Source organism: Dipteris shenzhenensis, chromosome 9, assembly GCF_047967505.1.
Source record: "Dipteris shenzhenensis isolate YYH24624 ecotype China chromosome 9, Dip_SZ_1.0, whole genome shotgun sequence".
NCBI classification, from domain to species: domain Eukaryota; kingdom Viridiplantae; phylum Streptophyta; class Polypodiopsida; order Gleicheniales; family Dipteridaceae; genus Dipteris; species Dipteris shenzhenensis.
Genome location: NC_141604.1, coordinates 33,675,195 through 33,819,373, shown reverse-complemented (window position 1 = coordinate 33,819,373; position 144,179 = coordinate 33,675,195). Strand labels below are relative to the sequence as shown.

Below are 144,179 nucleotides of genomic sequence, written 5' to 3'. Positions count from 1 at the left end.
TAGTGGAGTTAGCAGGAAGGGATATAGTTCGATTTTCCATGCGATATCCTCAACTTTGAAAGATCAAAGGATTAAACGAGTTTTACTGCCAAATCCAGCAACCATGTGGAGGATAAGAGGTCATTTGAATGAAAGTATAGATGAATTTATTGGGCAATATATCCATATTGAAGAAATATTTCATGGTGTTAAAGGAACCACTGTGTATGATCCTTGGGACAATATATTTTTAGATTTGCAACAACTTCAAAAAAGAATGGTCGAGTTTTATGGAATAACATTTGAGGAGTGCAAAGGCATTTTGAAATTTGTTATCAAACTGGATGAGTGTGAGGTTGTAAAGGAAAAGAAAATGGAAAGAGTTACTATTACATTGATGAATGGAGCAATTGATACATCATTGACTAAAGCGAGTTCGAAGTATTTTAGTGTGCAGTCAGAGAAACACATATGGTGGTTAGGCTCGTTCCAGGTATGATCATGGGTTGTTTTATACTTGATTTTGGTCATTGTTTTCAAATCTGATATAGTAATACTTTTGTTTTCTATAATCTCGCAGGTGAAGACCGAAGACCATGAAACACTAGATTGGGTGTTTCACCACACGGAAATACCAAGGATAATCAAAAGACAAGTGCAAGGCGAGAATCTCCATGTTGCAGGAAAAGGTGATTTTCAAGTAGAGTGGCACATGGCCGGGGATCTTAAAACACTTAAGCCTGCATGTATAACATTAGTAAAGGAGGCAACTCAAAGTCTCCTTGTCTTTACTGCAAAGAATCAGCTCAAGTTATGGATTCAAAATGGTGGAAGAGAGCACCTAATAGAGATAAAGTTGACCCTGACTTCAAGGCCATTCTGGACATTCCACTATGTAATGTTCACATCTGCACATTGCATGGTCTATGTCGAATTATTGAGAAATTGGTATTTTTATACATTGGATTTGCTTGGAAACTTCGTCCCGAAAAAAATAGAAAGGATGCTCTTCAAGCATTGGAAAAAGTGTTATCCGATATAGGTCTGCATGGAGGAGATGTTCAAATCACAAAGGATTTTAAAAAGTCTACCAATGGCAAGGAGGTACCAATCAAGCCCTCTATTGGTGGTGTTAAGGCAAGAAGATTCTTGTCTCGACCCAAACACAGTAAGCAAGTAAGGCAAGGTAGAGCAGTTTCAAAGATTAATTATGGATTGTGGAAGCAAGTCCATAATGCTGTGAAAGATCATGAGGCAGATGGGGAAGCACGAAATAGGAAGGCAGAGGTGTGGAGGTCTCTTGATCAACTCTTCATGTTCTGTGACAAAGTAACATGGACAAAGAGTGATTACAAGAACTTTGAGGAGGCAATTAAACATTTTGGAAAGTCAATGAAAGACGCGTGGACAGGCTGCAATATAACTCACTACATGGTAAGGTTATGTCTTTTTCTTTTACTTAAATGTGATCCTCTTTTTTTTTATTACTTACTATGCATTCTTATGTCTTACAGCATATCATATACAACCACCTTCCCTATTTTGTCAAAAAGTATGGATGCCCAGCTATTTGGTCTACCCAAGGCATGGAGAAGTCTCACTACATGGCACGTAATGCATTTTTTAGACACACACAACACTATGGAGGGAGTCAGAAGGTGAATAGTCTGAAGGAAGTCTTCCAATGGTTTTACCGAGGCATACTACAGAGGCTGCATGCTAAAAGAAAAGTTGCTAGCTCCAAAATCAAGCTTGCTTTTCTTCTAGCCCAAAAGCAAAGACGAAGACAAGCTCTAGACAATTCAATTGCAGCAGAGAGACATAGAAAAATGAAGGGAATCGAAGATATTTAGAAACCATAAATGGACAAGTAAACATGAATAGGACTCATTTGTAACTTATTGGTGTTATGTCCACATGTTTTCAAACTCATTCAATAGAAATTTTTTTAGTGGAACAAGTGACTCTTGGTGTTATGCATGAAAAGTATTTCAATGTGAAACATATGATCTGAACTTAATACAATTTGTTTACAATTCCAATATATTGTTCATTTAATATTTAACGACACCACTCTATGTAAATGTACAAATCATTTCATCATCAACTTATTAATCATTTATACAAGATCATACCAGATATCGAAGACTTTATACAAATCAGTTAAATTTAATATAATGTTTGTGCTATATTCGATGACTAAATCCTATTTCTCCCAGGGCCTGCCGATCGGAACTCTCTTTTTGATCTTGATTGGAGTCTTTTTTCTTCTTTATTGGCTTGATGTCGACTGTCTCTTTATCCTTTTCTTCAGCTCTCTCCACCTGTTCCTCTTCTTGGACTGTGTGGCCTGATGCAATCATGGGTGGCTCTCGAAACCTTACGAGCTGGTGTTTTCCATAGCCCTCCAGATATTTGGGCTCCTTAACACCACATGCTAATGCATAAGAAGTGTAAGACAAAAAGTAAGCGGCCCTAGAGGCCTGCTTATTCACATAATCTCCAAATATATCTATGGCAGACAACCTCTCTATCAAAATGATCTTTTCCTTTTGCCATGAAAGAGCATGTCCACCTAAAGCCCTGGACAAACATTTTAGGAAGTAAACAATGGCTTCTCCATTGTTGCTCAACTGCCTATGGTAAATCAAGATCTTGGCACTGCCTAGATCATGAATATAATGAGCTAGGCCTGACATTTTGCGAAACCCAACCTGCCTGCTTCCACTTGTTCTTTGGAGGAATGTGTCATCCTCAATTTGTAGCTGCAACATATCAAAGGATTGGAGTGAGACAATACACAACCTACAAAAACAAAGTTAAGCAGAAGTCAAAGTATATGATTTGAAGTACCTTCTCATTTTCATCAGCAACAAGCAGTTCATCTTTCCAAAGATTTATCCCTCTCCCTTCTTGTCCAGCCTTTTCTTTAGGCTTTTCTGTGTATAGTGCTGAGAGATTCATAGCTTCCTGTGTGAGCTGGAAGGCAGCTTCATCTGGCTCTTGGAACTTTTCAGCCTCTTTGAAACAAAATGAAAGGGCCTCTACAAGATCAAACATTGTTTCCAAAGCCAGTAGTGAATGGTCATCCTCTATGCCAACCTCCTTGTCAAGCCTTGAAGCCTGGGCAATAAGGGAAATGGCATAGTCCTCCCTCAAATCAAACATACACTCTATATCATGGAGGAAAACATAATCCTTTCCACCAATCAACACACCTGGAAGCATGGGCACTGCATAGTTGCTGCTCTGAACATCAAAATCTTCAACTGGCTCTGCTCCCCTCAGAGTTTTTGTCCTCAGTTGAACAAGGTCAAGAGCAGCCACTTGCAGCCCCTCATCCTGAAGGTTGATATCTTCTTCTTGCTTTGCCATTTCTGTGACCAAAGAAACATCCTCCTTTTCAAAAGCTTCAGATGTGTCTTCTTCTTCTATTTCTTGCCCTTGTTCATCCAAAGACTCCTGACTGAAGACAATGTACATAAGAAATGCCATGCTCTCCTCCAGCACTCTGCACTTTCTGGTGTGCAAAGTACAGTTGAATTTATAGTGATCAAGCAGGCTGTCAAATCTTCTGTTCACATGGTACCTCAGCCTGTCCTTGGAGACAATATGATTTAGGTGCACAAAAACCTTTTCTCCTCCCACAATTCTTCCTGCCTCTGTCAGTTCTTTGAAGGCATCCCAATAGTCTAAAAGAAAATCTTTGTGCTGCTCCAGTATAGAGCTCATTGTGAACTCCATGTTGAAAATACTGTGGTATATATGGAAGTTACTCTGAGCCTTGCATTTGTGAAGAAACTCAAATAGGAGCAAATCTAGAGAACTGTCCTCTTCTGGTTCCATTTGTTTTTTGATGGAAGAATCAGCACTCTGCTCCAGCCTCTTCTTTTTGCCTGTTCAAAAACTTATATACTATGAATTCTATATGCTGACATATGCAATCAGTGAATGCATTGTATATCACCAGATAATTCCTTCATGACATCTCATGACTCACCTGGTGATTGCTGTGGTCTAATAATAGCAGCAGAAAAGTCCAGCTTCCTCTTGAAAGGTGGGACCTGGGAGCCAGCTGTTCCAAAACAAAAACATTTCTCATCATCAAGGAAGATTTCCACAGGGCTAAAGATAGCAAATTAATGAGGTAGAAGTGAGAAACAAATAATACACAGGAATTTGCAGCAAAGTGCGATATGGGCTATTTAGAGAATTATAAACCACTCTCCTCGCATTTTGTTGCAAATTCTCAAATTCTGTTCATGTGCATGTCAAATCAAGCACTTGGTTCATCTCAGTGATTCCTGGACACTATGATCTCATATGCAAGAGAAATAATGGAATGAGTGAAACTATTCATGAGGAATGTGTCAACAACAGGAATTTGCAGCAAAATGTGATATGGGCTGTTTAGAGAACTATAAACCACTCTCCTCGCATTTTGTTGCAAATTCTCAAGTTCTGTTCATATGCATGTCAAATCAAGCACTTGGTTCATCTCAGTGATTCCTGGACACTATGATCTCATATGCAAGAGAAATAATGGAATGAGTGAAACTTTTCATGAGAAAGGAGTCAACAACAAGAATTTGCAGCAAAATGCGATATGGGCTGTTTAGAGAATTATAAACCACTCTCCTCGCATTTTGTTGCAAATTTCTTGTTTCTATTCATATCAACCTACAATCTTATTTCTGGGTGATTTACCACATTCTTGAACAGTATTAATTGAAAATGTAAGAAGAAGGATGGAGCTGAGTGAAGACATTGGGACATCAAAAATCCAATGGATGGAAGAAATAAATGTTGAAAAACATTGAAACCAAACTAGAATTCTGACCTTTTTTTTCCTTTTCCATGCTGATTGAGTTGCACTGGTAAATCTCCTACTCTTTCTCTAGCTTGAACTTTGCACTCTAGGTAACCTGGAGATCTGGCAGTACTGTCTTCAGGCAGGTTGCAGTCTGGATGGAGTGTGCTGGGTAGGAAAGGATCAGAGAGAAGGAAATGGAAGATGCGAGGGTCGTGGCAGGGATGAAAGATTGGGATCCAGGGGAGGGAAAAGTGGTTGTGGTATTGATGATGAAATCATGAATGACACAAGTTCCAAGGAATAAAGTGTACTTTCACACGTGCCAAATTTCAAACTCCAAGAGATCTGGGTCCCATCCACACGTGTGAAAAACGACTACATTCCACACATGTGGGATTTAGTGATTCTTTAATTCTATTTGCACTTATTTGTGGTATCCTGTTTTAGACCTCTTGCCCTCCAGTCTCTGCTCTCTTGCCTCCCTACCTCCATACTCTGCAGCATCAGCATCTTGTCCAGCAGCACAGGTTCATCCTCAGCGCAGATTACTCCTCAGCAGCACAGCACATCCACAGATAGATTCCAGGTCAGTAACAATGGGTTCTCCCCTTAGTCTCTGCAATCTTCTTGCCTAAAATAGAAAAAATACATCCTGCATGGAAATGCATAGACTCAAACCAAGACAGAGAAATCACTGTAGGAATGCAGAACTTCAAGTGTGATATTTGCATGTGATCTTCTTGCATAACCTCCATTCATACTGTATTTGGTTGGAGAAACATAGAAATCACTGTAGGAGTGCACCAGCATGTCATTTCAAAAATTTGCAGCAAAATGCGATGTGGACCTGTTTGAAATTCCAAACTACTAATATCACATTTTATTGCAAATTTCTCTATTTGGCTTCTTCCACCCCTGTGATTGCCTTTTCTTTGTTAGAACATGTTCTGGTTTTGTGACTTCCATAGCTGTAATATTCTTGCATAAACTCCATTCATACTGTATTTGGTTGGAGAGACAAAGAAATCACTGTAGGAGTGCACCAGCATGTCATTTCAAAAATTTGTAGCAAAATGCGATGTGGACCTGTTTGAAATTCCAAACTGCTCATATCTCATTTTATTGCAAATTTCTCTATTTGGATTCTTCCACCCCTGTGATTGCCTTTTCTTTGTTAGAACATGTTCTGGTTTTGTGACTTCCATAGCTATAATCTTCTTGCATAAACTCCATTCATACTGTATTTGGTTGGAGAAACATAGAAATCACTGTAGGAGTGCACCAGCATGTCATTTCAAAAATTTGCAGCAAAATGCGATGTGGACCTGTTTGAAATTCCAAACTGCTCATATCGCATTTTATTGCAAATTTCTCTATTTGGCTTCTTCCACCCCTGTGATTGCCTTTTCTTTGTTAGAACATGTTCTTCATGTCTGTGATCTCTTTCCAATCCTTTGTATGCAGTTTTTCAAAGTGATGGCAAGAACCAAGTCAACTGCAAGGAAAGTTGGCAAAGGACCAGGTCTTGCAGCAACAGCAGCTGGGGCAGGTACCAAGAAGTTTAGTGTGCCTCCAAAGGGAAGAGCTGCACATGGCAAGAAGGGTAAGCCAATGAGCTTGCTCAAGCAAAAGGCCAAAAGATTGAATAAGGGTGCAGGTGTGCTAAGGGAGATCAGGAGGCAACAGAAAGCTATAGGCTTTGCAATACCCAAAGCACCCTTTCAAAGACTGGTGAGAGAAATTTGTGACAGTTGGAACCTTGGGTTCAGGTGGAATAGAACTGCCATTCTTTCCTTACAGGAAATGGCAGAGGATTACCTGGAGAAATATTTTGAGGATGCAATGCTTGTAGCAGCCCATGCTCACATGGTGACTTTGATGGCCAAAGACTTCAACACTTTGTCCAGAGTGAGATGGAGGTATGACAAGCTGGTTCATCCTGTGGAATGGCAGGACATCAAAATGAGAGATATATTGCTAATTCCACCTACAAGGAAGGTGAAAGGTTGATGAGGTAAAGGTTGTTGAGGTAACACACTCAAAGAACACCAGAGGGAAGGCTGCTTATGAGGACTCACTGAAGCAGCAAATAAAAGAAACAAAATCTGTTATAGATGTGGAGACTGGAAAGAAGGAGCTACACATACATAGAAGGTTGAAGGAGCTGGGCCCTGATGTAGTTGTACATATTGAGGATGAAGTTTCAGTCACAATGATTTTGATTTGACAAAACAATGCTTAGCAGCATTGGCTAACAAGAATGAGTATTGCTCAAATACTATCATTCTTGCAATGCTCTAGTAAGTGTCTATAAATTTTACATTTTTTGCAAATCAATCCTCCTTGTAACTCCTTTATAACCTACCCTAATCATGTTCTGATCCTATGCAGCATGATGAGAAGCTGGCTTCACCCCTCTGTACAGCATACAGTCCATATTGTTGATCCAGCCATTTCTTCTTGATTAAGAGATGCAAAGGAGACTCCCATGAGTATTTCCAGCTGGTTCAAACACTGCAATTTTGAAGTAATTGATATTTTGCTACTTCCATACCATAGCAGGTATGTGGGTGACTACTTCTTTTAAGATTCTTCTTTAATATTGGGAACTCTTGTAGCCTTTCATTTTCTTATGCTTTTTTCCTTATGCAGTGACCACTGGAGTTTTGTGTCTATTGACATCCAGCAGAAGCAGTGCTTTCTATTCAACTCTCTAAAAAACACACACAGAGAGCTGAAATTGTAAGTGCTGTGTGTGCTTTTTGAACTTAAAACTTCATTATTTTGATACCATACTAACTAAATTATACATATTGCAGTTGTATTAGAAGGCTATTAGATGCATTGGATCATTGTCCTCCAAATGTCTCTCTTTTGGATTCAATAGAGCCAATAAGTCTAGAGGTAAAAAGTCTATTAAATGCTATGTCTTTGAACTTATTGAATAATTTTGTTTTGTGCTGATGCTCACAGTTTCTAACATTTTTTTCTAACTGTATAGACACCACAACAAAATGATTCAAGTAGCTGTGGATGGAGGGTGCTGATCAATGCAAAATATATACTTTCAAGCTACTTTGAGAAGGAACAGCTAGATCTGGTAAGGAAAAATACTTTTCATTTAGCTTGAAGATAATTCATAATGATACAAAGTGTTCTAAATTATCCTCTGCCATTGCAGATGAAAGAGGATAGCTTCAGCCCCAACTATGTACATAATTTTAGAGCTCATATAATTTGGAGGTTTTTGAGCTATGCCTCCCCCAAACCTATTGTACCAGCTACTGTGGAGCTGGGTGAAAGCTCTAAAGTACAAGAAGGTGTCATACACCTTGATCCCACAGATGAAGCACCTAATGCTGAGGACCAGAAGCCACAGGAGCAATCACAGAGTGCTGAGGAGGAGCAGACACAGGAGCAAAGACCTGCTGCTGATGTTGAGGAGAAGGTGGAGAAGCAACAAAGAGAGGCTTCTGGGGCAATGGAGGAGACAGGATGGAGCACGGACAGGATGGAGCAGCAGAGAGAAGATCCTCCAGAAAATGTAGAGCAGCCTCTGGATGAAACTGTACATAAATAGAAAATGGATGTTAGAAATATGTTCTACAGATTCAGCTAAACAGTTCTGTACAAAATCTTACTTGATTGAATACAAAACCTTTCTTTATGGAGTCTGTGTTATCTCAATTTTAAAATTTTCTATGTCTTTGCATTTAACTGAGCTCTCTCTTCTTCTGAGTAACTGCAAAAAAGCAATATGAATTAGAGTGGTAAATTAAACTAATAGCAATGCTTAATGAGACTAGGATAAATCAGATGGTGTACCTTTCTGTTGTTGTAGATAAATAAAAAGTCGTTTGAGATAGAACCTTCAGTCTCAAACAGAATGTCACTGCGCAATTGAGCTAGGGAGCAACATTCTCTTAATGAGATATTGGCTACCACATCACCATTCTCAACAACATCAATATCAATAAGTTTATTTTCTGCACCAAAAGACTCTTCATCTTGATCCATTGGGACAAGCTTTGTGCCTAGCATTCGACTGCGCTTGTAATAAAAAGAGAAAATAAAATTTTGTGATGCAACCATGTACTTCAGTTGCATAGAAGGTTGGACCACCTCACAAAACACTGAACTACATGTCTTCTTATCCCAACCTTTATCCAAAAATTGTGGCATGCATGCCAAATTTGTTGCTTTAACTGTGAACATTGTTTTTGAAACCTTTACTGGAAAGGTATTAAACAAGTCTACAAAAATTGTGAGAGGCATGCACAAAGAAATTTTTACTATCCTAGTGGCAATATTGGGCCTCAGAGCTTTCTGTACTTCTATAAAAAGCTTCGCCCTATATGCCTCTGTAACACTAGAATGTGGGTGAGGCCAATCCACCGAATTCCATGCCGGAAGGTCTTGTTTTATTAATACACCATGTGTGTTAGCTTTCTGATAAAAATGATCAGTAAAAAATATACCCGATTGAGCTAGCTCTGTTGCACATCGACCTTGGTATTGTTGTTCTCCTATCGATCCATGCAGAACATCTATAAATCCCAGAATACAATCGATGTTTTGCCATGTCTCATACGATGAAGGATATAAATCTGAAATAAAACAACACAAGAATGTCAATAAGCTAAGAGAGAAAGCTTCATCTTAAAAATCCATACACCTCATGAAGAAAAAAACCACAATAGAAAAATATACAATTAGGCCTGTGTTGCGGAAGATTTTTTGGATAGTCTCGCAAGACAAGTTCTTTATGCATGTACATGTGCTAAATCAAAACTTCTTTCACGGATATCTTCCCTTTGGTGATTTTAAAATCTCGTACTCTTCCCTTCCACGATGCCAAGAAAATGTTTTTTGTCTGGGGTCTTTTTCTTTTGCTAGGTTGCATGAGCACCCATGCTCCTTTCGAAACACTAAACCTTTCCCAAGTTCCTTCCATTTTGACTGTACTTGAATTCTCTACCGACGAAATAGAAGAAGCAGGTCTCATCCATAGAGCGTCTTCCACAAGAACGGCCGTGGTTTTGGTTCACCATGGAGATTTTCTGAATCTGTAACAATAGCAAAGTAATGTAACTAAGATAACAATTTGAAGTTTCAAGAAAGAGAAAGTGGGCAAACAGACAGTTGACGAGAAACATCTTACTCTACGCCAAACAGGATCAAGGGAGCAGTTTTGGAAAAGAAAGGCTGTTGCACAATGAGGCAATGGTGTAGAATGGTAGACCTTTCGCACGAAAGGCGGCACAACATTTGAAAATTCAAAGGAAGGTGGAAGCGGGAAGGATCTTGTCAGATAAAATGTCAGTTTAGATTATATCTTCTTGTCCAAAGATCTTCTAAGAATAAAAAACCAATCTCCTCATTAATGTAGCACGCTTGTACTTACATAAAGTATTGTTTCTTTTTTCTATTTTCTCTTATTTTCGTGAATTTTCAACGTTACGTTGGCCTTCTATTGATTGGTTGAGAGCTTATTTTTCCAAACCATAAAAGGCCCCAAAATGAGCTCCCTTTTTTCCTAATGGTACAAATGTTTTAGTTGAGCATTTGTGACTACAACTCTAATTAACAAGATCACTCACATTCCCTAAGGGTTGTCTATGCAATAAAATTGAATCAAGTTGGCTAAGAATGCCCTTGCAGCATCAGTAGTGATTCCCCTTTCCTTGTATCCAAGAACCATAGCAAAGCATTTTGCCTCACTATCTTTCAATGGCCCCATTTTGGTAATTTTTCCTAGCATGCATTCTTCCTCTTCATTCAATGTAACATGTTGAGCATGCACCATACTTCTTGTAGTAGGACAAGTCCCTCTCACTCTAGTTTTGGTTATAGGTGAAGTAATACCTTTCTCTGTGTCTTTTTTTGAACTACGAGTAGACATATGAGATTCGACATTCATCCTTTCGAGAACTTCTTTGTTTTTTTCTTTGAATTCAAGGATCACTGGTTGAAAATAATAGAACATATCATGCCCTTCGACAATCGGAGCTTGACCAAATCTGTTAGAAGAGATGGCAGTGCGCACATCTACTACATCATCTAGCATCTGTAGGTACGGTAATAACTCATGAAGCAAAATAGAATCACCACAATCTATATCAAATTTTGTAGGGAAAATGCAATTTTCTGCTGGATTAACACAACCCGTGTAAGGCAAAACATCAATGAACACTGTTCTTGCTGGTTTGCATTCCTCTTTAAAACAACACCACACTCTCATTAATGGTTTAAACTCCGCTTCCACATTTATCCTATCTGGTCGAATGATTCTACTCTTTGTATGCTTGTGGCATGCCATCGCACCCCAAACCATGAAGAAATGTAAAAACAACGCTCGAGCAATAACCCTTTCAAATCTATTATCACCGCTAGTCTTATTTTTGTTATCACCTCTTTTGACATTATTTCTGACGGTGACATTATGTCTTCTCCTTTACCTTCTAAGATTTCTTCTTGCACCTTGGCTTCATACAATGACATTGCATCTTCTCCTTTACCTTCTAAGCTTGCATTCACATTTGTCAATGGAACATTAACTGCAGACATTGCATCTTCAACATTTTCAATCAACCATGTTGAGCTTGGAACTTGCATGCTAATGTTCAAATTAGGCACATAATGAATCATTGGATCAGGTGTCACATGTACAGGCAATGCTTCTAGCGATGTGAAATTGAGATGGCCAATATTTTGTTGATAAACAAGGAAATGAAATTCATAAGTAGAAACAAAGTGAATATTGAGATGGAAAACCAAATTGTCAAACTTTAGGTTGTGTGCTCTCAATGCAATTTGTTTGTGTGAAAGCATTCATGTTTTTCTTTTTCAAAACAAAATTGGAATACTAAAAAAAAGAAAGCATTCATGTTCATATGCTTAGTATACCCCCTAAAGTTGTTGAATCTATACCCTTTCAAGTTATTTTAATCCCCAAAACTACATATCCTTACAATGCCAAAAACCTTTGCATAATAGATAGAGTGGAGTCCAACATTATCTAGCATTGCCCGAGTGTTCCCACTAAGAAAAGATTTGGCCAAGCGGCCAAAACATATTTGAGCATTCATATGAAGTGAATAAGGATAGAAACAACAATTTACACTAATTCATTCATCACGATCAAGACTCAACACACTTTTTAACATTTATGAACTCATAAATAAATTTGGATGTGTATCACACTCCAAAGGTATTACAACATGCAAACACATCTTTTCATGAAATATAGAAAATTAAACATATTCAAGAATACATATGAATGTTTGAATTATGGCAATGAGATAGAATGAATTTCCAAGTAATATTAAAAGATCTTTGGAACAAAATTAATACATCATATGGAGAATATAGCAAGATAACATATGGAAAACATGAACACCATATAAAAGGACAATTTCAAGGACCTGTTGCTTCCTCTTCTGTTTCCCAAAACTTTGAAGTGTGTTTTTGTAAATGCTCACGCTGCTCTTCATTGAAGGGTTGAAGCTCTTTTTGTCCTGGTATGGTATCAATTTCTTTATCCCTTCCACCTTCAATTGTATCATCTTCTTTTGATACCCCCTCTATTGCCAATATTAGTTCTTGCAAGCCAGCCCATTGTCGATTGCAGCAAGCCCCTCAGAGAACAAGTCCAATACATACTCATCTTCTCGACAGAAACCCATGATCATGTCTTTCATGATACTTGAACATTTTCTTTTCAAGGATAATTCAATGTCAAATTCATCATCATCCTCCTCGTCATCATCATCCTCATCACCTGATTCTTCTGCACCACTTGATTTTTCATATTTTTCATCTACAACATATATTGATGGCTTACATTGTGCATTGGTATAGTGCTCAATATCGTTGAAATGCTTTTCCTTGCTTATCAGTACACAGGCAATTAAGCCATCCATAGATCCAGTGACAAATATATCTGTAGTTTCAAAATTAAGGCAACCGAAGTGTATTTTATATTGTCCGCATGCCTTATTTAATGCATTCTTCAAACATGATACATGATCCATGGTCAAGAACACCACAAGAAGGAATTGCACTGGGGGAGAAGCGATTGTCATCAAGCTTTTCAACAAACACTCAAAGCGATCCTCATTCCAATTTCTACTTCTGCTTGGTCCATACATTACATCCAAAAAGGCAACCCCTATTGCCATTGGCTCTTGGTACACATTATGTATAAATTCCATTCCCTCCATGTTTGAACCGACTATGTAGAACCTCCAAGGCCGGGTGGAATTCGGTCCATGACTTGCACCTTCACTTTGTCCCATAATCCACCTCAGATACCCCTTTGCAGCATTAGGCAATGGTGGAGTTTCCTTGCCTTGTTGAAGCTTCACTTTTAACCATGAGTCAGAGCAACCACGAATCCGATGATACAATTTTGGAGTAATTTTAAAATGTAATCTGCACTCATCCCAATTTTTTAACATTAAAGAAGGCCGTTCTACTGATATAAACATATAAAGTTCTTCTTGTAGTGCAGCATCTCTCTTGATCTGTATAGCTCGTCCTTCAATATCAAGAATCATGGCATCAGTCTTTGTTTTAGCTATGACTACTCTACCTTCCTTAATGTCATTTTGAATTTGACCAATTTGATCATCACTCAATCCACGCAAGCATCTAAACATTGAGACTGTGGGTTGCCTACGGCATTTTTCATCTTGTGAATATTTGCCTGCAATGTAATCCTCAAGGATGGAGATCCAACCATCATAAATGGCATCGCTTGTGATTATCATATGTACATCCTTCGTGGCAAAGCTATTGCCCAATGTTACCTTGCCAGTGTCAATGAAAGCTTGCAAAATATATGAATCCATTAGAATGCAATAATTAAGAAAACCGACTTGTAAAAAATGATTCATAATTAAAATCTGTACTTACATCCCAATTCTCACGATCTGGATGTCCTTTTGCAAGCCCTTGTTGTGCTTTCTTGGGTCTGTTAAAGAGAATCCATTGTCCCCTCACCTGCTTAAGTATATCAATGTATGGAGATTGTCTCAAGATATTTTGAGACTCCAGGTTTGCCATCTTTGATATCTCCACACAAAAGCGTGCGGGACAATTCACTACAATCCTCGCCTGGCGGGTGTAGTAGTAGTTCTTTCTTTGGGCCGTGCTGTTATCATCATTAGATGTGAATATTTTAGCAGCATATATTGAATGTTGTCCAGATACTATCCAGTAGTGGCACTTGGTTAAATCCTTTTTATCTACCCTTTCTAGAGGCTGCTTTGTTTCAGGATTGAAAGGCATTAAATCCGCTACAGCAACAGGAGGCCTAGAGTTATAACCGAACTCTGTAGCAAGCTTCTCCACATGCTCTTTGTTCAACCCTCTATATACATAGCTTGGAGGAGCTTTTTGACATCTTGCAACTGGAATTGAAAATGTTGCATGCAACCCGAATGGGTAGTATTTTTCATATTCCACCAAGCCTGATGGTTTCTTTTGCCCTTTTTTTCCTATGACCTTTCCACTTGGCTCCAATTCACTACCACTGCTTCTTTCCACAACTGCTAGCATACCCTCTGGAGGTGTTCCTTCTTGTGGTACATCAACTATAGTTAGCTTTCCTTTCTTTGCCCCTTCTCCGCTACCACCTGGTGCTTGAACCATAGTCGATTTACCTTTCTTTGTTCCTTCCCCACTATCTTCCCCACTCTTACGCTTCTTTAATGTTGCTAAAACTTTGCGATATGATTCAATGTTTGTTGTCACTGTGTGAATTTCATTTCCATCAATTGATTCAACACTTATCTAGCCTCTTGAGTGCATGTTGTCATCTACATTAGACTTCATATGAGATGCTTCATAATCACTGGGATCCAAGAGAAACTTCTTATTTTGATTTATAATGATCAACAATCCAATATCTCCCTCTTTTCCAACCACATCTTCAGTGATTTGATGTACCGATCCAACACAAGTGTATGCACTTTTATTAGGTAACAAAACAAATAAGTGAACTCGTGTCAACTGTGCTCCCTCAATACTATATATGTCAAAGTACCAAGGTATGCTTTTTTCTGCAAATCCACTTACAACTTTCTCAACCTTCTTCACATTTGTGTCTTTCCTGTAAAAGACCCAAGCAATATATAAACTATCATCTTTATAATCTTTAATGTTAGACAAAACACATTATCGATAAACATATTTGAAATAGAATCTAGAATTGACACTAGACATAGTAGTAGATTTGAGAAAGTACTAGATTCTAGGGAGATTTGGCCGCACTAGGGAGATTTGGCCGTGCGGCCAAATCTTATGGGCTTCTTTTAAAGCACTGGAAGGGGATGTTTGGATGTGTGGCCAAATCATATGGGCTTCTTTCAAAGCACCAAAGCTTGGGGAGATTTAGCCTTATGGCTAGATCTTGTGGGCTTCTTTCAAAGCACTAGGGTCTGGAGAGATTTGGCTGTGCAACCAAATCTTGCTAGCTTCTTTCAAATCAGTCAAATCTTTCTAGCTTCTTTTAAATCAGTTGGGTTTAGGAAGATTTGGCCGTGCGGCCAAATCTTGCTAACTTCTTTCTAATCACGAGGGTCTATGGAGATTTGGCCGTGCGGCTAAATCTTTTCAAAGCACGAGGGTTTGGGGAGATTTGTGTGCAGTCAAATCTTGGTAGCTTCTTTCTAATCACAAGGGTCTATGGAGATTTGGCCGTGTGGCCAAATCTTTTCAAAGCACTAGGTTTAGGGAGATTTGGCCGTGCGGCCAAATCTTGCTAGCTTCTTTCTAATCACGAGGGTCTATGGAGATTTGGCCATACTGCCAAATCTTTTCAAAGCACTAGGGTTTGGGGAGATTTGTGTGCAGTCAAATCATGCTAGCTTCTTTGTAATCATAAGGGTCTATGGAGATTTGGCCGTGCAGCCAAATCTTTTCAAAGCACTAAGGTTTGGGGAGATTTGGCTACGAGGGTTTAGGGAAATTTGACTGTGCGGCCAAATCTTGCTATCTTCTTTCTAATCACAAGGGTCTAGGGAGATTTGGCCGTGCGGCCAAATCTTTTCAAAGCAATAGGATTTGGGGAGATTTGGTTGTGATGCCAAATCTTTCTAGCTTCTTTTAAATCACCTAGGTCTAAGGAGATTTGGCCATGCGGCCAAATCTTGCTAGCTTCTTCTAATCACGAGGGTCGAGGGAGATTTGGCCATGTGGCCAAATCTTGCTATCTTCTTTCTAATCACGAGTGTGGCCAAATCTTTTCAAAGCAGCAAGGTTTAGGAAGATTTAGTTGTGATGCCAAATGTTTATAGCTTCTTTGAAATCACCAAGATCTAGGGAGATTTGGCTGTACGGCCAAATGTTGTATGTTTTGAAAGAAGCCAGAAGATTTGGTCGCATGGCCAAATCTCCCCATTTAAAATTTAAAATTCAAATCTTAAGATTCAAATTTCAAATCTAAAAATTTCAAAATCTTAGATCCAAAATTCAAAATTTAAAATTCAAAATTCAAAATTCAAAATCTTAGATACAGAATTCAAATTTCAAATTTGAAGATATGAAAGTCAAATCATATACTAAAGGCCCTACTTTCAAATCACACTTCGAGATTCCTACTTTTACAAGACTCTTTCTTTCAAATCGTGGTGTTCCAAAATGGAGAAAATGGAGAACATGCAAGAATTAGGTACACTTTCGATTTCTTTCGTTTTCTTACTTGAATGATTGAGTAGCCATCGTAGGAGCTAAAGAGAGAGTAGCTGTAGCAATTGTAGAAGTTGTCTTTCTTGCTGGCAAACGGAAGAGGAGCCAAAGGGGAGAAGCGCAGAGAGAAGAGGAGGAAGCGGGAGGGAAATAAATCTTCAAGAACTGACAACCAATTTGAGAGGTTTGTCACACGAATCCAATCTCAAGTGGTTGCAGGATGGATAAGGGACTGAGCCTTCTTGAGGGAGTGTCTTGTTGTAGCATTCTCGCTGTTGCTGCTATTGCTGGTACTGTGAATGCCGACCTGCTTGCGGGATATGCCGGGCACTTACCGCGACGAGGGTGACGAGGAGGAAGATGGAGGTGACGAGGAGGAAGAAGGAGAAACGAGGCAGAAGACGGACGGAAGAAAGAAGGCGCAGAGGGCGACGAGGAGGAAGATGGAGGTGACGAGGAAGAAGGAGAAACGAGGCAGAAGAAGCAACCCAAAAAGAAGGCGAAAGAAGGCGGAAGATGGAGGAGGACGAAAGAAGGCGAAAGAAGGTGCAGAGGGCGACGAGGCGGAAGAAGATGCAGAGGGCAACGAGGCAGAAGATGGAGGAGGAGGACGAGGAGGATGAGGAGGAAGAAGCAACCCAAAAAAAGGGGGGAAGAAGCAACCCAAAAAAAGGGGGAAAGAAGCAACCCAAAAAAGCATGCTTTGGGGGGAGGGAGCAATCCCCCCAAAAGCATGAAGAGCACCCAAAAAAAAAAAAAAAAAAAAAAGAACCTCTTTCTAATCCAACTATTGTGTGTGGAATCTATGGAGAGTTGAATTGGTAATGGAATTTTAAAACCTACATAGTTAAGTACACATTGCTAGGACAAAACTGGGATGGGGAGCCTCTCGGGACCTCTTATTTTGACATAGTTTTGAACTTTTTTGCTTGCAATTAGCTAAGCAAGGGTGGAGGAGTGTTTTCCAAGAACTACCCCATCTAAGACGTTGTCCTAAAGCTCTCAAACCACCCTAGGTACACATTGGAGATCTAGGAAGGGAGAGAACAAGGTGAGCCTAGCACTTGATTCCCCATGAAGACGAATTCAATTCCTTCTCATAGGTTTACTTTTTATGCTTGGTTTAAAAGGTTTGTTCAGCTTTGCCTTTTAAAGTTTTGATTTTTTAATAGTTTTAGATTTTCTAGTTTGCTTTTAAAGTAATAGTATGATTTTAAAGTATAATAGCGTGAATCATGAAAAGCATGTACGATTTTTTTGAAAGTACGATCTCTACATTTGAATTTCAAATTTTGAAACTTGAAACTTGAAATTTGATTTTTTTATTTTAAATTTTGAATTTTGAATTTTAAACTTTAAATTTTAAATTTTAAAATCTAGATCTTCAATTTTTAAATTTAACGTTTGAAGATTTATCCATGTGGCCAAATCTTCCTAGTGATTTGAAAGAACATTTGGCCATGTGGCCAAATCTTCCTAGTGATTTGAAAGAAGCTAGCAACATTTGGTAGCACGGCAAAATCTTCCCAAACCCTAATGCTTTGAAAGATTTGGCCACACGGCCAAATCTCCTAGAACCTGGTGATTTGAAAGAAGCATGCAAGAGGAGGTTGCACAGCCAAAACTCTCCATACCCTAGTGCTTTGAAAGAAGCCTACAAGATTTGGCCACACGACCAAATCTCCCCAAGTTTGAAAGAACTCCACAACCAAATCTTCTCAGTGCTTTGAAAGAAGTCACGGAGGTCTCGAAGGATTTGGCCGTGCATCCAAATCTTGCTAGCTTCTTTGAAAGCACCAAGGTTTGAGCAGATTTGGCCATGTGGCCAAATCTTATTGCTTCTTTCAAAGCACTAGTGTCTTAGGAGATTTGGCCATGTGGCCAAATCTTGTTGGCTCCTTTTAAAGCACCAGGGTCTAGGGAGATTTGACCATGTGGCCAAATCTTGTGGGCTTCTTTCAAAGCACCAAGGTCTAAGTAGATTTGGATGTGTGCATAAATCTTTATGGCTTCTTGAAAGCACCAGCATCTCGGGAGATTTGGTTGTGTAGACAAATCTTACTATCTCCCTTTCAAAGCACCATGGTCTGTGAAGATTTGGCCATGTAGCCAAATTTTGCTGTCTAAAATTCAAAGCACCAAGGTTTAGGAAGATTTGGTCTTGCAATGAAATCTTGTAAAGCATTTTCATCCTAAGTCACACCATCAGATATCAATATTGAACTATAACAAATGCTATGTACTATGCAGGTGCCACATTGAAAGTGGGGGTTAAAGTCAACTTGCTTGTCAGTGGAAAGATTGTTGCCATTGGGACAATATTCTCTACATCACATGATGACATGTGCCAAGGTGTGCCCTTGGGAGAAAACAATGTATCGGTGGCGATCGATATTTGTATGGATGAAAGTGCACTTCTTCCATTTCCTACAATGGATGCATTCTTAGTCTATGAGGCTTTGGGTAGTGTTGTTCGTTGGAAAGCACGATCAATGAGTTGTGTGGACAATGTCAATGGAGCTATTATACCAATGAATGATATAACATTAGATACCATTGACGTTGAACCTCTATGTGAATATGATGAGTTTTCCATTCGAGAATCATGGAAGGACAAGAAAGTCTTAATATGGGATGAGCAGAAAACCAAGAGCATTGCAGAGGGTGTTGTTTTGTATGTCTACCCATTTGAACCTATAAATTTTGAGATGCTTGGTGAAGGTAATCTAGGTGTGGGAATTGAAAAGTATCACAGTGATGTATCAGGCATCGATACCATCCACTTAATAAAATGGCCCATTGCACAAATAACCTTTTTAGATGGAACTTCATTAAGAATCGATGACGCCATGATTTCTTCAAGTGGTTCTAGGAAAAAGCACATGGAAGATGAGGACCCAATGGAAAAATCCACAAAAAAGAGGCGTTACTGCATGATAAAGAGAAAAGCTAAAAAACATGGCATGCCATTAGCATCATTTAGACTCACAAGGGATGCAGTCATAAAAGTATCTATGATTGATTGTTGTAAACAAAATTGTTGTCAATTCGCCGATCGTCAAATGATATCCAAATTACCCATAGAGTATTGGGGCCAAAGTTTGGAGGCTGGCACTAATTATGCATATGATACTCTTGGGGTTGCTTGTCGAAAAGATGACAATGGGCAGTTCAAATATGTCTTTTCATTGAATGATATTCAAGTTTATTGTAGAGCATGGTATGAAATGCATGGTATTCCAAAAACAACATTTTATCGATACAGGGAGCAATTTGAAATTGGTATACGAAGGTGCATACATGGTAATAAAGAATCATGCAGAGAGGTTGGGACCACACAGAACTGGGTAGAGCCATAATCCAAGATTTTGTGGATAACAATTCTGAGCGTATGCCACACAAAAGTAGAACACTTCAGGATGGATCAAGGGAAACACAGTTGGTGATACCGGATGTATACAAGCAGGTTGATATTCTCTATGAAGTTAACATGCAATTAAAGCATAGTTTGGGTTGTAAGGAGATGTCAACTTCCACATTCAACCGCATATGGAACTCTGAATTCAAGCATGTAACTTTGTCAAAAACAAGTGAATTCTCTAAGTGTGGTTTATGTAGTGCAATCAAGGCTCAGCATGTAGTGACAAAATGCCAAAATGAACGTAATAAGTTGATGGAAGATAGAAGAAAGCACATGTTACAACAAAAAAGTTGTAGAAATGTGTACTACACTTGGCGCAGATTTTCTGAAATGTATCCTCAGACATACTTGTGCATTATCCATGATAAGATGGACCAAAAGAAGACAGCCATCCCTATATTATGCAATCGTTCAAAGGACACAGACAAATCCTTTCAGCTCCCAGTGGCTTTGACTGGCATGATAACACATGGACATGGTCAAGGACGTTATGGTCACTTTTCTTTATCCTAGTGGCCATCGGATCCTAACTTCACAATTGGTTCATTGGCTTTGTGTTTGAGAAATCTTGAAAGATTTGATAACCATGCACTTGGAGATTTGGTACATGATGAGATGCCAAGGTCTGACAATGCTTTGCTAAATGCACTAACCTCAAGAGAAGCATTGGATTCTCACTATGTTTCTAATGGCAAGCAACAACTTCATCTTGGAGCAGTGGGTGGAACATTCAAAGACCTTGGACTTGGAAGTTCCCATCAAGAAAATCCTTATAAGAAACTACCCGAACACCTATTGTTGCAGTTGGATAATTGTGGTTCTGAAAACAAGAATAGGTACTTGTTTGCATACCTATCATTACTTGTTGCTCGAGGGATTTTCAAGTCAATTCAATTGGGATTCTTGATGGTTGGGCATACACATGAGGATATTGATGCAATGTTTAGCAGGTTTTCAGAGAGGTTAAGAACTAGCCAAACATTGACATTTGCACATCTCATGGATACTTTTAGACAATGTGAGGAGTCTTCTCCAACGCCATTTTTGGTAACGGAAGTCCCTAATTTCAAGAGCTATGTTGATGGATGCCTATGCGATGGGAAAGATTCTTTAGTGGGACACTCAAAGCCTCTCCAATTTCGGTTCTTTATGCGAAATGAAGTTCCTATCATGCAATATAAAGTGCATCCACGATCATTAGATTGGCAACCAAGTGAAGGTGGCATTGAGTTGTGGAAGAGACATCCGGCATCCAATGCTACCAAGTGGAGAGCCACCTTATGTAACCATGTTCAAGTATGTGAAGGATCACTTAGATGTGATAGTTGGTATCAAGGAGTATGTACGCTTTTGGGAAAAATGGGCACACTTGCAAGGTCCAGAAGCATCTTTCACAAAGTTTTACAAGCCATTAGTGAAGTACTGGAAGAGCATGATTGATGAGCTTGATAAACCAAACAATAGTGTAGAGGGCATGTACGAGAGATTTTGGCCAAAGACGCAACATATTGATTGTGTGCAAGTAGTTGATAATGAAAACGATGAGTTTCAAGGAATTGAAGAGTTGAATGATCATTACTGTGGACCTCAAAGGAAAAAGCCTAAACAATCATTTGATCCAATGGTTGATGTACAAAAAGGACACTTTCTTTTGGTCCGACCAGCAGAAAAAATTTACCCAATTTGGCTAGGCATTGCTCAAGCTGATGTACAGAAGGATAATAAATCTAAAAATTTCAAGAAGGTTTTCATACAATATTGGGCACCTATATGCAAAAGACACAATGCACAAATTGAGAAGGTATATGCAAATTGTTGGAACAAGGTTTGGATGTGCAATAAAGGTGATCCTCCACGTTGGAAATCTGTTGATGCTATTGTATGGTCATGGGTTCCAAAATGTAACCTCTCAAAGAAGGTTTCCTCAAAGAGCAGCAACCTCCCCATCAAGGTGAAAATACCAACCATTGCACGCAAGTGAGCTTTATCCAATTTGTCTCATAGAACAGATTCTGACTCTGATGCTGACTCCACAATGGAGTGAAGGTACTTGAAAAGCATGACTTTTTTTTCCTTGCACAACAATAATTTAATTGAATACTGACAAATATTTGGAAGGTATGACATTGATCTTTTTTCTTTATCTTTTTTTTTGCAGACCATTGCTTTGTGGTTGCAAGTTCTGCACACTCGACAAAATATCAAGGACTAGTGTTGCATTCTTACTTTTTCTCCAACTAAACTAAAAATGGTGTTTTTGAATACCACCTTTTTTCGAGAAGAGGCAACAAATGCTTCGTTAAACTCAAACATATGATGTTTTTTTCTCAGCTAATGCAAAACAGGCACACTCCAAATTGTGAGTTTCATATACACGGCAAAATCTAGGGAGAAAGTCAATGGAGTGCAGTCAATGCATTGTAATTGTAACCCCTCAAAAAATACCATGCATTGGTCGAAACCTCAACATTTGACATTTTATTTATGTTGATGCAAACCATGCACATTTGCGAGATTTGGATGGACTGCCAAATCTATGGGAAAAATAAATGAAAAACATTGAATGTTACATAATTACAACCCCTCAAAAGTTCCCAAATTCTCTAATATGGTGTTATCATATCTTTGAATAAATTCAAGGAATTATTAAATAGTACTATAGGATAAGATTTCTAACTTGATGCACAATAGGGCCTACTATTGTAAGCAAAGCAGATGTTTGACACTAGAGATATTATGGCTTGTTTTATGAGCATAGGCAAAACTAGAGGGGTGATTAACCCCTTTTTAGGTAAAGAGAGTTGAGACTAGGATGGAAAGCCCTTAGAAATCTTTAATATTTGGGCCTTTCGACTGTCTTTTCTTGGGTCTAGCCATTTTTTATGACTTTCAAGGCATATTTTGTATATAGGTATCTTGCCTGACCCATAGCATTTCTCAATGGGATTCAATAACCTTTATCTTCAAGTTGTAGTACACATTCCAATCTTGAGCATGAGACCAAAAAAATATGGAATAAAGATTTGGAACGAGACCGTTAACACATTACAAGTGCTATGCTACATGTGAAGCATGTATCCTGAAGAGTATAGGATATGACAATTAATTCAAGAACATCAAAATTTTATTCTGCATATACATGCAGCCAAGAAATCATTCAAAAGTACACTATGTGAGCTTCTCCTCAACCCAAGGACACACATAATTAAGTATCTTAGGTATGGTTCAAGGAGTCTCCAATGTTGTGCTTAAATTTTTCACACCCATTCAAGGGCACGCTCCATAACTTTTGCTTGATTTATTGAAAAGCAAAACAGGTTGAAATTTTGGAATCCAAACTAGTGGAACTAATGCATGGTGGTCTTAAGACATTGATAGTTGGTGATGTTAGTATCTAGATTCACCCTAGAATGGAAGAATTCAAAAATGTGCAATTTGTGAATGTGCAAAGATCTTTTAATAAGTCCAACACTATTTATAATTTTGTAGTGATTCTTTTTTCATGTATGTGCTTGCTATATGGCTCATAAGCATGTCAAAGGTCATTGAATTTCATAATATACAACATTAAACCCAGTAGCATGCCCTCTTGCCTATTTGCATTTTGAAGCAATTTGGGCCACATTGCACTTGCTTTAGGGCAACCGGTATATCCAATTTTCCTTACATGTATATTGCCAGAGGGGAAGAAATCATGACATCTAAAAATCTTGCTATCTCTATGCACATTCAAATTTTTTCATTTCCCACCCTGCAAATCTTTGAACATTAAAGTGCATCCTTCTCCTGTTGCCCTGTAAACTACATTGGGCCTCTTGCCACCCTGCAAGCTACCCTGTGCAAAGTCAGGTTGATGTGACCTCGTTCTTAAGTACATCCTCCTCCTGCTTCCCTGCAAAGTACATTGTCCTCTTGCCGCCCTACAACATACCCCATGCACAGTCAGCTCGACGTGACCTTATTCTTTTAGTTTGGCATTATCTTCCTTACTTAGATAAGTTGTCTTATATTCTTTACTTTCCTCATAAGCTAGCTGGTCTCTCTTCTGGTGCCGGTTCACTCCCGATTCACTGATCGTCTACATCGTGTCAATGGCAAGATATAGCTCGTCATGGCTTGTAAGAGAACTAGACACAGGCTACAAGACATAGGCTTGCAAGAGAACCCTCCTTCAGCCTTCGTCCCACTAAGCCACATCATCATCTTCTTCCGCGATTCTTTCCTTTCTTCCCTCTCTTCCCATGAAGTTTCCTTAAGCCTGTTCTCTCCATCTGCTACACCATTTCCCAAGCCCTCTAAGCCCAAGCTTCCTTTTGATAGGGCAAACTCCTAGCTAGGAGGAATTAGAGAATGATTGTGCCATTTGATCGTGCTAGCAAGATTATTTCTTGATGAACTTTCTACAAATTCTCCAAGGTTCAGCGCATTGAATTTTCTTAATTCACTACTACACATGGATCCTATTGCGATGCTTAAGTATCGATGTTTAGCGTGCGCAGGGCGCTAATCGTCGGTATTGGAAGCGGGGTTCGTTAAGGCTCGCTATATAGCGACTTTACTCAAACGTTGCTATATAGCAACGTTTGCCTAAAGTCACTATATAACGACTTTTATCAAATTGGTAATGGTCGTTATATAGTGACACTAAGATATTTTTCTATAGCGATGTTTTACAGAGAGTTTTTTTCCCATACTGACCTTAAAAGATAGTTTTTCCCAAGGACAAAATTTTTTAAATTTTCATACATGTTTGATCTTTTGAGAGAATAAAAGTATGAGAGCATGTACATCAAGCCTTTGAAGCTCTTATAATCATGTCCAAGTTTGAGATGAAAAAAATCAATGAAGAGCATTTACATCAACGGTTGCATCTTGAGCCAAGTCTAATGTGCCAAACAAGTCTATCTCTAACTCTATACCGAGTTGATCTCCTATATCATCATCGTACTCTAGCATCGTACATTCACCTAAGAGTACTTGATCATCTTCTTCAATAAAGTGTGGTGATTCTTGATGATTGTTGTCTTCTTCCTCAATATCGTGATCTCCATCTTCCTCCCGTATGATGTCATTATGCGCATCTTCCTCTTGGCTCATATTGTGATCATCTTCTTCGCTAGGTTCATCTGGATCAATTGGATCTGGCATTGATAGTGGCATCTTCATATCCACATCTCTATCTTCAAAAATTTGCTTACTTCATGGTGTAACTTGGATCACGTACCACCATCTTGGATCAGAACAATCCAGATGAAAAACCACCTATATTGAAGATGGGTGCCAAATGCCATCAATTATATATATGAATTATGCTTAAGTACATGTATCAATGGATATTTTAAAAACGAAAGCTTTGATTAATTAAATCATTAGTATGCACCTCCTCACAGTGCTTGAGAAGAACAAAAGTATCACTTTCATAAATCTAAAGTTTGGTGGAGTCTATTGCAAAGAAACCGCTACTGTCTTTTCTCACTCTCTCATGGGGACCGTTGTAAATAGTTCTAAACCATTTTATATCAAGAATGAAAATACTAAATGGTGTGAAATCAACTTCATAGATTTTGCATATGGTTTCATAATAATCCAACTATGAGGAGAGAAGATTGGTATCCAAAGCACTTGCTTGGCGATCTTGTGTGAAGTTAGCCATGACTCCACAATCATATGTGACTCTCTTTGAATTGATGCGTTCCACGTGAAAATGTCGTCCATATGACCATAATGCACTGTACTTTTTGTACTGTAAAAGAGCATCATTAAAACAATGAAGATGCATCGATTTTATAGTGTATATTGCCACAAATAATTACTTAATTATGTCAAGAGGTAAGAAACTTACATGCATCATACATCAAGATGATAACTCTCACTCGCACTCGTTTATTGTCTCTCCATCACGTTCAGCTTTACGTAGAGCCAATTGTAGCCAATCAAGTGACATGTGAGTGGGGAGAAGAGCCAGATCCCGTGGATATGGTTGCGATCGCCTGTACATTACTCTGAATCTCATCCTTGCATTTATTCTTTCTGCTTTGGCCGCTTCATATCTCTCAATCCACTTCTGCATCTCCTTGCTATTGAGGATACAAAACTTATTGAATTTCTCCATTTGCTCTTCCCTCATCTTTCTTTCAATCCCTTTTCCTTGGGGAACCTCACTAATGATGCGATTATCATCCTTGTTATGCCAAGCTTGTGGCATATCAGGATCCGTGGATGCAAGAAACTCCGTGATATATACTAATGACTCTTGCACAAGCCATCCCTCTGCCATGCTTGCTCCTTGTCTTGCTATTTGTCTTATAAATCCCTTTAAAGTTTTCATAAACCCCGCTCGAGAAAAAACATCCACCGACTATGAACGGTACCTACAATGGCCACCTCATCAACTATGTGCACAAGCAAGTGCACTTGAGTTGTCATAATGCTCGAGGGAAAGTGCTTCTCAATAAGCATACGGCTTCGATGGATTCCACCCTAGCCTTTTCGATGCTCGATATCGAGATCTCTTTTTGAGATATCCACCTATTTCACATGCCCATGTAAGATATATTCATAATTAGTCTACATATTATTCAGCTTAAATTGAAGAAAATGCAATCAATGCGATTTGATAGTAATCATACCTCACAATACCACTAATCTTGAATATAGCATTTCTAACATCTTCTTGTAAGCACCCTTTTATTGTAATTTAGAGGATGAACTATCAAAGCAACAAAGAAGTCATGTCAACAATATAACATAATCATAATTACACCAATGCATTACGATTATCGGTACACTAATCTTACAGCTTAGAATACATGTAAGACGTTGTGCCAATCATGGGACTTGAGCCCACTAAGCTTATTGTCCTTTGAAAATGCTCCTTTCAAGCAACGCATATACCTTGTGGGTGTTTGAAAAGAGGCAATGTCCACCTTGACCGTTGCCTCCTCTCTCATAGAGAGGATCCATGTTTCTTTCGGGAGGATAACTTTTCCCGAAGCATGCACTTGGGGCCACAAACGAGACATCCTATTCATAGCATGCAAGTCTTCTCACACTCCTCTCGAGTCTTTGGAACCAACCAAGTGTGCCAAAATAGTAGCCCCCACATTCTTGAAGATATGCATGGGATCTAAGAGATGATTGATTTGTAACTGACCCCAATAAGGAAGCTCGTGAAAGATCGATAGCCTGTTCATATCAGGAGGAGGCTCCTCTCCATTCACCCTCCAAGCCTGAATCCAATCACTTGCATTCAAATATGGTGGTGGTGGATCAAGATGACCACCACGCACGAGATGGTCCAGCGGAAGGTATCGAGCATGACCTTCATCAACATTTTTCCTCATATGTTTGGAGTATCATGCAAGCGATTTCAAACCCGGTCTACAAACAGGACAAGCATGGTACCCACTTGTAACAAGTCCTGCACGCGTGCATGAATGTATTAGTATAAGACATGCGTGCGAAAGAGAGTCATAAAAGCAACCATGTACCTGTGCACTCCCCATATCCTGAGTAGTCATGCATGGTCCACATCAAGATACCCCTGACCAAAATATCATTGGTATGTCTAGGAGCTCTGGAAACATCAAAGATCCGCACTCCTCTCCATAAGATCTGTAACTCCTCTAGCAAAGGTGCCATGTACACGTCCATATTTTTGGCCTTCACTTCCCTAGCACAAGTAGTGCAAGCATGAGGTGCCCCTTCTTTATTGTTAGCCATAGTGGGATATTGTAATTCACCAAGACTATGGGCCATGTCGACCAAGATGTCGAGCGTAACCCGAAAGGATTCTTGCCCTCCATGGTGAGCCCAAGATGTAAGTTGTATGGCTCCCTCGCAAAGTCTGGCCACTGATTGTCTATGTACTTCCAAGCTGCACAATCTGTGGGAATCCTCAATGTGTCATCAATGGACCGATGAGATGCATGCCATGTCATCAACTCCGCTATGTATTTGCATTGAAACATGTGTTGTATTCTTGCAATGATGGAAAAGTGTCTCAAGACCTTTATCGGTATTTGCTCACCCTGCAAGTCATCTCTATATCGTTATTCCCCACACTTCGAACAACTAGCCAAATCTCCATACTCACGATGAAAGAGAATACAGTCATTATGGCAAGCATGGATGGTATCATAATCCATACCCACCGTTGTTAGCATCTTCTTCGCTTCATCTCTTGATGCGGGCATGATATTTGGTGCAGGCAACATCTTCTGGAGCAACCTATCACAATTCAAACATACATAGGCTTTGAATAATGATGATGCGATACACTAATCCTACAGCTTAGAATCCCTGTAAGATATTGAGCAAGCTTAGAATCTTACAACCTGATATTGAACAAACATTTACAGACTCCTACATTCGTTGAATTAGAGTGACAAAAGTCTGTATCTATTTGCTCAATAGTAGGCTATTGAAGCTTCATGTGGGAGGAAAGAGAGGAGAAAAGAGAGGAGGAAAGAGAGGAGAAAAATGAGAAAAGAGAGGAGATAAGAGAGAAAAAGAGAGGAGAAAAGAGAGGAGAAAAATGAGAAAAGAGAGGAGATAAGAGAGGAAAAGAGAGGAGATAAGAGAAAAAGTGGGGATAAAACAGAGAAAAAGTGGGGATATAAAGGCTTCAAATAATGATGATTCTCAAATATACATGATGATTCTCAAAACAAACAATATCCAAATAATGAGTCAAATTAATGTAGGAGCTAACCTCATTAAGGCCGAGACACTTGTATCTGACCACCCATACTTTGCTTGCAGATTCAAGATTGAGAGACAAGCCTGTAGTTTAGATATCCTAATATCCTCATACAACTGTGTTGATTACAACTCTCGCATTTTGACCTTAGACTCTAACATCACGTGTACATGTGATGTAGTGCCCCTAAAAATACAATCCATCATGTCCACCATACCCTCGTCATCATCCGGGAGACTATAGTCTTGCTCAAAGTGTGAAGGTATATGCACACCCTCATCACCCTCCTCATCCCGTTTCAAGATTTCGTGTAAATATAAGATCTTGTCTCAAGGTTTCATGTCATAATGGTATCTAATATTAACCACGAACTCAAATAGCATTGACTTACCAATATTCCATCACCACGTACAACACCAACGGTGGGTACTGGTTTGGGCTCCCTCCCATACATCCGCAAGTGGTGCATGATAATATGACGTTGATGTCATACTTCTCGCTTGCAATGAGTGCAATGACAATACAATCTCTCCGTAAGCCACTCTGTGCTCCCAAGCATTAGCGCATCATCTGACGAGCTTCCACTCGTCCCTTCCATTTGCACACTTCTAAAATCACAACATGAGTTGCAAGGAAATCTATTAAGATCCAAAAAATAGCCACCCATGAGCTTCTTTTCTCTTTTCTAACAATAAGTGCCCTAAACCATCACTATATAGAAACGCTTTGCCCTGTTCCATCACTATATAGCGATGCTTTTTGGATATAAGCGTCGCTATATAGTGACTGACTAGCATCGCTATATAGCGATGCTCGGGGCTTAAACCCGAAACTCTGCACGACACTTTCTTTAGCATCTCTATTGTGGGGAAAGAAAAAATCTCTCCTCCCACCTTATATTCGATGACCTCACTTTCTTCCTCTCTATTCTCCACTCCTCACCACTACTCAATCCCTCTCCTAACACTTGTGCTCCCTCTCCACCCTTCTCCCTCTTTGCTTGTGTAAAAAGAAGTTTTTCAAGAAGGTGAGTCTCTTTAAGCAATGTAGGTTCATTTTTTGTGAGATTTCGTTTTGTGAGTGTTGAAGCATGTTTCTCCTTGTATTGCTAAGGCTATGTGCTAGTTTTCATGCTTGATTTTCAAGGGTTAAAGACAAAAAACGAGATTTTGTGAAAAAAAGAAGAGTCACCTCTTTTTGTTATTTCTATTTCTCCTCTTTCTCCTTGTTTGTAGGCTTATGCTTTCTCCTTGTTTGTAGGCTTATGCTTGGTCTCCTCAATCCAATCCCTTTGAGAAGTTGCTTCTCTAAACTCCTCCTTTCTCTAACTAGTTATTTGAAAAATGGTATGTTTCCTCTCTTTTGTAGGGCCAGTCCACAAAACATCGAGCGAGACTATTCCAGGTAAGAAAGTCCTTTCTCTTTTTTCCTTTTGTTATTTTAGTTATTTGCATTGGCTTGCAGCTAGCGCTAGCTGTAGTGATGGGCATAGGAACCCTCTCTTCCCCTATTCCCTCTTCTTTCCCTCTCTTCCTCTCTTCCTTCTCTTCTTTTTCCCTCTTCTTTATTCCCTCTTTCAATCTCTTTTTCCCCTCTTCCTCCTTTCCTTCTCTTCTTTTTTCCCTCTTTCAATCTCTTTTTCCCTCTTGCTACTCTTATGTTTATGATCTTTTTCCCTCCTTTTTTTTCCCTCTTTCATCCCCTCTTTCAATCTCTTTTCCCCTCTTCCTTCTCTTATGTTTATGCTCTTTTTCCCTCTTCTTTTTCTCCTCTTTCAATCTCTTTTCCTCTCTGTTTTTGCTCTCTCAATCTTTTTTCATAAGCATGTGTATTTACCTATGCTTATGCATGAGCATATGCTCATATGCTCATGCATAAGCACAAGCTTATGCTTTCTCTCTTTTTCTTTTATGCTTATATGCTCATGCATAAGCATAAGTATATCCTTTCTTTGCTTCTCTTATGCTTATGCTCTTTTTCCCTCTTCCTTCTCTTATGCTTATGCTTATGCATGAGCATATGTCTCCTTCTCCTTCTCCTTCTCCTCTTTTCCTCTTTTCCTCTCTCTTTCTCCCCCTCTTTCCACTCTTTCGATCTCTTTTCATAAGCATATGTATTTGCCTATGCTTAAGCTTTCTCTCTTTTTCTTTTATGCTCATATGCTCATGCATAAGCATAAGCATATGCTTTCTTTCCGTATCTCTTATGCTTATGCTCTTTTTCCCTCTTCCTTCTCTTATGCTTATGCATATGCATGAGCATATGTCTCCTTCTCCTTCTCCTCTTTTCCTCTTTTCCTCTCTCTTTCTCCCCCTCTTTCCCCTCTTTCGATCTCTTTTCATAAGCATATGTATTTGCCTATGCTTAAGTTTTCTCTCTTTTTCTTTTATGCTCATATGCTCATGCATTTCTAGCATTTCCAGTGCCGTTCTTGGGGTTTTGGGCCATTTCGGACGTGTCTGTGGTGTTAGAATCACCAAATTCTGCACAGAAAAGTGTTGCTCTTATATGAACATTGAATGTAAAGCATGTGAAAGAATATATTTATTCCTTTTCACACTGACATTTCTCATGCAAGTATCCATATTTTCTTGCTTTTGTAGAGAGAGAAAAGAGAAAATGGTGAATTTCTTACAGGGCCCCAAAATGAGCTCCCTTTTTTCCTAATGCTTTCTTTCCATATTTTTTATGCTTATGCTCTTTTTCCCTCTTCCTTCTCTTATGCTTATGCTTATGCATGAGCATATGTCTCCTTCTCCTTCTCCTCTTTTTCTCTTTTTCTCTCTCTTTCTCCCCCTCTTTCCCCTCTTTCGATCTCTTTTCATAAGCATATGTATTTGCCTATGCTTAAGCTTTCTCTCTTTTTCTTTTATGCTTATATGCTCATGCATAAGCATAACCATATGCTTTCTTTCCGTATCTCTTATGCTTATGCTCTTTTCCCCTCTTCCTTCTCTTATGCTTATGCTTATGCATGAGCATATGTCTCCTTCTCCTTCTCCTTCTCCTCTTTTCCTCTTTTCCTCTCTCTTTCTCCCCCTCTTTCCCCTCTTTTGATCTCTTTTCATGAGCATATGTATTTGCCTATGCTTAAGTTTTTTCTCTTTTTCTTTTATGCTCATATGCTCATGCATAAGCATAAGCATATGCTTTCTTTCTGTATCTCTTATGCTTATGCTCCTTTTCCCTCTTCCTTCTCTTATGCTTATGCTTATGTCTCCTTCTCTTATGCCTATGCCTATGCATGTGCATGTCCTTGTCCTTCTCCTTCTCCTTCTCCTTCTCCTTCTCCTTCTCCTTTCTTTCTCTCCTTCTCCTTTCTTTCTCTTCTTTTTTCCTATCTTTTTCTCTTCTTTTCATAAGCATATGCCTATGCATGTCTTTCTCTTTTTCCTTGTCCTTTCTTTCTCTTCTTTTTTCCTCTCTTTTTCTCTTCTTTTCATAAGCATATGCATATGCCTTTGCCTATGCCTATGCCTATGCTTATGCTTATACATGAGCATATGCTTTCTCAATGTATTCTCTTGTTTTTTGTTTTCGTGTTTGTGCCTACATTAGACATGGGATCATGTTGCACGTCCGACGAGTACAGAAACACTCGTAGGAGGAGACATCATGATCTCTATTCTCCATAGGACTTTGATTCTCCTCAGGTGATACCTCAGGGGCCTACCCCTACAACTACCCCTGGCTCAACTCCTCTCGGATGTAGCACTGCGGCTACCCCTCGAGGAACTCCTTTGCTAGTAGCCCATGGCTTTGTCGAGAGTCCCGATGAGTTTGTGGCAAAAATGACTGATGAGGAGGCAGCGAGATTCTTCTTTCTGCTATCCTAGAGGACCTCAGCAATTCCCTCTCCTACACCGACTGCTGGACCTACTGCCCAGCCATTCCCTTGTGCCCCTTCAATTGAGGGGTCATCACCTGGGCATGCCCATCGTAAGGGAAGGAAGAGTAGGAGGGGTCACTTATGTTATGCTGACTCGGGAGATGTAGACGAGTCAGCACACTCACATCCCTACAGGTCTCTACTTGGTCCCGAGACCCAATACCAGTCAGGTCCCTTACCCTCTCCTACTCCCGTTGCTACTCCTCGCTCTGGAAGTGCTCGCACAAACACCACTCGCTCTGACTCTGCCACTACCATGAGTCCTCCTTACCCAGTCGAGGACTTGTCCTATCAAATCACGGCTGCTGGAGAGGTAATAGAAGATAAAAAGGACAAAGTAGTGATGGCCACCATGAGGCGGTTGATGAGCCACCACTTCAAGAGTGGCATTGCTACTGATTGGCGGTATCAAGATGACCAAAAGGAGCAAGCGGTCATCAATGAATTGAAAGCAAAATACCCTAACCTCCCAAATTGGGAGTTCAATGAGAATTACATGCGAGAGCGCATGGGTTTGGTCTTAAAGCATCGTAGATCAACCTTGCATACTTCCATCGCAAAGGGGAGGGCTAAACCCAGTTGGGCAGACAAAGCTGATTGGAAGTTTTTCAAGAAGCAGAACAGGAACCATCCCAAAATGTTTGAGGGTCAGAGGAGGGCTGCGAGGAGACGGCTGAATGCCATAGGTACTTTGCACTTTGGTGCAAGCGGACGGTTGGCGTTCGAGGCAACCATGGTAAGTCTACTTCTTCTCATTTAATGTATTATTCTATTTATTTTACTTACATATTACATGCACTTTATCTAACTCTCGTAAATTGGGTCCACAGCAAGCTGTGATGGGTCGCCTTCCTATAGATGCAAAGACGAGACGTGCATTTTGCGTAGGAACAAAGTCGTGTTATTGAACAAGAGGCAATGGGAGCGACGGGTGATTGGCCTAAGGTGGCTACTCACACGGTATAAGTCTACTCCTACTTGTAATCTCATTTTTTAAATTGTTTTATTCTTTAAGTTCCAATTAATATGGTTTCACTCTTAGAGTCAAAGCTCGAGCATCCCATCATCGGAGGCAAGCGGTGACGAGGGCTAGGGATCAAGCACAACTCACGAGGGTCAAGGATCAGGCACAGCTCACGAGGGCCAAGGATCAAGCCAGCAAGACAAGGACAAGGAGGACAACGACAATTTGAATAAGCAGTAGTAGTAGTAGTTTGCATATACTTCGCCATGTATATCCTTTTGTATATCGGCTCATTTCAGCAATTTTGTATCACCCTTTTCGAAAGGATAATTTTGTAACAAATAATGTTGTATATCTTCGACATGTATATGCTTCTGCCGCTCAATCAGTTCATTTGAGTGATTTTGTATCACCCTTTTTGCAAGGGAAATTTTGTAATAAAAAACTTTTTTCTGTAATTACTAAAAAAAAACATTAGTGGGGCAAAACAGGGCTTGCTGTGGCCCTGTTTAGCCCCACTAATATTTTTTTTAAGTTATGTTAATCATCGCTATATAGCAACATTTACTAGTGTCGCTATATAGCAACGTTTATTAGAGTCGCTATATAGCGACACTTATATAGCGACCGTTCTTTTTCAATGCTAATTACGACATAAATAACGACCTTTGTGCTCGTCAAAAAAAAAATTAGTGTAAAAAATGTTGGTATTTTCGTCGAAAAAGGGCCAATGCCTTGTAGTGATTGCTTGTAGCTAGAGTTAGGTGACCCTATGAGGAGTCTGCTATTGAAGTTTGAGCTCATTTGGTCCAATGGGTAGAGAGAACTGAGTGAAAAACTAGTCTTCTTGAGGAGAAATCAGCGTGACTTGCTAGTGCTACCCTGAGTGATGTGACAACATTTTGCCCAAGCTTCCTATTAGCTCTTCACTGCTAATAGACCTTTCATTCTATTGTGAAATCCCTCTTGGAGCTGATTTGATCAGTTTGTATTTCGCCCTCCACTCTCTGCTTATTGGTGGAATCAATTTTAAGAGTTTTATTTTTGGTCTTCATGTTTGACTAAGTCAACAATGGCATAGGGCTTTTGACTTGACTGGGAATTTTTAGTATTTTGACTGAGATTGAGCATTGGTACACAGTCGTTGAACTCATGAAAAGTGGTTGTTAAAAATGCCTTCTTCTTGTGGTTCTAGCAATAGTCCATGTGTTAGGAAAATAAAGAAGAAGAGAGCTCCAAAATATATCAAATTTAGGAAAGTCATTAGGCTTCAAGAAAAAGGTCAAGTCCCTCACTACTATAATATGCAAAGGACCTTGGTTTTTCAAATTAGGCTTGCTTGCAATATGCATTTATATGGTGATGGTTCTTTCTAAAGAATTGTAAAGGGATTAGACACTGCCATTATTGGTAAGACCTTCCCTATGGCTACCAAAACAAAGATAGACAAGTTTGAGGGAGAGGAATTTCACACATGGCAGACCAAACCCAAGTTTATTCTCATGAAGAAGGGGATTTTGCTAATGGGAAAGAGAAGAAACCTACTATTGGGGAAGGAGAAGAATTATGGTTACCTACGGATGAAAAAGCATTAGCTATAATTGCACTTGGGTTGAGTGATTCATTTATTCATCACATTGATGGTTGTGAAACTTCACATGCTGCATGGAGGCACCTTGAGATTTTCCTTGGAGCATAGGGGAAATGTTCCAAGTATAGTCTGCACATTAAGTTATTTGATGTGAAGTTGGATAAAGGAGAATCATTTCTTCACATTTAAACTCCATGAAAAGTATATTGACTCAGCTAGTAGCTAGCATCAAGTTTGATCTTGATGATGACATTGTGATTGCTATCTTGCTTAAGACTCTACTGAGGAGTATGTTATCATTGTAACTACTCTCACTAGTGCAATTTCTGCAAAAAGCTTGGACACTTTGAAAAGGAGTGCTATGCAAAGAAGAGACTTTCAACAAATCTTGTGGAAGAAGTAGAGAAATAAGAAGAAGAACCAGAGGAGATTAAGGCTCTCATTGCTTTCACCACACCCAAGTCAACCTTGATGAGGGTGAAAACCCATTTATCTTCTAAGTTGTTTTGCGTGTGGTCAACAAGGGTTCTCTGCCCTGGGATGTCCCCCTTAAATGGTTGTTAGTCTTATGTATGAGTTATTTCCTTGTCATACCTATGGGAACTTCCCATGCATAGTCATTGTCCATTCTTCCAGTTGTAAACCAAGAGCCATAGTCATAGGTTGGGGTCATGAGTAGTGTTGTTACTAGGTGTGAACAAGCCAAGAAGCTCCCCACACTACAAGACACATGCCATTTTTTTAGGTTGATACCGATGCTAAATACAAAGGCATTTTTTTAAAAACAAGTGAAAAGTGTCAGAATGTTCATTAGTGTGTATGTCGTAAGAAAGCATCGATGTGAGTGTTGGTATGCACGTTAGTAATTTATACTTGCTAGTGTCAATATAGGTATTGGTATTGATGTCGGTATATACCAACACTGCAATGTCGGTATAGGCATTGGTAAATACCGATGTTTTAATAGAATTTTTAAAAAAATTATAGGGTAGGATGGGGCTTGTTTCAGTCCCATCCTACCCCACAATTTTCTTTTTCATTTAAATCATGATTATATGTTACAAAAGAGGTCTACAAAATCATGTTTTAAAAAAGGTCTACAAAATGGTGCCAAAGTTGAGAATGGCAAATCTACCAAAGTAATGCACTACAAAATGGCAAAAGTGCCAAACTCAAAAATGGAAAAGTTGAAGTAATGCGCTACAAAATGGCAAAAGTGCCGAAATACAAAACGACCAAATGTCCTATCCTACTACTGCTCCTCATCCTCGTCACCCTCCTTGTCCTCGAGCTCTCTACGTAGCTTGATCCCGCGTGCTCCTCTACAAGCCTCTCCACTTATTCTTCAGATCCAATCTCTAAGTATGGATAATCGTATGGATCAAACATGCCTCCCTCAGAACGAAACAAGTTAGGAAAGATAAGAGCGTCGATTGTAAGACAACGGTGATACTCAAATGGCAATGATGTGGATTAAGGTATACTGACATGACACTCCACCACCTTGTGCCAATCGATTCTCTATCCTTTTTCCTCCCTCTCCTTAAACCAAGGGTAGGCTCCAATCTTGAACGCCCTTCTGTACTAATTGTTTGGAGGCCTACCAATCGAAGATTCATGTGGATCCAAATTCAAGGAGGTACATATGAATGACAAAACATTTGAATGATTAAACACATTAGATATTCAATAGAAGATAAACATATATACTTACCACCCATGCCTCGCTGTCTACTCTGCCACAGCTCCCAAGGTGCGAAGGACATACGGTCTCCAAGTGTCTCCTCACAACCCTCCATTGAGTCGTGAACGCATGTGGATTCTCCTTGAACTCCTTTGCTTTCTTCCTAACTTTTGGTTCCCCCCACCCTAGCTTGAGCTTACCTAACCTAACAGCCTTCCTTAAGTCACAAGTCGCCGCATCTACGAGACCTTAGGAGCTCTCCCATGTGTGTAAGCATGGCATTTTGCTCAAAATCATACTCGGGAGGGTTGGGAAATTTCCTCTTTAGGGCATCTATGACTGCATCCTTGGCTCTATTGTCCAGATGATTCCAAGGTTTGAATATAACCTTAAGGAAGTGCGTGCTCATCAACCTCCTCATGTAGCTTATGCTTGCATCCCATCCTTATTCTCTACAACTTCCCCAATGCCATTCATGAGGTAGGAGAGGTCCTCAAGCAAAACAAAGTCCAAAGGATATGCGGTGGATGGAGTAGCGGAGCCAGAGCGTGGAGTGGGAGTAGCGGAGGTAGAGTGAAGGGTGGAGTGAGCGCTTAAGAAGTGAGGAGTGGCGAAGAAAGTGGTGGGGGGTTGCTATAGCCTGTGAGAGGGGAGGGCAAGGGACCAAACTCTCCTCTCTTATTTTTTTTCACTTCTCTCTTTTCCCCTCTTTCTCTCTTTTTTTTCTCTTTTTCTCTCCTCTTCTCTCCTTCCTTTTCTTGCTCTTCCTTTTTCTCTCCTTCCTCTTTCTCCTTCTTCTTTTCTAACTCTTCTCTTCCTCTTTTCTCCTCCTTTCTTCCTTCTTCCTTTTCTTTCTTTCTCCTTTCTTTTTCTACTTATTCCCTTCTTATTCTCTTCTTATTTCTCTCATCTCTTCCTACTCGTATTCTCTCCTCTCTTCCCTTGTCTCTCTTTGTTTCCTCTTCCTCCCTCTCCTCTTTTCCCTTTTTTTCTCTCCTCTTTCTCTCCTCTCTTTCTCTCTTTTTTTCTCTCTTTCTCTCCTCTTTTCTCCTTCCTTTTCTTGCTCTTTCTCTTTCTCTCTTCCCTCTTCTCTTTTCTCTATTTCTTTCCCTCGTCTCTCTTCCCTCTTTTCCCCTCTTCCTCTCCACTCTTTTCCTCTCTTTCTTCTCTCTTTCTCTCCTCTTCTTGTTCCTCTTTTCTCCTTCTTTCTTCCTTCTTTCTTTTCTTTCTTTCTCCTTTCTTCTTCTACTTATTCCCTTCTTATTCTCTTCTTCTTTCTGTCCTTGCTTCCTTTTCTTTCTCTACTCCATCCTCTTCTCTTTTGCTCTCTTTTGCTCCCTCATCACTCCTCTTCTTATTTTGCTCACTTTGCTTCTCTTCGCGTCTCTCCTTACTTTGCTTCTCTTTTCTCCTTCCTTTTTTTGCACTTTGCTCCTCCTTCCTTTTCTTTCTCTTTTTCTCCCTCTTCTCTTTTGCTCTCTTTTCCCTATTTCTTTCCCTCGTTCTCTTTTCCCTCTCTTTCTCTCTTCCTCTCCACTCTTTTCCTCTCTTTCTTCCTCTCTTTCTCTCCTCTTCTTATTCTTCTCTTTCTTTCTTGAACCTTCTTTATCTTCTTTGTTTCTCCTTTCTTATCCATCCTTAGATATTATGGTGGTCTCTTTTCAAAACATAGAAGAGTAAAATGTAAGTATCTATTGTATTTTCTACTTCTTATTTGATTTTGTGTTTGTGTTTGTTTTATTCATTGTGATCGTGTTTATCCAATCCCATTAAATTAGACATGTTGTCACATCGCACGTCTGGAGAGCGGACTCCCTGTGATCATGGGACTCCTCGTAGGAGGAGAGCTCATGGGATCTACTCTCCAGACGACTTTGATTCCATTGAACTGCAAGAGAAAGAGGGAATAAGAGGCAAGAAAGAGAGAAAACAGAAGAGGGAGGAAAAGAGAAAGAAAAGGAAGGAGGAGAGAAAGAAAAGAGAGGAAAAGAGAGGAGAGAATGAGAGACACGAAAGAGAAGAGGAAGGAAAAGAGAGCAAAAGTGAAAGAAAGGTAGGAAAGAGAGAGGAATAAGAGTAGGAAGAGAGGAGAGAAAGAAGAAGAGAAAGAGTGGAGAGTAGGAATAAGAAGAGAATAAGAGTAGGAAGAAGGAGAAAAGATGAAGAGAAGGAAGAAGGAGAAAAGATGAATAAGAGAATAAGAGCAGTAGGAAGAAGGAGAAAAGATGAAGAGAAGAGAATAAGAAGAGGAGAGAAAGGGAGATAATTTTTTTTGATGTATTGTTCAAGCAAACGTTGCAAACATTGGCTTCAGACCGGCGGAAACGTTGCTCAAGCAAAAACGACTACGACGGCCGATACATCCTTGAAGCAACGCCATGACTTCTCTGTCTTGCAATGAACTCCTCTATAAAGTCTACCAATTCCATCATTGTAGAGGTAGCTCTACAGCTTGCATGCAACGTATCTTTTAATGGCCCTTCTCTACAGCCCACAACGCCATTGCCAAAAGCTCCAATAGTCCGTGTGCTCCATATCTTAGAGACTTGGCTCTACAACAGATGGTTGCCAGCACCTACGTTCAGCAGCGCCTACTCACGGCCTACACAACTATGTAGAGACCTCGACACACAGCGTTTTCATGGGCTCCTTCACGAGCGTTGAGCCGCATGCAGCCCAAGCTTCTACTCCAAGCACTTCATCAACGCTCGTCTGCAAAGTCGCTCCTACAACGTGCTTGACAACCTCCAATCTCCAAGCCAAAATTGCAATTGGCCTTCTATGCTCCAACCAGCTAGTGCCTCCAACAAATAGCCTGCATGCCAACCATTGCTCAAGTAGTGACATGTGTCTCGAGCTTTGTGGGTGTTCAAAACACCAAGTTTTGATAGATTGTGTCTCATTATTATGCCAGGAAAAATTTCGACGAAAGTATAAGTCCGACCGGAATTCAAAATACCACCCAACAATGTGTGGCATTGTGGCCCCAAAACTACTCCTAAAATAGTTCCCCAATTGGCTACACCCACTCGTGCATTGACCTCTTGGTAAAATCTGAATATATACATCAAATATTTATATGAACTTGATGTAGGACCAATTGGCAATATGACACAATATTATAAGATATACACCTGCCATTTCTCTCAAAATATGATATTATGACCATTCACATAAAAACTAAGGCCTAAATATATATAAATAGGGATAACGTTTAAATATATGCAACAATAGTCATTGACTAACATGATGCAAGAACAATATGCAATATGATTGACTACGATGATGCAAGTGCAATATGCAATATGATACAAAACTATAAAATATACACCAATGACCCCCCAACCCTAAACCCCTTCCTCTCCCATGCCCCAATCCATATTTCTGCCTTAACTACCATATCCATTAGTAACGTTACTAATTATGGAGTCTTGCTGTCTTTGCTTAGCACCAAATTCCCCCGCCTCTTTCTCCTACATCCATGCCATAGTATAGAAAATTCAAACATGGGAAAAATATAGAACCAAATCAAGAAACAAGATTTATAATGATTATTAATCACATGCAAGGATGTTTTTATGGAAGCTATGATTATATATTAATATAAAATCTTGGCGAAAGTTTTGAAGATCCATTTTTTATTTTCACAAATTTAGTAGAATGTAGAACTTTTTTATATTTTTTCTTTGGAATTTTGAAGGAAAACATGAAAATCTTAGGGAGACTTTAAATTTTTTTGCATAAAAGTTTCAAATCCTGGCGAATGTTTCTAACATTTATTTTTATTAGGCCATACAAACTTTCGCCACCAGTATAAAAGTTTAGCTTCTTAACGAAACTAACTCAAAAAAATCATCCATGATCACATGGAAAAGACTCTTGATCATCTCAATAATCACAATGACCTAGTAAGGAGATCTTAATGACCTACATGATGTTAAATACCTAATCATTATTGAGAGTATGCATTATTTACACCATTGGTATACACTAAGCAACTTGGTCCTGAGTGGGGATTTTATAATTTATCAATTGAATATTTTGCAATCAAATTCTTCCATACAACTATTACCTTCCTCATTTCTATAAAATCTCCCTCAGTTTTGGGCACCCTCCCTCTAGATCCCTAATTTGCAATCTCTTTATCAATGAAAAATATTTCTTTGTTCCTCCTCATATTGGTTGTGGACTTTCCCTTTATTATCTCACCGTCCTTCATCATTAATTTGAGTTTTGTCCCTTTTCATATTCATTCTTTCAAAATTTAACAAATTTTGAGCATTATGTGGCTCGCTTGCTTTTTAAGAGTATCTATATACAATTTTAGAATTTCTTCCCTCGTCTACCTTTCCCTTGATCCAATTCAAAGTGTTTGAGTCATGATTCATAAGCTCTTTGAGGGTATTCCTTGAGTTTTTTGCACAAATAATGTGCCTATAAGGAACACGGATTCAAATTGCCTCTATCTTGAAGGACATAGTTGAACATGATTTATTGAAAAAGGGTGGAAAGTGATTGATCTTGAAGCTCAGTTTTACTAGAGCATGAAAGATCTATCTTGAAGCTCAGATTTACTAGAGCATGAAAATCAATCTTCCATTCATTAATAAGTTTTTTTTAGATTGCCTCTATCTTGGAGGAGATAGTTGACATGATTCGTTGAAAAAGATGGAAAGATGATTGATCTTGACTTAGCTCAGATTTACTAGAGCATGAGAATCTATCTTGAAACTCAGATTTACTAGAGCATGAAAATCTATCTTCCATTCATCAATACTTTGACCTTAATAGATACTTGTATTGCTTCCATGTTCTTGTATTCAATTTGGTCTGAGCATTCATTTTCATTACAGATTTGGATGAATTCTAAGCATACATGTCTCCTTACATTCTGTAATTTTTAATGTGAATTTACTCAAGATACAATTTAAAGTTTTTTGTAGTAGTAAATTGGTTTGTAGACAAGTTTCAAAGAGAAGATTGTTAGAAAGACAAGATTCTCAAACATACTCAAGGTCTACGTTTGCATTTATTTTTTGAACCTCAAAGCATAGTCTCCTCTTGAACTATAACTATGAAAGAAAATGAGAATAAGTACATTTTAAGTTCTTATGCTGCAATGTTTAGTAAAACCTCACTTTTGAAGTCAATTTTGTATAATAATTACAATCTCTTTACATTTCATAGAGCTTTAGGTGCATTTTGAGAATCTTTTGCCTTATTTTCTCTTATTTGCCTATGAGTTTTTTTGCCAAATAGATTTCAAAATGCTTTGTAGCAATACATTTGTTTGTAGGCAAGTTTAAAAGAAAAAAGTAGAGTATATGGAGGTAGACAATATTCTCTATTAAGCATACTCAAGGTCTAGGTATGTATTGATCTTTTGAACCGCAAAGCATAGGCTCCTCTTTTAAACTATAGTGAGAATAAGATTAAATGTTTAGTGAAAAGGTACTTTTGAAGTCACTTCTATACATATATTTTAATCTCTTTGTAGTGTGATAGACTTTGGATGAATTTTCTCTTTTCTGCTATAAAAAATTATCCAAAATAGATTTGAAAATTATATAGCAATACGTTTGGTTTGTAGGCAGTTTCAAGGACAAGAGTGGAGTATAAGGAGAAAGACGAGCTTGTCACATTGCATACCATAGGTCCACCTATGTTTATTTTTTGAAACCCAAATCTTAGGCCCCTCTTATAATGCAACTAGTAAAGTATAGTGAAAAATAATTTTGTGTTTAATTTATGCAATATTCTATTGTTTTAAACAAGGAATTTTAAAGGAATCCATATTACATTAGTTGTGTTTTGTTTATTAATTTCTACTAATTTTGTATTGCATCTAAGTTTCTAGCAACAAGATGTCAGAAGAAACAATATGGATAAATGCATCAACTAGGGAACATAGAAGCAGGCTTAATGAAGGTGCCTAAGCATCCTCACAATAGAAGTTATAGTGACTGGGTGTCCCAAGTAGTTTATCAGATTTGAATTTTTGTGGAGTTGATCTCCAAACTAAGCTCCATTTTATGTCAAATAAATAAATAATTGATGTACAATGCAATGTGCATAACAATAATGATGTGGGGCTCTCATGCACATGAAAGTTAATGTGCTTATAAAGCACAATGATGATGTGCAAGGTGTGTTCATATGCTACAAAGTTTTCCTATAGGGTATTGTGTGCAAAGGGGGTACTACTGCTAATTAGATTCCCTATCACAAGGTATTGGTATGTTTTTTACTCTAATGCCAATGGAAATTACACTTTCTTTTTTGCATATGCAAATCACCAAAAAATGTGGATATATGTGTCGGTAAATGTGTGTCAATGTTAGTGTCGCTATATACCGACATTGCTAAAGCATCGATATATACCAACACTTTACAAAAGCTTTTAAAAAAATTACATGCCAAGAAGCCACCGCTTCCCAATTGATCTCATACCCTTGACGCTATAGCTCCTAGGGGGCAGAGGGGGTTTATAAAAACGGAAATTTTTTTGTGCTAACTAAAAAAACCTTAGGGGGAAGGATTAGTGGAGGAATAATAAAGAATGAAAAGAAAAGGGGGGCGGGGGGGGTGTTAAATTAATAAAGAAGAAAAAGTAGGCAATAAGGAACTTGTGAGGCCATCCAGGCATTGAATGAGGTGACAGTAGCGTAGACAAGGGAAGTCCTTGGAGGAATGAGAACCATCGCACAAGGGTTGGGTCCGAATAGAAGAAGACAGGGGTATGAACTATGGCATGATCTGTGAGGGGAGGTACAAACTATGGAGAGGATCGTGCAGGTATTGTAGAGCGCGGGGGCAACTGGGGAGCGAAAAGTCAATGTCTCACTAATCTGTGCAGATAGTGCAGTACAAGGTATGTCGCCGGCCAAAGATTACAACGAGGTGTAATAAGTGGGTGCGCCAGTCGTCGTTAGAGAAGAATGAAGAGGTAAAAGGCACAAGGGGAGCATAGACACCAAGGCAAGGACTTGGGAGTGAAAGGGAGGAACTTGATAAGAGGAGGAGTCTTTACAAGGCAAGGGAGCCCATAGGTCGGGGAAGGGAGGGGTCGGGGGAAAGGAGAGCTAGGTTTAGGATTGGTTAAAGAGTAGTTAGCGAAGAGTTTCGTAGTAAATAGGTTTAGGAAGTTGCATACATGTACTCTGCGTCTGTAAGAGGACGGCCAATCACAGTTTCCTATGGAGGCAAATTAAGAAAGTTAGATGAAGTGTCATATATGGGTAATTAAACAAATAGAACAATAAATAATAAGAGAAATAGACTTATCACCCATGCCTTGTAGCCTACCCTTTGGCCACTCCTGAGGTGCAATGTACCTCCGATGTCCGGTCATTTCACCGCCGCCCTCCTTTGATTATCCAAATTCTTTGAGGTGTCTCTGAATTCTTTCTTGTTGAAATTCCAATCTTTTTTGTATGCCCATGAAGGCCTACTCTGTCCTAGCTTGAGCCTATCTCTTATCTCTGACCTACGACGTCACCTACGACATCAAAGTATAAAGCTCATGCGATATTTCATGTAATTAGAATTTAACTTGTATCTCGTTGGGTTTGGAAATTTTCTCTTAAGCTCTTGTATCAGAGCATACTTCATTGCATTATTTTGATTGTTCCAGTCTACGAAGATGTTCTTGGGAAAATATAAGGTCATCAAGCACCTCATATGAGCAATGACAAATTTTCCCTTTGTATCCTCATGGGTCTCTCCCAATTGATTGAGAGTGTATGAGAGGTCATCAGGGTTGATATGCTCTAGTATCCATGGAACCTATGAGGTGGGAGTGGTGGTGGATCCTGGGGTGGCAGATCCACCTAGGTGGAGTCAGAAGCGGGGGAGGTAGGGGTGGTGGAGCGAGAAGGAACAGGGCCAGTTCCAAGTTGTGTCTCATCATGGTGAGGGAGGTGGGAATGTGCAGACTCATCTATGTCTTATCTCCCACCACAACAAGATCCCTTCCTAGTCTTGCTAGGGCGAGTAGTGTAGCTAAAGGTGGTGGAGCGAGGGGTAGAGAGAAATCCAGTGGCAAGGTGCATTGTCTCATCCACATCTGTGGTTGTAGCTCCACCCCAATAACTACCCTTCTTAGTCTTCTTAGAGGCAGGAAGTTGGCCCCCAAGTGACGATGCCTGGCTAAATGTGACAGGCGATGCCTATCGGGTAGGGAATGCTGATGGTGCAGCATTAGGGAGACCTGATGGTGCAGTACTAAGTAGATGCGATGCACTAGAAGAGGTGCGAGCTGAGGTCATTCGAGACTGGATGAGATTCTGGTATCTCTCCAGATCAGTTGGAGTCATCTCTGCTACGAAGTCCTCGAGACTCATGAGGCCTTGGCCTTCCCTAGAGCTCTTAGACTGCTCTAAGGTGGAAGATGTGCGCTATGAATCCATGCTAAATAAATAAAACACAAACCCAAACAAAAAAAGAAAGCTGAATAAATGAAATTGTAGAAAGGCGAAAAGGCTAACTAATGCAAAAATAAGAAGAGAGAAACAGAGGAGAAGGGAGAGGAGAAAATAGAAGAGCAAAAGAAAACACAAGAGAGGAGATGAGAAAAGCATAGAAATGTGAGAAAGAGTGCAAAAATGCGGGAAGAATGTGGGAACGCAGAAAAGAATGCAGGGATACGAAAGAGTGTGGAAATACGGGAAAAATGTGAAAATACGAAAAACAATGCAGAAAATAGAAAAAGAATGCAAAAATGCGAAACGAGTGCGAAAATGCAAGAACAAAAATGCGAAAAGAATGCGAAAATATAAAAAACAATATAGAAATGTAAAAAAGAAAGAGTATGGAAATGTGAAAACGAATGCCCAAAGACAAGCTGATTATATCACCAGGGAGCAGATGGAGTACTACGGCCATGGGTTTTGAACATGTCGTCATGCTTACCGAGGTACCTATTGGGCTAGCTAGAGGTCACTTTAGTGGTGAGCTCAATGTTTGAAAGTTCTTTAGGATTGTGGTGAAGAAAGTTTTTCAAGGATGCACATGCTCACTGAGTGGAGTGTGATGTTTGTCAAAGAGCGGGAATATTATTTGCACATCATAGTGTCAAGCTTGCAAGTGATTGACCTAGTAGCTGCTACTTTCTTTTTTTCTCCCAAATCATTATGCTGGATAATTTTCTTTTACATCTTGTTGAATTAGAGAGAGAGAGAGAGAGAGAGAGAGAGAGCTAGAAAAGGTGTGCATTTTTATTAGAGCCAAAAGATTTTCACAATATTACTTCGGTCAAAATCCACCTCTCATGAGGAGTATATGCAAAAATCTGTAAAAAACTCAAAAGTTCACTTTCTATCTATGATGACAGCTACAACTAAAAAAAAGAAAGATCCAAACTTCTAAATCTGAGGTGCAAGCCATCGTTTCCACAATCTTTCAATCTATCATGCAAGGTGCTATCAGGACATTACCTAGCATTGAAATCTATGGAGAACAAGCTTCTAAGTGTGCAGCTTGTATCTAATTCCAGAATACAGTTACCATCGATGCAAAAATGCAAGGTCTCCACAAATCTCACTGATTAGGGTTCAAAGCAATGAAGAGAACATCGTAGAGTCAAAGCAACAGCCCTTGAAAAGGTTATCTCACGATGTGTCAACCCAATTTCAAGATTTTAAATATAATCTTGATTCTATTCACTAAAATTTCCAACTTCCTTTATTGATTACTCAACCCAAGCGGGGAATCACTAACTGAACCGAATCCACAAATAATCTTTTAAACCATTGGATAGCTGACTCCAGAATTGGACAACTATATGTACATGGGGAGGAATGGCAGTGTAATTTCTTGCTGTGGAAGTTGAGTCTCATGCCTTAAAATTACGAGAGATTAGAATAGAGAATTAATGTGGAATCTCAAATGACATCTTGGCTATTTGAAATGAAGCGTCAATTTTTTTATTCAAGTGAAAGAAGTCAAATGGTAAATTATTGTTGAAAATGCATTGTTAAAGGACAAAGTGTCAGCTTTGACCACTCTAGATGATCAAATCACAAATATGACACATGAGGACCTAATAGACATTGCGAGTACTTTTGTTGGCAACAATGAATTGACTGAGATGCAATAACAAATGCTATGGTGAGAGAGCGCGTGAAGATCTAATAACCATGCTGATAATGAATGAGCAACATGGTGTTAAAGCATTTAACTATATCATGCATTTTTTTACAGTTGTCATGGCATAAGATGAAAGCTCATCTTTTACACTTGCAAAGCAAACCTTTTGAGATGTATATCCGAGAGGAAGAAAATTGCAAAATGTTTGAATATAGACATCCAAAATAATAACAATACTGGTTTCACCATCCCAATCTTGAGCATGACTTGTACCAACGATAACTTTGGGCATGAATCATTCTCAAAAAGCTCAAGTTCACATGAAATTGTTTTGACTTCTTGCAATTTCAAAAGGTATCTTGATATCTATACCATGACCAATTGTATTTTACCGAATAAGAAAGCCTTTTGATAAGAAGGCTGAACTCATTGTTGATGCCTTTGTGTTTTTGCTTTGAAAATTTGCACAGATTTATGATCCATTATTGTAGCATGCTAGATCCTTACTTTCAATATCTTTCTGCTACTATCATTGTTACAAAGTTCCTTTTGGCATGCAAAAGACAGACAAGACAGCATTCAGGGTAAATGCAAGATAAGGTGGTACACTTAAGTGACATTTACTACTAAAAAGCACTATTTTAAAGCATCACTTTATACAATCATGAGTGCTTTCTAAATATTCCAAGTTATGAAATGGTATAAACCCACTACTTTTTGGTTTTGATTTATTTAAATGTACGAAAAGCCCTTAGAAAGAGTAAAAAGCGATGATGTCCTGGACATATTTGAGTCCACCTTATCTTGCATCCCAAATCTCTAGGTCTATATTGCAGACCTTTCCACGTGCAAAGAACAGTGCTGTTTGTTTTTTAGGATCCAAGATTGTCCTTCCTGGCTTTCCCTCGACCACAGGGATTCTATGTTAAACTCCATGCATGCGTGTTTTGCATGCGCGTGTGTATGGAGAGAGAGAGAGAGAGAGAGAGAGAGAGAGAGAGAGATTGGGGGGGGGGGGGGGAGGGGGGGATTTGATCTTACAAGTCCTTGTGCATTAGGACCAATTCTCAAAAAAATAGTAATTAAATCACTAAGGATCTCTGGCTGTGCGAAATCGAAGAGGTAGTTCAGCTCATCTCTGACGAACTAATGAAAAGATTTGGGATATTAAACAAAAATGCACTGACTCAACTTCCCATGCTGCAAAATCAATAATCTGTAAGCATCATGCTTATGTTCTGCCGCGCTTCTTTAATAAAATCCTCATCAAGAAGTTCTGTTCCATCACTTTCCCAATCCAATGACTCGTTTATTCTGTCGTCTGACATCATTTCAGTTGCATCATCATCCTCCTCATGTTCATTCACTTCTTTTCCTTCCATAGCAGACTGGAAGTTTGACTTTTCGTCGACTTTTATTTTATTGCACTCCTCCAAATATATCCACTTCAGCCTTTCAGCTTCATGTAGAATGTCCTTATGATTCAACTTTCCCATCCTATCTGCCGTGTCTTCCCTAGCTGCAAGTTCTTGCACTGCCCGTGGAACAAATGCCCAACTCTCCAAAACATTTTTAAAGCTCTGACAACGAAAATTCCAAATGATCAAATATACCAGTCAAAGAGACATATAATGAAAAAATGCTATGCCTAATCTCACACAAGCTCATCTTGACTCGTAACATTTCTAGCTCATCTCATTCATTACACTATTTTGTAGCACTGGGAGTTGAGGTTGGATTGAAATTAGCTGTAGAGGCAGGCTAGGGGAACACTGTATTTCTTGCACAAATAATAAGATCTGATTACAGCGAGGAGCATTTACAGTGACCATATTCTCATTTTCTTATATGCACTGAACATCAAAAAACCAGGGACCATGACAACCGAACGGATTTGTATTGGATGCAGTGTGGATTCACATACCGCCGGTACATGAATAAAGGGCATATTATCTTTTGTGTGCTTTTTATTTGGGTTTTTTTGTTTTCCGAAAAAACAGTGCTGATTATATTACTTCGAAAAAACAAGATACATGGGGTTAGTTTTGCATCTGACGGGGCTGCGTTCACAAATCGGACGCAGCCCAAGGGGAAACAAAAAGCCCTCTCTCACGGAGGGATCAGGCAGGTGTGGATAAACAGCCAAAGAGGCGGTGAGTAGCGCCACTGAAGGCCCTAAGAAGTATGCTCGAAGAAGAGGCCCTGCGTATCCCAATCTCGGAGGAAACGTCTCCGCTTCTCCCGGCCAGCCCGGGAATCCCCCTGGATCTGGTCCCACTGGCCTCTGAGCGTGTGGATAATCTCGCTCCAGATGTCGGCCATGACCTGGGCAGTCGAAAGAGAGGTACCTCCATGGAACTGGCCATGACCTGTGCCATCCGACGATGCTGCTAATGATCTCCCAAACTGGCTGCCTCACCTGAGATCCTGTGTCCGCCTCTGCCAAGTGCTACGGGATGCCCTCAAGCGGCCCCCAAGTCCCCTGTGTGATAAGGAACATAGGGTCCTGCGGGCCTGCCTCGAACAACTGGTGATATCCAGGTGTGGTGCTGCACCAGTAGAACGCGCCCCAGGTGATCAAACCTAACTCCGGTGCTGCGCGAGTAAGGATCCCGAAGGCCCACCTCCACACGTCCTGGGCGCGAGTGCAGCTCCACAGGCAGTGCTTTGGTGACTCCTCGTCCTCAAGACAAATCTGACAGAGTCCATCCTAACCAATCTGCCGCAACCAGCTCCCCACTAGAAGACCCTTGTGGGCGAGTAGCCAGAGGAAGTAGGAAATCTTCCGCGGCCGCCAGCTCTCCCACAAGGCCTTCCAGAAGGCCTGCAAAAATAGCCTGGAAATACCCTGAGAATACCAACTGGGCCGCTGGGTGGGCGGTCTGCTCTGCATCCTCCCGAGAACGCTCCTGCCCAGTTTCGTGCTGTAAGCGAAGAAAGGGGTCGGCCCCTGGTCTGCCACAACCTCTGGCCATCTCCACTCTCCTGGGTCCCAATCAAGCTCTGACAGGGCCCGCCCCTCCCAAAGCCAGAGGCGCCATAACTGCAGCTGATCCTGCTCTATACTAGGATCGATCCGCCAAACCTTCCCCATGAGGCCTATGACACGGACCCTCTGCCACGAAAGAAGGGGGTCGATGAGCGCACCCTCTCTCCTAAGTCGGCCGTCCCCCAAAATGGCGAAGGAGATAGAGGTGTCGTCCAGCCGGCCTGCAACAACCAGTGGGATGCCACGAGGGGTGAACTGTCCAAGCCAACCGGCATCACCAGGCATGAGGATCTGAATCTCGGGTGGAACCAACCAACCGGCAGGAATCGCTCCATCTATCTCTGTGCGCCTCGCCTGAGCTCCACGGATACCTCTGGCTGCGGCTGCTAGAGCAACGGTCTCCAAGTGTCTGTAAGTGTCCCTCCAAACTCGAAGGGACCGGGCAGGCCCCCGCATCCAGCCGTCCCACGAGATATGCGACCTCTCCCCCAGCTGAAGGCCCAAGGCATCTCTGACCAGATCGTTCCAGATGAGCGGCTGGCGGTCGATCTCCTCCTGACTGCTAGGAGGCGACTGCAGGAGACTGAGACGGAGTCGCCTCCAAACCGTGAGCAGGCTACGAATGAGCGGGGAGCGGGGGCGGGTAAGCGGTGTAGAGGTAAAGATCCACCTGAGGGACGGTAGCCACTCTCCTCCTCGGCGCGCGGTACAAGAACTGATCCCCTGCTGAAGTAACATCTTCCACGTTTGCCCCCTCGGGGTCAAACCGCGGATAACTAACTTGCCCAGCAGGGCCTGACTCTGAAGCTCAGGATCAATGACCCCCAAGCCACCCTCAGCCTGTGGAAGAATGACTGTCTGCCAGGCTACCCTGGCTCTGGTACCTCTGAGACCATCCCCCCCAGACCACAGGAAATTCCGGACCATCCTCCTGAGCTGTGCCATGCAGGATCTCGAGAAGCACCAACAAGAGGCCACATATCAGGCTGTGGCCAGGAGAACCTGGTTGACTACAAGAGCACGACCTGCAAGAGAGAGCTTAGCACTGCTCCAAAAAGCCAGCTTCCGTCGTATGGAATCTAGCACCGGGAGAAACTGCTGAGCTGGCGTGATGTCCAGGCCGACCTGAAAGCCGAGATATCTAGTAGTCTGCCCCCGCGGGATCCATCTGAAACCCAAAAATCTCCCCCACTGTGAGCAAGCCCCAGAGTTTGTGAGAAAACCAACTGATTTGTTCCAGTTGATTTTCACACCGGCTGCCGAACAGAAGACCTCTAAGGCCAGCCTCACCCTCTCCAGCATCATCTCATCATCCTGAACATACAGCGCTGTGTCATCTGCATACTCCGAGTCCAGGAGCTCCGTGTCCTCCCTGATGGGAAGGCGAACACCCCGGATCCCTGTCGATCTCGCCCGAAGATAGTATGTCATCGCCTCGGCGAAGAAGAGAAACAGGTAAGGAGCGAGTGGGCAACCCTGACGCACTGATCTCTCCAATCGAAATCGCTCTCCCATCTTGCCGCCGATGATGACCCTGCTGGAAGCTGTCCTGTATAACGCTGAGATACCCTGAATCCATTCCACTAGGAATCCAAGTCTCTCCAAAGTACCCTCCACGAAGGACTAGTCCACTCGATCGTAGGCCTTCTCAAAGTCGAGAAGTAGGATGGCTAAGTGCGACCCACTGTGCTGAGCCCACTCCGTCGCCTCTGAGAAGGTGAAGACATTATCCAGGATACTGCGATCCTAGACAAAGCCTGTCTGAGTGTCATGAATGAGGTCAGGAAGTAGTGGCCCAACTCTGGCGCTGATCATCTTGGCAAGGATTTTATAGACAGTGGTGAGGAGAGTGATCGGGCGCCACTGACGGATCTCCTATCGATCTCCCCCCTTCGGGATGAGGCAGATCAATCCCGAAGATAGGCTCTCTGGCATATGTCCGCTGCTGAAAATCCTCTGGAGGGCTGCTAGGAGGGGCTGATGGATCTGATCCCAGAAAGAGGTGAAGAAAGCTCTAGAAAGCCCATCCTCACCAAGGCATTTCTGCCCATCGATGGCCATCAAGGCCTCCTGCATCTCGACAGTGGTGAACGGTGCCATTAGCGTCGTCTGCATGCTGGGCTGAACAAGGGCCGGGATGTGCCTCCACACCTCCTCGCGGGAACGTCTAGTGCGGGGAGCAAGCTGCTCCTACTTGAAAAGAGTCCTGTAGAAGTTGGTAGCCAACCCCAAGACCTCCTCCTGGTCGGTAATGATGTGACCCTCTGCTGTCCTAAGACTCCGGAGCTGGTCACCTGCTGCCCTCTGGCCATGCGTCCTAAAGAACTCTTTGCTCATCCGGTCGCCCTTCCGAGCCCAGTAAGAGAGGGAGGCGTGATAAGAAAACTCTGAGCGACGCTGGAGAGTCTCCTCAAGAAGGACTCTGGCTCGAAGGGCCTGGATCCGAAGCTCCTCCGACCCGGAGCTGCCTGCTGGTGGAGCCGCTGAATGGAGGCGAGGTCCCTACGAAGAGCTCTCTCTCTGCCCCACCACTCCTGGCGAACCTGAAGGGCTGCGAGCTGGCAAATCTGGCTGGACTCCTGCAGAGCCTACACCACCGACTCTACCAGATCCACGCACTCACCCCAATCTCTGTCCCAAAGGCTACCGATACTACTGCGCACCTCCTCCCTAGAGAAGATGGAATCAGGAATCCTGCACGAACGGGGAGGAAGGGACTGAACTGCCGAGTCTAGTGACAAGAGCACTGGCGCGTGGTCGGAGAGCGTCGTCCCTAGCACTACACCCACCTGACCACCTCTGCTGATGGCCCAATCACTAACATAAAATCTGTCCAATCTCTCCAGGAGTCTGCCCCCTTCCCTGCGGAAACCCCATGAGAAGTCCAAGCTCCGGTGCCATCGGCGGAAGGACGGGTCTCTCCAGCTGTCACTACCTCCTGTCGCGAAGAGAAAGGAGTCCCAAGCGGACTGCTCTGCCTGAGCTATACCTGTAAACTCTGGTCCTTTGCCTTGCTGGTCCTCCAAAGTCTCCAGATTGTTGAAGTCACCTCCAACAATCCACGAATCCATGTCTGGGAGAATCTCTGTGAGTGTCCTCCAGAAGATGGCTCTGCGTCGGAGGTCTGTGGGTGCATAGATGTTGAGGATTCCTATTTTGGAGCCCTCCACAACCCAAAGTGCACGGCCTGGGATCAACGTACCATGGCCAAAAACTCCCTGGGCAATCGACTCACAAACGGAAGTGCAGACACCGCCACTCCTCCCCTGTGCACCGATCGAGAGCTCCCAATAAGTGTGAGAGCGTCCAGGGAGGATCTTCCCACAGCTACGGGTATGAGCCACTGAAAGCTTATGCTCCTGGAGCAGCATATCCAAGCGACCAATCACTGCTGGTTGAACTTCATGTCTCAAGATGAGCAACCTAGGACCACGAGTGCCAGAAGAATGAAGTTCCAGGAGACAAGGTGTAAGCTCATGATGAGGACTGCTAGGCTGCGAACAACTATTTGCTCGCGGCCGAGGTCGATGAAGAGGCTGGTAGTTCGGAATGAAGGCGTTGCCGCTTCTGTGAGGGTTTGGAGGGGGAGGCGGGGTCATCCTGCCCGTTCTTCAAAACTTTTAGCAAAGGCGTGAGGCCTTTGGTGCCATGGACAAACGCTTTCTCGAGCCAACTCAAGATCTCTGAGGTAGTCATCCCGTAGAAGGTGCGAAGTTTCTGTGGTGTCCAGGCTCTGACATCCTGGGGGAGGGGCCACGACAGAGGGGGCCTGAGGATCACAATCAATCTGAAACGCTTGGCGGCGCATCGCCACCGTAGGCGCACGTCACCCTCGGACCACTGGGTCTCGAGAAGCTGTCCACCCGTCGAACCTATCCAGGAGCAAATCTGAGCGTGCGTCTGCTCTCTGAGAGCCTCCCAGACCGAGTCGTCTGTCCAAATCTCGGTACCGTCGCTGAGAAAAGTGAAAGCAAAGCTGGGGCCATCCCTCGGGGCCAAGGCTGCGATCTTCCCATCCGCCCCTTTACAGAGCAAGAAGATACTGATGTCGAGGCAAGCTGGGAAGGTCCCGAGGTCGGCCACATCCAAGTAATCCCAGGGACCGGACCTGAAGAAGTCGCGAGGGAGCTCTCTCTCCTGGAGCTGAGGCCCGCCAGAATCTGCAACTGAGGGAGCCGGACTAGCAGACAAGGAAGGCTGCTCCAGGGGTGGTGCAGTCTCGGGGTGCCCTGCCTAGGGTGAGGAAGGGGAAGGAGGCTGTGGGGTAGGAGAGACAAACTCCACGGAAGCGACTAGCGGGGGGGCCGGAGGTGGGGGAGTGGGGATTGCACGCGGCTCAGAAACCACCAGTGAAGCTGACACTGCGGAAGAGCTGAGAGGGGCGGGGGAGGAGGGATGGGACTGGGGCTGGGACTGGGACTGGGGCTGAAGAGAAAGAGGCGGGGGCTGAAGAGAAAGAGGCAGGGGTTGATGCTGAGGGTCGGAAGAAGGGGACTGCGGCTGGGGTAGGGGCTGGGGCTGGGTGGGGGGGAGCTGGGGATCAGGAGAGAGGGGGACCTGAGGCTACGGAGGGCGGGTTACAGACGAAGAAGAAGCTCTCCCTAGACCCTGGGGCGGCTGCCTGTCAGGTCGCTGAGGCACTGCTGCAGGCTGGGTAACCTCTGCCTCCTTGCCTTTGTCAGAAGTCTTCTTATTCTTTCCTCTTTTCCTTCTGACCTTGGTCCAGCCGCCAGCCACCTCTGGACCGGACTCCGGCTGCCCCTACTCTGATTGACGTGGCTGCCTGGAGGGAGGGGGAGGGGGCTGCCGGGGGGGGCGGGGGGGGCCGAGAGGGGCTAGAGAAGCGCGGACAAGCAACAGCCAGGTGCCCAAAGCCATGACACCTCAGGCACTGGCCTGGCTGTCCTGTGACTACCATGCTCTGAGTAATGCTGCTAGCATCTGTCACAATCTCAATCACTGCAGGGAGGGACACAGGATCTGCCATAACCACACGGACTCTGGGAGCTCCTGCTGCAGCAACCGCGTCGACAAAAGTGTCATGCATCACCCAGCCAAAGTGGAAACCTAGGTCCCTGACTATCGGCCGCAACTCAGCAGCAAGGCCTGGAAATACTAGCGTCACTGGGTGGCGAGGTATGCGGAAACGCGCATCAAAGTTCGCTGCGCTGAATCCTCGGTACCAAGGGACTATCATGATGATCTTTCCATCCACAGATGTGAGGGAACCAGCAATCAAGTTGCTCGCAGCTTTCGCAGTGGAGAGTTTAAGCCAGAAGATGCCCCTTCCCATAAGGGCCACCTCCTCGATGTGGCTATCCTCTAGCATAAGAGTGGATTGAAGCCAATCCCTGATGGCTGGTCTGGAGGGAGAGTGTCCAATGACTCTGCCATAGACTGAAGTGTGGGCAAAGTCATTGGCAACCCGTTGTACCCGGGACGACTGTTGCTCTGTCAAGATCACGTGGTAGGCTTCTGAAGAGGGGGGGTCCGGCTGGGCCTCCGGTTCCGGGCAGGGAGCCGCCATACCGCCAAGACAAACTACGAGACCTCCGATGAGGAAGAGGCTGCCACCAAAAAGGGGGGGGGGGGCTAGACGAGGGATGGAGCCTGGGTGTGGAAGAGGAAACGGCGAAGCGGTGGCGAGGCAGGGCTGCGGGGGGTTGTGGCGAGGCGAGGCGGGGCGGAGGAGGAGGTGAGGCGAGGCGGGCGGGCTGTGGCGAGGCTGTGGCGGGCGAGGTGAGACGGAAGAGGAGAAGGCGGGGCGAGGCGAGGTGAGGCGGAAGAAGAGGCGATGGCGAGGCGAGGCGAGGCGGTGGGTATAGGGCGGAGGCGAAGGCGAGGGCGTGGCGAGGGCGAGGGCGAAGGCGAGGGCGAGGGTGAGGGCGAAGGGCGAAGGCGAGGGCGGAGGCGAGGGCGTGGCGAGGTGAAGGGCGAGGCAACGGCGAGGCTGGGCGGAAGCGAAGGCGGTGGCGAGGTGATGCGAAGGGCGAGGGGCGCGAGGCGAGGCGGAAAGGAAGGTAGGGAGGTAGAGGCTATGGCGAGGGGAGAAGGGCTCGCAGGAGCAGCGTTCCTTACGCTAAGTTTTTTGCTTGCTTTTTATTTGGGTTTGGTCAGTCATGACTGCAATTGTCGTCCTTTTTGAAGTACTACATATCTTTTCCTTTCAATAAATGGAAACGAAATTCTGATTTCATCTAAAACTTGAGAGAGTAAGCAAAAGTGCAGGTGGCCCTGATCTCATTTTTCTAGACATAAATGCTCTCATGTCCCTGGTTGCAAAGGGTTACTGACATATTCTTAGCTAGAATAACCAAGAAAAAGGGACGTTTATTTAGGCTTAAGGTTCTCAAGCATTGATACAACGCTTTGTGGCAAAACAATGGCTCAGTAGAGGACAATGTGCTTTGAATGAATTTGAGACCAAACTATTCTAGCTCTGAGCAACAATATTTAATGCTCACAATGATCAGGTCCTCTAGAGGGAAAGACGGGGGAGAAAAAAAACAGCCCTGATCTAGCTTTGCAGACATAATAAATGTCATGTGCCCCTAATTGCATAAATTGAACACGTAGGCGTTCACAGTCAAGATTACCAAAGAAAAGTTCAGCCTTTATTTCAGTTTAAGGTGATCTCCAAAAGAATCATGCATGTCTAGTTTTAGGATAAAAGAGAAAAGAAAACAATGTCAGACAAAAGAATGCTAGTGGAAAGTTACATCAGCTAAGCATTGTGGCCAAGTCTTTTTTTACCAGAAAAAGAACCATCTATTAGAAGATTTGAGTGGCCAAGTCATGCAAAGGATGGCTAGGGCAAGGCCTTGCCTGTAGATCTGCCTAAAAACAGTTCTACTCATAGGCTAGTCAGCGAGAACCTTTCTTCAAATACCCTCTCTATTCCACAGACACATATTAAAGACTAGAAGCAAAGAGAACAAAGGAAGAGAGAGGGAGAGGCACACACACACACACAGGGGGACTGACTTATTCAAGTTACCTGTTTGCCATGAAGACACTCTATTGCATCATCTAAACAGAGTAGAATGCCTTGGATAGCAATAGTCTTTAGCTCCTTGTCCTCAGGCTACACAATCACCCAGTATTGCTTAGATTCCACAAAACTCAGATAAAACTTCCTAAAATTCAATGTAGTCATAAGTTTGTCGGAATTCGATTAGAAAAAGGTCCATTGCCTGGTTTTCTTGCTGTTGAAGCCATGCAATGCTAGAAGCAACATCTTCGTGGACCCACTGCTGCACTTTTGACAGATTTGCAACTGTCTTTGTGAATTCTGGAGATATACACTGCATTCAAAGTACACAACAAATTCAACCAGAAAAAAAAAAAAGGCCGGACCATCTAGGCAAGATTACATAATAACCTAAACTTCTAAAAGGCATTCTAGTTAAAAAGCATTCATCTGCAGACTAACATGTTTCCGCTCTATTGGGGGCTAAGATCTCTCCCTCAAATCTTGTCACTTCAATTTTTTTCTTTTTAATTCTCATGACCAGAAACCATGCATGGCAGTGGCTTAAAGCTCTCAATCCTTTAAACACAATGCAGCGTAGGCACATGAGCACATGAGCACATAAATCCCTAGGTTCAATAGGATCAATGCAGTCCTTTACTCCTTTTCCACGTCCTCAAAGGACACGCACATCTTCAAATGCATTAAAATGAAAATATCAGGTGATTGCACCTAACAAGGCACTTGACTGCATTTTTGCAGATAGCTTGGATAATCTTGTGCTATCTGCTTTCTGGTTGAGAAAGAAGTTTAATGCATTTCAGAGCAGTTCTTTCTTATTAACAAATAAGTGAAATGTCTTTCTTCTCATGATATAAAATGAAGGGGATGAGGGTGCATCACACTGCTTGTCTCATGACTCAGTTTATACATAGTGCAGAGAGGTCAGAGTTCAGCCCAAGCATGAAAATGAAAGAAATAAGATAAATTACACTCAATGGGAGAACAACTATGGTAGGTCCCAATCCTTGGCAATGTGAAGGAAAAGCAAATGTGGAGAGGCATCACTGCCATTTTAATCCATTTCAAAGCAGTATTTACTTTACTCCTGTACGCTTTGTACATTGTGGGAGAACTAACAATCTGGTCCCAGTCTTCGGCAATGCCAGGGGCAAGCCAATATGGAGGGGAATAATGCCACCTTAATCCATTTCAGAGCAGTATTGACTTTAGCTCCCGTGTGCTTTATGTGGTGGACAACAGAGAGTCGTGATAAGTGTAACAATGACTGTTGTCAGACCAGTCTATCCACGCTATTGAGCAAGTTCACTTTCACATGCATGGCTGGCTTGGGATTATGCCATATTCATATCTGCCAGATCTAGCAGACCGCTTGCCAAACATAGTCATGACAAAAGCGTATCTAGGATTTATGCACCTACGTCACAGCTTGGACGAAACACCCTATTGTTGTGCAAATTGCACTATCATGCAACTGTTCCTACTAGGATGATGGCCACTGCATGATTGTGCTTAAACATTCCTTGAATGTTTTGCCCCCTGAGGAACAAAACGTTACCTCGGAACCCATTTTAGAAACCTTTCTGGTGACTTAGTTACCAAAGTAGAGATTAATGCTGATAACATTGGTACAAAAACCTTAGCCAGATATTTTGAGGGAAACCTTTTACGTTGGTGAGGAGAGTCTTGCCAGATGTCGTAACCAAGTCACCATATCAGGTTAGGGAAACAAGCAAACATTGGAAAGGCTAAATTCTAAAGGTTATAATTGTAACAAAAGGTGAAGAGAATTTTATCTAAAGGTTTGAGGGTACACCAGTTCTGTTAGTGTGTTGCCGGGACCACCACCACCCCCCCCTCCCAACCCCCTCTTTTTCTCTTTCTCTCTATAATGGACAATTAAAAGATTGAGCCCCTCCATAAAGGTGGAAATAGGAATGACTTGGGCAATTATAGAACCATTTGGTAAGGGTCAAGGTTTTTGGGAAAATCCTGGAGGCAAAAATCAGCCTACGGGCACAGCCAGTGTAGGAAGTAGGAGAGGAGTAGCAATCTGCCCCTCTTCACTCCACCCTCACAGGATGGTTCACCCTTCAACTGCAGTTCTACAGACCAGCCGATTGGGATCTAATAAGAAATATACTACAATGGGCGAACCAGTTGTACCCCACAGTTAAACCCTAATTAATCTTCATTATTTAGTTAAAAATTATTCAATTGTTCTGATTTTTGTGCTTTCCAACTGCTTTTTCCTAGTTTAGTTGGTTGGTTCCAAGTTAGAATCTAGCTCCTACCTCCTCCTTGCCCTCTTGAACATTGAACTGCATGCTATCTACACTTCTATAGCCACTGTCCCTCTTGCTAATCTGCGACTTGTTGAGCTGGAGTGTTTCTTACTATGATTTGTACTTGAACATGCTTTCAGCTTGCAAAAAGACTTCAACTGCCGCTTGTTCTTGCACTGGGACACTGCTTCTGCAAACCGACATCCTCCACAGATGTAATTTGCAGATTTGCGCATCTGTAGTGATGATTGGCTAAGGATTTTATTGTTGAGCACATAGAAGTGATTGCCATTTGGATCTGGAGGAGTAATTGGAATCGTGATTCATTAGGAGCTCAACTACTCCCTTTGGCTGTGATTTGATCATGGAGCATTGATTTAATGTTATTAGACTATTTCTGCTCATTGACATTGACTGGATAGCACTACAGCATGTCATTGGCTGAGGATTCTTTTTTCTAAATTCAGCTAGTGTGGTTTTCAGATACTGACAATGGAAAGGTCATGTGGCAGTGTTCACGTAGGGACATTGATACCTGTTGGCTGAGCCCTTGCCTTTCCTGAAATTTTGTAACCATGGCTCTTTTTCTACAACCACATTTTTGGAGGTTATTCTCTATTTATTTTCTTGGAAATCCCGAAAGCATATTTGTATTTGAGTCTAGTCTCTTGCAAGAATCATTATATTGGTCTAGGACTAGTAGTCAAAAGTCCTCAAGGTTTTGTCCAAATATATTTATCAAACTTTGATTTGACTAAGCATCATGAATATATATATGCAACTGGGCTTGCCTAGTTGCGGGGTGAGCCCTATTCATACCCAGTCCAGTGTCGATGTCTTTTCTTTCTTTCTTATTGGCCTGCCGTAGGTAGCCTTAGTGAAGGTTGTGGTTTTGAGATGGGAAAAATAAAATCATTGTTATTATTTATGCTCTCTTAGGTGTTAATTTGTGGTTGTTGCACTTGTAGAAAATTAATGATTTGGGTGTATGGCTTTTGGGCCATTCTCATTTACTGCTCTTTGCACACTCATCTCCTTCCATTGGCCTACAATTTTATGGGCTCTCTTGGGCATTTCACCCATACACAGGCAGGCCTAATGAATTATAGATATATCATTCACCTTGTTTTTCTCTTTGTCAGATGAGATATATGGATATGTGCATGAGCATTATTTTTATTTGAAAATCGTGGATTTTAAGTTTATTAAGTTATTCAATTGGAAGTGCGCTTCCACATAAGCACGACTCTAACAGGTATCAGAGACCAATCATCCTTTCCAATCGAAGAACTTGATATTACTTGGAATTTAGTCCTAGGTCAATCTAGGATTCTTTGTGTGTGAGATTGTGTCATACATGTGTCTAGTCGATCTTCATCATGGTGAACACCATAAGGACTCAAAGTGGGACAGCCAAGAAGTCCGTTGCCACAAAGCAGCAAAAGACCTCAAAGTATGATGGTTCCAGATATACAAAGCTTTTGGAGGTTGAAGATGAAAATGAAGTTATCATTCCAGAGCATATTCTTTATCATCAAGACAAGCGTACAGGGAAGGATGCTATGAATGCAAGTATCTCCTCAAGTTTTTGAATTACCCCACTACAAATGCAAAGTGGATGGATCGCTAGTATCTTATTAACTATCCTCATCTCATTCAATTGTATGAAGCCTTACATTTGAGTACCCCCGCCTAGTTATTGTCAGTTGAGGACAATTGTTTCGGCGATGGAGGGAATGTAACCATCACTCTTTTCCTATTGCCACATTTTTGGAACATTATTATCATTCTCTATTCATTTTCTTGGAAATTCTGAAAGTATAGCTGTATTTGAGCTAGTCTGTTGAAAGAATCATTATTTGGTCTAGGACTAGTACTCAAGAGTCCTCAAGGTTTTGTCCAAAGATTTGTATCAAATTTTGATTGGACTAAGCATCATAAAATATAAAATACAACTGGGCTTGCCCAGTTGGGATTGAGCCCTATTCACATCCAGTCGGGTGTCGGTGTCTCTTCTTTCTTTCTTATTTTTCTCTCTATCATATGAGATATATGGATATGTGTGTGAACAGTATTTTTATTTGAAAATCATGAAAATTATAAAATTCTAAGTTTATTAAGTTATTCATTGGAAAGGGCGCTTCTGCATAAGCACGACTCTGACAAATTTAGCCAGATACAGAGTTTGGGAGCTATTTTCTTATCGGGACCTCTCCTAGCTCACTTGTGGAGCACATACAAAATTATTTCCATTGTTGTGCTCCATTTCTGAGAAGATATACTTTGTAATGATTATTCAGCAACCATGTGTAAATTTCCTGGGAAAGTGCCTTCCAGATTCTTAAACACTGTTTGTGTTCAAATCTAGGGATTATCCTAGTAAGGGCTGTCGTTGCTTACACCACATGCTGTGCCATATTTCCTTATTTCCCAATTCTTTCTAAATGGTACTCTCGTTGGATGCCATGTGGGGATGTATGAGGTGTTACTTGTTTTAAATGAAATAGTTTTACAGCTAGTTTAATTCAAGTAGATTATTTAAATTTTACTGGAAATCATGCTTCCCAAAGCACACTTGCAATAGTAACCATCTTCACAAGAAGGAAAATCGTAGGATTCTATCCGCTCCTAGATTTACCTCAGCATACAACATAGACTATGCTAAGAATTTCATCTATACCCGCCACACATCTAAGTTATATGACCTAGTTGAATGCAAATACAAGCCTAAGGAAGCAGTGTAAACGGTGAAGTCAACATAGTTAAAGGACTTCGTGCTTCAGCTCCCAAAATCAGTATTAGGACTTGTATAGCTAAGCATTCTATAATGATAGAGGAAGGAGCACTCATGCTGCTTGTTTATTGGTGGACATATAACAAATGATGGCCAAGGATGAATACTTGCCCATGCTATGGGCACATGGATGGCCCAAGTCATGGAGACTAGAAAACAAACGCCTTGAGCAATTAAAATCCTCATCGATCATATTCAGCCTCCAATGGACACTAACAGGATCATCATCATCATCATCGTCATTCATATTTTAACTGTGGGTTACGACCCAGGATAGGGGTTACAAATAGCCATGGTAGCTTCATCTGAAGGGAGTTACAGGCCTAACTAGGTCAAAACCCAAAAGACAATCTGGACTCACTCAACCATCCAGATTGGTAGAGGACCAGGCCACAAGATAGGTCTAGGATGCCCACTTTAAGTAGTAAACGATGGACACATCTGATCTTTCTAACCAGCTCCTCAACGATATAACAAACTGCACAAAGAATGGGACTCAAAATTCTCAAAAGCATCATGCCTCATAGACTGCTAAGGAGACAACATGCTGAAAGAAAAAATAGTAGCACATGACCCACGACAGCCTTAGCACAGACAGCCTTAGCACAAAAGAGGCCATCGCCAGACATGATGCACTTTAATGGTGCTTCTATACATTTGGGAGGAGGTATCCCAGCAGATAGTAGAAGGTATGCCACTTCACAAGAAGGTGCTCTAGCAACCCACGTAAACCCTTGATGCCAGGGCCTTCACTGTATATTCTAAGGTGGAATGAAGTGATTTGGAAGAGGAGTTTATTACTAGAGACCAAGGAAAAATTTTAATTGAAAGGACAAACATCTCATCTTTCCTTAACAAGCAAGAGAAGGGTTGTGTAACTTGGCAGAACATCCGCCTGTGAGAGACAAAGTATAGAGTTACGTGTACACAGGCCACTTTATGCTTTGCACAAAAATTTGGCCAAAACAGATAATATCACAGGCTCATGACAGATGCTCTCAACAGGAGCATCAGTAATATGCAAGAACCAGAAGCCCGACTTTTTGCGATCTTTAACTAAGCTTGAAAAAATTCGGCTACGGGCTCAACGTTTCGAGTCAATAACAGAGGCACCAGAATGGATAATTCTTCCTTTCGCTAAGGGACAGCCCATGAGAAGCTACGGGAAACCTCATGCAGCTAATGTCCATGCCAGCTAGGATGTCCAGCTACTTATATCTCTAAGTACTAGAGAAGACTATCACTTTGTTTAAGGACTAAAGTCCGGTCTTTATGCCCTCTACTGCCAGAACAGGTGCTGTTGAGTGGTGTTCCCTTTTCCCAGCCTAGTTCATCAGCTAGATCTTCCTCTCTTTGTTAATGCTATGGTTTTCACAGGTTGCTTGGACCAAACTGGAGAGAATTATGCACCAAGGCAAGGTTTCGTTTTATTTGTCAAATGTGCTTGTCTGCGATGATTTCAGGAACATGCCCAAACTCATCCTGTAAAAGGAAGCGTGTGTACATTTTGAACTTCATGATAGTCAATGATTGCAATGCCTTTCTAAGTTGTGTCTGTCATTTGAAGATTTTTAAATCTCAACAGTGAAAATCAATTGGTTATGTGTCATGAAAAGGTCCATTCTTGGTCATTCTCTTGGGATACTATCTTATGAATCTTAACCTGGCATGTGCTATAAGGATCCTCGCATCCAAAAAGGCAATTAACATTAGGAAACATGCACATGTTCTGCAAAATCGATACCAAAAACAGATGCTGCAGTATCATGAAGAAGGATATGCCTAGAGCTAAGATAGATTCCCTGGATGAAGGAAATGGATAGCCTGCTGACAAACACGGATTGACTCTCCATCTGGCATTTCTATTTCCATTAATAATGTGTGGATAATAAGAGGAGCCACATGTCCTGAGAAAGGAGGCCTGCCTCCAATGCAGCAGACAAACAATCCCTGTTTTATTGCAAGCTTCTGATGTTTACATAAAGACCAGCAACTATCAGTCAGCTATGAAACCTAGTAGCAAAGCTATCAAAAACTCCCCCATCCCCTTCCCAATATGCAGGTTAAAGTCAAATCTGAAGGTCAGAAATTTGTGCACACATGTAAGATTGATAATCGAATTTTCAATTCCTCTGCAGCAACAAATTTTAAAAACATGTCACGCAGCAACAAATTTTAAAAACATGTCACATTGATATTTTTTTACAAAACCCTTGGCTTTGTAGCCAATCTTCAAGAAGACAACCTTCAAAATGATGGCCTTCAATAGAAACTTCGTGGGCTACAAAAATTATGTTCATTACACTTTATTTCTTGAGGAAATATAGAGATTTGGATATTGAGAAACCTCCTCTTTCGTAGAAACATTTTGGAGGGTCTTGTCAGATCCAAGGCTGCTTATAGACAAGACGTCTTTATTAGTTGCCTTGTTACCAGACTCTGCACAAATAACAAAAGAAATTCATGTTTTACCTCCCAACCAGTTGATTTAGGATGTCGAAATCAGAAGAGTCTTAAATCCAACCTTTGTCTTCATCAGTAACAGAGGCCTCAGTTTGTCTCCAAGGATTTCCAGCATGCATGATGTAGGTATCAATTTCCAAAAGCTCTCTCCGACGATGACACTCAAGGATCCAATCCTGAAAATATACCATGAATAACAATTTCTCCATAGCAATGATGTAATTCTCATTCATGAAATATCCACAAAGAGTGTCCATACGTATACAGAGCTTCAATTCATCTGATGCATTAAGAGGCTTTTTAAGCAATAATTATGATTAAAGAACAGAACCAAAAGATGCAATACTTAGCTTACTAACATTACATGCATAACATTCAAACATGTTTTCTCCCACCAGGGGAGAAAAAATCTGGTCATCACTGTTTTATGGATATTATAGATTGATCTATCTGTGTTACAGTAAGCCCCTCGCTAAATCCCCCTGCCCCTGGGAAAAAAGGAACTGAAAAACAAAGAACAAATCTGGCCACATCATTCTCTATCCTTTTGTAGTTTGGGGCACATCTCAATCTGGCAATACGTCAATTCACATTGTAGATTACAAACAATAACTTATCAAAACACATGGTAGACTTGGTCACAGAAAGATCCCTTAAAGACTCTGTAGACTGCATTTCCATTCTTGTTACTACACAATAAGAAGAAGGCCCATTTGCCTATTATTCAACTTCAAGCATCTCATTATTCAGTGTGTTTGCTAGCCTTCGTTCAGGTGTGCTGGGACCTACTGTTGTGAATTTCCACACCTCCTTTGGACTTTTCCTTACAATGTGACAATTGAGATAGTTTATATATGTTAAAGTACATACATGCTGCCTGATCTAAAAGAGCTATGACCATATCATAACACCAACCTTTGACACAACTGTACCATTCTCCTTCTTAACCTGATTGAACTTTGGAGTGTTGGCATATGCGCATAAAAGCATTGTGCAATCTGAGCTCCAATCTGGGCGATACTGGCCACCCATCTCTAGTGCCTTTTCCCGGACAAAACCCCGCTCAGGATTGACCAATCCAGATATTGCAAACACAACCCCATCCTGTGGTAACAAAGCGGATATCATAAGACCTCTAATACCATGGGAATCTGGTTCCATAGATAATAACATTCAAATGAAGTCTTTGATTAAATACTGATTTAAATAGTGTTCCACAAAGGAGAAAGCTTGGATTAAGATGGTGAGGTACATACTAAGAACTTAGAAAAATGCCTTGCCATATTATCAGCACTTTTCAAGTCGCTTGTCTCTGTGTCTTTTTGTGATGATGTCATGAAGATTTGGCTATCAAGTGATTTTTCTGTCTTTGCTGTTTTCTGCCCAGATTTGTTTGTAAATTGAGAATCTAATTGATTTTTTCTTTCATCCCCTTTGCTTGATTCTGCATGCATTCCATCCTTTGAAGAATGAAGCTTGTCTGGTACTTTGAATTGTCTGTGACTATCTTCACGTTTACTAGTTTGAGAAATCACCCCACTTTGTGAAGGTTGGCCCTTTCTTTGACCTTTTTCAGGCGTCTTAGCATCTTGTTGGCTATAAGCTGTCACATCTGGCACAGGTGAAGTTGAAACACGAGAAGGATTCGTCTTCTCTCTTCTATGGGTTTTGGCATCCATGTTGGATCTATCAGTTTCGCCTGTTGTATCTTTTGGTCCACTCAACTTCCTTTTCCTCTCTCCAGAGCTGACACAATCAATTCTGGATATGCTCTGTGGCGTTTTTATCCCTTGGCATGTGCCTGTCCTTCTCTGTCCCTCACTTTTACCCAAAATTGAGTCTGTAGCCTGACTGGGCATACTATTAGCAACTTTTTTAGATCGTTCTTCCCTTAAGGTTGCTTCACTGTCAAAGCTATCTCTTTTCTCTTTAGTGGTCTTCTTGACTGGCTTATTCTCTTTGCTTACCAAATTCCAACATGGAAGTCTACGCTTTCCATGAGTGACTAAAGGACTTCGAGAATGACTGTCTACTGTGACTGGCTCTTGATTTTGCTCAGCCTTTGATGGGATAGTTTGCCCGTTTGGTTCTGTCACCTGTGACATTATCCTATGACTAATATCTAATGAAGCATCCTGAACCATTTTAGCAAGCCCAGTCTTCACATTTTCCTGCAAACAGACACCTGCAGCTTCAGCTGCAATCTCTTCACTTGTTTTACACAGTTTGAAACTTAGCCTTGAAAGACCAATGTATGCCTTGTGATCCTCTGAACCAAAAGGCTGGCGACAAGATATACGGATTCGTCTCCACCTGCGTTCCAAAAAACCCATGTCAAAAACCCTTCTAAGCTGCAAGGACTTACATTGAAATTCAGATAGAGAGGAAAACGCATCGGATGCAATTCTGGACTCAATCTCAAGGCTTTGTCAAGATAGAACCACCCACCTCATTTAAAAGAATGCAATCCTGGCATCACTCACCAACCTTATTTGATAATATTGCATTCTGGCCTTGCTCTCAAGAAAAACATGAAAACTCAAATTAAAAATCCACCTCAGTGTATAGAAAGCAATTCTGGCCTTATTGTCAGCAAACATGAGCCTTTGGGACAGTAATGAAATTCTGGCCTTATTGTGGACATTGAACTTTGGCACAGTAGATGAAATTCGGGCCAGCCTCACTTTCAAGGGATTACTTGCTTCCAAAAAGCACAAATATTACAATGCTGCTTAAGGCTTCGCACGCAAGGATATGATTTTCTACATAAGAAAAAGGGAAGCACACTTTTCTAATGTGGCTGAATCTACATGCATGCGTGCGCACGCGCGCGCGTGTGTGTGTGTGTGGGGAGAGAAAGAGAGAGAGAGAGAGAGTATATTAATGTCCACGAGAGACCAACAGGTCTATGGGACAGCAGAAAACCATCTAGTACATTTGCTTAGGGATGGCACATGGCAGCTCCCAGGGAGTGCAAAAACAACTCTGATTATTTAGAGTACCTACATAACAGTCTGAAAAACATGATCAGCCATACATCAATTTAAAACTGAGTGTCTTTTGATTTGGATATAAACTCTTTGATTAATGCTATGCCTTCATGGTATACTGCCCATTTTCCATCCTTCCTAGCAGAATTGACCTTAGCTAATTCCATTGCCTTATTCTTCAATTGCGCTCATGTGAGTTCCTCAGCTATCCACACCGTGGTCCCTTTCAACTTGTAAGATTGTTGAAGAAGCTTGATCCATAACTCTCGTGATTTAAGTGTAATGATAGCATGTCTTCTATAGTGCCAGATATTAGTTGCTCCATCATCATCATCAACCTTCCATTCAATGCTAGGCATGGCTGCTCACTGAAAGAGTCCTCCAGCCCCCCTACTCTAATCTTCAATGCATTATGCTTTGTTTGATCTCTTCTTGAATATCAGTCTTACTTGCCTTTGTATCGACCTCCACAATCATTTCTTTCTTAATTGTTTGTACTTCAGTATGAACCAAATCCTTGATTGTCGAGACTAATTGGGGAGTAGGAGGAGAAGCCTTACATGACTTCACAACCTCATCAATTACTGCTTGCTTGCCAGGCCCCTCTAGATCCAGCCTTAACTCTCTCACTACTTGCTATAAGTAAAAAATATGTTCATGTTGTCCAATGATGGGTCGTTTTCAACCTTCTTGTAGGTACATGCATGCATACGGAAGCAGTGTCATGGCTGCAACTGTAGCATATCGTGTCCTAATTGAAGTTGCTGGGGTAGAGGGAGATTTTGAGGAAAGAGTCGGCCAGTCCATGCTGGCCACGTCTGCTGTGACCTCCTGGCTGAGCTAACCCCCCGGCTGGGCTAGAGGTTCGGCCCAGCTAGGGGTTAGAGAATTGTACAGTACTGCGAGCTGGAATGACCTGTGAAACCCTGGCAGTGGCTAGGGTTGGTTGCTATTGGAAACCTGCATGGCTTGTGAGACCCTAACGGCTAGAGTTTGCTGTTCGAAGGCCTGTTCGACGACCCTAGAGGCTAGGGTTTCCCCTACTCGACTCTGGCGGCTAAGGTTGTTGCGACGACGGCCTGGCGGCGGCTAGGGCGACCTGGTGGCATGCCTGTTGCTGGCTGAGCGACGACCAGGAAGCTGGAATGATGGGGTTTAGATTTGAAATCTCGAATCAATGCTTGCCATCTCGATCAACCACCCACTTACACTCCTTATGTGCTTCTTTAACTTTATTGAGTTCGATGTGTCTTTGTTTGAGCTGTGTCCGAGTGAGCTCTTCATATACCCAAATTTAGGTAGCCTTCGGAGTTCTCTAGGCAAGGGGAGATCCTTTTGTTAGGTGACTTCAATGCACGAACGGGGAGTAGACAAGTCAATTTGCTTGACTTTGGAGACGACCCTGTTAGAGTTACCGGAGATTGACCCAATAGAGCTAGGTATAGTGAGACACTCGGAGGATGCACAGATTATGGGTTAGATCCGTCACCTACTAGAGATGGGAGCAATGCATCACTTGATCATATATAACGGCCTTCTCAGATGGCATCATGTGGAGGCCTCACTTGCTTCCCACATGGAGGGGGGACGAGCACAATGGATTATTTGATAGGCTCCCGAGCCTTTGTGACACAAGTACATGACCTCACGGCCCCTCCCCCCCCACTCGGTGCGGACCACTCCTACTCGACATTTAGCATATCAACCACCACGCCAGTAGCAGGACGGGACCAGCCAGCTCCCACCATACCCAAATACACTTTGACCATGCTCTGGCTGCAGTGTATATGGGCCACCTGTCACGCGAGCTACCGACTCACTTGGGAGATGACGCAAGCCTTTCACATGCTTCAGATATTTTGGTTTCCGAGGTCCAGGATGCTGCTACCAAGTCCTTTCCAACGACTCGCTCTGCTGCTCGCTCCCCACATCGGAAGATCCATGGTTTGACGACGAGTGCCAAGGGATGAGATTTCAACTTCGTGTAGCTGAGATAGTAACCCACTTACCCTCTTCTATATTCCTTTGGTTCACTTGTCTACTGCATCAAAGGAAAGCACCTTGGCCTTGCATCCATCTCTCCAAGATGTGCATACTCCTAAAGACCTTCCTTTGGCCCAATTGGAAGTCTTTTATCAGTGTTTTTAATTTATGAGTAGTAGTTGTTCCACTTTGGGACAGCTATGAATGTACATTCTTCTTAATGAATAGTTTCCTACCCAAAAGAAAGTGTGTGCGTGCATGTATGCGTGCATCAATTATCTGGAACATGCTGAATTTAAAGCTATGGTCTCTGATGCCATTCAGCCTCTCTCTTCTTAGATGCTTTTTTATATGGATTATGCATGGCAGGCTTTTGTTGCTCGAATGCAAGCTGTGATTCGGGATTATGGTAAATCATTTATGCGAGCCACACAAGACTGTTGTGCATGCTAAACTCACCTTACAAAATCTGACTAAACTTAGTCACCTTCGGCCTTTGTCTTCTGATGAAAGCATGCACTTATGTCAGGCCAAATTCTGTCTCCAATCAAATGATCGAAGAAAGCTTGCTAAATGGGAAACCCGATCTCGACAAAGGGCTTTTTTGGATAAAGGCTGCTCTTCGAAGCAATTTTTCAAAAGTTTCCATTTTACCAACCGGAACTTCAACCTGCCCAATTACGAGTAGGCGCTGACTCTTGCCCAGAATCAAGAGATGATGCTAAACGGAGGAAAGCCCAAGCAGATCCAAAAGGATTCCAAAGCCCCGCAACAATCAAACAACACAGCGGGTAAGGATCATCAGAAGGACAACCAATACGAAAAGAAAGACACCCAGGCTTCTGGTCAAAAGGAGTCCAAGCCAACGATGACTCCGGATGAGAAAGCTAAAGCAGGCATTATGGGAGGCTATCTTCAGCCCAACAAACAAAAGCGGTACCACCAAGAACATTGTTGCTTTCATTGCCACCACATCGTTGGGCACGGCAAGAAGGATTGTCCGAAGTGGCTTGCCAAAAAGGCTGCGAAAGCGCCTACTTCGTACATCGCCAATGTATTGGCTCTTCTACCCCTGCCACCATCCTCAGCTACTACGAATGCCATCTTTCCTGCTTTGAAAGCTGTTCCCACGATGGTCTTTCAAGGAAAGAAGAGGGCAACCTCTCAGACCAGAAGAAGACGCTCATTTGAGTGTATGGCACAGCTAATGGGCATCAGTTCATTGTAATGGTGGCCATCTCCCCTGAGCTTGCCAAGACAGTGGATTGCACTTTGATGCCTCATGAGCTTGCAATGGATGGGTTCACACCCGACCTACGCACACACATCACGCATGAGGCCATCCATTTTACTTTTTCGGTTTAGAAGGCCATTTTTATGCGAGATTTCATTCTAACACCTTTGATGGGGTGCGACATGATCCTTGGGATTCAATGGCTCCGTGAGCATGTACCAACGCCTGATTGGCGGCAGGATACCTTCACTATTATTAAAGGTTTACCTGAGCCCGCCGTCATACGCGGTGATCGGAGCATACCAGGGATTCCGTTAATATCTCATATCCAAGCAAGTCGCGCCACTCGCAAGGGTGCCATGTGTGCACTTGTTTACGTCTAGTGCTAGATCACTGCAGTTCAAGCCGCTCCTCCGATGGGGCAAGTATAAAGAAAATACTTGGAGACAAATAAAACAATACTGAAGACAATCAATGGCTGAAGAAGATATATATATCACAAACGGAACTTAGTACAAGTGAAGAGAAGCTCTGGAGGAAACAAACTTCAGTCCTGACAACTGTAGTGGACTTCTGCACTAGCTCCACAAGTTGGAACTGAACCAAATCTGAGACAGCAAACTGATGAAGGGGTTGCTGAAGATTTGGAATAGAAAGAACAGAATCTGGAGCGGAAGTTGGAGGTAGATCTGGAGCAGAAGTTGAGGGCAGATCTTGGAGCAGAAGTTGGGACAGATCTGAAGCTAAACGAAGGCAGATCTGGAGCAGAAATTGGAGCTGATCTGATGCAGAAAGGAGAGCAGAACTGAAGCAGAAAGGAAGGCTGTTCTGGAGCAGAAAAGAGGGCAGATCTGGAGCTGAAAAAGGGGACAGATCTGGAGCAGAAAGGAGGACAGATCTGAGCAGAAAGGAGGGGCAGATCTGGGGCAGAAAAGAGGGCAAATCTGCAGCAGAAAAGAGGGCAGCAGAGGAGGCAGCCAGGAGGCAGAAGTTGAGGCAGCAGAGGAGGCAGCCAGGAGGCATAAGTGGCTCAGGGTGTGCAGGAACCTCTGGAGCTGGAGGAGAGATGATGTCTGAATACCTGGCCCCCCCCCCTTTAAATAGGAAGGGGCAGAAAAGTCGGTCAACCAGCAGGTTGACCGACCTGGTCAGATTTGACCGACCAGGTCAATCTGGTCGGCCAGATCTGGTCAGACCAGAAAAAAAACATTTTTTAAATAATTTTTTATTTTGTTTCTCCTCTGCACCGGGGCTTTTGACATTTCTTTGGTTGTGGTTTTTGCCTCCGATTCGGGGTTTCTTTGACAGGATTTGGAGAGGCACCAGTGGTGTTTGTACCTGTTTATCTGGTCCTGGAGAATTGGAGATTGCCTGGCTGAACACCCCCTCTCAATGTCCAATGCAGACAGGAGAAGCAAAGAGGTGTTCCATGAGTGATCTATCATCTTCATCAGCCTTTTTTTTTTTTTTTTTTTTTTTGGGGTTTTCATTTAAATGGAGATGCCTACAGAGTAGGTTTTCATCTTCACTAAATGCCCAGATGATGGTACAAAAAAAGAAAGACTTGAAGGAGTGCCCTCGCAGGGGATTTGTTCACTTCCTTAAGTACACAAAGAGAAAAAAAACTGTTAAAGAGGAGGAGGTAAACCAATCCCCAACCGTGGGCAGAGATGCTCAAGAGTAGGGCGATTAACCGGCTTGGTAAGAATATCAGCATGATTATCGGCAGCTGGAACATAGATCAACCGAATAGTACCTAATTCCACTTGCTCGCGAGTAAAATGAAAGTGAACACCGACATGTTTGGTGCGGTTGGAAAAAATGGGATTGCCTGCGAGAGCAATGGCACTTTTGTTGTCGACGTAGAGGATCGTGGGTTCAATACAAGGAAAGTGCAATTCTGCCAAAAACTGTCGAAGATATATGGCCTCTGTGGTACAATCATACAAGGCCCGGTATTCAGCCTCAGTAGAAGAACCAGCAACAGTCTCTTGTTTACGGCTAGACCAAGAAACAGGTGCCGAGCCAAACGAGAAAATATAGCCGCCATGAGAACGACGATTGTCCGGGTCACCAGCCCAGTCGGAATCAGTGTATCCCTGTAGGGTTAGTCCTGGTCTGAAATGTAAACCATAAGAGTAAGTACCACGAATGAACCGCAAGATACGAATACATGCATGCCAATGAGTGAGCTTGGGTTCATTAAAATACTGACTGAGAATAGAGACGGAGTAAGCAAGATCAGGACGAGTGTGAAGGAGCCAGAGGAGTTTGCCAACAACCTGGCGATAGAGATGTTCATCAAAGGGAGGAGACTCCAAGTCTTTTGAGAGCTTTACGGTGGGATCTAAGGGAGTGGCAGCCAGCTTAGGCTCATGAGGAATGATTTGATCAAGGAGTTGAAGAGCATATTTCTGTTGAGAAACAAAAGTACCACCAGAATGTTGTACAACTTCCATGCCTAAGAAATAGGAGAGCCGACCAAGATCAGTCATTTCAAAAGTGATGCTGAGTTGAGTTTTAATGTACTGAAGTGTAGTGGGAGTGGAGCCTAAAAGCAAAAGATCATCGACATAGAGTAAAATAAAGCAGACCCCCTCTGACGAATGATGGATATATAAATTTGGATCAAAGGGAGTAGAATGAAAACCATTAGTTTTGAGGAAGGTGTCTATCCGGTGGAACCATGATCGAGGTGCTTGTTTGAGACCATAAAGAGCTTTGCGGAGACGGAAAACCTTATTTTCATGGCCAGGAGGAGAAAAACCTAGTGGGGGAGTCACATAGACTTCTTCATCAAGGTAGCCATTGAGAAAGGCACTCTTGACATCCATTTGATAGATAGTCCAGTGGTGATGAGCAGCTAAGGCAAGAAGAAGACGAAAGGAAGTTAACCGAGCAGTAGGGGCAAAGGTTTCCTCATAATCGATACCATGTTTTTGGCGGAATCCTTGCACTACTAAGCGGGCTTTGTATTTGTCCAGGGTGCCATCGGCTTTGAGTTTTGTTCGGAAGATCCACTTGGTTCCGATGACCTTTTTGTGAGTGGGTCGATTGACCAAGATCCAGGTCTGATTGCGATCAATACTTTCAAGCTCCTGTTCCATAGCACGATGCCACGCAGGATTTTTAACTGCTTCCTACCAAGTGGCAGGTTCAGAATGTATGATATAGGCCGTGGTAAAAAAAGAGGCAGTGGCAGTAGAAGAAGTTATTCGAGTAGAGCGGCGAGGACCAGAAGGAGGAAGTTCGACAGGAATAATCCCGGAATCCTTCATAGTTTGACGATACCAGCGTGGCAGTGGGTCGTGAGGAGAAGCAATGGGTGGGGGGAGAGATGTTTCGGGAGGAGAGGAAGGAATTTCGGGTGGAGAATTGTCGGAGGGAACTGGAGTGGAGATGTCATCAGTAGAGAGAAGAGAGGAATTTTTAAGCACTGCTCTTTCATCGAAGACCACATCTCGGCGAACCAAAACTTTGTTTGTACGAGGATCAAATAATCGATAAGCTTTGGCTTCTGCCGAGTAGCCAACTAGAAGAAAAAGTTCAGCACGAGGTTCGAGTTTACCGCGAGTATCATTGGGAGTATGAGTGTACGCGCGGCAACCAAAGATTCGAAGATGAGAAATAGAAGGACGATAGCCATAAAAGGCCTCAAAAGGCGTCATGTTCAGGATGGGTTGAGTAGGACAACGATTAAGGATATAGACAGAAGTATTGACGGCTTCGGGCCAGAGACGTTCAGGCAACTCGGCTGCAAAAAGCATGGAACGGGCCATGTTCATGACAGTACGTTGTCGCCGTTCGACACGAGCATTTTGGGAAGGCGAATTTGGAGATGTAAGATGGCGTTGGATACCATGCTCTTGAAGGAATTGAGTGAATTCATGGGAAATGAATTCACCACCAGTATCACTACGAGCAATCCCAATAGACTTGCCTGTTTGGTTCATAACCAAGCGAGCCCAAGTAGCAAAGAAAGAAAAAGTGTCGGATTTCTCTTTCATGAAAAACACCCATTGATAGCGAGAGTAATCATCCACAATTAAGAAGAAATAATGTGAACCATTGAGGGAAGGAATAGGAGATTTGCCACTAATATCGAGATGAATTAGACGCAAAATCTCACTGGCTCGAGAAGTGGAATGAGAAGGAAAAGGAGTGCGGCTTTGTTTACCTAATTGACAGGGATGACAAATATCTTAAGCGCGCGATAATTTAGGGAGGCCATCAACTAGATGATCCCGAGACATTTCATATAAAGAGTCATAGGACAAATGTCCCAGACGATAATGCCATAATCGTTCTGTGTCAGTTGGATCTTTTAGGGTAGCATTATCGTAAAGCTGATGAAACTCAGAACCGCAAGGGGAGGGAGTCGCAAGAAATTGATTTATAAAGTACAGACCATTAGGTTGAGCATCACCTCGAGCCAGAAGGAGTCCCGAGGACTCATCTATGATGTCAACATGCATCTTTGTAAATAGCACTGTGCGACCAAGGAGGCAAAGTTGATGAACAGAAAGAAGATTGACCCCTAATTGGGGCACATAAAACACTTGATCCAATTGAGCAAGTTTGGGACCTTTGTCAGTATCAAAAGTTATTGAACCAACACCATGAATAGTAGCAACAGAGTTATTGCCACAACGAACTCCCCCTGTTGCCGGTTGGCGAGAAATGAAGAGATCAGGATGAGGGGTCATATGATGAGTGGCTCCACTATCCACAATCCAAGAAGATTTAGAGTCACATGAAAGAGTATGAAAAGCTGACCCAGATAAGGAAGAGGAGGAGTCAAGCTCGGTGATATGGATCAAGGCTTGAGAAGTGAAGTCTAGAGAATCTCCGGTGGACCAGTCAGACAGACCTTCAGGAGTTATAAAGGGAGGAGAAGGAGTGAAGTGATTAGTGACATGGCCCTGGGGTCTCCAGAGACCAGTGTTCGAAGGAGGAGGAGGAGGACCACCCCTAGGACACCAACGCGGTGGCTGAGGAGTCGTGGTAGGGGGCTGTGGAGTCCAACGGGGTGGTTGAGGAGTCGTGGTAGGGAGCTGAGGAGTCCAACGAGGTGGTTGAGGAGTCATGGTGGGAGGCTGAGGAAGAAGGCCTTTGGCTTTGGAGCGACATTCATCGTCAATATGCCCAACTCTCTGGCAATGCTGACAAAACCTATTCTTTTTGGGAAGGGAGTGCCAGGCGGGTTTACTACTAGAGGGATTAGGAGTAGGAGAGGGCTTTCCGGAGCTAGGTTGATCTTTTGGAATCCCGGAGAGAAGAGCCCCCTCTGAAGCAGGAATGCTATGTTTTTGGTGGACCTAAGAGTAAAGATGAGCATAACGCAAAAGTTGACATTCAAACTCATAAAAAGTAGGAAGAGAAGGTTGAGAAATGATTTGTTGCATAAAACTGAAATACTTGGGCGGAAGTTTATTTAAAAAGAAAGTAACTTGGTCATCCTCGGATTTGGGAGGACCAGTTGTGGCAAATTCAGCAACTTACCGCCGGTAATCGGCTAGTTTAACCTTGAGATCATCGTCAGCAAGAATCTGGAATTGTTGGAGATCATGGTCAAGATTGATACGACGAGTACGATCTCGAGCTGCATAGCGGTCAGTGAGATGTGCCCATCGCTTAGAGGCAAGATCAAAATGCTGTAATTGAGAGTGAAATTCAGGTAAAAGACCTTGCATAATTTCAACAATGGCAGTGGCATTACGATGTCGCCACGAACGAACTACCTGAGGAGGATAAACATGAGGATCAGGTGGCGATTCGGTACCTTGAACGAGTTCCCATAGGTCTTGAGAATCAAGCACATGGCGCATAAGATTTGACCATGTGGTATAATTAGACCCGTTAAAACGAGTCATATCAGTGAAAGCATGTTTGGCTGTTGCAGAGACAAGGTGAGGGGAAGAAATAGAATGATAGGGAGAAGCAACCGGTGGAGGCAGAAGAGAATTGGGAATAGTAGCAGAGTGAGAAGAAGGGAGAGGTGGCATCACCGGAGAAATAAAGGAATTTGAAAAAGGTCCTGAGGGGGAGGGATGAATATGAGAGGCGCGATAAGACATGAGAGGTGAAAAAGAGGCAGCGGGAGAGATAGAGGGAAATAAACTATAGGAATCCAGTGGCATGGGAGAAGGAGGAGGATGAGAAACCACTGGAGGAAAGATGGCAGCGGAAGAGATGAGAGGGAAGGGAGGGAGGGAAGGATGTGAACCGAAAGCAAACTCATTGTCAGACGCATTTCTCCCTTCTCGTCTGCGAGTGTTCACATGCATGTATGGATCTGTGTCCTCGTGATTACTTGTTCCTATGCCTTGCATAACAGAAGGAGTTGCACTAAGGGAATAGGGCATCATACCTTGCACTGATTCTTGTGGAATAGGCACTGTCGAATAATCCAATGTTCTCATGCCGGCCTGTCCTCTTTCGTCAGGGGATACTTGTTCTTCGTTGGCACCGAACTTGAGATGTTGCTCAGCTTCTTCTGAGTTGAATAGAGGTCCTTGTTGACGTATTGGAGAGAACCGTGGAGAGGTAGAGGCACGAGGTGTGCGGGTACCTGCTTCAAGTTCCTTCCATTTCTGGAATTCAGCAAATTCTTTAAAGAGTTTGGAGAGGTATTCATCACCTTCAATCCTAGCAGACTCTCTCTCGACATATGTCAAAGGTGATGGTTGAATAGAGGTTGATTCAGGCTGAGATCGCTTCGGAGAAGAGGGAGAAGACATCTTCAGGTGATGATTTATCTTCCAAGCTTTCCAGATCAAGGCTCAGGTGTCGATTGGCACACCTGGCTCTGATACCATATAAAGAAAATACTTGGAGACAAATAAAACAATACTGAAGACAATCAATGGCTGAAGAAGATATATATATCACAAACGGAACTTAGTACAAGTGAAGAGAAGCTCTGGAGGAAACAAACTTCAGTCCTGACAACTGTAGTGGACTTCTGCACTAGCTCCACAAGTTGGAACTGAACCAAATCTGAGACAGCAAACTGATGAAGGGGTTGCTGAAGATTTGGAATAGAAAGAACAGAATCTGGAGCGGAAGTTGGAGGTAGATCTGGAGCAGAAGTTGAGGGCAGATCTTGGAGCAGAAGTTGGGACAGATCTGAAGCTAAACGAAGGCAGATCTGGAGCAGAAATTGGAGCTGATCTGATGCAGAAAGGAGAGCAGAACTGAAGCAGAAAGGAAGGCTGTTCTGGAGCAGAAAAGAGGGCAGATCTGGAGCTGAAAAAGGGGACAGATCTGGAGCAGAAAGGAGGACAGATCTGAGCAGAAAGGAGGGGCAGATCTGGGGCAGAAAAGAGGGCAAATCTGCAGCAGAAAAGAGGGCAGCAGAGGAGGCAGCCAGGAGGCAGAAGTTGAGGCAGCAGAGGAGGCAGCCAGGAGGCATAAGTGGCTCAGGGTGTGCAGGAACCTCTGGAGCTGGAGGAGAGATGATGTCTGAATACCTAGCCCCCCCCCTTTAAATAGGAAGGGGCAGAAAAGTCGGTCAACCAGCAGGTTGACCGACCTGGTCAGATTTGACCGACCAGGTCAATCTGGTCGGCCAGATCTGGTCAGACCAGAAAAAAAACATTTTTTAAATAATTTTTTATTTTGTTTCTCCTCTGCACCGGGGCAGATGTCTCAAATTACTGCACGCAGGGGTTTATTAGACTGTCATCTTCGCCATTCACTGCACCCATTCTTTTTGTGGCAAAGAAGGATAAGTCCACACGATTATGTGCAGACTACAGAGCACTCAGCAAGCTTACAATAAGTAACAAGTCCCCTATGCCCAGCATCGAGTATATCTTGGAAAGACTCAATGGTGAAAATTTTTTCTCAAAAATCAACCTCAAGAGTGGCTACTACCAAGTCTGTATTTTTAAAGCTGACATCCCAAAGACAGCTTTCCAGACAGAGCGAGCTCATTACGAGTTCGTTGTTGTGCCATTTGGTCTAAAGAGTGCACCACCGACACTCAACAAAATAATGTCTCGGGTAAGTGCAGATTACATTGGGAAGTGCATGTTCATGTTTCTTGATGGTATCCTTATCTTTTCCGCTTAGCAGAGCAACATATTAGGGATGTGCGATGTGCCCTACAGTTATTGCACGATAACCAGCTATAGCTCAACGCAAAGAAAAGTGAGTTTGGGTTGCTGGAAATCCAGTATCTGAGATACATCATTAGTGCTCAAGGGATTCAATTAGATTCAGAGAAGATTCAAGGTATCACCAATTGGGCTGTCCCAATGACAGCTCAAGAGATCTGGTCCTTCGTGGAATTGTGTCAAGCCTACAACTCGCACATGGATGGATTCTCAACACACGCAGCCCCTCTTATAAATTAATTTAAGGGGGTAAAGACACGCAAACAAAAAATTCAAGTTACAGGAAAAGCTTTGCAAGCCTTCCATACTTACAACGGTTGGCTACAACAGCACCAATTATGAAGATCGCCTCTTGAGATGTAATCACACACGCTAGCAATGTCGCCATCGGGGTAGTTTTAAGCAAGAGGATAGGCTCGTGGCATATTATGTAGGCCATCTTTTGGTGGTTCTAGTGATGCCCTATAGGCCATGGTATGTGCCTTGTAGGCATAAGTGTCGGCACTTATAGTGTTAGTGCCTTCTATGCCACATAGGACACTTAGTCCTAGGCCTAGATACAAGTACTTTGTACTCGTGTTTAGGAACCTTATCTAAATATTTTGACGAGACTTCTACATCGACTTCGTCCTGTACCTGCACTCTCTCTCTCTCTCTCTCTTCATTTCGTACCTACAGTGGTATCAGAGCACGTTTTGCTTCCAGCTCTCAAGCTCTCCTCATCGCCCGATCACTAGTACCTTCAGTGTTGTACCGTACTGCCACAGTCCATACGTGAGCAGACCTCTTTTGGTGGTTCTAGTGATGCCCTATAGGCCATGGTATGTGCCTTGTAGGCATAAGTGTAGGCACTTATAGTGTTAGAGCCTTCTATGCCACATAGGACACTTAGTCCTATGTGACACCTAGGACACTTAGTCCTAGGCCTAGATACAAGTACTTTGTACTTGTGTTTAGGAACCTTATCTAAATATTTTGACGAGACTTCTACATCGACTTCGTCCTGTACCTGCACTCTCTCTCTCTCTTCGTTTCGTACCTACAGTGGTATCAGAGCAGGTTTTGCTTCCAGCTCTCAAGCTCTCCACAGTCCCCGATCACTAGTACCTTCAGTGCTGTACCGTACTGCCACAGTCCATACGTGAGCAGACCTGTCCTGGTACTTTGATAGTGGTGCTTCCAAGCATGTCACATCTTGCAGACAGTTGTTTCATTCTCTAACTGATGCACCTCGAGGGGGGACTGTTACATGTGCCAATAATGCTTCATATGCTGTAAAAGGAGTTGGAGATGTGCAGCTCACATCCATTTCCAGCCATCCTGTCACTCTGACAAATGTTCTTTTTGTGCCTGGCATTGAAGTCAACTTGATTTCAATATCAGCAATTGCTACTTCAGGTTTCAGAGTAATTTTTGATGGCTACAGATGCCTAGTATATGATCTTCGTGATGACAATGCCATAGTTCTCACTCGCACTTTGCAAAAAGGGCTTTATCACCTTGATCATCATTCAGCTGCACTTTCTATTGAAGCATTGGCCATTTCAGATTCACAGCTTGCTGAAACTCATCTTTGGCATGAGAGAATGGGCCATCTCAATTATAGAGCTCTTGCAAAGCTACATTCACAGCAGATGGCAAATAATGTACCTCAGACTCACACAGTTACTAAACATGTGTGTGAAGGTTGTCTTTTGGGTAAGATGCATCGATTTCCTTTTCAAAAGAATTGTCTAAAACTCTCACAAAGGAAATTGCAGCTAGTACACAGTGATGTCTGTGGCCCAATGAGGACAAATGCCATTGGAGGATACAAGTATTTCATGACTCTCATTGATGATTTCACAAGGTATTGCTGGGTATATCCTTTAAAGGCCGAATCTGAAGTTTTCTTATGCTTTCAGAGATGGCTGAATATGGTTGAGAATGAATCAGAATGCAAGCTTGTCACCCTCAACACAGATAGGGGGGGTGAGTATATGTCAAAGGAGTTTGATGCATTTCTATCCTCACGGGGCATTATTCACTCATGCACTACTCCTTAAACTCCTCAGCAAAATCCTGTTTCTGTAAGGAAAAACAGGTCCACAATGGAGATGGCCAGATGCATGCTTAAGGCCAAGTCTTTGCCCAATAAATTTTGGCTTGATGTAGTAATGTGTGCCAACTATGTGCTGAATAGATCACCTACACGGGCATTAAAGACTATTACACCTTATGAAGCATGGAAAGGCAGGAAGCCTTCACTTTCACACATGAAAGTTTTTGGGTCTCTTGGATATGTTCATGTACCATCTCAGCTGAGACATAATCTTGATGACAAGGCAATCAAATGCATATTCATTGGTTACAGCCAGGAGAGCAGAGGGTATCGATTATATCAACCAAATACTGGGAAGATTATTGTCAGTAGAGATGTGATCTTTGCTGAACATTCAGCTTCTCCTCTTGTGGACTGCAAAGCAAAGCCAGATATTGACATGTTTGATGCCTTTTAATCTTGGTTACCTCTTCCATCATCAGAAGAGGACTTTGAGCAGCAACATGCGCCTCCTGCAGGCCCTCCACAAAGCAATAATCAGCCTCAACCTCATGCTGATTTGCAGGTTTCTCTTCCGGCACAAAATGATCCCATTACTCATGATGCAGTCATTGAAGAAAGAGCTGTTAATAGACAGCAAAGGCAAGTTCCCAGATGACTTCTGGATACATTGAGGGACAGCAAACAAGATCAGCCTTTTGCTGCCCGGACAAGATCAGGGAATAGACAGCATGGTCACTTTCTTGAGTTTGCACTCCTTGCTACAGCTTGCAATCAAGAGCCTTTGTGCCATAAAGATGCTTTTGACAGCAAAGAGTGGATGGATGCAATGAAAGCTGAGTTACAATCTATTGCCAAAAATGACACTTGGGAATTAGTAGATCTCCCACCTGGCAAGCATGCCATTGGAACGCGGTGGGTCTACAAATTAAATAGGAAATCTGATGGCAGCATAGATCGATACAAAGCCCGTCTTGTTGCAAAAGGGTATGCCCAACAACAAGGCATTGACTTTGAGGAGACATTTGCTCCCACATCCAGGATTACTACCATTCGATGTGTCATTGCCATTGCAGCCCATCATCATTGGCAAGTGCACCAACTTGACATCAAGACTGCTTTTCTTCATGGGGATCTGCAGGAAGAAGTCTATGTTACAAAACCTCCTGGCTTTGAGGTTGTTAATTCTGAAAATAAGGTATGCCGGCTTAGAAAAGCCCTTTATGGTTTGAAGCAGGCACCCAGGGCATGGTATGCCAAAATTCATGCACACTTACTATCCCTTGGTTTTCAGAATAGTCCCACACAACCCACTCTTTATTTCCGTGGGAGTGGATCTGATTTTTTAGTGCTGATTTTATATGTGGATGATATGCTTATCACGGGCCCAGATACTCAGCAAATTGCAGCTTTCAAGGCTGATTTGCAGCAGATTTTTGATATGTCAGACATGGGACAGCTCCATTATTATTTGGGCATTCAGTTTGCTCATGTTGAGGGGGGTATCATGATGTCTCAGTCCAAGTATATTGGACAGCTCCTTGATCGTTTTCAGTTTGAGGATTGCAAGCCAATCTCTACTCCAGTGGACCCTGGCTTCAAATTCTCAGCCCATGATGGGAGCGCACCATGTGATATCACTCTTTATCAGCAGGCTGTTGGATGCCTTATTTATTTATGTCACACCAGACCTGACTTGCAGTATGCAGTATCTCAGCTCCGCAAATTCATGCACATGCCCAGTTCACAGCATTGGCAGGCAGTGAAGAGAGACTTCAGATATCTCAGAGGCACTCAGGATTTAGCCCTCTTCTATGGTGATCAGGGTTCACTTACCATGCATGCTTACACGGATAGTGACTGGGCAGGATGTTTCGACACCAGAGTGTCACATACTGGCAATTGTTTTTTGCTTGGCAATTCATGTATTTCTTGGCTCAGCAAGAAGCAACCGACAGTTGCCACGTCTAGTTGTGAGGCTGAGTACAGGGCAGCCTTCACCGCTACAGTAGAGTGTGTTTGGCTTCGACAGTTACTTACAGATCTTGGTATTTGCTAGACATCCTCCACTATTGTCTACACTGACAGCCAGAGTGCTTTGGCCATTGCGCGTAACCTAGTGTTTCATGCGCGTACCAAGCATATTGAGGTTCACTATCATTATGTTCGAGAGCGGTTGTCAGCAGGAGACATAGAGTTGTCCTATCTTCCCACAGAGGACAACATCGTAGATATGTTTACAAAGGCACTTCATCGTCCCAAGTTCGAAGTCTTCCGACAGGCTTTACACTTGGTTCCCTTTGTTACATGATCTGACATTCCTTGTACATTCATAGGTGGCTATATCCTTTTGGATGAACATGTGCCACCATGACCAGAAACTACCAGGTATTCTGAGACGTTTCCAGAGTACTTCAGCCCATCCCATGGAGGAGGGTTTGTAGGCCATCTTTGTGAGAAGACGGTGAGTGAGAGAGAGCAAGAAAGAGTGAGAGCTGGAAGCTTGGAAGTTGAAAGCTTAGTTGCAATAGAAGAGTGTGAGAGTACAACACAATGAAAGAAAGATAAGGTTTTGTCCTAGTGACAAAACCTTAGTAGTCACTAACCATAGTTAGTGAACTAACTGCGGTTAGGGGGAAAAACCTCTTAAAGAGGGAAAAGTGCCCCTAACTAGCTTATTATATTACATTGGTCACTGCTGAATTATATCTATAATTCTAACACCCCCCTGCAGTGCCAATGTCATGTACAAGGCTGATCAATCACCAAACGAATATAAGTTCAGGGCACTGCGAAATGCCTCAAACTTTTCACGTGGTAGTGCTTTGGTGAAAATATCTGCAACGTTGTCATGTGTGGACACAAAGATCATACTGATCTCTCCTGCATGCAACTTCTCTCTGACGTAGTGATAGTGAACCTCGATGTGTTTCGTGCGAGCATGAAACACTGGATTCTTTGCCACTGCAATGGCACTCTGACTATCAGTGAGAATTGGAGAGGGATCCTCCAAAGACAGATGAAGATCAGCGAGTAGACGTCGCAGCCAGACACATTCAACTGTTGCTGTGAAAGCTGCCCTGTACTCAGCTTCACATGATAAGGTAGCCACTGTAGATTGTTTCTTGCTCAGCCATGAAATGCAAGATTTACCCAAAAAGAAACAATTGCCACTAGTGGACTGCCTAGTGTCATAATCATCAGCCCAATCTGAATCATTGTAGGCATGCATCTGCAAGTCACCCCCCCTAGGAAATAGTAAGCCAAAAGACTTTGTGCCCTGCAAATAACGGAAGATGCGCTTAACTGCCTGCCAATGCATAGTTTTTGGGCTGTGCATGTACCTGCTCACCTGAGATACTGCAAACTGAATATCAGGTCTAGTGTTGCAGAGATATATGAGGCATCCAACAGCCTGACTGTAAAGTGTGGCATCAACTGATTCTCCTGCATCATGCATTGTGAGTTTCAGCCCCGGCTCCATAGGAGTGGCTATGGGCTTACACTCTTGCATGTTAAATCTGTCCAAGAGTTTCTGAACATACTTGGACTGAGACATAACAGTGCCACGTCTCTCATGAGAGAACTGGATCCCCCAATAAAAGTGAAGCAGCCCCAAATCTGACATGTCAAAGTTGGTCTGCAAATCAGCTTTGAAATCTGCAATTTTTTCTTCATTGGACCCTGTGAGCAGTAAGTCATCGACATAAAGAAGGATGACTAATATTTCCCCCCCATCCATCTTGATGTAGAGGGTGCTCTCAGTAGGACTATTGTGCAGCCCCTTGCTGGTCAAAAAGGCATGTATCTTGGCATACCATGCACGAGGGGCCTGTTTCAGCCCATATAAAGCTTTGTTGAGCTTGCATACTTGAAGTGCATTTGCTGTAATTTCAAAGCCCGGAGGTGGTTTGACATACACCTCTTCCAGCAAGTCCCCATTTAAGAAGGCTGTTTTTATGTCCAACTGATGAACATTCCACTCAAAATGTGCAGCCATTGCAATTACTGATCGGATGGTGGTCATCCGGGATGTAGGAGCGAATGTCTCCTCATAATCTATGCCCTTTTTCTGAGCATAGCCTTTAGCAACCAGCCTGGCCTTATATCTGTCAATGGAGCCATCTGGCTTCCGTTTGACCTTGAAAACCCATCGTGTGCCAATGGCATGTTTACCCTATGGCAAGTCCACAGCATCCCAAGTCTGATTTTTTGCAATGGACTGCAACTCATCGTGCATGGCATTCATCCAATGCACATTATCCTTTGCCTCTTCAAATGTGGCAAGCTCCTCCTCATCAAGGAGAGTACCTGCATATGCTGATTCCACTGAATTAGCACCTTCCATGTGCCTTGCTGCACTGCGAGTCCTGCCAGATAACGGAGCATCAAGTTTACTCTTCCTGAGAGTCTGTAACAGGCAGTTTGGGACTGTTTTTGCTGCATGTATGTCTGCAATTTCTTGCTGCACCACCTGCTCCACTGCCTGTGGAGGGGGCAAGACATCCTATGGCGGAACTGAAGCATCTGGAGGTTGCTGTAAATTCTGATTTGGATCAAAAAAATCAGCAGGGGAACCCAAAGCAATGGGTAGCAACCCCTCAAAGACATCCTCTGAAGACGAAGGCATTTGAAATTCAGCCTGAGTGTGAGCTGAATTTTCAGAAAATATCACATCTCTACTTACTATGATTTTGCGTGTAGCAGGATTGTAGAGACGGTACCCCTTGCTTTCTGCACTGTATCCAACAAATATGCATTTGATGGCTTTATCTGACAATTTGTGCCTAAATTCAACTGGCACATGTGCATAAGCAAGGCATCCAAAGACTCGGAAGTGATCCACTGAAGGCTTCCTGTCATTCTAGACCTCATAAGGAGTTTTTGTTTTTAAAGCCTTAGTGGGAGCCCGATTCAAAATGTAATTGGCACACCAAACCCTCTAGCCAGAATTTATGAGGCATGTGTTTGCTTTTCAGCATACATCTGTCCATTTCCATGAGGGTTCTACTTTTCCTCATAGCTTTGCCATTTTGCTGAGGGGTCAGCCTGACTGTGAGCTGATGCACAATACCCTTGCCTTTGAGAAAAGCATCAAATTCTGCAGATAGGTATTCCCCACCTCCATCCGTGCGCAATGTCTGTATCTTGAGTCCGGTTTCATTTTCAACCATGGCTGAAAAGTGTTTAAAGACCGTGTGAACACTTCAGATTTCTTTTTCAGCCCATAAACCCAAGTAAAATTGGAGTAGTCATCAATAAATGTAACGAAGTAGAAATGACCACCCAACGATGGAGTCCTCATGGGACCACAGACATCACTGTGTATAAGCTGCAATTTGCGGACAGCTTTAACTGAACCATCCTTCTTGAAGGGGAATCTATGCATCTTACCTAAAATGCACCCTTCACAGGTATGTGGAGGAGGTATCTCAAGAGGTGGCAATGCATCAACCATTGAAAACTTCTGAAGTGTCATCAAGCTGTTGTAATGCATGTGGCCATATCTGGCATGCCATAATTCTGCATTTTGCATGGCAGCTGTAGGGTAGAAACTGCAAGAGTATGGGCTGCTCTTTTCTCAAAAATATCAAGCTGAAAAAGCCCACGCAGCAGAGTACCAGATAACCTTAAGGCATAGTCAGCTTCCCTGTCTCGGACAGCACATTTGTCATCCTCAAAGATGACTTGAAATCCATCTCTGTTAAGAGAGGACACTGAAAGGAGATTTTTGGTTATGCCAGGCACATATAAGACATCTGAAAGTCTGAAAATTGAGCCATCAATGGCAGTGAGCTCAACCTCTCCTGTGCCACGTACTGAATATGATGAGTTGTTGGCACAAGTGACTTTCTTACCAACGGGAGGTGGATGCAAGGAAGTAAAAAGACACTTCCTAGAAGTAATGTGCTTGGATGCACCGCTGTCAAAATACCATGTGTTCAGTGTTTCATTAACACTGAAAGCAAATGCATCTGTAGAAGAGTCATAGCTGCAAGTCAAAAATGCATATGTATCATCACTGCAAGAGGCTGTACTATCCCGAGCATCTGGAACAGCCAACCTAGAATCTGAAATGCAAGATAAAAAGGCATAATCCTGTCCAACAAAGTTGGCTGCAGCATCCCCACTGTCAGATGCATGAGGAGCTGAATCTGAAACAGCCATACCTGAGCTGTTTTTCTTTTCTTTTGCAAGCCTTTTCCTGCATTCTGCTATGTGATGACCTGGCTTTTTGCAGTAGTGACAAAAACCCTTCTTCTTGGGCTTACTTGCATCATTTTTAGCCTTTTGTGAAGGCTGTCCTGACCCACTGGAAGGCTGATTTACTGATGTCTTTGCCTGTCCCTTTGTTTTTTATTTAAATTTTGAGAGCATGGCTTGTTCACCTGCACGTGAAGCCAAATTTTTCCTGGTCTGCTCTTCCTGAAGCAGAAGTCCTATCAACTCATGAAAAGTGAGAGGATCTGCACCCCCCTCAACGATAAGTTCAGCGAAGTGTGAAAGCTGAGATAAGACTCAGGAAGAGAATTCAGAGTGGTTGTAATCATCTCTGAATCATGAATAATTTCATCTATGTTTAACAATTGCTCTCTGAGATCCTGTAGCTTTGTGAGGTGGACTGACATTGAGTCACCCTCTTCCATATGTGTATTACTCAACTCTCTTTTCAAGAAAGATACCCTTGCATCATTCCGAGCTGCATACATGCTTTCCAAAATATCCCACGCTGCCCTGGAGGTCTTACACGACCGGATATGCGGAATGATAGATCTTTTCACTGAAAGAGAGATGCATGACAAAGCTAAGGCATCCCGTGAATCCCATCTCTTCTGCTCTGGAGTAGTGACTGTAGCTACACCAACAACTTGTCCTGCAGCTGCACCCTGTGCACGACCTCTTCCACCTCCTTGCTGAGGAGGGGTAGCAGGTGCAATATCTGCTGGTCGGGTCTCATCCCCATTGACATAATCCCATAAATTTCGAGAAATCAGAATATTACGTACCATGAAACTCCAGAGGGAGTAGTTGGTACCATCCAACTTGTCTTCTTGTGAAAGACCACCAAACTGGAACTCATTCTGATTTTGATGGGCCATATCTGAGAAAAAGATTGAAGCAGATACAAAGCTGAATTCCCTTACTGGGAATGAAATGCACAACTCCCAAAAAACACAGCCAAGCACGGGCTGTAAATGCAACTTAGATTTCTGTACTTGCACTGTCAGAAATCTGTCCAAGCATCAAAAACTCTCCAAAATCTGCCAAAAGTGCTTCAAACACTCCAAGAAAGGCAGTAGAACCTCAGAATATTGGGTCGACTCCATGTTTGTGAACGAAATCTAGCATCATGGCCATGGTGGGAACACCTATAGTACTCACTAGATCAATGCCGCCATGGTAATTCCGGCCATAGCTATGGTCTTTCTCCTAAGAGCAACAAGTACAAAACGATGCAAAAGCATACCTTGAGAATCAAACCGATCGACGGAAGTTCTTCCAAACTTGAGGTGTCAAACTCGCTTTTGCCGCCGTAACTAGACTTTCACTTCTGATCTTGGCATCCTTAATCTGCAGCGAAGAGTTTTCTCAACGACAAACTCTTGCAACGGTGCTTCTTCTGAATGAGATCATCCAAATCTGATGTTTCAAGAGTGGCTGCCACGGTCCGTTTCACACAAAGAGAAAATGGAACAAGTGACATTTCTTAGGCACTTGGAATCATCGACATCCATCTTGATATCGGAGAATGATAAAAAGAAACCACAAAAGTAGACAATTAAGGATTAGGAGAGGGAATTTGATCGAAGCCTAATAAAAGAAAAGAGAAAGAATTCCAAAAGGAGAAGAAGAGATTGCGCGACACAGATAGCCCAAGCAAGGCAAGGAGTGCCCTTGATGAAGGCAATGATGCAGAGGCCAATCGCAAACTGCATCAGAATTTGTGTCGGCCAATAGTGCTGACTTGGTGCCTGCATATCAAGACTTGGAAGCCGAATTAACTGAGGAGATGAATAGGTCATGATGCACGATAATATTATTTGTCTTTACGACTTCCCTTTGTATCTCTTGCATGGTTCACGATCTTGCTGGAAAATTGATCATTCAAACTCGCTCAGAGCTTGTGCAATGGGTAGAGCAAAGCGGGCCTTTGCACCCTCGGCTGGTTGGAAACACCGACTAATTTGGACCTTCAAGTACAACTTGCAGGTGGTGGAAATGATCTCGGTGCCTTCAGAGATGATACTCTAAGAAAGGATGACAAGCTACAATAGAAGGATAGAGAGAAAGAGGCTTTTCAGCATAGAAACCATAAATTCGTGCTCCTCATGAAGATTGTGGGCACCCGCAACCGCTGAAATTATGTCAAGTTTACAATTGCAAATATTTATGAAGACACTAAGTGGTCAAGCTTCCTGTCTGTTTATTCTTCTAGCCAATTGCTTCTTCATTTAGTGGGGATTCTCTTAGTTGCAAAACAATTCTTTACTGCTTCACTTGCAAACGCATTACCTGCCTTGATACCACGTTAGATCTAATCGCATTTTGATCTCTACCTTTGGAATCCAGGCGACCACAAAGAGTTTGACATTCTCAGCTTTGAATAATGACTAGCATTACTTGCCACATAGGGCCAAGAAGTTTGAGCGTGGCGACTGTGTTGTCTGAAGCCATCTGTCACCTTGGATGCATATCAACTCTCTGGGTTGGAATGCATGTACAGCCTTTGCCAACCTAAGAAGAAAACATTCAAGCTCTGTTCCAATGCAAGATCGACTCCGAGCCCTCAATTGGCAAGTACACGTTGTTCGAATTGGCTCGATCCATGCTATAAGTTTACATGATAGCCAGCTTCCTCTTCTCGCCCAATGTTTTTTGTAAGCGGGCAGATCCTATTCCCTAATCGGGTTGGTCGTGCATATGTTGAAGGCATCTAAAAAGCCCACTTTGCCCATGAAGTAATTGGTTTTTTGAGCCTCCACAGAGTAACCAACCAAAGCTATCTCTTTCTCTCGTAATGCAGCCCTTGTTGGGGACCAAACCTATGAGAGAAAGAGTGGGCTCGAGTGGAGAGGCTTCAGGTTCTCTTGCTTTCATGATGATTCGCAACAGTTTGCTTTCAGCCTCGCATCAGATAGTCTTGGCTGATTTCGGAGCATCCCCACTACAGCTTGATGCAGCATTTCAGGTTATTTCGTACCTCTACAACATCAGTGAGTATGGCTCTTGCACCATAGGGTGATGCAAGGTACCATGGTTGGCCTTTTCTTCATCCGTGGCTTTGTGACCAGAGGTGTCGGTATGTGTAGGTCTCCACATAAATAGATTAGCCCCCTTTCAATACAGCATTGAGGCCCCTTCTGTCCCGCTCACATATCACGAGATGAAAATGGTTATCCGAGAGGATCTCTTACAATAATACAAATTTTGGACCTAGTTGGCACCTAGTGAGCTTCTTGTGAAGCTCACCTTCTATAGAAACCATTGCTCGTGGATTTAAATAGAGGGCTTCATTGACCCATCAGGATACACATGGAACCATCTCCCAAACTCATTGAGGATATAAATTGGGCATTTCTACATTTCATCACACCAACTTTGCATTGAGAGCAGACAGGCTGAGGGCATACCCAGAGAGGGTTGCATCTACACTTTATGTGATCAGCAGGAGACCGAGCCAAAGGAGCACTTTGCTTTCAAATGCAATATATACTATGAGATCCAAGGTCGCTATCACTGTCTATTCACAGATGGTTTTGGACCACTATCTGGCTTCTTGTCCTACCTAGATCGGAGATGCCTAGCAACTTTCATCCATGAGGTCATTCGAGACAGGGAGCATTTGCTCAAGACACATAGGCAAGACTAGGGTGTACAACGAGGCTCCACTCAGAGCATGGTCACTGCGTTTTTCCAAATAGACAGTACTGACTAGCAGGGCTCGCGGAGACAGCAAACTCGAGAACCAAACCGAGAGTCACCGTAGACTTGCCAACCGGTTGAGACACGGATCAGAGGAGGGGACCTTCCCTCCATGCCCACTAGATCGGAGGCACGACCAACGAGAATGATGCAAGGCCATAGCCAAGAGACCACAACGGACCACACAGACCAACAGCCGCCAGCGCTCTATCATGGGCCTTATGCCACCACAGCCTCATACATCGTCGATCCCCTCTTAGGCTTGACCCCTCAGCTAGCTCCCACATGATCATCAGAGTGTTGCCAAGTCCCATCTCCTCCATGAACTCAAAGATTTCTCATTGTGTATTGGTATATTTATGATTATGGCTATTTTGTACTAGTCATGGATGTTGATGCCCGCTTAGAGGCTCCACCCTTTCAGCTCATTCTATCAGGTTCTTTCACTCTCATAGACGCTTTAGTCTGTCTTTCAAAGACTTTTAATAGTCTCTCTCTCTCTCTCTCTCTCTCCAATACTTCTCAATTTATGAAATTGACGCCAAAGACTTTTAATAGACTCTCTCTCTCTCTCTCTCTCTCTCTCTCTCTCTCTCTCCAATACTTCTCAATTTATGAAATTGGATTGTATTCTCAGGTTTGTAGATATATGTATCTACTTCATTTATTTATCAATTGTATTGTATCCCAGGCGCGTTAGATGATGTAAGGCGATCAGAACCTCTTAACACAAGGTGTCCACGATTCATGTTTCAGTTAAGGATAAGCCATAGACAGAATGAATTCTCTCTCGAAACTGATCCATCATTGGGTATAGTTTTCAGATCCCTATGGGAGTAGTTGAAATGTTTCCTCCGTAAGGGGAAAAAGAAGGTAGGAAGGGCTTACCGCTGCTCTGCTGCTTGCTGCGCAAGCTTGTTGGTGATATGGTACGTAAAAGCACGGTTACGATTGCTCTTATTCCCCAAATCCTTAGAAGTCATTACTTGCTGCGCCGAAAGAAGCATTTCATAATCGTCCAGACCGTCGCTTTGGCTGTCCGCTCTCAATCCAAAGAGTTCAACAATTGCTGACCCTGCGTTGACAATCTCGATTTCGTTGAAGGCGACAGGAGGCTGGGCTTCAAGAATAATCCAAGCTTGATCAGAGGGCTCCCGGGTCTGCCAAATTCGAAAAAGCTCTTGCTTGAGGATGTTTGCAGCGGCATGGACATCTGCCTCAGAGGAACAAGAATGCACCCTCCAAGGAAAATGGAGGCTATCAGGCACAGTGTTCGGATCCATGCTTTGATTGCAATTGTGCAAGGATATTTTGTTGAATTGCAGTTCTATGAAGCGCTCTGTAATCCTGAGATTTGGGAGCCTTCCGTTTAAAGGTGAAATTCATCACTGGGCCTGCCCTTTCGAACTTATGTAAGGAATTCTCTTGATTTAAATTGATCTATGTGAGTATGGGATTGTCCATCCTCTTAGTGTGTCCGTTGCACCACATCTGGTCAATCCCCCACTTGTAGATTGTTGTTGGCCCTTTATTCATCAGGTACATGCTGTGGTGTACCATGAAGTCTTGCAGCCGCCCCATTTGTGTCGACGATTGGGTCATGTCAATGTTGAAATCACCGAGTTCATATGTTGTTGTAGATGGCAAAATGAGTTGTATCAAGTCGTGTATCATTTGGAGTAGATATTCCACTTTTGTTTTGGGTGATTTGTATGTTTTAAGTATTCGGATTGTTTCTTTTTCAGTGTTCTCGAACACCGTGAGTTGGATCTGGCACTTCTCATCCCCGATGTGAGTCTCTTGGATGAGTTGTAGCCCCTATCTGTAGAAAGTTGCAACGCCCACGCTGTCATTTCTGCTGACACTTAGAAGAGGTGGCAATGATGCCGTATCTGTAGTTGTTGTTCTTGTCTCTTGCAAGCATAGGACAGCTGTCCTATTCAAAATCCCTGAGGCTAAAATGTCATGTGCATGATGAAGGAGAGATCGTGTGTTGAGTGTTAGAAGTAGTGAACTCTTACTCTGTGCGTTAGAGATGTCATCCATTTCGAATGGCCACCAACGGGTGTCCCTTAGTCTTAAAATATCTTGTTTGACCATAGGGTCGACTTTGATGTGCTTGTGCTCAAGCCTTGACAGAAGATAAAGTTTCGAGGGATCTCGAATGCGAGACTGTGTGGTGTAAACTAGTCCATGTGTGTGTATGCCTTTTGGGTTGAAGGCGACTGAATGCATTGTTAGGCCTTATGCTCGATGCACTCTGCTACAGGCTGCACGGGGAATTGTTTCCATGAAATTGTGTTGATGTGGTTCTTTCCAACCTGGAACTCACGGATGACTTGTAGGATGGGTGTCCAGTTACTTGGAGTGTCATCCTTGTAAAGATGTTGGTTCTCCGAACTAGAGCGTTGGTCATTGAAGAGCATCCAAATGACGTTGGGCTTGACCTCGGTGTTGTTGTCCATGAACACCCCATCTGCACCATCAACAATCCCATCAGCGACATTTAGGTTCTCCGAACAAATCTCTATGATCATCCCCCTTTTCAGGCATAGTTCACCATGAAGCCCACCTATCTATCGTGGGTTGGACGGCACTCTAACGGATTTGCTGCATGTCTTGTGTTGTATGTCTTTCGCGAGAAGCACATGTGGTTCTGTTTGAAGGACGTTGAAAATGTAGTCGTTATGAAGGTCCTTGGCAGCGTTTGTGTAGAAAAGGTGAGGAATTAAATGCTTTTCCGGTGGGTTTATTAGGTGTGTACTGTTTAGGAGCTCGATGTCGGCATCTATTTGGCATCCTATTCTGATTTTGTTGAGCAGTGTGAGCAATTGCTCGTCCTTTTGCCACATGATCTCTCACAGCTCATAGTAAAGAAGCATGCTTTTCCAAAAGGACCCCAGCATGGATGACGGTGTGGCTATGTCATGGAAGATCCATGAATCCTTGGTTGGGCTTGCTTGGTATAGGTCTCCACATAGCAAAACATCGACTCTACCAAAAGGTTTGGTCATGATTGTGTTCGATTTCTCTCATGCCATCAATTGCACTTCTTTGAATGCTTCAAAAAGCTCTTGCAGTTTTTCCCTTGAAAGCAATGTGTAGGTCGATGACAGTAGTGGAAGGAGGAGTGCTCCATGTATCGTCATGCCACCAATTACATGAGCAGCTCTTCCAGTATAAGCGAGCAACATTGCCCTGAGCAAGTCAATATCAGATGTTCCTTTGTGTGAGTAGAAACGGAGCAGTGCCTGCACCAGCAGCATCAGCTTGAATGTTTTCCCAGTACCCGACCTCTCTAGAGAGTAGTAGGTGGAATTGTCGCCTAGGATTGCTAACTTTCTTGAGCATGATGTCATTGATGATTGATTACTGCTCGTCGTTAAGCCTTCCTAGAACCGCATAGTACTGTTTATTCGGCATTGTAGCCTGAGAGATGCCTTTCTCTCGTACATATTCATTCCCAATCCTAGGTCAAATTTTTCTCCGCTTGTGGAGCGTTCGCAGTGCTACTGCTTGTTATAGAGATTGATGGCTTTGGCCTAGTGTCCAACTCCCCATACGTTGAGCTTTTGTCAAATTTCGAATGGTTGTTGTCAATCACATTTGCATTCATGTGATACATGTCGTGCCATGTTGGAAAATCTAATAACATGTGCTCGATGCGTAGGAATGGAAGGTATAGCAGGCATAGCTCTCTGTAGTGATTCTCTGGATCTTTTGTCTTGCTATAATTGTTGAACTGAATTATTTTCCCCTTTTTCCTTGGTTGCTTTTGTGTCATCGGTATTGTGTGCTTGCTTGCATAAGTAGCTAGGTAAATGTCTATGTATTTCAGGGTGCGCTTTGTATACTTTTTGATAACGTCGTCAAAGAAAATGGATGTGCTACCAAGGTCGATTGCTTGTAGCTGGGCGCACCTCTTAAGTAGTAGCGTTCTCTCATCGGTTGGGCTCATGTTAATGTAGTAGAACTCTCTGCTTCCACTTGTTAGGGGGAGGGACAAGTAAAGATACGCCGCTTGCTGGGAGCTTATGTGTTGCATGTTTAGTATTGTGTTTCCCACATTTCTTAGGCGTTTGTTTGTGGGTGTCTCGGATGACATGCTTGTAGCGATTGCGCTTTTCACTGCCTCAATGGTCTCCTTGTCTATTTTTGTCATGTATGATGTGCAATAGGATGTACCGATGATTGAAACTATGATTGAAAGACATGCAAAAGACGAGGTAAAGCTTGCAGCTTTGGCTTCCCTAGGGCACCGATGATTCAAACTAAGATTTTGTGCCTCTTCCAGAGGACAATGAAAGCAAACATGAAGAAGATCAGCAGCAGCCTAATGCTGGAAGAAGTGTTGTTGGAACTCAACTTCGAGATGTTCCTGCAGAAACTTGGGTTCTCTTACAATGACCACATCTCGGCGCTGAGGAGCAAAGTCTGCCAGCCAACAATACTTCTCAAGCGACAATCAAAGGATATGTACATGAACAATTTCAACCCCAAAATATCCAACCTCTGGTATGCAAGCCAAACCTGCAAGCTTTACCTCGTCTTTTGCATGCCTTTTTATGCTTGTGTGTTTGTATTTCTTTCTCTGGGAGATCAAATAATGAGAGATCTGTTGTGATGTATTTGTCAATGTATGTTGCGACCTCCTCGTTTTTTGCAAGGCCGTAAACAGGGGCACCGTCGCACCATAGAAGACCATGATCATGTTGACTGCCTCTCTTCTGAAACTCTATTACGAAAAAGAAGTCAACAACTACACCTACAATGGATGGGTCTTTCTTAAGAAAATTCTTGAGTGCCTTGAATTTGTGGCCATAGTATCTAGCTGTAGTGATGGGGTCATTTCTTATCATGCTGCGCAGAGGCTGCGCATCCCATTCTTATTCAGCTCTCAGAGTTGAAGCTATTGCAATTCAGCAAGGCATTGCAGGAGTGGAGTCCATAATCATTCAGTGACCGACAGAGTGACAAAGAATGTGGGTGGGCCAAGTTGCCGCAACATCCCAAATAATTTTTTTTTCAAGCGGTGCTTGTAATTGGCGGATGTGCGAAGGCATGTGAAGTCATGGAATGTAGTAATTTTTCTATGTTTGTGTCAAGGAGTGCATCTTTCGCTTGTATAGTTTTGCCTCAAAGTTGACCCTTTCGCATTCAAATCCATGTGGACGATAATATTTGGTGTACGAGGACTTTCATTGTCTTGAAAAATATATTTTCAATGTAGGTTGTGAAGCGTATATCCTGGTTCATCAACTCCCATTTCACGATTCTTTGGTAGCTTGTACGCTCTGGGAGTTTGTAAGAACGAGCGTGGCCATAAAACAATCTAGGGAACACCATCTCCTCGCAGTGTTTTTTGTCTTTGAAAATGCTAAGTGGAGAGAAGCCTTCCAATGGGGTGACGACTATTGGTTTGTCCTAAAAGTCGACTACTTGTTGTGCCATATATTTCACGACACTTCCATGTAGCCCCTATTGGTCCTCATACGATAGCTCTCAAATCTGTACAAAGGGTAGTCTTATAGCCACGAGCCTTTCTTCAACCCTATTAAAAGTTGACACATGTTGTGTTGCAAGTTGCAGTGTCATGTTGCCCAAATAAAAAGTAGGTGTCTTGTTCTTAGGACAGTCTTTCAGGCAAAGGCCACAAATGCATGGTTGTGTGCTAGAAAGTTATCCCTGCACACTGTCCAACAATTGCAATAGACCTGCGAATTGGGCAGGAAGCTTCTTCAAATTTGAAGCGATCTTGAGTGTACTGCAACTTGCACAAGGATAGCTAGGCGTGTCTTCGATGATTTTCTTGTATGCTTGTTGTGGGTTCCTGCTACCTCCTACGTTTCCTCATCATTCAACCCCGCCTTACTTCTATGGAGTGCTGGCTTGCCGCCTGTAACTTAGGGTGGAGGTAGAACTATGTCTCGGGTGTGTACATTGTATGTGCCATTCTAGGCATTGAAGTATCGTTCGATGTGCATTTGATCTTATATATGTTGCTACAGATGTTGGGTATAGTATATCTATGATTATTTTGCTGCTTATTGAAGACCAAAGCCACCTTGCTTACAGGCAGTTCGAGCAAGCTTCGCACAAGTGTTCGCAAGCATAGCTCCTCTTCTTTGGACTAGTGAGTGTAGACCCCTTTTCCCTATATGATGAACAGTGGGATGACAAATGCGCGGGGCACACCCAATCATTCATTGGTATTTTGTGTTGTGTGAAATAGTACCCATTTGCTGATGCCAAAATACTGGACAACATAAACTTGTTGTGTAGTACTAGAGTGAAAGATGTTTTAAGCGCTTCACACAAGCATAGCAAGCAATCATGCACAAGACATCTTGATGTGGAGGAGCATTGTAGTAAGTACTTAACTTCGTCCCTTGTTGGCATATCTTCTTGCTCGTGTTGAATCGTTGCACTAAGCTTGCACCAAGGCGATGTAACTTCACAATGTGTTGTGAAGATGTGTTTGTGTAAGATATTCAGCAACTCTTCGTATGAATGCAACCCGCTGAGGGCTACAACACACTTCAGTATGTTTAGAGTTTTTTCCTGGCATTTCATGGGAGTTCCATCGAGATTGACAATCTCAGAGTTTAGCCCAACGTTCTCGTGTATTAATACATTGTTGATGTTTTCCATGTGTGAAACTGAAAAAGTAGGTTTGCTGTGCATGCACATTGTGGGAGAAAGTCGAGAACGAAAAGCAAAATATTAGTAGAGGAGCAAATAAGATAAGAACGTGCTAGTAAATTGGAACTCAAGGTATGAAAATGCGATGCAAGTCATTTTATTTCCTTCCCAATGTATTTACAAGCTTGCATCTGCTCAACAAGAAGTATGTACAAAGGCTGAGCACATATTGACATATAATGACGACAAGGTGATTGGAAATGGCATCTATGTGTCCCACACAAACGCGGTGACAAAACTGGAGCCGTTGATAGTGAATTGTCCCGAGGGATGACGCTCCATGAACAGATTTAATGTTGCAACCATGCTACGATTGTGGTACTCCATGAATGATCGATGCAACCCAGAAACATCTTTAGCAGTGGAGCCGTGAAGCTTTACGTCAACCTTGGATCCATCGTGCACTACAATCCGGGCCTTCAACGAGGCAAGTGTGAAAATATTTTGTGTGCTTGCACAAGAGTAGCAAAATGGTTTAGAAAAGTCACAGCTTACATGAGAGCTAGAGCACTTAGCACATTGGAATTCGATAAGAGGTCCATTCAGCTCAGTGAATTGCAGAACACCATTGACCTATCCACAAGTTTGGGAGACAGCTAGACATTATAGCTACGCATATACACAAACACCAAAGCATGCAAAGATCCTCACACAGCCCACTTTCACCTGTTGGTTGTAGCCAAGATTAGACACTTGATGTGCGAAAGCTTCCTATAAAGTTGTCCGTGGCCTTCCTTTCGATACGTCTACGAGAGTGGTAAAGTACAAAATGGCCAATGAATGATGACTGCGCATGTAGGAAACGTTATGCGCAATGTACATAACAATAGACTCCTTGTTGAATTCTTGGATGATGTGGGTCAGTGCTGTTGCACAATCTTCTGTGTTCGGGCCATCAACGATAACATGGACTCAGGCCCCTCCAAATCAACCTTCACCATACTACAAAACCAATCGTCTTCATGACAATGTGAAGGGAACCTTCCTATTTGCATTTGCTGAGATACCCATGGCATGTAAGAGCTGATTGTAGTGTCCGAAACAAATGATGGAGTGCCATCAAAAGGATCCCCTTTGATGACAGTGGTGGTTGCATCCACGCATAGGGAGACCAAGGATGTCCCACCTTCACCAGGTGACTTGGTTGTAATAGCTGGGCCCTCTATTTAGTAGAAACCATCTACATTTAAAATATCCCTGAGCTGGGACACATATATGTGCAGTACTTGCAGGGTGACTGTTTGCCAACAATCACGATCGATTAGATCCACTCACATGTACATCGCATACGGGGCATCATGTGCCTTGAATGTACCATACTTCGAAAGCACTCTTCCCTCAAACACGAATCAGTAATCTATATACTCAGAAAGGGTGCTGACCTTGACCACGGGCAAAGAGTTTGAGCTGGAAGGCTTTGCGAAGTTGGTAGCAAGTGCCTTGCATGGAGGATGGAGAGTGGGGATAGCATGTTCAAATACTAGAACAAAGGTTTCCTCTTTCTTGACAACTATAATGCCTGCACCTATGACCAAGAGAAAAGGGCTTTAGGGAGTTGCTATGTTGGTACTGTGTACGTGTGCTCATGAAGAAAATATGATCCCTGGGGAACATTTATATTTACAGCTAGGATGTCGATATTTGTACGCACATCTAACTTATAGGATATATTATTTTCTAGTCATGTTATTTATTTAAATGGGTTGAGTACTCGTTGGAGTTGGAATTGGGAGTCACTTTGTTTGTTGAATGTAATTAAGGAGTTTTGAGGTTGAATTAACAAAGGAAAATGCTTGTGAGGGATGTAAAAGAAGTGGAATGATTTGATCATACGAAATTAATTAATAGTTCTACAAACATGAAGAGGGATCTAGAATTTAGATGTAGAAGGAGATGAAAAGGCAGAGTAGAGGAATAATAGGGAATAAACGATCTAAAATAAAAATCTAAAAAAAAGGAGGAAACTAGACGGATGCGAATGAGGGTGGGGTTGGTGTTGGGATATCTCAAGGTGTATGCCTCAGGCACATGTGAGTGCTAGAAACACAAGCACAGTTAGGTGGTGGAGAGCCACATAGGATGATTGAGAGAATCTAGGAGCAGATTGAGGAGATTGCACCTCTTCTTCCCAGAGGATCTACTGTGATATACCAACTCTCTTTTGCCTCAGAAACCCCTCTTTCCTTTGCTTTGAGGAGTGAGCTACAAGCCCTCCAAATTCAGTCTTTTAGTTTTGACAGTTTTGGACAAGTTTTGAAGATGATGCTACATAAAATGCTACTCTAGCATTTCTGAGTTTTTGAAGTTTTCAATAGCATCAATACAAGTGTGGCTTCAGTTTTGCTTTGATTTGTTAGACCTGGTTTTGATTGGAAAGTACTCATTTTAAGACACCTCTGTGAAGCATGTAAGAAGAAGCATCATTGATTGAATATTGGTCACTAGTATTTGCTACATCAAGTGCTTATATTTTGGAAGTCTTTCAGTTATTGTTTTTGCCTTGTAAGAGAGAAAGACACTGCCCAATATCTGGGTTAGACCCTCTCATGGCTACCCTATTGAATCTAGAGAAGTTCAATGGAAAGGGCTTCCACACATGGCAGATGAAGGTGAAATTTGCATTGATGAGGGAGAACTTATGGGGACTTGTCAAGAGAAGAAAAAGCATATGGTATCATTGCTCTTGCTCTAGGAGATGATTATATTCACCATATCTCTGACTTGGAGTCTCCTTCGGAAGCTTGGCAGAAGCTTGACATGATTTTTGGTGCTAGCTCTCACATCTCTAAACTATCACTTAAAATCTCTTTCTTTGAATTGAAGATGACTAGTGGTACTACTTTAGCAGCTCATGTCAACTATATGCGGAGTCTTATGACTCAATTAGCTTCTATCAACTCTCCTATTTCTCCAGATGATGCTATGGCAGTGTTACTTAAGAGCATGCCTGAAGATTATGATCACATTGTTAGCACTTTGAAAAATCTTCCTAATCCTAATCTTGAAGGTATTATCTTTGCTCTCCAAGAAGAAGAAAGGCATATGGAGCTCAGGAAAGGCAATGACACTGTTTATGCTGTAAAAGTCCAGAAGGGCAAGTATACCCCTTGCAATCACTGTGGAAAGACAAATCACCTTTCAAAGGACTGCTTCAAAATTAATCCATGCAAGCATTGTGGCAAGAACAACCATAATGAGAAGTTTTGCAGAGCCAAAGCAAAGACAAAAAATGCAAATCTACTTACAGTTAATGAGCCTCCACAAGATGAGGCATCCTTTGAAGATTATGCATTTTAAATCATCTCTATGTATGCTCCGGATCTCTCTTTTTATGTCAAGGTACTCAGCCTGGATAGTCCTCCAAAATGAATGAAATAAACTATTGTGTTTTTGTGTGTTTTGTAAACACCTCTGGTCACCTTATGATGTAGGCCATGTGTATGTTTTGCTCCATGGTACCTCCTGCAGACATTGTGTGCATGTACATGCAGGGGAGATAACCATTGGAAGGTCTTTTTGTATCTCTTTTGTTTACCTTACACCCAAGGGAACCCTTGCTAGCATGAGAACCTAGCCATAGATTTATCCTTGACCACCATGAGATGGCATGAGAAACTATGAGACTAGATGTATCCTTGACATAGCCTGAGGCATTTCCTTGAGGGGGGGTTTGTTGGGATATCTCAAGGTGTATGCCTCAGGCACACCTTATGTTTCTATGTGTGAGTGCTAGAGGCACAGTTAGGTGCCCACAAGCACAGTTAGGTGGTGGAGAGCCACATAGGATGATTGAGAGAATCTAGGAGCAGATTGAGGAGATGATTGTGGAGCTCTGAGGTCATCAGTGATGTCAGTGAGCATGTATGAGGTGCCTACTTAAGGACCTCACTCTTCTTCATTCTACAATGGAAGTAATGCAAGTATTCTGAGTTTGTGTCCACTCTACTCTTTTCCTTCAGTTTTCCAACAGTTGGGGGACAGCGGGTGGGCAAAAATAAGTAAATCGTTGTGCTCATAAACAATTTAGATATGTTGAGTAGCTGCAAGAGGGAGAGAACAGATTAGCTTTGGGCAAGAAACAACAGAGATGAATGCTCGGAGGCTGGATGATTGCAGGGTAGCAGAGCTGACAGGAAACTATATTTTTAAGGGGAGTACTCCATGTAACACATAGGATAAACCAATGAGCGTGGCCAAGCTGAGGAAGATGAATAGTAGCGATATATCTACAGATGAGAAGCCTGCAGGTAGCGATTGTGTGGGTGGCATAAGGAAGGCGCTTGCACGACAGAGCAGCATTGCGCTTGTCTACTAATAAGGAAGATGAGGGAAGCTTCAACTTATCGAGCTGCTTGGGCTCTATTTTGGAGAGCTAAAATCGTGATTCTACGATCAGTTTTCATAAAACATACACATAATCTTGCACAAAAAAGGTGGGCCTATGTTTCTACCATGCGATTGTGTTCAGAGATGCCCTGCATGGAATTCAAATTTACTTGGTTGTCAAAAAATTTTGTGCGAGATTGTTTATGATGACAAACCTCCCTTGTTTATTTACCCATTCAACATATGCAAAGTGAAAATACAAAGCGTTGTGTCCATGATCCAGCGAATGGAGGGAGCATGCCCTTATTATAGTGCAGCAAATACATAAGATTATGAAAGGTTCAAATGTGAAGCTTCACGTCTCCACTCTTCCAACCCCGTTCGACTGCCTAAACAATGCCACTACATCCGAAAATCTTTGAGGATGATTCCTTCTTCAATTGCCTAATGTATATATGCATCGCACACTTCATGGTCCCTTTTATATGGTCAGCCTTAAGGAGCTTCTGAACTGCAATAGAACAATTTGCAAATATAATTTTGATGTACTAGTAGGACAACATTCATTCGAAAGCTTGACCTTACCCTCGGTATATGCCTAATTTGCCCTCAAAGCCTCTCCTAAGGGAGGACTTCTTCTTCTTCTTCATGCCAACCAACTTTGTATAACTGAACCACCTTTCTCTGAAGTCCAAAAGAGACATTCTCCAAAAATGCCAAAATGATGGAGGAGGTGTGTTGCTCTGCATTACTGTCTGAGGTACTTTCCTCCTCCGCACCACTAGGCAGGTCACTCGGGACCTCATCCTCCACCTCTTCTAATATGCGATCATGCTCTTTAGTGATTATGTACTCGCAATCCACGAATGCCTCCACACAATCCATTATGTCCTTTACACAATCATATTTGAGGCTCCACCAGTCGTGGCGGTCTCTCCACAACCTATAGAGATCCCATAGGTTGTGTCATGCATTCCTCAGTCACCCTTGCTCCACTACCCTTCGGCTTGGACCCCAACCAGAAGCATGCACCCCCACGTTGTACTTCACCCAGTCACTCTCTTGCACAATCTTCTCTTTTACACGAGCTAGCAAAGAAGCTATGTCTATAATCCCTACGACATGGGGAACTGGGTTGGGGTTTATGGAGGACACCCGTGGGTGAGGGTGTAGTTGTTCCACTTATAATCTGTTTAAAAAAAAAAAGAACCAAATATGGCTAAGGAGAATGTGAAAAAAGAACCGCATACGACTAAGAAGAGGGAAAAAGAAGAGAAGCATAAGCATAAGCATAAGAGAAGCATAAGAGAAAAGAGAAGCATAAGCATAAGAGAAGGAAAAACATATGCATAAGAGAAAAAGAGAGAAAGCATATGCTTATGCTTATGCTTCTCTTCTTTTTCCCTCTTTCAATCTCTTTTTCCCTCTTCCTTATCTTCTTTTCATAAGCATATGCCTATGCCTATGCGTATGCTTATGCATGAGCATATGCTCATATGCTCATATGCTCATGCATAAGCATAAGCATATCTCTCCTTCTCCTTCTCCTTTCTTTCTCTTCTTTTCCCCTCTCCTTCAATCTCTTTTTCTCCTATTTTCATAAGCATATGTATTTGCCTATGCTTATGCTTATGCATGAGCATATGAGCATATGCTCATGCATAAGCATAAGCATAGGCAAATACATATGCTTATGAAAATAGGAGAAAAAGAGATTGAAGGAGAGGGGAAAAGAAGAGAAAGAAAGGAGAAGGAGAAGGAGAAGGAGAGATATGCTTATGCTTATGCATGAGCATATGAGCATATGAGCATATGCTCATGCATAAGCATACGCATAGGCATAGGCATATGCTTATGAAAAGAAGATAAGGAAGAGGGAAAAAGAGATTGAAAGAGGGGAAAAGAGCATAAGCATAAGAGAAGGAAAAGCATATGCATAAGAGAAAAAGAGAGAAAGCATATGCTTATGCTTATGCATGAGCATATGAGCATATGCTCATGCATAAGCATAAGCATAGGCATAGGCATATGCTTATGAAAACAGCATAAGCATAAGAGAAGGAAGAGGGGAAAAAGAAGAGGGAAAAAGAAGAGAAGGAAGAGGGAAAAAGAGATCGAAAGAGGGGAGAAAGAAGAAAGGAAAAGAGCATAAGCATAAGAGAAGGAAGAGGGAAAAAGAGATTGAAAGAGGGGAAAAAGAGATTGAAAAGAGGGGAAAAAGAAGAGAGGAAAAGAAGAGAAGGAAGAGGGAAAAAAGAGATTGAAAGAGGGGAAAAAGAAGAGGGGAAAAGAGCATAAGAGAAAAAGAAAGAAAGCATATGCTTATGCTTATGCATGAGTATATGTGCATAAGAGAAAAATAGAGAAAGCATATGCTTGTGCTTATGCATGAGCATATGAGCATATGCTCATGCATAAGCATAAGCATAGGCAAATACATATGCTTATGAAAAGAGGAGAAAAAGAGATTGAAGGAGAGGGGAAAAGAAGAGAAAGAAAGGAGAAGGAGAAGGAGAAGGAGAAGTAGACATATGCTTATGCTTATGCATGAGCTTATGAACATATTCTCATGCATAAGCATAAGCATAGGCATAAGCATATGCTTATGAAAAGAAGATAAGGAAGACAGGAAAAGAGATTGAAAGAGGGGAAAAGAGCATAAGCATAAGACAAGGAAAAGCATATGCATAAGAGAAAAAGAGAGAAAACATATGCTTATTCTTATGCATTAGCATATGAGGGAAAGAGGGGGGAAAGAGGGAGGAAAAGAGGAAAAGAGGGGAAGAAGAGGGAATAAGACAAGAGAGGGAAAGAGAGGGTTTCTACACCAATCACTACAGTTAGCGCTTAAGGCATTAGCTACAGGCCAATGCAAATAACAGAAATAACAAAAGGAAAAAAGAGAAAGCACTTTCTTACTTGGAAAAGTCCCGCTCGGTGTTTCGTGGATTGGCCTTACAAAAAAGAGGAAACATACCATTTTTTCAGATAACTAGTTAGAGGAAGGAGGAGTTTGGAGAAGTAATTTTTCAAAGGGATTGGATTGAGGAAACAAGCAGAGGAGGAATAGAAATACCAAAAAGAGAAGAGATGAGTCTTTTTTCTTTCACCAAATCTCATTTTTTGTCCTTAACCTCTGAAAATCAAGCATAAAAATTAGCACATAGGCTTAGCAATACAAGGAAAAACATGCTTCAACACTCACAAAACAAAATCTCACAAAAAATGAACCTACATTGCTTAAAAAGACACACCTTCTTGAAAAACTTCCTTTCACACAAGCAGAGAAGGAGAAGGGAGGAGAGGAAGCACAAGTGTTGGGAGAGGGGTGAGCAGTGTGGGGAATAGAGAGGAGAAAAGCGAGGTCGTTGAATATAAGGTGGGAGGAGAGATTTTTGCTTTTCCTACAATAGAGATGTGAAAGATGGCATCGCGCGAGGTTTCGAGTTTTAGCCCCCAAGCATCGCTATATAGCGACACTGGTTAGTTGCTATATATAGTGACATTTATATCATAAAAGCATCGCTATATAGCAATGAAATAGAAAAAAGCATCGCTATATAGCGATGGTTTAGGACACTTATTATTAGAAGAGAGGAAAGGAGCTCATGGGTGGCTATTTTTTGGATCTTAATAGATTTCCTTACAACTCATGTTGTGATTGTGCAGGTGTGTAGATGGAAGGGAGGAGTGGAAGCTCGTCAAATGATGCGCCAATGCCTGGGAGCACAAAGTGGCTTATGGAGAGGTTGTATTGTCATTGCACTCATTGCAAACGAGAAGTACGACATCAACGTCGTATTGTCATGCACCACTTGCGGATGCATGGAGAGGAGCCCAAACTAGTACCCACCATTGGTCTTGCACGTGGTGATGGATCATCGATAAGTCAATGCTATTCGAGTTCGTGATTAATATTGCATACCTTTATGACATGAAACCTTGAGACAAGATCTTATATTTACATGAAATCTTGAGATAGGATGAGGAGGGTAGTGAGGGTGCGCATATACCTTCACACTTTGAGCAAGACTATAGTCTCCTGTATGTGCCAGATGATGACGAGGGTATGGTGGACATGATGGATTCTATTTTTAGGGGCACTGCATCACATGTACATGTGATGTCCGAGCCTGAGGTCAATATGTGAGAGTTCCAATCGACACAATCGTACGAGGGTGCTAGGATGTCTAAACTACAGGCTTGTCTCTCAATCTTGAATCTACAAGAAAAGTATGGGTGGTCAGATACAAGTGTCTCGGCCTTAATGAGGTTGCTCTAGAAGATGTTTCCTACACCAAATACCATGCCTGCGTCAAGAGATGAAGCGAAGAAGATGCTAACAATGGTGGGTATGGATTATGATACCATCCATGCTTGCCGTAATGACTGTATTCTCTTTCATCTCATGAGCATGGAGATTTGTCTTGTTGCTTGAAGCGTGGGGAACAACGATATAGAGATGACTTACCAGTAAAGGTCTTGAGACACTTTTTCATCATTACAAGAATACATCACATGTTTTGATGCAAATCTATAGTGGAGTTGATGACTTGGCATGCATCTCATCGGTCCACTGATGACATATTGAGGATTCCTGCAGATTGTGCAGCTTGGAAGCACATAGACAATTAGTGGCCGAACTTTGCGAGGGAGCTACGCAACTTACATCTTAGGCTCACCATGGATGGCGTTTTGGGTTACGCTCGACATCTTGGTCAACATGGCCCATAGTCTTGGTGAATTACAATATCCCACCATGGCTAACAATAAAAAAGGGACACCTCACGCTTGCACTACTTGTGCCAAGGAAGTACAAGGCCAAAAATATGGACGTGTGCATGGCACCTTTGATAGCGGAGTTATAGATCTTATGGAGATGAGTGCGACTCTTTGATATTTCTAGAGCTCCTAGACATACCAATGATATTTTGAACAGGGGTATCTTGATGTGGACCATGCATGACTACCCAGGATATGGAGAGTGCACAGGTACGTGGTTGTGTCTTTACATGTATAATATAGGATTATGTTTTTATGACTCTTTCGCACGCATGCCTTATACTAACACATTCATGCACGCGTGCAGGACTTGTTATAAGTGGGTACTATGCTTGTCCTGTTTGTGGACCGGGTTTGAAACCGCTTGCACAATACTCCAAACATATGAGAAAAAATGTTTATGAAGGTCATGCTTGATACCTTCTGCTGGACCATCTCGCACGTGGAGGTCAACTTAATCCACCACCACCATATTTGAAGGCAAGTGACTAGATTTAGGCTTGGAGGGCAAATGGAGAGGAACCTCCTCGTGGTATGAAGAGGCTATCCATCTTTCATGAGCTTCCTATTGGGGTCAGTTACAAATCAATCATCTCTTGGATCCCATGCATATCTTTAAGAATGTGGGGGCTACTATTTAGGCACACTTGGTTGGTTCCAAACACTTGAGAGGAGTGCGAGAAGACTTGCGTGCTATGAATAGGATGTCTCGTTTGTGGCCCCAAGTGCATGCTTTGGGAAAAGTTGTCCTCCCGAAAGCAACATGGATCCTCTCTAAGAGAGAGGAGGCAACAATCAAGGCGGACATTGCCTCTTTTCGAACACCCACAGGGTACATGCTTTGCTTGAAAGGAGAATTTTCAAAGGACAATAAGCTTAGTGGGCTCAAGTCCCATGATTGGCACAAGGTCTTATAGGTATTCTAAGCTGTAGGATTAGTGTACCGATAATCGTGATGCGTTGGTGTAATTATGATTATGTTATATTGTTGACATAACTTCTTTATTGCTTTGATAGTTCTCCCAACTATAATAAAAGGGTGCTTACAAGAAGATGTTAGAAATGCTATATTCAAGATTAGTGGTATTGTGAGGTATGCTTACTATCAAATCGCATTGATTGCATTTTTTTCAATTTAAGCTGAATAATCTATAGACTGATTATGAATATATCTTACATGGGCATGTGAAATAGGTGGATATCTCAAAAAGAGATCTCCATATCGAGCATGGAGAAGGCTAGGATGGACTCCATCAAAGCCATATGTTTGCTTGAGAAGCACTTTCCCTCGAGCATTATGACAACTCAAGTGCATTTGCTTGTGCACATAGTTGATGAGGTGGCCATTGCAGGTACCATTCATAGTCGGTGGATGTTTTTCTCGAGCAGTTTATAAAAACTTTGAAGGGATTTGTAAGGCAAAGAGCAAGACCAGAAGCAAGCATGGCAGAGGGATGGATTGTGCAAGAGTCATTAGTATATATCACGGAGTTTCTTGCATCCACGGATCCCGATATGCTGCAAGCTTGGCATAACAAAGATGATGATCGCATCATTGGCAGGGTTCCCCAAGGAAAAGGGATTAAAAGAAAGATGAGCGAAGAGAAAATGGAGAAACTTACATGCATCATACATCCAGATGATAACTCTAGCTCGCGCTCGTTTATTATCTCTCCATCGTGTTTGGCTTTACGTAGAGCCAATTGTAGCTAATCAAGTGACATGTGAATGGGGAGAAGGGCGAGATCCCATAAATATGGTTGTGATTGCCTATAAATTACTCTGAATCTCTTCCTTGCAACTATTCTTTCTTCTTTGGTCGCTTCATATCTCTCAATCCACTTCTGCATCTCCTTGCTATTGAGGATACAAAACTTATTGAATTTCTTCATTTTCTCTTCGTTCATCTTTCTTTTAATCCCTTTTCCTTGGGGAACCCTGCCAATGATGCGATCATCATCCTTGTTATGCCAAGCTTGCAGCATATCGGGATCCATGGATGCAAGAAACTCCCTGATATATACTAATGACTCTTGCACAAACCATCTCTCTGCCATGCTTGCTTCTGGTCTTGCTCTTTGCCTTCCAAATCCCTTCAAAGTTTTTATAAACTGCTCGAGAAAAACATCCACCGACTATGAACGGTAGCTGCAATGGCCACCTCATCAGCTATGTGCATAAGCAAGTGCACTTGAGTTGTCATAATGCTCGAGGGAAAGTGCGTCTTTCTTTTAATCCCTTTTCCTTGGGGAACCGTGCCAATGATGCGATCATCATCCTTGTTATGCCAAGCTTGCAGCATATCGGGATCCATGGATGCAAGAAACTCCGTGATATATACTAATGACTCTTGCACAAGCCATCCCTCTGCCATGCTTGCTTCTGGTCTTGCTCTTTGCCTTACAAATCCCTTCAAAGTTTTTATAAACTGCTCGAGAAAAACATCCACCGACTATGAACGGTACCTGCAATGGCCACCTCATCAACTATGTGCACAAGCAAATGCACTTGAGTTGTCATAATGCTCGAGGGAAAGTGCTTCTCAAGCAAACATATGGCTTTGATGGAGTCCATCCTAGCCTTCTCCATGCTCGATATGGAGATCTCTTTTTGAGATATCCACCTATTTCACATGCCCATGTAAGATATATTCATAATCAGTCTACAGATTATTTAGCTTAAATTGAAAAAAATGCAATCAATGCGATTTGATAGTAAGCATACCTCACAATACCACTAATCTTGAATATAGCATTTCTAACATCTTCTTGTAAGCACCCTTTTATTGTAATTGGGAGAACTATCAAAGCAACAAAGAAGTTATGTCAACAATATAACATAATCATAATTACACCAATGCATCACGATTATAAGTACACTAATCCTATAGCTTAGAATACCTACAAGACCTTGTGCCAATCATGGGACTTGAGCCCACTAAGCTTATTGTCCTTTGAAAATTCTCCTTTCAAGCAAAGCATGTACCTTGTGGGTGTTCGAAAAAAGGCAATGTCCGCCTTGATTGTTGCCTCCTCTCTCTTAGAGAGGATCCATGTTGCTTTCGGGAGGACAACTTTTCCCAAAGCATGCACTTGGGGCCACAAATGAGACATCCTATTCATAGCACGCAAGTCTTCTCGCACTCCTCTCAAGTGTTTGGAACCAACCAAGTGTGCCTAAATAGTAGCCCCCACATTCTTAAAGATATGCATGGGATCCAAGAGATGATTGATTTGTAATTGACTCCAATAGGAAGCTCATGAAAGATGGATAGCCTCTTCATACCATGAGGAGGTTCCTCTCCATTTGCCCTCCAAGCCTAAATCTAGTCACTTGCCTTCAAATATGGTGGTGGTGGATCAAGTTGACCTCCACGTGCGAGATGGTCCAGCAGAAGGTATCGAGCATGACCTTCATAAACATTTTTCCTCATATGTTTGGAGTATTATGCAAGCAGTTTCAAACCCGGTCCACAAACAGGACAAGCATAGTACCCACTTGTAACAAGTCTTGCACGCGTGCATGAATGTGTTAGTATAAGGCATGCGTGCGAAAGAGTCATAAAAACATAATCCTATATTATACATGTAAAGACACAACCACGTACCTGCGCACTCTCCATATCCTGGGTAGTCATGCATGGTCCACATCAAGATACCCCTGATCAAAATATCATTGGTATGTCTAGGAGCTCTAGAAATATCAAAGAGTCGCACTCATCTCCATAAGATCTATAACTCTGCTATCAAAGGTGCCATGCACACGTCCATATTTTTGGCCTTGTACTTCCTTGGCACAAGTAGTGCAAGCGTGAGGTGTCCCTTTTTTATTGTTAGCCATGGTGGGATATTGTAGTTCACCAAGACTATGGGCCATGTTGACCAAGATGTCGAGCGTAACCCAAAACGCCATCCATGGTGAGCCCAAGATGTAAGTTGCATAGCTCCCTCACAAAGTTCGGCCACTGATTGTCTATGTGCTTCCAAGCTGCACAATCTGCAGGAATCCTCAATATGTCATCAGTGGACCAATGAGATGCATGCCAAGTCATCAACTCCACTATAGATTTGCATCAAAACATGTGATGTATTCTTGTAATGATGAAAAAGTGTCTCAAGACCTTTACCGATATCTGCTCACCCTACAAGTCATCTCTATATCGTTGTTCCCCATGCTTCGAGCAACAGACAAATCTCCATGCTCATGAGATGAAAGAGAATACATTCATTACAGCAAGCATGGATGGTATCATAATCCATACCCACCATTGTTAGCATCTTCTTCGCTTCATCTCTTGACGCGGGCATGGTATTTGGATGTATGATGCATGTAAGTTTCTTACCTCTTAATGTAATTAATTATTTGTGGCAATATACGCTATAAAATAGATGCATCTTCATTGTTTTAATGATGCTCTTTTGCAGTACAAAAAGTATAGTGCATTATGGTCATATGGACGACATTTTCGCATGGAACGCATCGATTCAAAGAGAGTCATGTATGATTGTGGAGTCATGGCTAACTTCACACAAGAGAGCCGAGCAAGTGTTTCGGATACCAATCTTCTCTCCTCATAGTTAGATTATTGTGGGACCATACACGAAATCTATGAAATTGATTTCAGACGATTTAGTATTTTCATTCTTGATGTAAAATGGTTTAGAACTATTTACAATGGTCCCCATGCGACAAAGTGAGAAAAGATAGTAGCGATTTCTTTGCAATAGACTCCACGTCCAAACTTTGGACCAATGAAAGTGATACTTTTGTTCTTCCTGAGCATTGTGAGCAGGTGCATACTAATGATTTAGTTAATCGAAGCTTTCATTTTTAAAAATCCATTGATACATGTACTTAGGCATAATTTCATATATATAATTGATGGCATTTGGCACCCATCTTCAATATAGGTGGTTTTTCATCTGGATTGTTCTGATCCATGATGATGGTACGTGATCCAAGTTGCACCACGAAGTAAGCAAATTTCTTAAGATAGAGATGTGGATATGGAGATGCCACTACCAATACATATGCGATGATGGAGGGGTTCATTCTGCATAGGACATACCCTGTGCTTTTTGAAGCGGGTTACCTATATGATGATGGGGAGAAGGTAATCAACCTCTATTTTTAAAAATAAGTACAATGCGATGGACTTGACTTGACATGTTATTTTGTTGGCACTTGCAGGTAAGGGCACTATTGATGATTGTGTTTTGGAGGAATGCAGCGGGTGAGACACCCACATGGACAAACCACAAGGATAGGCAGTGGACCATTGCTTGCTCGAGGCAGACAAGAACTGGCTATTGGAGGCAAACGCCCGTTTTCCTTTCAAGCGCACCACCAAAGAAGGTTCTTATGCTTGCGGGGGTGCGAAACAGTCAAGTCACCTTTACAAATGAGTTGAATTCCTGGTATTATTGGCGCAATACATGGATTTCATTTCCTCAAGAGTAACTTAGTGTTGGTAATCTACCTAGGTGCTTATTATATACATTCACAAACCTGGGGCAGATAGTTATTGATGTGTTTGCAGGCATGGGAGGACTTAGACGGCAAGCTAAATGCATGTCATGCCATTACATAGGCATAGATAATGATGTGAGCTTGTAGCCCATCTTGGTAGATTTTCCAGATGTAGAGTAACTACATGGACTGACCAATGTGCTACAATGAGTTTTGAGTTCAAATAAGATTTTGTTAGCACTACCTTCTAGGCAGTGCTCTACTTACACATTCATAAAAAAAGTGTCCCACACAACCTTTTGCCATATGGATTCTTTCTATTTTTGCACCCTCTTTCTCTCTCTACATTGCTCATGCTATGACAAACTCATCAGAACTCCCAATGAAGCCATGGGTTGCTAGGAAAGGAGTCCCTCGAGGGGTAGGTCCTTGATGAGTCAGCTCAGTGAAATCAAAGTCATCTAGTGACTAGAGCCCATGAGCTCTCCTCCTACGAGGCATCCCATGATCATTGCGAGTTTGCTCTCTGGCCTTGCGACGTGATGACATGTCTAATTTAACATGTTTGGGAGTTTGCTCTCTGGACATGTGACGTGATGACATGTATAATTTAATGAGATTGGACAAACACAAACACAAACAATTAAAAAAACACAAATAAAAAATCAGGTAAGAAGTGGAAAAAACAATACATACTTACATTTTACTTAAAAGATAATTTATTACTTAAAACTCAAGTTCAATTTACTAAAACTCTAATAAATTTGTATTCATTTAAAAAAAAAGTATTGATAAACAACGTTGGTCTCCATAAAAGACATTATCATATATCTAGATTTGTAAACAAAAATGGTCTCCAAAAGAGACATTCTCATGCATATGTTAAAGAAAGAAGATTTGTGCTCCTCTGCATTACTATCACTCGTACTTTCCTCATCATGGCTAGAAGGTTCACTCGGGACCTCATCTTGCACATCTTGTTCTATATATTGATACTCTTCTTGGACGATGTACCCACCCACGATCCAAGAAGATGTCAACACAATCCATTATATCCTTCATAGTCTCCAATTTATTGAATTTTGACTCAAATTGGTTCCTCCAAAGCTTGCGGAGGGTCGTTATGTTGGATCTTGGACCCACAAGAAATGATCCTCCCTCGAAGATCTTTCTTGACCCCACCCATGTGCATGCGATTCCATATTAGACTTCACCCATTCTTTAGCGTGCTTAATTTTCTCTCTGACATGGGATAGAAAGGTATCCAAATTCAATATGGTGGCAACATGAGGGAGAGAGTTTGGGTTTAGGAAACTATCAAGGATTTGGGTGGTCCATTAATCTGGTGGAAAACAACAAGCAAGTATGGGCATATAAAACACATCACAAACCAAGAAAAGGAGGGAGGTAAGAGAGGAAAGAGAGAGGGAAAGAGGGAAAAGAGAGAGCGAGGAAGAGAGGGGAGAAAGAGAGAAACAAAGAGAGGAAATGAGGAGGAAAAGAGAGGAGAGAAAGAGAAGAAAATGGAGGAGAGAGGAAAAGAGAAATTAAGAGAGGAAAAGAGCAGAGAAAAAGAGAGGAAAAGGGAGGAGAGAGGAAAAAAGACTCAAATGGAGGAAAAGAGAGAAGGAGAGGAAAAGGGAGGAGAGAAAGAAAGAAAAAAAGAGAGAAAGAGAGGAAAAGAGAGGAGAGAAATAGAGAAGAGGAGGGAAATAAGAGAAGAAAGAAAGAGAGGAAAAGAGAGTAGAGAAAGAAAGAGGAGGGAAATAAGAGAGGAAGGAAAGAAGGAAAGAGGGAAAAGAGAGAGTGAGGAGGAGAGAAGAGAAAGAGGGAAAAAAAGAGAGAAAGAGAGGAAAAGAAAGGAGAGAATGAAATAGACGAGAGAAAAGAGAGGAAAAGAGAGGAGAGGAAGAAATTAAGAGAGGAGAGGTAAGAGAGGAAAAGAGAGAGGAGGGAAAGAGGAGAGAAAGAAGAGTAGGCAAGAAAGAGATAAAAAAGAGGAGGGAAATAAGAGAGGGAAGAAAGAGGACAAGAGTGAAAAGAGAGAGCGACGAAGAGAGGAGAAAGAGAGAGAAAAAAAGAGAGAAAGAGATGAAAAGAGGAGAGAGAAACAAATTAACAGAGGAAAAGAGAGGAAAGAAAGAGGAGGGAAATAAGAGAAAAAGAGGAGAGAGAAATCAAGAGAGCAAAACAATAGAAAAGAGAGAAGGAGAGGAAAAGGGAGGAGAGAAAGAAATTAAGATAGGAGAGAAAAGAGAGAGCAAGGGAGGGAGGAGAGAAACAAGGAAAAAAAGAGAGAAAGAGAGGAAAAGAAAATAAGAGAGGAGAAGAGGAGGGAAATAAGAGAAGAAAGAAAGAGAAGGAACCAGAGGCAAGAAAAGAGAGGAGGGAAAGAGGGAAAAGAGAGAGCGAGGAAGAGAGGACAGAAAGAGGGGGGAAATAGAGAAAGAGAGGAAAACAAAATAAGAGAGGAGAGAAAAGATAAAGGAAAGAAAGAGAGGAGAAAAAGATAGAAAAAAGAGAGAAAGAGAGGAAAATAGAGGAGAGTTCCTATGCTCGAGCTACAACAAATCTTGTAAGTGGAGAGGGAGAATGTAGGAGAGTATGGAGAGGTGGGAGGGAGGAGTGAGGAGGCAACCCCAATGCCATCAGTATAAGCATCGGTATCAACATTGGTATGAGAGTCGGTATGGGCGTCAGTATGAGAGGCATCAGTATGATGAGAGTCAGGACATTGGTATATATCGATGAAACAGGGGTTTGGGGGTTTCGGGTTTACAATTTTTGGGGGAGTTTGGGGGGCTTGGGAGATTTTGGGGGGGTTTTAGGGTGTTTGAACAGATTTGGGGGGATTTAGACCCCGAGGTGTTTGGGGTTTAAGGGGATTTAGGGTTTGGGGGATTGGGGAAGGTTTAGAGAATTTGGACGGGTTTAGGGAGTTAGGGGGTGTTAAGGGGGTTTTAGGGAATTTAGGGGGGGGTTGAGGGAAGTTGGGGGTTTAAGAGGGTGTTTGAGGGGATTTAGGAGGGATTTAAGGGGGGTTTAGGGGGTATTTGGGGTTTAAGGGGTTTGGGGGTTTGGGACCAAGGGCTTTAGGGAATTTGGATGGGTTTAAGGGATTTGGGGGATTTGTGTGTTTGACTTGACTGGGGGGGATGGTTTTAGATGTGTTCAAGTAGAGAGGATGAGTAGTGATAGCTCATCAGCACCTCTCGGGACTATGGAGTGGCTTTGTGAGAGATTGCCTTGTCCTTGCATGCATTATAGGCAGGGGGTTCGTCATCAGTGCCATATTGTCAAGTACCACTTGTGCAGATGTATGGAAAAGCACCACCAAAAGAGGAAATTGGTCATCATGGTAGTGCATCATCGGTAAAACAATGATATTTGAGTGATTCATGGATATTTATATTGCACAAACTAACCTTGCATCATTATACAGAATGAGAAGAGTAGTGAGGGAGAACATGCACCACCACCACAATTCAAGGAAGATGATCTTTAGGATGATTCTATAGAGGAGGATGACGGTATGGCAGACATGACGGATTCTATTTTTGGAGGCACCACAGGAGATGGGGGCAAGATGTCTGAGCATGAGACCGTGATGCAAGATTTGGCATTAACAGGCTTGTATGATGGTGCGAGGATGACAAGCTTGCCTCTCGATCTTGAATTTGTAGGCCTATGGTTGGTCATAGACAAGTGTCTCATCCTTAATGAGGTTGTGCAAATCATGTTTGAATCCTTGTTCTTTGTATCTCGTTCCTTATAGTTTTAATTAGTATCTCATTCATAAGGTTTCTTGGATATGCAAATTGCAATAGGTTGCTCCAGAAGATGTTGCCTGCCCCAAATACCATGCCCAATTCTAGAGATGGAGTGAAGAAGATGTTGACGATGGTTGGGATGGATTATGACACCATCCATGCTTGCCCTAATGATTGAATTTTGTTTTGTTATGAGTATGGCAATTTGGTTAATTGTCCAGAGTGCGGAGCATAGCACTATAAATAGGACTTGCTAGGGGAGACGATCTTAGTGAAGGCCTTGAGACATTTTCCCATCATCCCCAGAATAGCACTCATGTTTAGATGCAAGTCCATTGTGCAACTGATGACATGTGATGCTACACATTGGTCCATCGATGACACTCTGAGGATCCCTGCCAATTGTGCTACTTGGAAGCACATAGACAATATGTGGCCAAACTTTGCGAGGGAGCCACTCAATTTACTTCTCGGACTCACAATGGATGGCGTGAAACCTTTCGATTTATGCTCTACACCTTGGTCGACATGGCCCATAGCCTTGGTAAACTACAATATCCCACCATGGCTAACAATAAAGAAAGGACACCTCATGCTTGCCCTACTTGTGCTGGGGAAGTACAAGGCCAAAAATATGTACATGTAGATGGCACCCTTGATCGAGGAGTTGCAGACCCTATGGAGGGGTATACATGTCTTTGATATTTCTAGAGGCCTGAGGTGAGCCGCATACATTTTCATTAGGGGAATTTTGACTTGGACCATGCATGACTATCCAAGATATGGGGGGTGCATAGGTACATGCTTGTGACTATTGATACCATGGATCCCGATATGCCACATGCTTGGGACATCAAGGACGAGGATCAATATGTCGTTGGGGAGGTTCCCCAAGGTAAGAAAGTTGAGCGAAGAGCAAAGAGAGAAATTCAATAAGTTTTGTGTCCTCAATAGTTCCAAGATGCAAAGATAGGCAGAGAGATATGAAGAGGCCAAAGCAAAAAGAATACATAAGAGGATGAGATTTAGAGTCATGCACAAGCAAGGGTGACATATCCACCGAACCTTGCTCTTCTCCCTAGACACATGTCCCATGATTGACTACAAGAAGCTCTTCATGAAGCTGAAGATGATGGAGAGGACATAACTGATCAAGAGCGGGATCTTGCAGTCAGATGTATGCCACGTGTAAGTTCTTTACCTTTCTACTTAATTTGGGTATTTATGATCACAATCGCTAGAAAATGCATCCTCATTGTTTTAATCATGTTATTTTGTAGTACAAAAGTACAATGCATTATGGTCACATGGACGGTCTTTTTGTGTGGAATGCATCGATTCAAGGAGAGTCACATATCATTGTGGAGTCATGGCTAACTTTGTACAAGATAGCCGAGCAACTGCTTCTAATACCAATCTTCTCTCCTCACAATTAGATTATTGTGGGACCATACTTGACATCTATGGAGTTGATTTTAGAAAATTTAGTATTTTCATTCTTAGTGTCAAATGGTTTAGAAATATCTACAATGTACCAATGCTACTATCAAGAGAGATAGCAATGGCTTCTTTGCCATTGACTCCACTAGACCTTGGATTGATGAAAGTGATACTTTTGTTCTTCTAGAGCATTGTGAATAGGTACATACTAATGAATTGATTAAAAGTTAATATCTTCATTTTCAAACAAATATATTGAAAGATGTTCATATATATATATATTTATATACTTAAGCATAAATGAATATAATTACTAGCATCTAATTTGTATCTTCAACGTAGGTGGTCTTTCAATCGGATCATTTGGATCCAAGATGGTGGTACGTGGTCCAAGTTGCTCCTCAAAGCAAACATATTTTTGAAGATAGGAGTGTGGATACGGAGATGCCGGCAAAAGATCCAAAGATGTCAATGGATCTAGGGAAGAGGACAAAGATGATGATATGGGCCAAGAAGAAGGTTACAATAATGCCACTATAATGGAAGAAGGTGGCGATCACAACTTTGGAGAAGAAGAGGGAGAACTAGAGAGTGAACTAGAGGATCAAGTCTTAGGTAGACATACAATAGGGGATGATGATATGGGTGAGTGTCAAATCCCACAATTTCTTAGATCGAATATCTTGAAGTCCGTTTAAGATAAGTTATTCTTTCATCCTATTTCATTTTCTAATTGTTTGATTTCGTTTCTGGTTCCTTCATTAAGCCCAATTGCCATGTCTCCCTCAAGTTTTTAGCATGCCTGAATGAAAAAGTGAGTTTTTCTTGGAGACATGATGCTCAAATCTTTCAACAACAAGAAGAATACCTCTTGCTTTATTGTCTCTCCTTTGCCTTTGTTTGATCTCCTTTTGCTTTCTGCATTTGAATAACTTTGTACTGCTTTGCTCTCCCTCTCATGGTTCTTATGAAAAATGGCATGTTTTTTCTTTCATAGGCATCCATCTTAAACTCTTATCCACCCCATACCCCTACATAAGTAAGGATTCATCTCACCTCAAACTCTAATTCATCCCATACCCCTATATAAGTAAGTATTCATCTCACTGCTTTCTATACATTGGTGATTACCCCCTTTAAATGGTACCCTTTTTCTATTGAACAATCTTTAAATGGTACCCTTGTGTATGTAAAAAGTGTGCAGAGGTTTTTGAAAATTCCTTCTATTGAACCCCACATGCGACCCTTACATATTTGTGAGTGACCCCCCCCCCTCCCAAGTGATCAGGTATTCTAATAATAAGACATTAAGCTTTTGTTTTGTTGTATAGGGGTTGGACCAAAACATTCAACATCCATTTATCCTTTGTGAGGTGAATCCGCCAAGGTTTTTACCCCATAATTTTATAAGCTACATGCTTCAATGCTGATTTTAAATTATCCCATCTCTACATTCAAATAGGTTGATTATATTTGATGGCTATTTATTTAATCCCCTCACTTCTTTTTCCAAAGTGAAAATAAAATCCTTATGTATGTAAACTTTCTATGATAGAGGCTTATTAGATATGCACTTGGGTTACATATTTATTGTTGACCCCTTACTCCTGTCCCTCAAGCAAATCATGCTCTTGCAAATAATTGCAATAGTGAGATTCATAATGTAATGGAGAGGCACTGGAGCCCCTACATTTCATGTAAAATAGATATTGTACAAAAATGTAATTAAAAAAAAGTGCAATAATGCATCTTATTTGCAACGCTCAACATTTTATATATCCAGTTTTAAAAAGTTGGGCATATCAATGCAACCAAGTGTAATGTAAAAAATTGAACTCTTGTTTATGGTGAGAATCTTTGATTTCCATCCATAAACTAGCTTGTGATTTGATATGGATTTGATATGTTATCACATTTTACTCTTAATCTAACGAGCTCAATTGGTTTTAGCTTATAGACGTGAGCGAGGTGAGTCTTCCTTAAATGTCTCCAACTATACACAAGAATAAGGTATGCATAGGCACACAATTTAAGCATAGATTTAGGTGGGGGTGACAATTTCTTTGGTTCAAAGTTTTGAACACTTTTCAGTCAAAATTGAGTGTATAGAACAAGTTCTTATCCCTTGATGGGCTTATGCCCTTCATATAAGCCAAAGTGCGGCAATGGAGTTTAGATTACAAATGACTTACAATTCTTCCAGCCACGAATCGCCATTGATGAACTTGATGCTCAAGAAGGGCTGGGCTTCCAATGCTGTCAGCCGCCGAGCCCATGGAACTCGAAAGCTGCTGTTCGCTCCTGGCCCTGTACATTGATACTCCGCGTAGAACACGGTCCTGCAGATCATATTCTGTCAGCCATCTATCCTCTAAACCTTAAAGTCAATCTTTTATGGGTATTTTTTGCGAGCTCCGGACTGCATGTGCCATGTGGGTTTGTTGGAAGCAACGAGAGCTCGAAGGAATGGTGGGAAGCAGGCAGCAAATATATTTTATTGGGTCAACAGTTCGGAGAGAAAAGCCATTGCTGGTCTGCGTAGGACAGTGAAGCAACAATAGCAGCTGAGAGAGAGAGAGATCGAAGAGAGAAAGAGAAAGAGAGAGATAGAGAAGAATTTAGAGAGCAGTCGACTTTACTTTTGTCGCCCTCGAATTCCCCAATCATTCCAGCCTTCCGGAACCACAATTCTATCCATCCACGTATAGGCAAACACTACCCTTGAATCTTTGCCCCAGGCTCGACCTAGATACACGCTCCCATCTCCCGTCAAATTGCATTGCAAAAACGAGAACCCAGAATTTATTGATGGCTTATTCCGCTTCTGGGCTGTTACGTACCCCGCTGACTGCCCAGCTGAAACCGCATGGATATAGCAGTCCTGCAGACGACGGAAACTGCGCGTTAGGTATCCAGAAAGTTGGCATGTGATCTTGCAGCTGGAGATGAGACTGCACCCACCTTGTACAAAGATTTTCCGCTGCCAAAGATGAAGTCTATGCTCCCCTGAATGAAGCAATCTTTGAAGTAATGGCGCCCTCGGTGGTCGTAGAGAGTATCCTGATACCCGATAAAATTGCAGCTATACAACGCAACGCAGTCAGCTGTTACTCTGAAAGCCACAGCCTGACCCCCAATCTGTCCAGGCTGCGCCGGAGGAGCATCATTCTATACCAAACGTAAGTAGTGGAACGAAGTTTTGTCAGAGAAGATAATTTATCGACCATCGAAAGATATCAACAATACCACGGAGACTTGAGCAACTACGTTGTACGTACAATGCTGACCTTGAACGTGATGTTTTTCGCAACAAAGAAGTTGGAATTGATCTCCACGGTAGCGCTGTGAAAGGTGTTTAAGGGGAGGCCGCTTTTCGGATCGCGAGTAGACGCGGTATCGTTCCACACAACGATGGTGCCATTGCCCGTACTTTCCCCAATGAAGGTTATGAATTCTTTATCCTTGGGAATTGTGACCTTCTCCCTGTTCACGGCCATCCAAGACTTGTTCTAGACTGAGAGCTGCGATACGTAAACCGGATTGCTGCTTTGAACTACATTTCTGTAAATTGTAACAAGGATAACCCAGAGTAGACAGATGAGAAAAGATCACTTTCACGGGCATAGCCTGAGCATTGAGAACTTCACCTATATTCTCCGGCTCGAATGCAAACAAGGACTTGAAGTTGGTTGTACTTTGGAATCGAATTCACCGCTTTTTGGATCGTCGTAAAGTCTCGAGAACCGTTCTGAGCAACGATTATTCTACGCCATGGTCTGCTGCCTATTGTGGAGTCGGATGCGTTCGTGCACGCAGAATCTGTAAATAAAACTAGCTGGTTTGAAAGAGACGAGCTGTTCGAAGCAGAGCCATCTGACGTATTTCTCATATAGTTTAGCCATTCAGTCCAGCCATCATCTTGCGATAGCTGGCTTGGTGGTTGCGGATGCAATGAGTGGCAAGCAATGAAAGGCGGAGCGAAGACAATGGATAAAGACAAGAGCACGTGCAGCTGCATTCTAGTGATTCTGGGGTCGTGCACGCAGGGTCGACTGCCTTAGTCGAAGAAAGAGGTGAGAGGGAAGAATTTTATACATAGAACAAGTTTATGCAGGCAAAAGGCAAATCTCTGCGAGTGCGATACAGGAAGAAGAAGCTTTTAAGGCGGACAAACGGCTGTAAAATGCTGGTGCGGGAGGAATGATGATGGAGAGAGACGGTGGGAAAATGAAAGGTGGGAAACAAAGGAACAAGGAAGTTGGGTCTGGTGGGGATGGTGATGGCTTTCCAGCATGGAAACCACCAACATAAGAATAAGGCAATCATATTCTTCAGCAACAGCAACCAGAGAAGACATCTCTACTTGAAGAAGTTCATCTCTTCTCGAAGAAATTCATTTCTAAAAATGGTAGCAAAAAATCGATTGGCCTCGAGCTAAATTCTTGGGCGTGGAAATGACCGAGAATTCATTTCTTGCCGATCATTTGATGTGTTGTTGGTGAGTGATTCATTTAACTTTGTTGCTAAGAGAATCCATTTCTTGCAGAAATAGTTGGGATAAAGAGGCAGCCGTCTCCCTCGTGGTGTGTCTTTGCTGCTGTCTCCCTCGTAGTGTCTCTCTCTTTTCCCCGGCCCCAGCGCGCTCTCTCCGTGGTGTCGGTGACTTGAGAATCATTAGCCTTCCTTTTCTCTCGAACTTCAAGCTTTGCATCTTATGTGTTGGGTTGGGAAATTCTCCGTTGGAGAGATTGTCGCTCTCGAAATTAGCTTTCGATTGGTGTAGTTTTCTTGGGCTTTATTAAATCATTCCTTGATTTACAATCTCATCAGCATCGTGATACAATATCCTCCACAAACAGGAATGAATTTTCTTTAAAAAAAGCAATAACACCTAGGAGCTATGCAGATCATTTGTGAATCGAACGACCTAATAAACTAATAGATCTCACGCAGCAATGGTTATTATCAGCAGGAAAGACCAAAAAGTTATCTCTATTCTGAAACAACTACACTGTCATATTTATAAATTATGGGTCAAAATTAACGGATCAACAGCAATTTCGAGCAGCCGCATTAGTGAGCGTGGCCGCAATGATGTTGATACTGATCGAACTTAATTGACCAGCTCTAAGAGCCCATTCCCGCGTTGGCAAAAATGCCAACATATGCCAAAGCCTGTCAAAGCTTGCTCTGTTCCCATGAGGAGCAGCGCAATTCTCGATGCCAAAACTTGGCATTTTTGATTTTTTGCTCTCCACCCTAACATTACGGGGCCAAGGCTCACTGGAGCTCTCCCATTCGCTGTTCCAGCCCTTCTTCAATGCCTGTCACACTGCCTTGCTTCCGTCACATGCTACTGCAGCCTCGTGGGAACACTTTCTGTCCTCATGCTTGCATTTGCCAGCTCCTAGCATTTTTGTTAGCCTAGCCCAACGCGGAAATGGGCTCTAACATGACCTGAAATGCATCCGCCTGGCGACTACGAGCCAGCTCGATCTGGGTTGTAAAATCCTCAAGTCCAGCAGCTGTGTTTCAATTAAGACTGTTAAATTGCACCTCTATGATATGCCACGTCTGAATTGTCGGCAGGAGCAATGACCTGGGCGGCAATATTACCTTTAATTTCAATAGCAGAACAACTGTGAGCACAAATACTGGGCTGGGCAGCAATGACGGTTGATCAGCATCACCAATCAGACACATTCTTCAAGATTGCAGTAGCAGATTCGGCGCAATGAGTCTGCTGAAATCCTAGATGCACCACTTTAGTCAAATCGAGCATTTTTATATATATACGTAGAATTTGACATTGGTTCTAGGTGCGAAGTCATCATTTAATTTCTCATCCTCTTTGAATAATCCTATCATCTTTACCTGACTCCCAAGAAAGGAAACTCACTCCTGAATGTGCATCTCTTGAGTCCACCTAACATTATAACAACGAGTAACCTGACCCGTCTATGACGGGCTAGCGACTCGCTCTGCGGGGTCTCAAGATGCTAAAATGTCTAAAACCAACAATATAACAAAAGAAACATTTAAATGCAAGCAACATACTCTAACCAAAAAAAATCTCTATGACATAGTACTTCAAAATATTACATCCGAAAGTAAAGCCACAGAACTCATTGATATGTCCAAATACACATCCACAAACAAAGTCATAACTGGACATACAAAATCCATAATAAACACACAAACATCCCTAAAGGGGAAAGTCTGCGGCCATGTACTATAGGGAAAAACCTGCGCCAGCCATGTACTCCACATCCGCCATATCCAAAAAAAATTCTCTATGACAAAGTACTTCAAAATATCACATCCAAAAGTGCAGTCACATGTTTGAACATGCAATAGCTACATCAAAGAACTGATTGATATATCCAAATACATAGCCACAAATAAAGTCATAACTGAACATACAAAATCTACAATAGACACACAAACATCCCTAAGGAAAAAGTCTACGGCCATGTACTTGAACATACAAAATCTACAATAGACACACAAACATCCCTAAGGGAAAAGTCTACGACCATGTACTGCAGGGAAAAGCTTGCGACGGCCATTCACTCCACATCCACCACGTCCGTCGCATCCACCACAGCTACGAACATACAACGGAGTACCAACAATCGTATCTGGACCAGCATCACATAGAAAGATAATTTAGGAACTATAATTATTGAGCCATAAAACTTTTATACATGTATGTTGGTAAAACCTAACTCATTCTTTAGAGTACTTACTCAGACACAAAGGGCTATCAATAATGCTCACAAAGGTGTACGTGTAGTCCCCATTTTGCCCTCGATAGAAAATTCGTGTCCGCACACATTCATAGTATCCCAGCTAGTGAACAGTGATGGTTTGTGGTCCATCATCCCTATGAAGCCGGCAAGCCAGGACAACGTAATATCCCAAATGGACTCTCCATCCAAAGGATTGTGGAGGTCGAGATTCATTAGAAACCTTGAATTAGGAACAATCCTAAAAGACAAACAATAGCATGTTTTTCCACTCACATATAATCCAAAAATAAAGCAACAAACAATGTACACGGTTCTTACCCAAGGTAGCTCTGCAGCTCAAGCAAATCCAACAATAGTTGCACGCTCTCCAGAGATCCCCAGCATGCAGGATCTGCAATTTTTTAAAAGTGAGTGACTATACTATTAAACATGTCAACATAAAACGTGGTTGTCAAGCAACTATGTACCTTGCACCTGCACTCTTGTTTCGGTGACAAACGTGAATTGCCTAGACATCCTATCGCATTGCAAAAAAAAGAATGCACATGTCAATCTACATATACTGGAAAAAACAATAGGCTTTGAAGAGAAAATAGCCTGTAGTGTATTGCAAACCCATAACTCAAATGAAAAATGAAATCCAAACATTATCAAGGACACAGTCATGAAATATTACATCTCACTTCATATTTGTATAAATAGCCAATATTCCCAAAGACCTATGATAGTTGGAATATTAAAAGAACTTAAAAAAGGCTATACAAAGATTACCGAAATGAAGATTCACCACCCAAGAAAGTTTGAGGAGGGCCTGAAAGAGCAATGTCATACTCCTAGGCTCTTGCTGTTGCCAATTGCAAAACTTCCTTGTACACAACATTTGTGGTAGAAGTATTATCCATCTCCTCACCCCTAGCATCAGACGCACTCTGCGAAATGAAAACCTTAACAGCGTTTGATGCTCAGATACGTGAAAATGCCACGTATAGTTGGCCATGACTGAATACCGGATTGATTGTCTTATTGACAATCAATGTTTGGCCTTGTGACTTATTGATTGTCATGCCAAATGCCAATCGGATAGGAAATTGCTCTCTCCTCATGTCGAATGGAAGTTTAAGGTTGGTCGGAATGAATGTTATCCTTCGAATAAACATTCTATCACCAGCATTGGTACCAATAATGATTTCAGCTTCTAACACTTTCATGTGAAACTCTTTCCAAATACACATGTGCAAACAAAGTCATAATTGAACATACAAAATCTACAATAAACACACAAACATCCCTAAAGGGAAAAGTCTGCGGCCATGTACTATAGGGAAAAGCCTGTGCCGGCCATGTACTCCACATCCGCCACGTACAATAGGCACACAAACATCCCTAAAGGGAAAAGTCTGCGGCCATGTACTATACGGAAAAGCCTGTGCTGGCCATGTACTCCACATCCGCCATGTCCAAAAAAAAATTTCTGTATGACAAAGTACTTCAAAATATCACATCCAAAAGTGCAGTCACATGTCTGAACATACAATAGCTATATTAAAGTACTGATCGATATATCCAAATACATAGCCATAAATAAAGTCATAACTGAACATACAAAATCTACAATAGACACACAAACATCCCTAAGGGAAAAGTCTACGGCCATGTACTGCAGGGAAAAGCTTGCAATGGCCATTCACTCCATGTCCACCACATCCGTCGCGTCCACCGTGGCTATGAACATACAACGGAGTACCAACAATCGTATCTGGACCAGCATCATATAGAAAGATAATTTAGGAACTATAATTATTGAGCCATAAAACTTTTATACTGTATGTTTGTAAAACCCAACTCATTCTTTAGAGTACTTACTCAGATGCAAAGGGCTGTCAACAATGCTGACAAAGGTGTACGTGTAGTCTCCATTTTGCCCTCGATAGAAAATTCATGTCCGTACACATTCATAGTATCCCAGCCAGCGAACAGTGATGGTTTGTGGTCCATCATCCCTATGAAGCCGGCAAGCCAGGACAGCGTAATATCCCAAATGGACTCGTCCATCCAAAGGATTGTGGATGTGGAGATTCATTAGAAACCTTGAATCAGGAATAGTCCTAAAAGACAAACAATAGCATGTTTTTCGACTCACATATAATCCAAAAAAACCTTTTGTTTTAACAAAAATAAAGCAACAAACAATGTACACGGTTCTTACCCAAGGTAGCTCTCCAGCTCAAGCAAATCCAACAACAGTTGCGCTCTCTCTAGAGATCCCCAGCCCACAGGATTTGTAATTTTCTAAAAGTGAGTGACTATACTATTAAACATGTCAACATAAAATGTGGTTGTCAAGCAACTATGTACCTTGCACTTGCGCTCTTGTTTCGGTGACAAACGTGAATTGCCTAGACATCCTATCGCATTGCAAAAAAAGAATGCACATGTCAATCTACATATACTGGAAAAAACAATAGGCTTTGAAGAGAAAATAGCCTGTAGTGTATTGCAAACCCATAACTCAAATGAAAAATGAAATCTAAACATTATCAAGGACACAATCATGAAATATTAAATCTCACTTCATATTTGTATAAATAGCCAACATTCCCAAAGACCTATGATAGTTGGAATATTGAAAGAACTTAAAAAAAGCTATACAAAGATTACCGAAATGAAGATTCGCCACCCAAGAAAGTTTGAGGAGGGCTTGAAAGAGCAATGTCATACTCCTAGGCTTTTACTATTGCCAATTGCAAAACTTCCTTGTACACAACATTTGTGGTAGAAGTATTATCCATCTCCTCGCCCCTGGAATCAGACGCACTCTGCGAAATGAAAACCTTAACAGCGTTTGATGCTCGGATACGTGAAAATGCCACGTATAGTTGGCCATGACTGAATACCGGTGTCGCCAAGTATAGCCCCAAAACAGACAATGTTTGGCCTTGTGACTTATTGATTGTCATGCCAAATGCCAATCGGATAGGAAATTGCCGTCTCCTCATGTCGAATGGAAGTTTAATGTTGGTCAAAATGAATATTATCCTTGGAATAAACGTTCTATCACCAGCATTGGTACCAGTAATGATTTCAGCTTCTAACACTTTCGTGTGAACCTCTTTGCATATCAACTGTATCCCATTGTACAAACCCTGGTGAGGATTCAAATTGCGCAACAAAATTATAGGGGCATTCCTTTTCAAAACCAATCGATGCGGGGGATATCCACCACCAAGATCAAGACTGTTCAAATGCTCGATTGCAAATAAAAAGGAATCTCCCCCTAAGTTGTCCACTGAGTCTGCACTTAGGTACTCCCTTTCCTCATCGGGCATTTCCTTCAATGCCGTAGCATTAATTGCATCAACCTCGATGTTTCGAGGTGCAAGAATAGCGCTCTCTCGAAAGTATGGTGCACAGTCCAAAACAGTTGCAAGCCCTCGATACACCCATCCAATGAGGCCTTCCGTGGACTTTGTCTCTAAAAGCATATGCGATGGAATCACAACAGTATCTTCTTTTATACATCTATTTATCCCATTGCCAATGTCCAGAACCCATTGCATGAACTCTTGCTCAGCACAATTATCACCATTCCAAAGGACCCGCATATTCTCCGTCAACTTCAATACTGTAGTGCAACCCCAAATCCTTGAGTGGCATAAGGTAGCATTGACAATGTCCTCTCGTCCTGCCTTTGGAAGAACTGGCAAGACTTGTCTAAAATCCCCCCCCAGCAATACCACCTTCCCACCAAAAAGCTGCTCATTAGACATGATATCTCGCAATGTTCTGTCTAGTGCCTCGAAAGCAAACCGGTGAGTCATGGGTGCCTCATCCCATATTATCAGCCTAGCCATCTTCAAAACATCTGCGAGTTGACTATTAACCTTAATATTGCAACTGCTAGTACCATCCAGCTCCAATGGTATCTTGAATCGTGAGTGTGCCGTGCATCCATTGGCTAGTAGCAATGCAGCAATCCCAGAGGATGCACATGCCAAAGTGATGAGCGCCTCCCCATGCAATCAAGAGAGCAAGCAATTGTAGAGAAAGGTCTTTCCAGACCCTCCTATACCATCGAGAAAAAAGACCTCACCACCATCTCCATAGACCCTTGCCAAAATTCGATCGAATGCAGCACGTTGATAGTGATTCAAGGACATTTCCATTTGCTGGGTAGTCTGTGCTTCTTTCACACAATCAAACATTATTTTTTCTTGCAATAAGCCATTTCTAGCTTCTGACAAAGATGTTCTATCTACAACATGTATTCCGTCAAACTCAGCCAACCTTCGCCCATGTTGTTGAAGAATGTGCTCCAAGTGCAATACAGCCTTCTTTATCGCTAGTTCACGACGACCGATTAAATTCCCCATACTTGATTCCAATATATAAAAAAAATCATCCGAAAGCTCAGCGGAAAATTTTTCCCACAAGAGTTGAGGAGATGTTGGCTCACAGAAAACCAATATTGTGACAAATAGGTGTCTCAGTTGTGCACTATTTTGATAAAATACAGCCTCTTGCATACACACAAACCATTCATCATCACTCTCCAACAATCCCCGTGCTATGCATGTTGCCTTGAAAGTAGGGTACACTTGACTGTCAAAAGTACGTAGGTCATCAAAGGACTTGCATCCCATGCACACATTAAGAAGCATACGCATGAAGTAGAGCTCACTAGCTGAGGGGGAAATATTGTACATCCGAACGATGGTATTCCCCTTTTGTCTTCTAGTCCACTGCTTACTGGTTTTGTTCCAAACAAACTTGTCTAGCAAGTCACCATACAGCAAGTTGCTTGCGTCATATTGCAACTGATTGTAAGTGAACCATTCTGTGAGGGTGGTCTTTTGATTTTGTTCCCTGCCTACAACATTTTGCAAATCATCATCATCTCGAAAGATGACGTTATTGCGCATCGGAAGATTAGGGGCGAGATGGAATTAGGTGATTGAGGTTAGGAAGCAGGTAGAAGAAATGACCAAGGTATTGTAATATGTATGGCAGCCATGTAGGGTGGCTCATAGTTATAAAGATTGAAAACTTGAGAAGTAACAAGTCTATTACCTAAAACAAAGAAGAGTTGAGAACCTACAAGCAAGAAGAGTTAATGAGATTGTGCTAGAGGAATGAGTAAAGTTGGATCAGCAAGGGATTTTGATGAAAATATTGCTGCCTTGCATGAGAATATATATTGTGTACCTTTGCACAACATGGCACTCACAACATGAATTATGAAGGACGTCATTGGGAATATAACAACGTATGTTCTCATGCACTCCAAAAATGCATAGTTTTGCATATTACAAAGTGCAACACACATAAAACATTAATAAATTTACGAAGTATTCATCCCCCTAAATGTTTCTAGTGAAGTTGGAAGCTAATTAAAGCCAGAAGTTGATTCAAAGTTGGGATTGATGTTGTTTGGGGGAAGGAAGGAGATGACGCAGGTGAGGTAGAGGCGAGTGATGGTGTTAAATCAAGGAGGATGAGAGCCCTTTTGAGTTCATTAAATCAATTCTCAAGAACCTTGATGTGGCTAGTCGCTTGCCATGGGACGTTGCACACTAGTAAATCTACCTCATAGTAAGCCAACTCTACAAAATAGATAGAGATCAAATTTCCCTAGGTAGATGCATCATGCCTTGAAATCCCATAGTGTTTGATCATGAAGGAGTCATGAAGCCTAATCACCTCTAATCACTCATTACCATGGAAGGTAGTTATGGTGCCTTTAATTAATGAAAATTTGGGCCAACTACCATAGTGGCTCTCACCTTGATAGTTCCTTGTAGTCGGGCTACAAAGTTAAGCCTCTGCTATTCCATTCCCTTCCTTGTTTCATCTTTTATCCCTCTCGACTGTTTCTTTCTCCCTTGCACTTGGACTGCAAACTTAAGCCTCCACTATTCCATTTCCTTCATTGTTTCATCTTCTATCCCTCTCGACCATTTCTTTCTCCCTTGCACTCTTCCTGCAACTTCTATCCCCCCTCGTAATGGACCCCCCTAGACACATCGAGCTCCAAAACATGTTTGCATAGTTTAAATGCTCCTCACATGATCTTTCCTCACCCTCTGCATAGTTCGGGAGCTCCTCACACAATATTTCTTCCCCCTCTGCAGCACAGTGTGAGAGTCTCTCCTCCCCTGATTTGAAATCGTGACATCTAGGAGCTCCTTAGTCGCTCTTCAAAAGCCCAATTTGGATTCTCTCAGCAACTTCAATAGGTTTGTATAGGAGGTAAATGTGAAGGAGGGACAAATACTTTGTCAAGGTCAAAATATTACCATCACTGAAAGCAATGTATAAGAGTAAATCTTGGACATATATTACTTGAGTCTTTTTTAGGGGCTGACCACCCCTCTAATATAGGATAAGTGGTCGCCAACATGGTGGTTGGTTGCACACTAGGATATTAACTACCACCAGTGTGGTGGTTTGCTTCTATTATCACTAGTCCACTAGCGTGGTGGTTTGCTTCTATTATCACTAGTATTATTCTACTCGCACATTATCTTTGCATATCTTTGTTAGAGTTCCAACACGATGACAAAAAAGACTATCCACCTCAGTCAAATGATGAGAAGAATGAGAGGCCGGGCTCAATGAACTCTCCTGCATGCTTCATGAATATCATACAATTCATTTGTTTAGGATTTAGGAATCGTTTACAATTCATTCGTTTAGGAGTTCACATAGATTCTTGTGACACCATCCTAGTAATTAATTGTGGTAATTATCTACACTCTACTGAGCATGCAAACCTGATGACTGGCAATTAACTATACTCTATTGAGCATGCAAGCCTGGTGACTAGTAATTAACTGCAGTTTGCACTCTATTGATCATGCAAGTGTGGTGGTGGTAATTGGCGGGTGAGTAATTGAAGGTCCTCACATAGATTCTTGTGACATCACCCCATGTATTTGTGATTCTTTTTGTAACTTCCATGTATAGAAGTCATTGCTCACACATTATCTAGTGCATATCTTTTCTAGAGTTCCAACATGCTAACAAAGAAGACTAGCCACCTCAGTTGAATGATGAGAGGGTGGACATGTCAGGTTATATGAAAGAAGAATGAGTAGGCCGAGCTCAATGAACCCTATCTCTATCTAAGTGTAGTTCAGACACAATATGAAGTAGGCTGAGCTCAATGAAAGAAGAATGAGTAGGCCAAGCTCAATGAACCCTCTCCCTATTTAAGTGCAGTTCAGACACAACTAAGAGCCCATTATGAAATCTATCCCCAAAACTTTGTACACTGGTCCACCAACTACAAATCTATGGCATACCCAAAAGACTTTAGAATTCTCATGTTCTATCTGAGAACAATGTTGGATGACCTCCTCGTAGAAAGAGACCTAGAGATGAGGGAGGAAAATAGCTACAAGGAGGACATGCTCCATAGCTGGCCGTTTGATATGAAGGTAGTAGATATGTGAATATTCATTTCCATGGCTGTCGTTTTTCATATTCCTTTAAGGTACTTGTCAAGCTCATGACATATGTTTCTTTTGGTAGGACATGGCTGAGGCTCGACGATGTATAGAGCATTGAGAGCAAAACGAAGAGGACCACCAGCAAAAAGAGTTACTATGGGTGTACAAGCAGGCAGAGAGTAGCAAGCAATTGGTGGGAAGAGTGTGTTGAGGCCTTGCAATAATGCATCAGACTAGGCTAAAGAGTTGGGAGATGCTTGTGATAGAGAGGTTGATAAGAGAGTTGGGAGTTTGGATTTTCATTGAGCCGCAAAATTTCATGGTATTTTTGAAAAAGTAAAAAATCTTGCAGGCATTTCTTTGACTTGTGGACTTTCTCAGACTACCATCATCCATGATCTATGGTGCTTGTAATACCTAATTTTGTGTCGACCTACTTCCATGTTAATACTTAAATGTCTTGAGTAGCCCGATGGTTGAAATCTAATAGTACTTAAAGATAACTAGCCTAAAGGGGACTATTTTAGTATAGCACTTTGCAACAAATTTTAGGAGAGCATAGCAATAGTGCAAGATAAGTGGTCGCTAGCGCAATGGTTAGTTAAACACTAGGATATTAACAACCACCAACATGGTGCTCTGCTTCTATTATTACAACTTACAAGATGAATGGCATACAATTCGTACATTTAGGATTTGTACATTTGTGAATTCATTATGGGATTTAATAAAACCAATGCAGTGGTTGTTTGGGATATACTTAAAACAATCATTGGATTTATCATTTGGGATTTACAAAAACAAGTGCGGTGGTTAGTTTGAGATTTACTAAAAGAAGCGTAGTCTCAAAAAAATTTTCCATTTTCTAGGATAGTGGAATATTGTTTCCTTGCAATGAGACTACTTTTATTTAGTACTATCTTAGTTGTCCTTGTCCACTGCACTCCAAGACACCCCAAGATGTGCTCATGCATGTTTAAATCCGAATTGAAGACACTCGTGTCCTTTTATTGTGGCACAAGTTGCATTTGGAACTTAATAGCTCTTATTAGATGAGAGTACACAAATGTTTGTGGACTCTTATGTGGCAGTTCGTAATTGCAGCCTTTCTTGGATGTTTTTGGTACCAAATTAAAGCTTTGACTACTACAACCCACTTCTCATAGGTTGTTCCCCAATTATCCTTAAATGCTTCATCAACCTTGTGCTTAGATTTTGTGCACTCCAACAAAAAGTATGGGTCATCTTTCTCGTTCTCCCTAGAGGCAGTGACAACTACAAAGTTATCCCCCTCTTCCAGACAATCAGTGACATCATCTAAACTCTCCCCAAACTGTGGTGATTTGTTGTTTGTCTGTCCATTGTTTGTCACTCCATTTGAGCACAAAGGGAAAACTTGAACTTGCTCCTATGTCTTCACAGTTACAACGTTCTCACAATTGTCATGATCCCCTATGATGCACGCACTACAGAAATAAGAAAGTTTTCTTGTTTTCATCAGGTGGCTATTTGAAAAGCCCCATATGATATGTAGACCATGGACTCCTTTAATTTTCTTGAAATCGTGCGAGCTTCTCGTTTGCACTTCATCCACTTTCACTTCATGGAACACTCTGTGTACAACACTATTCTTAAGGCTTTGTTTATTGTATATTGAATGCACCCCTGTGGAGAGGTTGGCTGTAAGCCATGTTACAGCATCATGGGAATCATTAAGCTTTTCTTGAGGGCTGTTAATTGGTGTCTAAAAGGAGCTTTCTTAATAATAGCACCACATCCATCATGTTCACCCTTGCCATGGCTAGACCCAAAGAAATTCCACATCATGTCTAAATCGGTTAGGGATTTGAACCTTGAGACAATGTATAATATGGACATGGGCTGATTTAAACTGTGAGGTAACACCATCTGACCACACTCAATGTTGTTTTATATTTTTTGCATGAGGATATTTCCCTTTTACTAGCCATTCCCAATGTAGTAGAAAAGCATGATGCACAAATAAGGTGTCATGTTCCCTATCATTTGAAATGTGGAAATGGTATGTGCATTGCACTGACCTAGACTATTGTGAGTTAGCAAGCAGACTGGCATCAGCAGCCATAGAAGAATCAAGCAAATGGCTATACACTATATGCACAGAATTGTTATCTACTTGTTGTACCAGTGAGCACCTTGTATCTCATCTTGTTCTTGAAATGAATAATTTTTAGCAAAATGTATGATAGAGACAATAGTGTCATGGGGAAAATTGCCAAGGCACGCCTTGAACTGCTTATCCTACCAGCTAGCCATGAAGTTGTGAAGCACACATTTTGGGATGGATTGAACCATGTGACCTATAAGCTCCCTTGGTTGAGTGCTATTATACGATGGTAGCCATCTCTTTTTATCGGATCCTTTGAACATTGATATTTTCAAATCTCCTCCAATTAGAGCAACATGGTTGTCTTCCCTCATTTCATTTGGATAGACATAAAATGTCTTCTTCTTCAGCTTTCTTCAGCTTTAGACTATAATGCTTGCATGTGGCATGAATGCACTCAATGCGATGCCCATCACGGTCTCCCTTTGGTGGACAAACCACTAGCTCCAAGAGAGACATTAGGCTACAAAACCTACTCTCCCTTGCAACACATGATGAGGATCTAGGTGGCCTACAGACTACACATTCATCGGGGAGACATGGGCATCGATCCCCATGGAGCAATGCTCCAACATGACTAGATCTCAAGTCATTCATAGCTTGCGAGGTTAGGTCAAACTCTTTGTGTGTTTTAATGCAACAATAAACATTTCTATCTTTGAGTTTCCTGATGTACTAGGGCTTACAATGCTCAAAGCTCCTTTGACCAATTGAAATATTAGGAATTTGATCCATAAACTTGAGATACAACTCCATCTGCTGACCCAACATGCAGGAACAATAGAGCATTGAGCCCTATTTTAAATGGAACAACAGAGTGAGCCCCCTTTTTGCACTACTAAATTAAGACAAAACATAGTACGCATAAAAACACGATCTAATTAAAGGATATAATGAATTTAAATTCTCTTTAAATTGAACTAATAATCTAATAATTGAACTTAAGAAGCTACTAGAAGCAAAACAATTTCAACCACCGTGTTGGTTTAGGATAGTCACAATTTCCACTACTGGGTTGGTTTAGGACAGTCACAATTTCAATCACTCGGATGGTTTAGGACACGTTTAGGACAGTCAACCATTGGGCTAGCTTAGGACACATTTAGGATAATTACAATTTCAACTATCGGGTTTGTTTAGGGCATTTATAATTTCAACCACCGGGCTAGTTTAGCCTGATAGTCTCAACTTCACATATTAGACAATAACAAGTATATTGCTTTTCAATTCTGAATTTCACGATTAGAAAATAATATTTCATAATTAGAAAATAACAATATATTACTTTTCATATTTGAAATTTATAATTTCAATCAAAATTTCCATTAGTAATTGATGTTTGTCTTAAACTAGCACTGGGCTGGTTTAGGATAATCACATTGAGTCCAAGCCATCCCAGTCTAAATTAAGTTGTATCTGACCCGAATAGCAAGAAATTAAATTTAACTAATTTAAGTACTAGGAAACACAATAATTTCAACCATGGGGACCATCAACAACTAATGTCTATTCAACCACGATGGTTCAAGATAGTCACATAATTGGTGATTGAGTGGAAGCAACCACAATTGCATGATGTTCTAACCACTGGGCTGGTTTAGTAAATAAAATATATTGCTTTTCTATTGCAAAATATAATATTGTTAATTTCTGCTCAACCACACCATCAGGCTGGTCAACAACTAATGTCTGTTGAACCATGGTCATTTAGGACAATCACATAACTGGTGATTGAGCTAAAGTAGCCATCATTTAACCAATGTCTGTTCAACCATGCTGGTTCCTGACAATCACCCGAAGCAACCACGATCGCATGATGTTCCAACTACCGGGCTGGTTTAGTAAAAAACTAATACATTGCTTTTCTGGTTTAATAATACATTGCTTTTCTGTTGCGAAATATATTACTGTTAATTTATGCTCAACCATTCCACTCGGCTAGTCAATAACTAATGTTTGTTCAACCATGCTGGTTCAAGACAATCACATAGTTGGTGATTGAGCTAAACCATCCTATGGTTGCATGATGTTCCAACCAATGGGCTATTTTAGGACAATCACATTTAGTTCAAGCTTGGTTTAAGAAATGAAACAAGTAAACTATCCTAAAGCTCAATCACAAACAACCATGGGCTGGTTTACACACCATTGACCTGCATAGTATCAAGCATGTGTATGATGTGCTCCTCAAACACCTTGCATCCCGTTCGCTTTTTACACAAGTCCTTTCTATTTGGAAAAACTCTCGTATTTTTGTGCCAAAACGTCGTCACTCTAGCAATGACTTACATACTTAGGCCGTCTCTCTTTTTCTTACATTCTTTTGAAGCCCACAGACTTTGCATTGCTTATGCTCTATGTTCAACTACTAGAGCCATATCGGTCCTTTTGATTTACAACATCTTCACAGTTTAGAGACAACATACTCCGGAATCCATTTTATTATCTATCCTTGGGTTATGGCTTATTGTGAGCACATAGCTAGGTTGCCATGCCTTTAGTCTAGTGGTTGTGGAACTTGTGTCGTGCCAATCAATCTTGCTGTAAAGCCTTGGCACCATACAATTTTTGCTCAGTTTCCAGGTAGCCTTTCCAGGTAGCCGGTATCCACCATTTGTTTGAACAGAGATATGTGGAGTGCTTCTAAGAAGATCACTCTTTGATAGAGTCAGCTTGTAATTTGAACATCGACCTATTCATTAGGATTGAAACTGAGTGGAGGCAAATGGGTATTGAGGTAACATGGGACCTCCAAAATGAATTCCAATGTTTTGTAGAAGATAGCACTTAGGTGAAGGAAGTGATCAATGTTGCTGCACATTATTTGCTCATGCTGCTACAGTGCTTGGATCATTGTGCCTTGGATATTCCATTCTACACTAGAGTATGGTTCGATCATTGGCCAATTAATGGTGCGATCTTCCAAAGTATGCTTCGATCATTGGCCAATTAATGGTGCGATCTTCATCCAAAGTGTGTTTGTTGGTGGCTTCCCATTTTTTACGTCGTGGAATTGCATAGAACTTGGGATGGGTTCTGAGACATGGAGGTGCACGTAGGTACTCTTTCAAAAAGATTACATCACAGAGCTTGGGATGGCACCAATCAAGTTGTGGATCCAACTTGTTTATCCAACCTTCATCAGTGCCAATCACGTTGTGGATCCAAGTTGCTTATCCAACCTTCATCAACTTTCTTTTAGATGTGGAGTGCAAGGAAGCATGGACACTTGAGACAATTGCTTGAAATACCAAAGTAGAACTCAACACAATGCCCCAATGAGTGTGGGCTTCATTGGTGTTGTCTTCCATTGCCTCAGTGTTGTGCACTAGCAATTGGAGTTCAAGCATGGAGATGATTATCTTTTGGGAGTGCATCTCGTTCATTTTTTCTTTGTATTTCTGGTAGATGGTTGTATATGCCTCCTTAAGCTTTCTCATTTGCAAGGTGACCTTCGCATGTTGAGGAATCTCTTCAGTGGTATTGGACCATTGGTCCAAGACTTGTGCTTGTGAAGTGTTGGCCTCTTTAGCGGTAGCAAGTTGGTCCTTTAAGATTCTACATTCCCTTGTAAGCTTATTAATGCTAAAGGCACGTACTGCCAAAGATTGTTTCATGTCTTCAAGCTTGTCTTTGCAATCCTGGAGCTCTTCTTCTTTGTGAATTAGAGTGAGTCAAGCTTGTGCCACTATCTCTATCTACTGAGCATGTGCGAAGGTCAAGGAGTTATAGTAGGTCTATAGGATTGCCATTGCTTGCACTGTTGCTGCCAACTGTGTTTGGCTTTGGTGGAGGTTGGAGGTCACATCCCTCACTGCCTTCTCTTGAGCTTGAAGAGCTTGGTTCATGCACACTTCTTCTACCTCCTTCTCATCTATTTGTGCTCGAAGTGCCTTGACCTCTATGGTGATCGTCTGGAATTGGTCTTTGATTTCTGTTACAGTATGTCAGTCCAATTCTCTTTCATGAGTCTTCCTTGGCCAAGCTAGAGAATAGTTTGGACATTTGGATCATTTGGCTAGCTTGATGTTGGAGAATGACAGATGGTGATAAGGACTAGTGATACTGTTGATATAAATGGTGCTCATGTAGCCATCCTGATGATTTTGTAGTACTTGTGGGAGGTTGTTCCAATGGTATTTCAGCCACTTGTGTACAATAGTCATACTATTGATCTAGCACTAGCTCCCCTTGTGGCTCATCGACTGGCATGGCACGGTTCGAGTGCTGATGTAGCCTTAGGCTCTGGTGCCGATCTTTCCTCAAGCTCTAGTTGTTGCTGTTGTTGGAGATATATTGGTTGTAGTTGTGCACGGAGTTATAGCATCTCATGGGGGAATTCCTCAATTCCGACCTCCAGAATAGGTATTTCTTCCGAGGCATCTACACTTGCCAATGTGATAGTAGGAGAAGTTGGTGACGGCTCCCATACTGGTGAGAAGGGAATGTCCAACTCCTCAATTGGTTTTGGTGACTGGGGCAGAGTCATTTCTCGTTCCTGTAGCTCTTTTTTGATGATTATAGCCAATAAGTGTGGAATTTTACATTTTTCGCCCGATGAACCATCTAGTTTTTTTGTGAAGAAGATGACTAAGTGCTAGATCTAGTCTTGCTTTAATTTCCTACTCAACAAAACAAATGTGTGGAGTGGAAGGGATCGATTCTTGCCACACTTAACCCCCAGGATGGTGGATAGGAATTGATCTGCTTCCCTAAGGCGATGGTTAAGGATGGTGTGAAGTAATATGCCGTCCCTATGGATTAGTGTGCCCTTGGCAAGGAGAGGTTGTACTTCGACAAATTTTGCATCGATAGGCCATGTAGGGTATTTGGCACCTTGTGTTGGGAGTGAGAAAGCCCTTTGAGTGATTGTACTATCGAGGACAATGTTGAGTGGGCTCTGATGTACAATGATGGTACCATACTTGCCAACCTATGCATTGCTGGAGTGGTAAGAATGGAGAAAGTCCCTGATATATGTGGTCATTGTAGGGATGTCCTCCAAGGATCTTAGGCTCTCATGCAAACTGCCTAGACCTCTTTACTCTAAGTAAGATGTTGCTTCCTTGGAAAGAGCATAAGTCGATGTAGGCAGCCAAACAAGTTCCAGTGACTGGGCCCCGTCAATGGTTGTGTAGGTCGATGGTGATTGGGGTGGCATTTGTTCTTCTTGGTCATGTAGTGAATCCTCCATGGAGCTATCGCTCTAGACCACAAATGCATGTGGTCATTGTGGTGGGCTCTTTCTATGCATCCTCTTTAGTGGTGGCATTTTTTCTGAACCTGCATCCATGTGCATGTCGTGTACCATTGATCATTAGATTAGTTGGCATGCAAGAATGACTTTTGTGCATGTTTGTGAGAGATCTTATTTTTATACATGCTTTGAGAGCGTGGAATGAAAGTGTGTGGCACAATTATTCATGCAATCATCTATGTGTCTAAGCGAAAGCGTGTGAGTGCATGTTATCTAGTAGCTAGGTAGGGACTAACTATATGCTTTTTTTTGTTGTTGGGATTTCATAGGGCAGCTAGAAGTTAGGCATCACTTCTGAGCCCTAGGTTAAAATCGATTGATGCTACCTATGTGTGCGAAGACATACATATGCAAGTGAGTGATCGTGATACAATCTAATCCTAGCTAAGGAAAACTTGGTTTCCCAAATCTTCATTTTTGTCGAGGATGGCTTGTGTGTTGAAGTAGTAGCGCTTTAGTCAGCTCCCATTTATTGTTGTGTTGAATTGGACTCCATCCAATGTTTCTAGCAGCACAGCTTTGATGGGATTCATCTTTCTTACTCAATAGGGTCCTTGACCTAGATACTTTAGTTTTCCCTTGTGTACTTTGGCATTCTATAACAGGACCGAGTCACCTTCCTTGATCTCTTTAGCTTAACCATGCCTTTCTTCTGCGTTTTTCTGTTGTCATGGCATGCTAGGTGACTAGTCTTGTCTGTATATGCTTCTCCAACTGATAGAGTCTTTCTTTCAAGGATTCATGGTCTCCCATGCATTCCTGTACTGCTATGCGTAGGTTTGGTATTACAAATTCTAGTGGGACCACAGCTTCAAGGCAGTACACCAATTGAAAAGGTGTGTTCCATGTACTGACCTTGTCGATGGCTGCCAATGATTATATCTAGTTATTGACATTGCTTTGTGAATCGCTTGCTATGGCATGTTGTTGTAGGGGAGTTGATTTGCTTGAGATTGCCATTGAAGATGTGTCATCTAATGCTCTAGGCACAATTGGTTTTATAGCTCCTGTCCCCACATTCACCCTCACTGCAGTGTCGTGATTATGGATTGTTAGTCTATCAGTTCCCCAGTCATGGAGGATTGATGCTTCCCATAACCAAGGATGTCCCAGTAAGATTTGATAGGATTTTTTGGGGAGATCCAAGATTGTGAATTGAAGGGAAAAGTGGACTCCTGCGACCTTTGTTGACACACCATTCACTATTCCCAAGGGTTTAGCCCAAGAATCATCAACAAGGCATATGTTGAAATTAGTCTTTTGCATTGGTGGGAGACCCCATTCATTGTTTAAATAATAATAATCATTTTAATAATAAAATTTAAAAAAAAAGGGGGGGGATGGGGGCGGAGTTGTCTGAGAGGGGAGGGGGAACTCGAAGGAGGGGGGTGGAATGATGCAAAGTGTTTCAAGCTTAGAAGGAACTATTGGATGAGATTCTTTGAGAAAGGTTGAAAGAAGATTTATTTTTAGGCATTACACTTGGATATGCATGAAAATCAATCTTTCTGTTGTCCATATCTCAACACTGGTCTATAAGGGGACATGAATTCAAAGAGCTTGTGAAGTTTTGGCATCTATCCAAGCAGCTTTCATGGAGGTTGAGGTGGGATATCCTTGAAACAATGCAAGACACTAGAAATGATGCAATTTGAAGAAACAATTATTTTATACTTCTTTTTGTGTAGTTTTCACAACAAGACAAAGAAACTATAGATGCAAAAAATAGCGGGCATGCCTATAAGTGTTGCTAGAATAGTGAAAATATAGGTACGTCTAATAGTGCGTCTAATAGCATGTCTAATAGCGCATCCGCACTATGAATTAGATGCAGATTTAGATGCAAAACAGAGAATACAAAAAGTGAGATTTTGGTGCAGGCTGATAAATGTGCATCACTGCTTTCCAAACATTACCCATGATTGCCAAAGCACATAATTTTAACAAAAATATCAATGCTTTTTGGCAAACCCACATATACAAAAATTAAGTGAGGTGAGGAGAATGAGACAATACGTAAAATAGTTTTGCCCCAATATCAATGATGGGCTATGGTTCAATCTCATGACCCAATATCAATGATGGGCTACAATTCAATCTCATCCTCAATGATATCAACCCTTGCCAAACTATTTACTTCAAAATCCAAACCAGTGTTGAGATCTACAAATACATTCAGCCCACTACTACTTGTGCTACTCATGTGCTCATCAAAATCAGCATCACCAACAATGGTAGGCTTGTCCTCATGGGTAATGGCCTTAATATCTGTATCTCCTATTTCATGATCATCCTCCTCTCTCATCTTTCTCTTCTTTTAACCGTTTTTCATCCACATGATCTTTCTCTACAGTGGGACGATGCCTTTTTTAACTGCTTGGAACCGTGGCTCTTGCAGAACTAGCCTTTTGCATTTCACATCGTGGTTTGCTAGCAAGAGCTTCTAGCATAACTGCAATGGATCGACCTTCATCTTCTTCAATTTTTTTAAATTCCCGTGCACTCAAGGCTTGTGTTTCATCATCCTTAGTGACATCCACCATTTCTTGCTCTAGAAGTTTGTGCTCATGTTCTACACGTTTGTGATAGTGTGCATGTTCTTCTTGCCCTTGCATCGAAGTCTGTGCTTGATCTCCTTCATGTAAAGATCCTTGAATCTGAGGAGCATATTGTGCATCCTGAAAGTACTCAAACATAATCTTTGCATGCATCCTTTTTGCCACCACACTAGGAAATGGCTCCCAAGTATATGGAAGAGCCTCCAATGCACTTTGCAGCTCTGGAAACTTTGATGGTTGAGGAGGAGGCATCACAAAGTTCTTTGAGTCTCTCCTTGACACAACAAAATGAAGACTGCCAACTTCAGGATCTAAACTCTTGTGAAAATATTCATAAAAGTCTCTTTCTGCTCTATCATTATGCCTACTACAAGGCTTGAAGTCATATCTTGTTTGAAGAATGTAGCCTCCCATGGATCGTCAACATCATTGAACTCCCTTTTTGACATAAGTAGAAAGAGTCTCTTTGCCTTTTGATGAAGAAACAAGTCCATCTACCAAAGCCATTGGGGCTATATTCCTTTCCTTTCAAATTCAAAGTGACATTAGAGACCCATGCTCTAATCTCAAAGTCATTTAGGATAGCCCCCACATTAGTTGATTGCTCCATAATCCTACAAGAAAAGATAATGAAGAATTTAGATACATACAAGTAAAGTACAATATACAACACTTGATACAATAAATGTGGGAAATAGCCCAAAAGGCTTTACAAGGCTTCATATGGCAATAAATGTGACTAGTAGTGGAGAGGGCTTTACAAAGTATTTTATAGCAATAAATGTGGGAAATAGCCTAGAAGGATTTACAAGGCTTAAATATTTGTACAAATGTAAGAAAATTAGCCAATAAAGCTTTACAATGAAATAAAATGCCCTCTAGTGATAAAGCTTCAATCTTCATGATGACATGTAATCTGTCCATCCATTGATTTGCCCTCTAGTGATAAAGCTTCAATTTTCGTGATGACATGTAATCTGTCCATCCATTGATATCTATGCACTGATACCCAACTGATGCAATCTACCCACTAAAAACTGTTCCACTGATATCCACTTATGTAGCCCACTGATACTCGTTAAATAGTGAAAGGTTAGGATGGTCGGGTTTATTACAAGGTGCTTCATATGGCAATAAATGTAAAAAATAGCCTAGAAGGCTTTACAAGGTTTTTTATGACTATAAATGAGCTTAAATATTTGTACAAATACAATAAAAATAACCAATAAAGATTTAAAATGAAATAAAATGACTACTATAATCATCAAGCTCCAATATGCCCCATGACATGTAATCTGTCCACTGATATCTGCTATCTCCTCATGCAATCTGCCCATTGATAAACTTCTTAGTAAATGGTAAAAGGTCTTACTTAATAGCATGTTATGAGTGTGAAACCGCATGTGAGCGAAGGGACTGACAACGATTAGGAACTAGTTAAAAAATTTTGAGCATGGCTTTGATTGGCAACTTGGAGAATTGTCTCTCCTCTAAGGCAATCTAATCTATGCTAAACTATGCTAAACCAACCATTAAAGCGAAGAAAAGCAATAAATAATTTCTTTTTCTATGTTCATTTTAATGTGCTAGGGTTTAAGAGGCTTAAATATGCAAAAGAAGGGGTTTTGATGTAGAGGCTAAACCTGCATGTGAGAGAAATGAAGAACAAGTATCTAAAGAAAAGTTAACATTTTTCAATTTAAAAGATGAATATATATAAGAATATTATCTCACCTTCAAAACAAACCATAAATTCACTCTTTTATAATTTTTTAAAAGTATAATATAAAACATGTAAATATATAAAACTCTCTCTTTCCTCTGAACTTTCTCTCTCTCTCTCTCTCTCTCTCGACTCCTAATTCTCTGTGTAGCCATAGTCAAGACACCTCATTCTCTCTCTTAATCTCTCTCTCTCTCTCTCTCTTACAACTCTTATGTCTTTCCCTCTCTGTCCTCATCCCACTCATTCTCTCTCTTAGTTTATCTCAAGTCTCTCTTTCTCTCTCTCCCATGGCCACTAGGATTTATCATTCTCTCTCTTCATCTCTCTCTCTCTCTCTCTCTCTCTCCCCCTAGGATTTGTAATTATTTCTCTCTCTCTCTCTCCACCTCTCTCTAGAGATTTATTATTCTCTCTCTTGATCTCTCTCTAGGATTTGTAATTTTCTCTCTCTCTCCTCTTCTCTCTCTATCTAGGATTTATCATTCTCTCTCTTCATCTGTCTGTCTCTCTCTCTCTCTCTCTCTCTCTCTCTCTCTCTCTCTCTCTTACCCTCTCTACCTCCCTCCCTCTATCCTCTTGGCTGCTAGGATTTGTCATTCTTTCCCTCTCTATGTCTCTCTCTCTCTCTTTGAATTCTCTCTCTTAATCTCTCCCTGCCTTCCTCCCTCCCTCCCTCCCTCTCTCCCTTTCTCTCTCTCCTCTGTCCCTCTTCTCACTCTTAATCTCTCTTTCTCTCCCTCCCCTCTTCTCTCTCATTTCTCATTCTCTCTCTCTCTCTCTCCCTCCCTCCCTCCCTCCCTTGGCGGCCACGGCTGCGAGAAGTCTCATTCTATCTCTCTCTCTCTCTCTACCTCCCTCTCTTGGTGGCCACGATCGCTAGAAGTTTCATTCTCTCTCTCCCTCTCTCTCTTTCTCTCTCTCTCTCCCTCTCTCTCTCCCTAAGTCTCCCTCCTCTCTTCTCTCTCATTTCTCTCTCTCTCTCTCTCTCTCTCTCTCTCTCTCTCTCTCTCCCTCCCTCCCTACTCTCTCCCTCCATCTGGCAGCCACGGTCGCTAGAAGTTTCATTTCCTCTCTCTCCCTCTCTCTCTTTCTCTCTCTCCCCCTCTCTCTCCCTCTCTCTCTTTCTCTCTCCCTAAGTCTCCCTCCTCTCTTTTCTCTCTCTCTCTCTCC

At 42.0% G+C, this 144,179-nt stretch overlaps 2 protein-coding genes across 7 annotated transcripts; both read right to left on the bottom strand.

Moving 5' to 3' along the window:
• Nucleotides 1–47,546: 47,546 nt before the first annotated feature.
• On the bottom strand, nucleotides 47,547–92,006 carry ATXRCC1 (BRCT domain-containing DNA repair protein). 4 transcript variants are annotated; one of them, XM_087379344.1, is made up of 8 exons: nucleotides 91,522–92,006; nucleotides 65,598–66,654; nucleotides 65,257–65,445; nucleotides 64,403–64,517; nucleotides 64,226–64,317; nucleotides 57,002–57,112; nucleotides 56,806–56,892; nucleotides 47,547–48,399 (listed from the first exon to the last, which is right to left on the bottom strand). In XM_087379344.1, exons 1-8 carry the CDS (start codon nucleotides 91,914–91,916, stop codon nucleotides 48,028–48,030), a joined length of 2,418 nt encoding a protein of 805 aa, XP_087235470.1. In that variant the 5' UTR covers nucleotides 91,917–92,006; the 3' UTR covers nucleotides 47,547–48,027. The 4 variants fall into 4 exon arrangements, 2 of the variants coding, with proteins under 2 accessions (XP_087235470.1, XP_087235471.1); XM_087379345.1 differs by having other exon boundaries at nucleotides 65,290–65,445; XR_015541543.1 differs by having other exon boundaries at nucleotides 48,264–48,399; nucleotides 64,182–64,317.
• A 27,245-nt stretch (nucleotides 92,007–119,251) lies between these two features.
• Nucleotides 119,252–121,171, bottom strand: LOC147898545 (putative pectinesterase 53). Of its 3 annotated transcripts, none has more exons than XM_087379807.1 (5): nucleotides 120,770–121,171; nucleotides 120,410–120,605; nucleotides 120,084–120,290; nucleotides 119,762–120,003; nucleotides 119,252–119,461 (listed from the first exon to the last, which is right to left on the bottom strand). In XM_087379807.1, exons 1-5 carry the CDS (start codon nucleotides 121,138–121,140, stop codon nucleotides 119,311–119,313), a joined length of 1,167 nt encoding a protein of 388 aa, XP_087235933.1. In that variant the 5' UTR covers nucleotides 121,141–121,171; the 3' UTR covers nucleotides 119,252–119,310. The 3 variants fall into 3 exon arrangements, with proteins under 3 accessions (XP_087235933.1, XP_087235934.1, XP_087235936.1); XM_087379808.1 differs by having other exon boundaries at nucleotides 120,410–120,643; nucleotides 120,770–120,883; XM_087379810.1 differs by having other exon boundaries at nucleotides 120,410–120,675; nucleotides 120,770–120,861.
• Nucleotides 121,172–144,179: the final 23,008 nt, after the last annotated feature.

Excerpts from the sequence above, each read along its gene's own strand:
- ATXRCC1 (XM_087379344.1), bottom strand. The coding sequence starts at position 91,916 with ATGGATCCGAACACTGTGCCTGATAGCCTCCATTTTCCTTGGAGGGTG. Across the intron at positions 64,318-64,402 it reads TGTTACTGATGAAGACAAAG|AGTCTGGTAACAAGGCAACT; the intron begins GTTGGATTTAAG and ends TTATTTGTGCAG. Across the intron at positions 56,893-57,001 it reads TTCAACAGCAAGAAAACCAG|CCTGAGGACAAGGAGCTAAA; the intron begins GCAATGGACCTT and ends GTGATTGTGTAG.
- LOC147898545 (XM_087379807.1), bottom strand. The coding sequence starts at position 121,140 with ATGCAGCTGCACGTGCTCTTGTCTTTATCCATTGTCTTCGCTCCGCCT. Across the intron at positions 120,291-120,409 it reads CGAAAAACATCACGTTCAAG|AATGATGCTCCTCCGGCGCA; the intron begins GTCAGCATTGTA and ends CGTTTGGTATAG. Across the intron at positions 119,462-119,761 it reads GGAATTCGAGGGCGACAAAA|GACCGTGTTCTACGCGGAGT; the intron begins GTAAAGTCGACT and ends TATGATCTGCAG.